The sequence below is a fragment of the Syngnathus typhle genome, unplaced genomic scaffold, assembly GCF_033458585.1.
Source record: "Syngnathus typhle isolate RoL2023-S1 ecotype Sweden unplaced genomic scaffold, RoL_Styp_1.0 HiC_scaffold_28, whole genome shotgun sequence".
Classification (NCBI taxonomy): Eukaryota; Metazoa; Chordata; class Actinopteri; order Syngnathiformes; family Syngnathidae; genus Syngnathus; species Syngnathus typhle.
This window is the reverse complement of record NW_026871934.1, coordinates 778079-922257: the sequence shown is the minus strand read 5'-3', so window position 1 is coordinate 922257 and position 144179 is coordinate 778079. Positions and strand designations below refer to the sequence as shown.

The 144179-nt window shown below is 44.0% G+C and overlaps 4 protein-coding genes and 1 long non-coding RNA gene across 11 annotated transcripts; 3 read left to right on the top strand and 2 right to left on the bottom strand.

The window, feature by feature from the left end:
- Positions 1-3754: 3754 nt before the first annotated feature.
- Positions 3755-19044, bottom strand: LOC133147086 (uncharacterized). 2 transcript variants are annotated; one of them, XR_009711504.1, is made up of 2 exons: positions 11998-19044; positions 3755-11756 (listed from the first exon to the last, which is right to left on the bottom strand). XR_009711504.1 is itself a non-coding variant. In XM_061271185.1 (2 exons), exon 2 carries the CDS (start codon positions 17695-17697, stop codon positions 16585-16587), a length of 1113 nt encoding a protein of 370 aa, XP_061127169.1. In that variant the 5' UTR covers positions 17698-18280; positions 18522-19044; the 3' UTR covers positions 3755-16584. The 2 variants fall into 2 exon arrangements, 1 of the variants encoding a protein (XP_061127169.1); XM_061271185.1 differs by having other exon boundaries at positions 3755-18280; positions 18522-19044.
- Positions 19045-31741: 12697 nt separating this feature from the next.
- Positions 31742-102380, top strand: LOC133147084 (tissue factor-like). Of its 6 annotated transcripts, XM_061271182.1 has the most exons (8): positions 31742-31985; positions 33036-33093; positions 59332-59440; positions 59565-59758; positions 72712-72893; positions 72992-73157; positions 101366-101540; positions 101600-102380. In XM_061271182.1, exons 4-8 carry the CDS (start codon positions 59617-59619, stop codon positions 101967-101969), a joined length of 1035 nt encoding a protein of 344 aa, XP_061127166.1. In that variant the 5' UTR covers positions 31742-31985; positions 33036-33093; positions 59332-59440; positions 59565-59616; the 3' UTR covers positions 101970-102380. The 6 variants fall into 6 exon arrangements, with proteins under 6 accessions (XP_061127166.1, XP_061127162.1, XP_061127165.1 ...); XM_061271178.1 differs by lacking the exon at positions 33036-33093 and having other exon boundaries at positions 31745-31985; XM_061271177.1 differs by lacking the exons at positions 31742-31985; positions 33036-33093 and adding an exon at positions 45770-46266.
- On the bottom strand, positions 55596-73602 carry LOC133147095 (uncharacterized). The gene is made up of 2 exons (XR_009711509.1): positions 73427-73602; positions 55596-56885 (listed from the first exon to the last, which is right to left on the bottom strand). It is a non-coding gene; the product is annotated as an uncharacterized LOC133147095 (long non-coding RNA).
- On the top strand, positions 102151-103825 carry LOC133147087 (uncharacterized). The gene is made up of 2 exons (XM_061271187.1): positions 102151-103486; positions 103613-103825. The coding sequence occupies exon 1, from the start codon at positions 102151-102153 to the stop codon at positions 103150-103152; it is 1002 nt and encodes a 333-aa protein (XP_061127171.1). The 3' UTR covers positions 103153-103486; positions 103613-103825.
- Positions 103826-104968: 1143 nt separating this feature from the next.
- Positions 104969-106804, top strand: LOC133147090 (uncharacterized protein K02A2.6-like). The gene is made up of 3 exons (XM_061271190.1): positions 104969-105111; positions 105377-105991; positions 106072-106804. The coding sequence occupies exons 1-2, from the start codon at positions 105061-105063 to the stop codon at positions 105767-105769; spliced, it is 444 nt and encodes a 147-aa protein (XP_061127174.1). The 5' UTR covers positions 104969-105060; the 3' UTR covers positions 105770-105991; positions 106072-106804.
- The last annotated feature ends 37375 nt before the right edge of the window (positions 106805-144179 follow it).

Here is a 144179-nt window from a genome sequence, read left to right as displayed (position 1 = left end):
ATAATAATAATAATAATAATAATAATAATAATAATAATAATAATAATAATAGGCGGCTCGGTGACGCACTGGGTAGCACGTCCGCCTCACAGTTAGGAGGGTGCGGGTTCGATTCCGCCTCCGGCCCTCCCTGTGTGGAGTTTGCATGTTCTCCCCGGGCCTGCGTGGGTTTTCTCCGGGCGCTCCGGTTTCCTCCCACATCCCAAAAACATGCTTGGTAGGCCGATTGAAGACTCCAAATTGTCCCTAGGTATGAGTGCGAGTGCAAATGGTTGTTTGTGTGCCCTGCGATTGGCTGGCAACCGGTTCAGGGTGTCCCCCGCCTACTGCCCGATGACGGCTGGGATAGGCTCCAGCACGCCTGCGACCCCCGTGGGGACTAAGCGGTTCAGAAAATGGATGGATGGATAATAATAATAATAATAATAATAATAATAATAATAATAATAATAATAATAATAATAATAATAATAATAATAATAATAATAATAATAATAATAATAATAATAAATTCACGACTCGTTTGAGAACGGGAAACTACGTGAAAGTCCCTCCTCCATCTAACGCTCGCTGGCGCTGCTGATTGGTCTTCACGAGTGAGTGAGTGAGTGAGTGAGTGAGTGAGTGAGTGAGTGAGTGAGTGAGTGAGTGAGTGAGTGGGTGGGTGTATGGTTGAGTGAGAATGGGTGTGTGGGTGAGTGAGTGAGTGAGTGAGTGAGTGAGTGAGTGAGTGAGTGAGTGAGTGAGTGAGTGAGTGAGTGAGTGAGTGAGTGAGTGACAGACAGCATTGCTGCTATGCTATTGCCAGCCGACACACGTTATGCCGACATTGATATTTTAATTTTGTACCAATGTGTTTATGTTTGTGTTTGAATAAAAGGTTGAAAAAAATATGCACAAGAAGGCATTTCACTCATTGACTCGTTCGCGAACGGGAAAGCCAGGATTCGTTCCCTCACTGATCCGTTCTCGCGGTGAACTGGAAACGCGAATCACTCAGTGAGTAATTCACTTAGTGTGTGAGTCACTCAGTGTGTGAGTCACTCAGTGAGTGAGTCACTCAGTGAGTGAGTCACTCAGTGAGTGAGTCACTCAGTGAGTGATTTGTTCACTCAGTGAGTGATTTGTTCACTCAGTGAGTGATTTGTTCACTCAGTGAGTGATTTGTTCACTCAGTGAGTGATGTGTTCACTCAGTGAGTGATTTGTTCACTCACAGATTCGTTCGTTGGTCAACGGGCAATGCAATTCACGACTCGTTCGTGAACGGAAAGTTACATCATGTTCTCGTTCACTGAAATGATTCGTCCGTTTTGAACGAATCATTCACTCACGAGCCAACACTAGTACGTGAGCTGTGCGTGAAGGTGAACAGCGCGAAGTAATGCTGCCCTCAAAATGTGTGCTGACGCTACGAAAATGAACATTGACAAGGAGTGCCGTGTTTTCATCAAGACATGGACTGACAAGTATTTCTTTACAGAAATGAAAAGCCGTGTGCCTGATTTGTGGTACACAGGCCGCTGTGTTTAAAGAATATAATTTGAATCGCCAAGCATGGGGGAAAATACAGAAATCTGTCTGATAAAGAGCGTGCAACAGAGGCTGATGCATTGCTAGCAAAAGATGCAGCGGTCAGGACGAGTTTTTTCCTTTCCCATAAAATTGCCAGAAAAAGTAAGCCATTTACTGACGGAGAGTTTATTAAGGAGTGCTTATTGGACTCTGTTGCACTGATATGCCCGGAGAAAAAGAGTGTATTTGAGAATGTGTCACTTTTTTTTATTTGACCTATATACACCACAATTTCACATAGCTTGATATAAATAAAAACATAATAATTGTATTCTTTTAATTACAAGGTACAACAACAATTTTAGTAATTTTTAGCAGTTTCTTAGTAATAATTTTACTCGTTCTAAGTGTTAGCTCGTGAGTGAACGATTCGTTCATAAGAAGACTTTACGAGTCAGTGACGTAATTTCCCGTCACGAACGAGTCAGTGACGCAACTTCCCGTTCACGACCGGGTCAGTGTGTAAGTGTTGTATTATAGAAAAAAAAGTGTCAATTACCCTAGCCAATTATTATTATATACAATAATTGTGTGTGTGTGTGTGTGGGGGGGGGGTAGTTGTATTTTTAATGTGTATGGGTTGTTTCCACGGGATTTTGTAAAAAAACAAAAAACATAAAAAAAAAAAAACGGATCAGTGTGTGTGGGGGCGAGGACGATTCGTTGAACGATTCGTTTGAACGAATCTTTTGAGTGAACTGCTTCTAAAGATTCAGTTCACCTAAAAGAGCTGGATCGCACATCACTAACTTGGGAAGTTACGTAATTTTCTTCTTCGTTTTGTTTTACGGCGAGCTTCAATGGGCATTACCGACACCTACTGGTCATTTTTAACATACATAATTTTTTTGTGTATCAATAAATGTACATTAAATACTCGGTGGCCGATGGCTGGCCCAGAGAAGGAACACTCCAGTGACACACGGCTTATTGGGAAAAGATTTTATTCAACCGATGTCAGAGTGGTCTCTCCAAAAATTTGAGTGGCCCCAAAAGCAAAGATGTTAGCAGCCCCCCCTTCCTGACAGACAAGCCTATCTGCCCAGCCCGTTGATGTCAAGGCTTGGAGTAACAGCTGTCGTTCACGTCTCAGTCTACTTGCTGCTTTCGATGCCCTAAAAAGGGCATGAACTAGGGTCTTCCTGGTCACAAACAAATGGCCCTTCCATATTCTAAGTACCTACACATTACTGAAACGAAAGCCTCACTGCCCAGCAAAAATAGCTTATGGTTGAACATTGAAATAGTTTACCACCTAAGGCAAGATACAAAGACGCATAGAATCCAAATTTTACTACAATACATTTATTAAATAAATAAATGGTTGCTGCTTAAACTTAAAGGGCATTTCTTATGACTGAGGACCTTGTTTTCTAATACAAAAACAGAAATTGGCCTTTTTACAGACAAAAGCATGTCCTTTTTCAAACCAGAATGGCAGAAACTCATACAAAAACAACAAATGGCATTCCTTTTTAGCTGTGGTCTAATCAGTAGGAGATTTTTTTTAAAAATATAAAAGCAGTATCTATCCCTTCTCATAGTCCAGTCTGCTTCTTTTCTCATCCATCACATTCCCAGCAGTATAAAACAAGTTGTTTTTGCTTATCAAGCAGAGTGCGAATGTGTGTTGCAATAACTACAGAACTTGTAAACAAGTACCTGAAAAGTAGTAAAAGTTTGCCGTATGCCCCAGACTTTAGTCTGCGAGGACAGTGCAGGGCTGACATCACCAAGTAAAGACCCTGTTGTTTTCTTGGATTGAGCAGTTTAGCGAGGAGTGAGCAGGAATGCTTCAAGATGAGTAAATGGAAGAAAACTCCACTCCGGTTTTTGGTGAGGAATTAGCATTTTAGCTAAAATGCAGTTCAAATGCAGGTCAAGCAACCTACTCAGAGACTGAATACAGCCAAGAAGTTTATCAGACTGATAAGAGTTAAGAGCTGGCTACATTCCTGTGTTGCAAAATAGCTAGAAAACAAACAGCACAGGCAAGTTCATTCTTATCCATTTTTTTCAGAATGCAGCTTGAAAGTTCGTGAACCCTTTAGCATGCATTAGCATTGTGGACAGTATTCATACATACAAATAGGACCATACATATTAGGATATCTGCAATATTCCCATTTAATTGGCTCAAAACATCACAGTGGATTTGAAATGAAACGAACAAGATGCACTTCAATTGAAGATGTTCAGCTTTAATCTGGTGGTATGTATCCAAATCAGGTGAATAGTGTAAATAATACAACATTTTGTAATTATGTTTCTCGCTTTTTAAGGACTTGATCATTTTATTCCTAAAAATGACAATGTTGATAACACACAGTGACTTGGATAAGTAACTTCATTCTGACTCCCGGTCTGGAACAAGTAACATGTTAGAACACGCATCATCAGAAAAGTGGTCATATCAGATTAACATGTACTGCACTGGCACTGGTTCTGGTAGATCTTATCAGAGTTTTCTTTTTCTGTTTGGGGCCAGTCAGAGCATTCTTTTTGCAGCATGTTTGTGCGTGTTTTGTTCGATTCCTTCATGGCAGATGAAGTAATAGAGGCATTTGATCCCTTTATTTTTAAAGTTAAAAAGTTAAAGTCCCAATGATCGTCACACACACATCTGGGTGTCTTCTGCATTTAACCCATCCCCGTGTGAATTTGATCCATCCCCTGGGGGAAAGGGGAGCAGTGAGCAGCAGCGGTGCCACGCTCAGGAATCATTTGGTGATCTAACCCCCCAATTCCAACCCTTAATGCTGAGTGCCAAGCAGGGAGGCAATGGGTCCCATTTTCATAGTCTTTGGTATGACCCGGCTGGGGTTTGAACCCACAACCTTCCAGTCTCAGGGCGGACACTATACCACTAGGCCACTGAGAAGGCTTTTTCTTCTTCTATCAGAACTGATGGTTAGGGGTTTTATGTTAAAGATACTGGCTTTTTTAAAGAAAAATATTGAGGGTCAAGTTTTGTATACTCATGAGAAACATCACAGATGAAAGGAACAACGATGTTTCGGTGTGAAGGCAGATCATACACACCCATTTCTCAGTGGTATTCCAGCATACAAAAATACATGCCCACATTCTTGGGCAAGTTGAAACACTTTGGACCAAGTTTCAGACAGTGGGAAATTCAGTCGTCAGTTTATCGTTGCTGTATTTGACATTGTTTTTGCTACTGATTTATGACGAATGAAGATTTTACATGACACAAACTACAGGGTGGTGAAGGTGTTTTCTTCAGTGGTTCCTGCGTGGCTTTCACTCTAGTGGCAGCACAAGATCGGGTTCTTGTGCTCCCCGCGTTTTCTGTGCTTGGCCACTCATAGTAACTTGGTGCCTGTGTCTGTGGGGCTTTCGTAGTTGGGTTGGAATGTGCTAAGCATCTTACTGCTCTCGTTAGAGGTTGAATGCAATTATATATCTGCACGATAAATCGACACCCACTGCAATAACGTCCATCATTTCCACAATTGGTGTGACACCTGCTCTATGCATGGATCTCACGATTAAAAAGTAATTTGATTTTTATTTTTTTTCTTACTAGGCTCAGTTCTGTAAATTTACAGGCATAGGCAATGAACATTTCTGCTCCAGGACAAAATAAAAGGCACATTTCGTTCCTCATTAATTTAATTTTTTTTTCCTAGCCAGTTTTGACAAACCATAAATGAACATGCAGGCCATTACAGGTAAAAAAAATCTGAATTTCTCTGTGATTGGCTGGCTCCTGGGTATCCCGATTCTTGCTCAAATTCATCTACAGCAGACTCCATCTCAACTGTGATTCCAAATAATGCAAAAGAAATGCAGACTATATGATTTTATAAAAGCTCTCATGCTACTTTTTTTTAATTATTTAATCATCTTTGATGTCATTTTACCTGGATTGCATTGATAATTTGGGTTGAAAAATAAACCAGCATGCCCTTTTACAAGATACATATTTTGGTCAAAGTCACCTGGCAGATTGAGACGAGGATTTCTTATTAATATTTTCAAGTTTACCTCAGTTTACTGTTCCGCCCAACCGTACTCCCACGGAGACATGCTCACCAAATGTTTATTCACTTTCTTTGTTATCACACATACCAAAGACGAGAAAATAACCTTTGGTACCTAGATCATTCCTTATTTCATAATTAATCTTGTGTGTGTGTGTGTGTATGTGTGTGTGTGCGTGCGCGCGCGTAAGTGCGTGCATGTGTGTGTGTGCGTGCGTGTGTGTCTATCATCATGTTCGTTCTTCGCTTTCGAAGATGACCATGTGACTTCACAGTGTCTTATGTGTGCAGAGATGGCTGATGAGGCCAATCCCTGCATGGAATGACCGGTTGCAGTGGGGGCAGGTTAGGGTTGAGGGCTGGTTGGGTGGGAGAGAAGAACTGTCTTTTGTTTTGCGAAGCTGTCGTTTCCGTTCCGCTTCATGGATGCGTCGCTTTTCAAAGTCTGCAACGCCGTGCTTGACTGCAGTGCGCCAGTTTGGTCGGTGTTGGGCATTGGCCTCCCAGGTCTCTGGGTCTAGACCGCAGCTTTTGAGACTGGCCTTTAGGGTGTCCTTGTACCGCTTCCGCTGGCCGCCACGAGAGTGCTTGCCAAAGTGTAGTTCGCCGTACAGAAGCCTTTTTGGAAGGCGTTCGTCTAGCATGCGGCAGACACGAATAGCCCATCGCAGCTGGGAGCGCTTGAGGGTGGCATAGATGCTTTCCATCTCTGCCCTGTGGAGGACCTCAGTGTCTGGGATCTTGTCCTGCCATCTGATGTTCAGTAGCTTCCTGAGGCATCTCATGTGGAAGCCATTGAGCTGCTTTGCATGTCGGCTGTAGACGGTCCATGTCTCACAGGCATAGAGCAGGGAGGGGAGGACAACAGCACTGTAGACCTTGAGTTTGGTCTGCAGGCAGAGCCTTCTACGTTCCCAGACAGAGCTGCGGAGTCTGCCCAAGGCTGCACTTCCATGTGCCACCCTGTGCATGATTTCCTCATCTATATTGGCCATACGGGACAGGGTGCTACCTAGGTAGACGAACTTGGTGAGGCCAAAGTCAGAGCATGCTGTGGCAAAGATGTCCATGCTCAGTTGCATTTCCATCTGGCTGGATGCATTGAGTGCGCAGTCGTCCGCAAAGAGGAAGTCGCAGACTGTGGTCATCTGCACTCTTGTTTTAGCCTGTAGTCTCCGTAGGTTGAACAGCTTGCCATCGGTGCGGTAGCGCAGGTCTATTCCCATGTCCCTAAAACGGTATGTGTCTGTCAGCATGGCTGAGAACATCATGCTGAACAGAGTGGGTGCCAGAACACAGCCCTGCTTGAATCCAGTCCAACTCCACATTCCCTGAAGGTTTCAGGTCTTGCAGTTTACTGGCGAGCTTTTCATCCAGGGATTGCTTCACAAAGGTGTTGGCGAGCCTGGAGACATTCAAATGCTTTGGAACCTTGAAGCCTCCTAGGAGGGTGAATCTTGATGTTCAGCTTTGATACCAGGAGCGTGTGGTCAGTCCAGCACTCTGCACCACACACTGCCTTAGTGACCCTGACATCCTGTCTGTCCCTATGCCTGACGATGACATAGCCTCAATTGCGGGGAGTGTGTGTGCGTGTTTGTGTGTGCGTGTGTGTGTGAAGTCATGACTTTAAGTGAGGGTGGGTTGCGCAGTGTCAACCTCACTCTCTCGCCTGAGTCCACTTGTATCCAGTGGAAAGACAGAGTCAAGATGGCTGGAGATGGAGCCGGGTGCACTGGATGGCCTGAATACATTACGAGGTGATGCATCCAGCCCGCAGCGCTCCACAAAGCTTGCTGGTGTCGCCAATCGGCCCGTTGAACCTCTGAGGGTTTCCTCCGCGCTTCCTGCCGAGAGCCAGTCTTTGGTAGCAGTTTAACGTCGTGCTCAGGACGTTGTGCTATACATATGCATGAGCGTGTGGATAGATAGATAGATAGATAGATAGATAGATAGATAGATAGATAGATAGATAGATAGATAGATAGATAGATAGATAGATAGATAGATAGATAGATAGATAGATAGATAGATAGATAGATAGATAGATAGATAGATAGATAGATAGATAGATAGATAGATAGATAGATAGTACTATGAGGTTCCCCACAGCGTTGAAGATGAAGGTCTCCTAGACCTTTCTGACAGCATCCACCTGTTCTGTTCCCAGCATGTTTCTTCTACGTCTGCAGAGGGATCTTGATCTCTTCGAGGTAGGACTTTTTTAATCAGTTTTTTTTTAATATAGGAAACTGAGGATCTTGACTTTAATACTGCCAGTGAGCAAGATGCGACCCGTTCTGGAGTGATTATTCCACTTGTTCATTGTCCCTTGTGAGAGCAGAATATGGCTGACCTCAGGCCCACCATTGATGTAACCAGACCATCAGAGTCCCACGGGACATTTACTTAACTGTGTTAAACTATGTACAAAAGTATCTACCCTAAATGTAGACATTGTGTTTTGTGGGCTGAACAGCTGAATTCCATTAAACCAACAACAAATGAGTTTTAAATGTTTACTTGTTTTTTATTCCGACATGGATATTTGTCTTATTAATATTAAACAACACTATCAAACAAGTTTCGTTTCGTTTCGTTTATTTATTTCAAACATGTGAAAAAAGAATAAGCTTACTGTACACAATAAAAAGACATGACAAAATACATGCATATACATATATACACATACAGACATACCTACATACATACATATACATATATACATATACAAATATACATATACATGTGTATGTTTATACATAACATATATAACATATACATGCACACAAACTACAAGCGTAGCAATAAAGATATAACCGCAAAAGAACCATAAGTCACATTCACATGTCTGAAAAGGAGTAGGAAGAAGTATAATTTATTTAATCCCACCCCCTATTTAATAATCTCTAAATACCCAGCCATAAATCATTTTGCCTCAGTTATTCCAACAAAATACTAAATTACTAAATTATCTCCCACCTGCTGCTCGCTAGACACTTAACATGTACCTACACACTATTAATACATACGTATATTTCACACACAGACACTTAACATACATACATACCTCAAATACAACACAAAAATACCTGAATGGTAGAAATAAACAAAATAAAAACAAAAAAATAAAACCAGCCTGAACAAAACAATGACAAACAGACAAACTAAACCAACAAAGAAACGTAAATCAATAATTACTAAGCACCCCATGATACTCATACACCTCATTTCTGTACCTTGTAAAAACAATTTCTTCTTTATATCTTTTTTTAAACTGATAGATGTTTGAACATTCCCTGAGCGTTTCACCAAAGTATTCCATAACTTAACTCCACATATTGAAATACAGAATGTTTTTCGATGTGTATCGATGAATCGTTACACCCCTATTGTACATGTTTAACTTGTGATTTCCAACTGATCTTATCATCTATTATCACCCCTAAAAATTTAATCTCATTCACTCTTTCAATAATAACCCCATCCATCTTTATCTCTATTTTCAAATTAGTTCTGTGATTACCAAAAAGTATTACTCTTGTTTTGCTTAGGTTTAAGGATAATTTATTGCTGTCCAGCCATACCTTTAATTTGCTTAATTCATTATTTATTAGTGTTGTTAAGGTGTGTAAATCACTACCAGAACAAAAAATATTTGTGTCATCCGCAAACAAAACCATCTTCAAAATATGTGATACCTTGCATATATCATTTATATATAATATAAAAAGTTTAGGGCCCAACACTGACCCCTGAGAGACGCCACAACTAATGTCCAAACACGTTGAACAAGTGTCACCCAACTTCACAAACTGCTTCCTTTTTGTTAAATAGCTCTTGATCAATTCTATGGTTTCCCCCTGATGCCATACCGATGTAATTTATTGAAGAATATTTCATGATTTATTGTGTCAAATGCCTTTTTTAGATCAATGAATATCCCAACTGTATATTGTTTTAGGTCTATTGCGTTAGTAATTTCCTCCACTGAGTCAATTAGTGCCAGTGACGTTGCTCTGTTGGATCTAAATCCATATTGACTTTCAGTGAGTACTTTATATTTATCTATAAATTTGTCCAGTCGGTTATTGAAAAGTTTTTCCAGTATTTTAGAAAATTGTGATAGTAATGATACAGGTATGTAGTTTGTGAAGTGGTGTTTGTCCCCGGTTTTATACAAAGGTATGATTTTTGCTATTTTCGTTTTATCTGGAAATATACCGGTCTGAAAGGATAGGTTACAGATGTATGTTAATGGTTTAGAGATCCCCTCAATCACTCGTTTTACGGCAATCATGTCAATGTCATCACAGTCTTTGGATGTCTTGTTTGTGCATTGGGAAACTATCTTTATGATTTCTTTCTCATCCGCTGCTTTGAGGAACATTGAGCTCAGATTCCTATCTATTAAACTATTACATTGCTCCTCAGTTGTTACTGAATCTGGGATTTGTTTGGCCAGATCAGGTCCCGTATTTACAAAGAATGTATTGAGGTTTTCAGCCACTTCTTCTCAGTATTCCTGATAATAAAATATTTAGGATAATCAATTTTTTTAGAGCCATTTTTTATTACAGTATTCATTATATTCCATATTTCTTTGGTGTTGTTTTTATTATCATTTAATATTTTACTATAGTATTCTTTTCTAGCAGCTCTTTTAATATTAGTTAGTTTATTCTTATATTGTTTATATTTATTTTCTGCCTCTTTAGTTCTTTGTCTTATAAATTCTCTGTAAATTGTATTTTTCTCTTTACAGGCATTTTGTAAGCCCTTTGTGATCCAGGGATGATTTACATACTTTAGTTTCCTATTATTTACTTTTACAGGGCAGTATTTGTCATATAACCTTTTGAAGATTTTTAAGAATTCCTCATATGCACAGTTAATATTATTTTTATTGCATATAATATCCCAATTTTGTGACATTAAACCATTTTTAAATGCGTTTATTGTTTCTTCTGTTTTAATTCTTCTGTATTCCTGTTTTCTGGCCAGTTGGATAATTTTATAGTTGTCATCAAAACCCATAAAAACTGGCAAATGATCACTGATGTCGCTGACTAATAACCCACTTATGGTGTTGTTTAAAATGTAATTTGTGAATATATTATCAATAAGAGTGGCACAGTGAGAAGTTATTCTGGTTGGTCTAGTGATTTTTGGATACAAGTTCATGCTATATATTGTGTTAACAAAGTGTTCGGTCAGTTTGTGCTTGTTTGGATTGAGTAAATCAATGTTGAAGTCTCCAGAGATGAAAATTGTTTTGCAACTGACCTTTGAAAACACCTCCTCCATCCATTCTGTGAACAGTTCAATGCTAGAACCTGGTGTCCGATATATACAGCGAATGATTACATTTTTCTTTCTTTCCTTAAGTATTTCAATTGTTATGCATTCCAATATGTTGTTAACTACCATTGACATATCCCGTATCACCCTGACGTTTAATGTCTTTTCCACATAGATCTGTAAACTGATGAAGATAATCCTTAATGTTTGTAAAGTTGGCATACAGACTCCTACTGTTAATATGTATAATAGACAGTCTGCTATCTGTATTGATTCTATTAAATTCTTCATCAGTATAATAACTGCAGTTATTGTTGATTGAGTTAAAGAAGTTGTTATCCGGGTCTATATCATGTTCCATATCCAGTGAACTGTGGTCAGTGTATTGAAATGATTGGAGTTCCAGTTTGTCGTGTTCACTAATCCTCTGAGTTATGTTACTGTTGTCTTCAGGTGTAGATGCTTGATTTCTTTCGATGTGTGCCATGGTTGTGAGTAGAGTTTACCTTACAGTCCTGCATGATGATCATTGGTATCTATCCAGCTCCTCCATACTCCTTACCATCAGCACTTTTGCTTCCTCCGGTGTTCCATTGAGCTTGATAAATATTTTACAGTTTGTAGTCCAGGTATGTTGAATTTTTTTCTGCTTCCTCAGGTAGCGTGCTTTTTTGGCAATATCAGCGTTGTGCTTGGTTAGGTGCTCATTGATGTAGACGTTGGTTCCTCTCAGCTTACTTCCTTGTTTTAATAGTGCAATCTTGTGTTTTTTGTTGACAAACCGCATGATGACAGCAGGTTTGTCTCCGAGGCTCCTCTTGGGCAGAGGGTGGCAAGCTTCGTTGTTGTCGCAGTCCAGCTGTATCCCCTTGGACTGCAGGAAAGTAGCCACCTGTTGCTCCGTTTGCATGTGCATGCATGTACATTATGTCCATTATGTCTTCACAGGTGTCTACAAATACACGTGTTTACATGTGCATTTGTGCAAGTGACTTAACTTAAGTATCGTATTGGCCCAAATTTAAGATGACCCCGATTATAAGACAACCCCCTTTTTCAAGTCTAAAGTTTGAAAAAAGCCTTCGTCTAGACCAGGGGTCTCAAACTCAACTTACCTAGGGGCCGCTGGAGGTAGAGTCTGGGTGAGGCTGGGCCGCATGAAGTATCCCACAAAAAAAAAGGCTTCAAGTATTCAAAACAAAAAGGTCAACTGAACCAATCTTCTCAATCTTAACAAGTCAGAACATGCAGAACATGAACAGTTCTTCAGAACATAGGCTTCATTTACTTCCTCCTAATCCTTGCTGTCAAAGACTTGGCAGCGCTTCCTCTCACACAGCTGAGCCACATTTGGCTTGAGGGAGGAGGCAACTGAGACCCTCAGTATGGCTTTAAGGCGCTCATCTATAAGTCGGGACCTGAACTTTGACTTATTGAAGTTCATTGTGGAGAAGAGCTTTACACACAGATAGGTGCTGCCAAAAAGGCTCATGTTCCGCTTGAACATCCTGGAAAGCTCAGGGAAGGTGGGGGGGGAGTTTTCTCAAAAATTGTCCAAGCTCCGCTGTTTTTCCACTCACCTCCCTGAACTTGGCTTTGAGGTCAGTATTGCACTTGTTGGATTTTGTCCACAATTTAGGGCAGCCGTGCTTGACTGCAGTGCGCCAGTTTGGTCGGTGTTGGGCATTGGCCTCCCAGGTCTCTGGGTCTAGACCGCAGCTTTTGAGACTGGCCTTTAGGGTGTCCTTGTACCGCTTCCGCTGGCCGCCACGAGAGTGCTTGCCAAAGTGTAGTTCGCCGTACAGAAGCCTTTTTGGAAGGCGTTCGTCTAGCATGCGGCAGACACGAATAGCCCATCGCAGCTGGGAGCGCTTGAGGGTGGCATAGATGCTTTCCATCTCTGCCCTGTGGAGGACCTCAGTGTCTGGGATCTTGTCCTGCCATCTGATGTTCAGTAGCTTCCTGAGGCATCTCATGTGGAAGCCATTGAGCTGCTTTGCATGTCGGCTGTAGACGGTCCATGTCTCACAGGCATAGAGCAGGGAGGGGAGGACAACAGCACTGTAGACCTTGAGTTTGGTCTGCAGGCAGAGCCTTCTACGTTCCCAGACAGAGCTGCGGAGTCTGCCCAAGGCTGCACTTCCATGTGCCACCCTGTGCATGATTTCCTCATCTATATTGGCCATACGGGACAGGGTGCTACCTAGGTAGACGAACTTGGTGAGGCCAAAGTCAGAGCATGCTGTGGCAAAGATGTCCATGCTCAGTTGCATTTCCATCTGGCTGGATGCATTGAGTGCGCAGTCGTCCGCAAAGAGGAAGTCGCAGACTGTGGTCATCTGCACTCTTGTTTTAGCCTGTAGTCTCCGTAGGTTGAACAGCTTGCCATCGGTGCGGTAGCGCAGGTCTATTCCCATGTCCCTAAAACGGTATGTGTCTGTCAGCATGGCTGAGAACATCATGCTGAACAGAGTGGGTGCCAGAACACAGCCCTGCTTGAATCCAGTCCAACTCCACATTCCCTGAAGGTTTCAGGTCTTGCAGTTTACTGGCGAGCTTTTCATCCAGGGATTGCTTCACAAAGGTGTTGGCGAGCCTGGAGACATTCAAATGCTTTGGAACCTTGAAGCCTCCTAGGAGGGTGAATCTTGATGTTCAGCTTTGATACCAGGAGCGTGTGGTCAGTCCAGCACTCTGCACCACACACTGCCTTAGTGACCCTGACATCCTGTCTGTCCCTATGCCTGACGATGACATAGCCTCAATTGCGGGGAGTGTGTGTGCGTGTTTGTGTGTGCGTGTGTGTGTGAAGTCATGACTTTAAGTGAGGGTGGGTTGCGCAGTGTCAACCTCACTCTCTCGCCTGAGTCCACTTGTATCCAGTGGAAAGACAGAGTCAAGATGGCTGGAGATGGAGCCGGGTGCACTGGATGGCCTGAATACATTACGAGGTGATGCATCCAGCCCGCAGCGCTCCACAAAGCTTGCTGGTGTCGCCAATCGGCCCGTTGAACCTCTGAGGGTTTCCTCCGCGCTTCCTGCCGAGAGCCAGTCTTTGGTAGCAGTTTAACGTCGTGCTCAGGACGTTGTGCTATACATATGCATGAGCGTGTGGATAGATAGATAGATAGATAGATAGATAGATAGATAGATAGATAGATAGATAGATAGATAGATAGATAGATAGATAGATAGATAGATAGATAGATAGATAGATAGATAGATAGATAGATAGATAGATAGATAGATAGATAGATAGATAGATAGATAGATAGATAGATAGATAGATAGATAGATAGATAGATAGATAGATAGTACTATGAGGTTCCCCACAGCGTTGAAGATGAAGGTCTCCTAGACCTTTCTGACAGCATCCACCTGTTCTGTTCCCAGCATGTTTCTTCTACGTCTGCAGAGGGATCTTGATCTCTTCGAGGTAGGACTTTTTTAATCAGTTTTTTTTTAATATAGGAAACTGAGGATCTTGACTTTAATACTGCCAGTGAGCAAGATGCGACCCGTTCTGGAGTGATTATTCCACTTGTTCATTGTCCCTTGTGAGAGCAGAATATGGCTGACCTCAGGCCCACCATTGATGTAACCAGACCATCAGAGTCCCACGGGACATTTACTTAACTGTGTTAAACTATGTACAAAAGTATCTACCCTAAATGTAGACATTGTGTTTTGTGGGCTGAACAGCTGAATTCCATTAAACCAACAACAAATGAGTTTTAAATGTTTACTTGTTTTTTATTCCGACATGGATATTTGTCTTATTAATATTAAACAACACTATCAAACAAGTTTCGTTTCGTTTCGTTTATTTATTTCAAACATGTGAAAAAAGAATAAGCTTACTGTACACAATAAAAAGACATGACAAAATACATGCATATACATATATACACATACAGACATACCTACATACATACATATACATATATACATATACAAATATACATATACATGTGTATGTTTATACATAACATATATAACATATACATGCACACAAACTACAAGCGTAGCAATAAAGATATAACCGCAAAAGAACCATAAGTCACATTCACATGTCTGAAAAGGAGTAGGAAGAAGTATAATTTATTTAATCCCACCCCCTATTTAATAATCTCTAAATACCCAGCCATAAATCATTTTGCCTCAGTTATTCCAACAAAATACTAAATTACTAAATTATCTCCCACCTGCTGCTCGCTAGACACTTAACATGTACCTACACACTATTAATACATACGTATATTTCACACACAGACACTTAACATACATACATACCTCAAATACAACACAAAAATACCTGAATGGTAGAAATAAACAAAATAAAAACAAAAAAATAAAACCAGCCTGAACAAAACAATGACAAACAGACAAACTAAACCAACAAAGAAACGTAAATCAATAATTACTAAGCACCCCATGATACTCATACACCTCATTTCTGTACCTTGTAAAAACAATTTCTTCTTTATATCTTTTTTTAAACTGATAGATGTTTGAACATTCCCTGAGCGTTTCACCAAAGTATTCCATAACTTAACTCCACATATTGAAATACAGAATGTTTTTCGATGTGTATCGATGAATCGTTACACCCCTATTGTACATGTTTAACTTGTGATTTCCAACTGATCTTATCATCTATTATCACCCCTAAAAATTTAATCTCATTCACTCTTTCAATAATAACCCCATCCATCTTTATCTCTATTTTCAAATTAGTTCTGTGATTACCAAAAAGTATTACTCTTGTTTTGCTTAGGTTTAAGGATAATTTATTGCTGTCCAGCCATACCTTTAATTTGCTTAATTCATTATTTATTAGTGTTGTTAAGGTGTGTAAATCACTACCAGAACAAAAAATATTTGTGTCATCCGCAAACAAAACCATCTTCAAAATATGTGATACCTTGCATATATCATTTATATATAATATAAAAAGTTTAGGGCCCAACACTGACCCCTGAGAGACGCCACAACTAATGTCCAAACACGTTGAACAAGTGTCACCCAACTTCACAAACTGCTTCCTTTTTGTTAAATAGCTCTTGATCAATTCTATGGTTTCCCCCTGATGCCATACCGATGTAATTTATTGAAGAATATTTCATGATTTATTGTGTCAAATGCCTTTTTTAGATCAATGAATATCCCAACTGTATATTGTTTTAGGTCTATTGCGTTAGTAATTTCCTCCACTGAGTCAATTAGTGCCAGTGACGTTGCTCTGTTGGATCTAAATCCATATTGACTTTCAGTGAGTACTTTATATTTATCTATAAATTTGTCCAGTCGGTTATTGAAAAGTTTTTCCAGTATTTTAGAAAATTGTGATAGTAATGATACAGGTATGTAGTTTGTGAAGTGGTGTTTGTCCCCGGTTTTATACAAAGGTATGATTTTTGCTATTTTCGTTTTATCTGGAAATATACCGGTCTGAAAGGATAGGTTACAGATGTATGTTAATGGTTTAGAGATCCCCTCAATCACTCGTTTTACGGCAATCATGTCAATGTCATCACAGTCTTTGGATGTCTTGTTTGTGCATTGGGAAACTATCTTTATGATTTCTTTCTCATCCGCTGCTTTGAGGAACATTGAGCTCAGATTCCTATCTATTAAACTATTACATTGCTCCTCAGTTGTTACTGAATCTGGGATTTGTTTGGCCAGATCAGGTCCCGTATTTACAAAGAATGTATTGAGGTTTTCAGCCACTTCTTCTCAGTATTCCTGATAATAAAATATTTAGGATAATCAATTTTTTTAGAGCCATTTTTTATTACAGTATTCATTATATTCCATATTTCTTTGGTGTTGTTTTTATTATCATTTAATATTTTACTATAGTATTCTTTTCTAGCAGCTCTTTTAATATTAGTTAGTTTATTCTTATATTGTTTATATTTATTTTCTGCCTCTTTAGTTCTTTGTCTTATAAATTCTCTGTAAATTGTATTTTTCTCTTTACAGGCATTTTGTAAGCCCTTTGTGATCCAGGGATGATTTACATACTTTAGTTTCCTATTATTTACTTTTACAGGGCAGTATTTGTCATATAACCTTTTGAAGATTTTTAAGAATTCCTCATATGCACAGTTAATATTATTTTTATTGCATATAATATCCCAATTTTGTGACATTAAACCATTTTTAAATGCGTTTATTGTTTCTTCTGTTTTAATTCTTCTGTATTCCTGTTTTCTGGCCAGTTGGATAATTTTATAGTTGTCATCAAAACCCATAAAAACTGGCAAATGATCACTGATGTCGCTGACTAATAACCCACTTATGGTGTTGTTTAAAATGTAATTTGTGAATATATTATCAATAAGAGTGGCACAGTGAGAAGTTATTCTGGTTGGTCTAGTGATTTTTGGATACAAGTTCATGCTATATATTGTGTTAACAAAGTGTTCGGTCAGTTTGTGCTTGTTTGGATTGAGTAAATCAATGTTGAAGTCTCCAGAGATGAAAATTGTTTTGCAACTGACCTTTGAAAACACCTCCTCCATCCATTCTGTGAACAGTTCAATGCTAGAACCTGGTGTCCGATATATACAGCGAATGATTACATTTTTCTTTCTTTCCTTAAGTATTTCAATTGTTATGCATTCCAATATGTTGTTAACTACCATTGACATATCCCGTATCACCCTGACGTTTAATGTCTTTTCCACATAGATCTGTAAACTGATGAAGATAATCCTTAATGTTTGTAAAGTTGGCATACAGACTCCTACTGTTAATATGTATAATAGACAGTCTGCTATCTGTATTGATTCTATTAAATTCTTCATCAGTATAATAACTGCAGTTATTGTTGATTGAGTTAAAGAAGTTGTTATCCGGGTCTATATCATGTTCCATATCCAGTGAACTGTGGTCAGTGTATTGAAATGATTGGAGTTCCAGTTTGTCGTGTTCACTAATCCTCTGAGTTATGTTACTGTTGTCTTCAGGTGTAGATGCTTGATTTCTTTCGATGTGTGCCATGGTTGTGAGTAGAGTTTACCTTACAGTCCTGCATGATGATCATTGGTATCTATCCAGCTCCTCCATACTCCTTACCATCAGCACTTTTGCTTCCTCCGGTGTTCCATTGAGCTTGATAAATATTTTACAGTTTGTAGTCCAGGTATGTTGAATTTTTTTCTGCTTCCTCAGGTAGCGTGCTTTTTTGGCAATATCAGCGTTGTGCTTGGTTAGGTGCTCATTGATGTAGACGTTGGTTCCTCTCAGCTTACTTCCTTGTTTTAATAGTGCAATCTTGTGTTTTTTGTTGACAAACCGCATGATGACAGCAGGTTTGTCTCCGAGGCTCCTCTTGGGCAGAGGGTGGCAAGCTTCGTTGTTGTCGCAGTCCAGCTGTATCCCCTTGGACTGCAGGAAAGTAGCCACCTGTTGCTCCGTTTGCATGTGCATGCATGTACATTATGTCCATTATGTCTTCACAGGTGTCTACAAATACACGTGTTTACATGTGCATTTGTGCAAGTGACTTAACTTAAGTATCGTATTGGCCCAAATTTAAGATGACCCCGATTATAAGACAACCCCCTTTTTCAAGTCTAAAGTTTGAAAAAAGCCTTCGTCTAGACCAGGGGTCTCAAACTCAACTTACCTAGGGGCCGCTGGAGGTAGAGTCTGGGTGAGGCTGGGCCGCATGAAGTATCCCACAAAAAAAAAGGCTTCAAGTATTCAAAACAAAAAGGTCAACTGAACCAATCTTCTCAATCTTAACAAGTCAGAACATGCAGAACATGAACAGTTCTTCAGAACATAGGCTTCATTTACTTCCTCCTAATCCTTGCTGTCAAAGACTTGGCAGCGCTTCCTCTCACACAGCTGAGCCACATTTGGCTTGAGGGAGGAGGCAACTGAGACCCTCAGTATGGCTTTAAGGCGCTCATCTATAAGTCGGGACCTGAACTTTGACTTATTGAAGTTCATTGTGGAGAAGAGCTTTACACACAGATAGGTGCTGCCAAAAAGGCTCATGTTCCGCTTGAACATCCTGGAAAGCTCAGGGAAGGTGGGGGGGGAGTTTTCTCAAAAATTGTCCAAGCTCCGCTGTTTTTCCACTCACCTCCCTGAACTTGGCTTTGAGGTCAGTATTGCACTTGTTGGATTTTGTCCACAATTTAGGGCGCGCGCTATCTGCGCCTCACGGCAAAAGCCATTGCCAATCACCTGTTACCCAATTTACTCACTGCGTGCTTGTTTGATTTCTTCAGATTTAGGAAAATGCTAAGACACTGAAGCAGAAATTAGACTTACACAGGTTGGTTGAGTTCAATCACAATTCTTGTTAAGAAAGCTCTGTTTTCAGAAAAGTACAATACACCGCTGGGCCCTTCAAGAGCAGAAAGTCTCCATTCAGAAAAAGCAACGTTCAAGGTTCTTTGTCAAAGTCAAAGTCAAAGTCAGCTTTATTGTCAATCTCTCCACATGTCACAACACACAAAGAGACCGAAATTACGTTTTTCTCTATCCCACGGTGACGAGACACATAACACGATAGACATACATATACGCGACACAATATAAAAACAAGAAGGCAAAAATTCAAACAATCAATAGTAAGAGTGATGAATAAATAATAAATAAACAGATAACACAATAAATAACGGAGCCAGCAAGCATAGCGCAAAAGTAAAAAACATAAACAAAAAGGCACAAACAATAAATAAGAGTAATAACAAATAATAAATAATAAGCTTATATTCAGTTGCACATGCTGGTGTGGGCCGAGTTTGATGGGTGATGAGTCTTTGGGGTGGGGCAAGTTCGCAGTAGAGTTTGATTCAATGGGGGTGGGTGCTGGTCCGGTGAGAGCTGGTTCCATGGGGTTAGGTGCTGATTATGGGCGATTCGGTGTGTGTGGGGGCTGTTGTCTTCCATCTCGTCTTTTGGCTGTGACATCATCAATTTATTAATGTTCCCTGACTATGCAAAGTTTGTTCACATGTTCATTGTTCATGTTTTTGTTTGTTTGTTCTTTTGATACTCCATGTCTTTGCTTACGTCATTATATTCTTAGTTTAATAATGCTTCCAACCGTATCTTTTCTTTGTTAGGCAAAATATTTCCCTCTGTGCAGAGCGTTCAGTAGTAATCGAAAAGCTGGCGTCTCGCATTAGGCGACATATAACGTTTAGTCAAAACACAAGATATAATCAAGTACTGAACGGTCAAGACGACTCTGGCCGTGTCCATGATTTAGAGAAAAAACATCAGGCATGCATTACACCAGTGGTCCCCAACCTTTTTTGCGCCACGGACCGGTTACATGTCAGAAATATTTTCGCGGACCGGCATTTATATAAATAAATAATACATTTATATAAATAAATAAATAATACATTTATAATAAATATATAAATACAATGAAATAAAATTATACAACTGACATAAAAACAAGTACAAATGACAAAAATAAAACTCACCATTACGTTGAATTAGTGGGAGCACTGAGTTTGTTTCTCAGAAACGAGCCGGTCCCATCTAGACGTAATCGGAGACAATGACACCCAAAGTGATTAAGGTTTGTCTTTTATTGCAGGATGCTTGGTCTCCATGTGTTGAAGCAGTTTTGAATGCTTCATTGCCTGGTTAGTGAGCCTGTCGCCACATATTAGCTTTGCGGGCTCGACTGGGGAAACATGTCACGTGACCGGGACGAGTGTGTTGACCTGAATTAATTGATCGTCGATATTTTTTTTTTTCTGTGCGGCTTGGCGGCCCGGTACCAAGTGACCCACGGACCGGTACCGGTCCGCGGGCCGGGGGTTGGGGACCACTGCATTACACAGTTCCTTAAGGGTCATTAAGCTATTCAGGCAATATATCAAAAACATTTGCTATTTCACAGTGCTCATAAATATATATCAGATCATAAAGTTATAAAAACCTTTGTCATTACCACCTATTAATATTGTCTAGTTATGTCTTCTTTATTGATTTGGTGTGTAGGTATAATTATATGCTTAAATTATTTCTTTTATTGATTTAATATGTGAATATACTTTTCTGTTTATGTACTTTATTTAATGAGGTTTGAGCATATCTGTTTTTGTAGCTAGGCAGGACTTTTTGTATTTCGACCCCATTCCTTCACTCCCTCTGAGGTCACCAACACCGTTGATACCACCAGGGTCCCTCTGTTGGCACACCCAAGTCCCTCTGTGGGGCCGCCAATGAGTGAGAAAAATAAATATAGATAAAATTCATACTCAGACATTTGTAAAAGATAAAGAGTGGAAAGGCAATTGGCCTAGACGACATTCCAGTGACAGCATGGAACTATCAAGGAGAGATGGCAGGGGAGATTCTTAAAAAGCGAGAAGATTCCCAAAAGAAGTGAAAGATGAGAAAGAAAATGTGAGAGAAAAATACATAAACAAATAACGAAATACATACATACATACATACATATAGACAGACAGACATCGAACGATCGCCCATTCGGTCAGTCGGTCAATCAATCAATCCATCCATCCATCCATCCATCCATCCATCAATCAATTTCTCACTCACTCACAAGTGTTAACTAATTTGTAATAGTATTGCAAGCAGTTTAAACTCTATTGGAATATGTGAATGTCCATATCAGTTCTATCAAATTCTAATCCTACTTTACCTTTGTAAAGGCACAGGTATCAAACTCAAGACCCAGGGGCCAGATGCAGCCAGGTACATCATTTTATGTGGCCCGCGAAGACAAATTGTGCTTCATATTCATGTGTCATTACTCGAATTGCAAATTGTCTTCACTTTTAATATTTTATTTTTAAATATTAGACCAGTTTTTATTTGTCTGATTTGAAAGCGAGTTACTTGTCAGTTTGTTTTGTAGCTTTTACTGTATATAATATGAGGTCCCCATACATTTATTTGGGGTGACAGTCATAACGGCCCTCCAAAAGAAGCTATGACTACAATGCGGCCCGCGAAAGAATTTGACACCCCTGGTATAAGGGATAGCCTTTTCAAAGCATATTCATCGTAATTTATTCAATCTGTTGTTTTACTAACATTTAATCATTGATCAATCACGTATCTTAAATCATGCATTTCCTCCTTTGAAGCGACTATGTACTTCAAACCCAAACGCCACCATTTTACAGGGAAAAAAATTGTTGACTATTTGTTTTCGACATAATACTCCCGCAGTCATCTTAAATTTGTTCAATTCATCAATCCCTTCCATTGTTTATCCTGCAAATGAATCACGTGAATAATGTGTTATTCAAACTTTAACGTTCATAAGTTATCCACCTGTTCCTAATTCGTTTCTAGTCTGTATGTTATTGTTCCAATTTTTTACATTTAATACTCTCCCACCTATTTGATCCTATTTTGAGAGGTCTACAGTTTATTATAAGCTATTTTAAAACTCTCCACACTTGTTACCAGGCTTTGGCTCCATTTCACGATGTTGTCTCCCATTCACTTCATTTCTGCCGAGCTGTTTCTTCTCCGTCTAGCACTCACTTTTTTTTTCTCCCCCTTTTGACACATTCTAAAAAATGTGTCACTATGGTTAAAAGTAAAAATAACAATGTCCATGGTAACATACCCATCGCCAGCTGGACTTTGGTGTACGTCCAGTTGCCATCCTGGCCTGGAATCACCAATTCACCATCTCACATGGCTGTATGAACAAAAGCCATTACCCTCCTGTAGCTGTGCATGCAGCTCTCCGCACAATAAACATCCATAATACCAAAAAATAAAATTCATAATGATGAACAAAAAATAATCCACACACGAGCGCATGTCAAACGTATGAAATTGAAAACTGAAACCTGCCGAGCCTGTCCTGAAAACGATCACATTTACAAACTCACTATGAAGAGTAAGGGGTTAGTTGTTAATGCATGTTCACAGACATGACACAAAATTCTCCAAGACTGCAGTTGACAACCTGCAAAGTGAACACGGGTTTAACAAATAAAGCACAATCTGCTCCCTGGGTTGCTGTTGGAGGCTGCAATACAATTAGGTAAGACATCAAAATAAAGCAAGTCGTCACAAATTCCATCACGTACATTTTGTCACACTGTCAGGTAAGTCCAGAGTTGTTGTCATACACTGTCTTGGCTCAGAGTCTTGATTGTCAATGCTGGTATAGTCACGTCTGGTCATAATCTTGAAATGGGCCTTCTCCATTGAAGTCTTTTGTTGTCAATGGTGCCCCAGAGTAATCCTAAACCCATATTTAGTCCAAAATTAGCCCTGAGCAATCTTGCCTTTTCAAATCTGTAGTATCTTTATATTTTTCAGGTGAGAGGAATGTTATCCTCTGCTGTGATCACCCATACCCTAACCTTGAATCATGATAACCATTCACAATACACAAACACCACACCACAAGCACCGACTTGAATTCATACACCATTACAGACAAACTGTCATCCCACAACAAACACATAAAACCATACAATATTGAATTGAATTAAACAGACAAAGAAGAATCTACGCACTTCTTCGATGACCGAAAAAGAAGCTCTGCTTTTCTTAGCCTGTTTCTTCCCCTGGGACTTTGTCAGACCAGAACACAATAAGGCCCCAGTGCGCTGGTGCAAGGCCGCAGCTCAAGCAACGGGGTGAGAGGCGCTTCTGCTCCTATGCAAATCATGTATCCAAATTTAAAGGACGTGAAGCCTCCCCTATATGACAGCAGAACATGTCATTGTTGGATTATTAGAATTTTTTGGGGATTATTAGAGCTCCTGTCCATACAAGAAGTATGACAATGATGTTTGTATGCCCAATGTCAAATGGCCTGAGATCAAATTGGGTGCACACGAAAGTTAGAATTTGCAAAATAAATGGAAAATAATTACAAATAGCTTCTAAAAGTAAAATAGAGAATAAATCTGACAAGTAAGACGAGCAAAAAGGTGTTCTTCGTGCGTTCTATGGGTTCTTATATGTTGTGCGTCATCCTTTTTTGTTGGTGTGTGTGAGCGCGTGCGCGCAGAGGATCCTCATGAATGTTGTGCATATGTGTGTGAGTGAGATGTGTGTCCTATGGAAGAAATCAGTCATGGAGAAGGTTCAAGAGGCTGTTGAGGAATAATGGGGAAATTGAGAAGTGGACGATGATGTGTTTAAGTTGGTTGGAGAAACTAAGATGAGCAGCGTGTGGCAGAAAGTGACTAGAACGGTGGCTTGATAGGATGAGAATAAGAGACAGCAAACGTTGTGTAGAAGACAGTGAAAGATGTCGAATGTGAACATGATGAAGGGGGCAACAGTAAAGTTGGCCTGCCTTTTGAGAGGGTGAGACTGATAAGCATGCCTGCGCTCACGCGTTGTCGCGGGGCGGGGCTGTGCGGGTGGGCCTGTGCTATGCTTGTGTGGGCGGTGGGCCGGCATTATGATTTTTGCAGGAAATGGCCAGCCTGTGACAAATCAACATTGATTTCTCAATCTATCTCTAAGGGAGAGCCCGGACATCTTGCGGAGAAAACTCATTTCGTCCGCTTGTATCCGGGATCTCGTTCTTTCGGTCACGACCCATAGCTCGTGACCATAGGTGAGGGTAGGAGCGTAAATCGACCGGTAAATTGAGAGCTTTGCCTTTTGGCTCAGCTCTCTCTTTACCACGACAGACCGGTACAGAGTCCGCATTACTGCCGACGCTGCACCGATCCGCCTGTCGATCTCGCGCTCCATCCTCCCCTCACTCGTGATCAAGACCCCAAGATACTTAAACTCCTCCACTTGGGGCAGGATCTCATCCCCGATCCGGAGAGGGCATTCCACCCTTTTCCAATCGAAGACCATGGACTCGGATTTGGAGGTGCTGACCCTCATCCCGACCGCTTCGCACTCGGCTGCGAACCGCTCCAGTGAGAGCTGGAGATCACGGCCTGAAGAAGCCAACAGCACCACGTGGTCTGCAAAAAGGAGAGACGCGATGCTGAGGTCCCCAAACCGGACACCCTCAACGCCTCGGCTGAGCCTAGAAATTCTGTCCATAAAAATTATGAACAGAATCTGTGACAAAGGGCAGCCTTGGCGTAGTCCAACCCTCACTGGGAACGAATCCGACTTACTGCCGGACATGCGGACCAAACTCTGACATCGGTGATACAGGGACCGAACCGCCCTTATCAGTTGGCTCGGTACCCCGTACTCCCGAAGCACCCCCCACAGAACCTCCCGAGGGACACGGTCGAACGCCTTCTCCAAGTCCACAAAACACATGTGGACTGGTTGGGCGAACCCTCGAGGATCCTGCTGAGGTTGAAGAGCTGGCCCACTGTTCCACGGCCAGGACGAAAGCCACACTGTTCCTCCTGAATCCGAGGTTCGACCTCCCGACGGACCCTCCTCTCCAGCACCCCTGAATAGACCTTACCAGGGAGTCTGAGGAGTGTAATTCCCCTGTAATTGGAACACACCCTCCGGTCCCCCTTCTTAAAGAGGGGAACCACCACCCCAGTCTGCCAATCCAGAGGTACTGTAACTGATGTCCACGCGATGCTGTAGAGACGTGTCAGCCATGACAGCCCCACAACATCCAGAGCCCTTAAGGAATCCGGCCGGATCTCACCCACCCCCGGGGCCTTGCCACCGAGGAGTTTTTTAACTACCTCAGTGACTTCAACCCCAGAGATTGGAGAGTCCGCCTCAGAGTCCCCAGGCCCTGCCTCCACAATGGAAGGCGTGTCGGTGGAATTGAGGAGGTCTTCGAAGTATTCTCCCCACCGACACACGACGTCCCGAGTCGAGGTCAGCAGCACGCCATCTCCACTGTAAACAGTGTTGACGTTGCACTGCTTCCCCTCCTGAGACGCCGGATGGTGGACCAGAATTTCCTCGAAGCCGTCCGGAAGTCATTCTCCATGGCCTCGCCAAACTCCTCCCACGCCCGGGTTTTTGCCTCAGCAACCGCCGAAGCCGCGTTCCGCTTGGCCATCCATTACCTGTCAGCTGTCTCGGGAGTCCCGCAGGCCAAAACGGCCCGATAGGACTCCTTCTTGATCACTCAATTGTGAGAACATTTCACAGCACATTTGTTTGAGAAAGGAATGACTCATACAAGGACCTGAGAAGCGGCTGCACTGCTATTCACATTGAAATTTATTTAGAACTACAGTACTTAGCTGTGTGTCAGAAAGGTTCGACACATAATTGTCACGTCTCGTCCCCTCGTCTTGCTATGTGTCTAGGTTGCCATAGTTTCTGTTCGGGTCGCCACTTCCCTCCTGTGTCACCTCAATCAATGTAATCGCGGTCACCTACCTCGTGTTTCGTGTTTTGTTTTTAAGTCCTGTCTGCCCCTCACTCCCCGTCGGATCATTGTTGTCGTACTGTCTTGCTGTCGTCTTGTTTCACGTCACGGTCAGTCTGTCAAGTTATTGTTTGTTAAGTCATGTCAGTTTGCCTTTTGAGTTCCCTTCAATAAACCCTGGTCCGAGCTGCATTTGGTCGCCCTGCTCCATAGTTCCGTGACAATAATAGGAGGACAATCTCTCTACACTGTCACATCATACATCAGTTTTTGTGAGGATCTGCGTGTGCAGATTAAGACCTTCTGCACGTACCACAACAACAAACCTTGGTTTACACCGAACCTCAGGAGGCTGCGCAAAGTCAAGGAGGAGGCCTACAGGAGCGGCGACCGCAACCTGTTAAAGCAGACCAGAAACACACTGAACCGAGAGGTCAGGAAAGCCAGGAGGTGTTACGAGGAGAACCTGAAGTGACACCTCTCTGCCAATCCTGATCCCTCAACAGTGTGGAAAGGTCTGCAGAGCATCACGGGCTACAAGAAACGAACCCCCTGTCCTGTGGAGAGCCCAAGGCTTGCTAACCAGCTAAACAGGTTCTACTGCAGGTTTGATCGGTCCTCCCACACAACGGGACTTCCTGCAGCACAATCTACATACTCACCTCTCCCCACAACTGCTCTGTCCACACCTCTATCATCGTTGTCACCCACTCTCTCTTGCAGAGGCCGCGCCCGCACTCCAGATCCGCGAGGAGGAAGTGCGCCAGATGTTCCGGAGACAAAAGACCAGGAAGGCCCAGACGGCGTGTCACCTTCCTGCTTGAAAGTCTGCGCTGAGCAGCTGGATCCCACCTTTGCACGGATCTTCAACCGTTCTCTGGAGCTGTGTGAGGTGCCCTCGTGCTTCAAGAGCTCCACCATCGTTCCAGTGGCCAAGAAGCACGCCATCACAGGTTTGAATGATTATAGACCTGTCGCACTGACATCTGCGGTCATGAAATCTTTCGAGAGGTTAGTGCTGAACCACCTGAAGGATGTCACGGGCCCCCTGCTTGACCCCCTCCAGTTTTCCTACCGGGCAAACAGGTCAGTGGATGATGCGGTCAACATGGGACTGAACTACATCCTGCACCACCTGGACACCCCAGGAACGTACGCCAGGATCCTGTTCGTGGACTTCAGCTCGGCGTTCAACACCATCGCTCCTGACATCCTCCAACAGAAGCTCATCCAGCTTGCGGTGCCTGCCTCCACCTGTCAGTGGATCACCAGCTTCCTGAGCAACAGGAGACAGCGTGTGAGGCTGGGGGGCATCACATCTGACACCCGGACCACCAATACTGGAGCCCCTCAGGCGGGGTCCTCTCCCCACTGCTCTTCTCTCTCTACATCAATGATTTCTCCTCAGGTGACTCTCCTGTGAAGCTCCTGAAGTATGCAGACAACACCACTCTCATCGGACTGATCCAGGACGGTGATGAGACTGCGTACAGACAGGAGGTGGAGCAGCTAGTCCACTGGTGCAGCCAAAACCACCTGGAGTTGAACCCGCTCAAGACCGTGGAGATGACAGTGGACTTCAGGCGAGACCCTTCACCACTTTTACCCCTCACTATACGCAGTAATACTATTCTCTCCACAGACACCTTCAAGTTCCTGGGAACCACAATCTCTCGGGACCTGAAATGGACCGGCCACATAAACTCTGTCCGGAAGAAGGCCCAGCAGAGGCTGTATTTCCTGAGACAGCTCAAGAAGTTCAACCTGCCGCAAGAGCTTCTGAAGACCTTCAACACTGCCATCATTCAGTCTGTCCTCTGCAAATCACTGTCTGGTTTGGATCGGCCTCCAAACAAGACAAGCACAGACTGCAACGGACAATCAGGACTGCAGAAAAGATCATTGGAATCAACCTCCCATCTATCCAAGACTCATACCTGTTGTTAGAAAAATGTATATATATGTTATCATGCGTTCTCTAATCAATGCTTTACCGCAATATTACTGCAATACATCCTTGCTGTTTGGTCTTGCTGTTTTTATGATGTACCACAGAAGAGAAAAGTTATGCCTGGGTCAGACAGGACGCAGCTGGCAACTCAGTGGCAACTCAGCAAAAAGAAGATATGCCAGCCTCAGTCACAAAGGGAAGACTAGAGTTCCTTTTACAGATGATTTTAATGATCTTCGCCAAAAATATCACCGTAGAACTAACAGAAATAGGAACAACAAAACCATTAGTTCGTACATACATATTACACAAATAAACACATTACACACGAATAAAGAGTAACGAACACACCACTTTGCCTGCTTGTGGCTAGGGCTGGGGTTAATCTTCTTGAAAGATGAGTCTTTATATGGATTTAAACACCAGCGTCGGAGTCCGCCATACACTTATACTGATCGCTACAGGACAGGAACCGGAAGTTCGAGCCAAAACTCACGTGACGTAAAACCCCAAATTTTAGACTAATTCTCTACAAAAAATAGAATATATTTACTAATATGGAGATAATAGTGCCATAACCAATGTACACAACTTAAACAATGTACAAACAAAATAAATCAAAATAATTAGTGTAAACCTACATCGATCGCAAGAGCGCCATCCACTGGAATCAGCGAAAGCTTCATGCACAAACTTACATCATTTACAGAAGACATCTACCGAGACAGTTCCTTTCTAACAAAGACCACTTTGTTAGACAACATGCCTCATTGCTGTCTTGCACCCCAGATGAACCTCCAAGTGACCATTAAAGTCAGGGTTTTTCCAAACTATCTTGATCGTAAGATTATATTGGTGCGTATCCAGTAATAAATAACCTAGCTTGTCTCATCCTACACAAGGTCGTAATACATCCCTTGCTATGTTTTGACTAGAGAACAAGGGCTTTCTCTTCTCAACTCAAACTCCTTTTCTAAGATGTTCTTATCAGTATGTAACACCTGGTGATTTTTTGCTTACGAGGCAAAGCCCACTTGCTTTCTTAGGGGCCTTGTCTAACAATTGTGGGTAGGGCAAATCCAAATAAAAAGAGCGGGAGTGTATACAGATATTTAGTGTAGTGAGATTGTTGTAAGCTATCTGTACTGCACTCCTCGCGAGAAAAGACTTAATATTCCGTCTCACTTGTGGTTTGTTTGCTGTTGCTCTTCCCTTAACAGTTATTCAGTCAGCGAATTAAACCTGACACCTCTCCAGGACCAGGAAACGTGCAAGGAACATCTCTACAGACCCTTCTCACCCAGGTTGCAGTCTGTTTGAACTACTCCCCCCCGGACGGCATTATAGAGCTCGGTACGCCAAAACCAGCAGACACAGAGACAGCTTGTTCCCCCAGGCTGTTGCTCTGATGAACTCACACCACTCTTAGAGTCTCAAAGTCATTACTGTGCAATAACATCCTGCTCTCCACACCTTTTTTGAATTTGTCTACACTGTTTGTACTATGTGTCCTCTCTGCATCCATTGTAGCCTGGTCATCCTGGAAGAGGGACCTTCCCATCTCTGGTCTCTTCTCAAGGTTTCTCATTTCCCCTAGCTGGAGTTTTGAGTTTTTCCTTGCCCTTTTGGGAGTTTAAGATCAGGGATCATATTTGAGAATATTTGCCATTTTTCACATGTCCTGAGTGTTGTTAGTCACCTAAATGTTGAACAGAGGGTGATCCTTGTTTGGCACGCTCAAACATGGCGAATAAAAAAACTCTTGAATCTTGAATCTCTACAATAATAAACTGTCAGAATCCATACTTAATTTCAAAGGTAAATAAAATGTTTTTTTAAATTAACTAACTGATCATTATTGTTTCATTTTAATAACATAAATTCAGCTATCTCAGGGTTTACTGTTGTAAGAACATAAGCAGGCGATTGAGAGGTGGTTTTATGCAGCAACTTCTTTGGTGAAGTGCTGAGCTGCACGGCAATGCACTGGTTGATTTTATGTTCCCACCCTTACCTTAAAGAGGAAGTCAAATAAAAAATGTTTTTTACAATACAATGCACCTCCAATCTTCTAAACATGACATTCTGATTAATAGTTTGTAGAATAGCAATTTAGCAGAAAAGGAATGGAGGCGCATAGAACATGAGACATTTTTAAACTTATTTCCCGCTTTAACTTTGTTTGTCTTGGGAGAACATAAATTCACCAAGTTTGGGGATTTTTTTACCACTATATTTCTATTTGTGACATGGTGGATTGCTATACAGACCTTTGTTAATCCATGTGTGAGGTTACCAATTTGAAAAAAACTCTGAGTCGATATCCTTAACTGGACATTGCATGCTGCTGCAGTGATTTATTGTCGTCTTTTATGGGCATGCCTCAGTGGGGCTGGGTGAGTCAGGTAAGTGTTAGGTCAGAGATAAATAGACCCGTGTGGGCGGAGAAACATATGTTAATGCAGCCGTATCCAATGTGGAACATGGCACCATGAGTAAAGATGCCTCAGTTGCATTTTAGTTGTAGCAAATAGAAATTATATTATACTTGAAGCCAAAAGAGTTGAGGACAAATTATGTTTTAAGGTAGTATTTGACCATTATTGTTATTGTCATATTATTTGGTGAATAAAACTTTGCTGACTGTATATATATATATATATATATATTAGGGATGCACCGAAAATTCGGCCACCGAAAATTTTCGGCCGAAAATGACCCAAAAGTGCATTTTCGGTTTTTGGCCGAAAGACCTAAATCACCGAAACAACACGGCCGAAACTTGTGATGACGTGAGCAAACAGCGCAGCCAGCACGCGGGAAAACGGGATAAGTCTGCGGTGTGGACTGATTTCACTATCTCAGAGAAAGACCCACGGATAGCGATTTGCAAAACATGCAATGCTGAAAGGGGTGCATCTGCAAAAAGTTTCTCCATGTCTGGTTTAATTCATCACCTGAAATCCAAACATCCCGATCGCCATTCTGAATATGAGAAGAAGGCGACACAGAAAAGGAAACTGACACCGAGCACGCCCACTCCGTCTGTGGGGGACGTTTTTGAAAAGGCAAGAAAGTTCTCTGTGTTTTTATAAGAGAACATATTTAATTTTACAGTCAGTTATAAGCCTGTAAATTATTATTTAATGTACACATGAGTTGGGTCAAGTTAAACATTTTATTTTATTTTTGAATTTTAATTTATATTGTGCATTGTTGTCAGTGCTAAATAAATATTTTCATACTTTCGTAACTGGTTTATTGCAATGCCTTGATTTTAGTGAGGTTAGTACACATGTAGCCATAAATGCTGTGGTTCTAATAACTGACATTTCTTTCGGTGTTTCGGTTTTCGGTTTTCGGCCTTGGTTTCCTCATTTTTGGTTTTCGGTTTCGGCCAAGAATTTTTATTTCGGTGCATCCCTAATATATATATATATATTTTTTTTTCGAGACACGATGGACATTCTGCAGGGTTTTCCATTTCAGTGTATGCATCTGTGTGTCGCATGTTTTTGTTGGTAAACAAAAACATGCGACACACAGATGTACATATATACAGTATATATATGTACCACATTAAACGTGGCGGACGCGCTTACGTATCACAGCAACATGTCAATGAGCTCAAGGCGGGGTCTATTTATATTCAATGTCGATAGTGAATGGATTGCACATTCAAATCGTTCTTGTCACACAAGCGTCACCGAAAGGTGTCAGTTGAGTATTGAATACCCTACCGACAACAGCTCCAAGAACAAAGTACACATTTTCAGCCGGATTACTTGAACCGCGTGGAATTTAACACAAAATGTTGAGGACAAAAGGGACAACAGCACTTCTGATGCTGCTAATACTCGTCTTTCTGCACTCAAATGCCGTTATAGGTGAGTTTCTCCAGTCCGCCGACTTACGTTGATCGTTAAGTCGCCAATGTGACTCTTGATTGCATCCAACCACATACGTATAACTAAGTTTTCGTGGTAGTGGTAGTGTGTGTGTGGTAATTGTGTTCTCGCCATTCTTGGAGACCTGCAACATAGCGTTAACGTCTGAGAAGCGCTTTTAAAAACACCAGGAGTTGAAAACATTTTAATTATAGAACAGAGAGCGAAATATGCAAACTTGGGTAATTATATAGAACTTAAAGCCAGAAATGGGGAAAGATTGTAAAAAACAATTAAATACAGACATAACCTTAAATTCATTTTCTCTTCATTTTACATTTCATATATAATTTTGATATTTAAATTGTCAAATTAATGAACATGCCAAATACATGAAAAAATATCCATATTAGTGAATAGGGGTTAAAACTAGTCAGTTAAATGAGTTATTACCTTGATTAATTTCAACCCCCTTTTAAATCCATAAATATGTTACCGTTTTTTTCCACGTATAATGCACCCCCATGTATAATACGCACCCAAAAAATGGCATGTCGATGCTGGAAAAAAGCCTGTACCCATGTATAATACGCACCCAAATTTTGACTCCTACTTAAGTCCGTAAACGTAAAATTATCTCAGAAAAAAGATCATCTTTGGGAACAACCGGTTGTTATTCTGCCAGTCAGTATCACTGCGCATGTGCTAGCAAACTCGATAGCGAAGAAATGTTTCGGATTTGTGTAGGGCAGTGATCCCCAACTGCCGGGCCGCGGACCGGTACCGGTCCGTGGGTCACTTGGTACCAGGCCGCCAAGCCGCACAGAAAAAAAAAAAAAATATCGCCGATCAATTAATTCAGGTCAAGACACTCGTTCCGGTCACGTGACATGTTTCCCCAGTCGAGCCCGCAAAGCTAATATGTGGCGACAGGCTAACTAACCAGGCAATGAAGCATTCAAAACTGCTTCAACACATGGAGACCAAGCATCCTGCAATAAAAGACAAACCTTAATCACTTCGGGTGTCATTGTCTCCGATTACGTCTAGATGGGACCGGCTCGTTTCTGAGAAACAAACTCAGTGCTCCCACTAATTCAACGTAATGGTGAGTTTTATTTTTGTCATTTGTACTTGTTTTTAGGTCAGTCGTATCATTTTATTTCATCGTATTTATATATTTATTATAAATGTTTTATTTATTTATTTATTTATTTATATAAATGTATTATTTATTTATATAAATGCCGGTCCGCGGAAATATTTCTGACATGTAACCGGTCCGTGGCGCAAAAAAGGTTGGGGACAACTGGTGTAGGGTACATTGTGACAGGAAACGAGCAGGTGATCGAGCAAGCGTCTGATACGAGAGCATTGTGTTCGTATGGAGCGTTTTTGAAGTGAACAGCAGAGAAGAAAGGAACAAGGCAAATTGTTGTGAAATAAAATATTACCTGTAATACGCATTTAGGTAGAGAAATGAACTCTCACTCTTTATATAGCTGACGTGTCAAATAAATAAATAAATAAATTGTACCCATGAATAATGCACACCCCAGATTTTAGGACAATAAATTTGTTAAATATTGCCCATTATCCATGTATAATGGAAAAAAACAGTAATCACGGGATTAAGACTCATTTAGGCCTAATATAATTTGTATTCTTTTCATGTACTGTTGCTTGGCCTAATATAATTTTTATTCTTTTCATGTACTGGTACCGCAGAAAAACTACACTTCATCAGATCTTGCGAGACCGAAAATAAACATCTAGCATACCACACTCGTGGCAATAGTCTGGGCTTGTTATGCAGAGATTTCATCCATTTTTAGAAATAAAGGTGTCACGACGAATGGTATGTTCATTTTTACAAAGTTAATATGGTGAATCAAGTTATATGGCCGCTAAGATCAAAACAAACTTTGAAAATGGTTAGTTGCACTATAGGCGGAGTCCTTGTTTGAATTTTATATGCATGTATTATTTTTTATATTGGCCATTTTTTTAATTCTTAGAATGGAGTGTTGAGGGGCTGTTTGTGTGACTTTTTATGAATTAAATTCAGTTAAATAAAAAAAATGTGTCTGCATAAGAAAACCAATCCTCTTCCACATGCATCGGTATATCTTCATTTGTCAGGGTATCATTTGCTAAAAAATTGATCAAAAAAATAATCAAGTTTTTTTTTTTTATACAATAAATACAATGTGCCATTAGCTATGATTTAACAACAAAACATTTGATTAATAGCATTCAAATATTATAATTGCTTGACAGAACTAGTTAAAACCCTTTATAGTTTAAGCGGCCCGTATGCGGCCTGCACATGCATCGGTGTATCTTCATGTGTCAGGGTATCATTCGCTAAAAAATGGATCAGAAAAATAATCAAGTTTTTTTTTTTTTTTTACAATAAATACAATGTGCCATTAGCTATGATTTAACAACAAAACATTTGATTAATAGCTTTCAAATATTTTAATTGCTTGACAGAACTAGTTAAAACCCTTTATAGTTTAAGCGGCCCGTATGCGGCCTGCATGAGGGTCCTGTGCGCAAGGTAAAAGTCAAACCACACCATTTGAAGACCTGGACATTGCTTGTCCCGTGCCACATACCTTCAAAGGTTAATTAAAAATGTCCCAAAATTATTTTCTAATTTCATAAATTTTCATGAATGGACCAAAGCTGCTTTGCTTTTATTTTGAAGTTGTCTCATTTCACGTACATAATGACGTATCAAGACGTGCGCATGATTGGATCGTTGTTACAAGCAGGTCACCACATGACTTTAGCCCAGAAAAATGTCTGCTCGTGCTTAAAAAAGAATGCTAGATGCTGAATGCAGAGTTTTCAACAAATATTGGACAGCTAAGTATTTATTTACGGTTGTCAGAGGTAAAGCTGTATTTAGTTTGCGGGGAGCAGATCGCCGTGTTTAAGGACTACAATTTGAATCGGCATTACGAGGCGAAACATGAGAAACTTGAATGATGCTGAAACGGCACGGACATCGGAAGCTTTGCTAGCTAAGCTGCAAAAGCAACAAGGCTTTTTTTTTTTACCAAGCTTCACACATCCAGGGATGCAGAAACCTAGACCAGCTCTGTAATATCGTTCAAAATTACTCAATACAGTTGGCCGTTCTCGGAGGGGGAGTTTGTCAAAAAGTGCTTGATGGACTATGCCCTGAAAGAAAGAAGCATTTGAGCAAATCTCGCTGTCCAGGCGAATCGTGACAAGAAGGATCGAGAACATTGCGGGAAATCTGCAGCTTCAGCGGCAACACAAAGTAGCAAATTTTGACTTTTTCTTCTTGTCTGGACGAAAGCTGTGATGCCCACGACACAGAGCAGTTACCGTAATTTCCGGACTATAAACCACACCGGACTATAAGCCGCACCAGCTAAAATCCGGGGATATTTTAGTTTCTTTCTTATATAAGCCGCACCGGACTATAAGCCGCACGTGCACACAAGTTTTTTACAAAGAAAGACAGTACACAGAAAGCCTTTTTAAAGTTTTAATAACATACTTTAACTTGTCTTTCTAAACATTGCCTGTGACGCAGCAGTAGTACCGCAGCAACACAGAAGTGTGCACGCGAGTTATTAACAAAGAAAGACTGGACACAGAAAGCTTTTTTAAAGTTTTAATAACATACCTTAACATTTCTTTCCAAACACTGCCTGTGACGCGGCAGTAATACCGCAGCAACACGGAAGTAACACAGCACTAATAGGGTTTGATTAAATAAAACATACCGGTAAAAGTCACTGAGACGCGGCGGTAACACAGCAGCAACACGGTAGCACAGCACTAACAGGGCTGATTAAAAAAGCATACAAGTAAAAGTAAAAAAAAGAGCTTCATCGTCTTCATCTTCCTCCTGTGCATTGAAACCATCAAAGTCTTCCGATTGGAATAGCGTTAGTTATCCTTTGCCACACACTTTCTCAGTATATCTTTCGTCGTCGGTTTTATGCATTTCTTCTAGCATTTTCCATGATGAGGGTCTGTTCATGCTAATTTTATTCATGCACGAAGCGCTAAATTACATTAAGCTAGCGAGCGACACGTATAGCTTCAGAGTAGTCGGGACCACGAAATAAAGAAAAGGGTGATGCAACACAATGTCATCAACATCGACTGCCTTTAGCTTAAAAGCGGCATCATATGCATTTCTTTTGTCCCCCATAATGACGGTTTGTGTATAAAAGCTTCCTTTCAGTAATGTCCGTCTTGATCTCGTTCTGTCTCTTCTTTGTGTGAATTATACGGCACTATTTGCCTGGCGGATGGATATGCGATAAACACACCACTTTTCTCCCCAGTGACCATGTCATATCCCTCCGCCCAGCAAAGCGGTGCTGCACAACAGCTGTCCACAGCCTATTTACGAGTGTATAAACAGATACTTTCAAGTTTTAATCATTAATTACACCATTATAGCTCAGAAATTGATCTAAACACAAATAATTAGTGACAACTATCGAAACACATCAATGATATAAGCTGGGTGACAATCGTCCTTGACATTAGTACATAATGTAAACATTAGCCTAAGTGCAACTCAACGTGGCCGCATTGATCGTAACTTACGCTCCGTTTCCCCCCCAAATCTAGAGGCAAAACATTGTTCTCTCGCTGCTCCCGGGTTCTTCCATCTTGGCTGCGCGCGGGGCATTGTGGGTCTTGTAGGTGCACGCACGCAGGCAGGCGCGGGCGCGCACGCAACAACTAAATTTGTCTTCATAACAAGCAAGCAGGGCTGTGGACAGTATTCCTACGCGCATTCTCAGCAGCATGATGAAAATAAAATTGAACGTATTTATTTTTATTGTTGGACTCGGTGGACTCGGTCAAAATCAGCACCGAGTCCGAGTCCGAGTCCGGCAAAAATGACTGAGTCTGACCGAATCCGAGTCCCCGAGTCCACAGCCCTGGCATGGACACACTGGGACTGAAATCGGACGGACTGGCAGGTTTTACAATGGACAGTGGTCCAAATCTTACAGGGAGAAATGTCGGACTTTTGAACGTATGCAAGATAGTGACGGAGATGATATACAGCAGTGTTTTTCAGCCGGGGTGCCGCGGCACACTGGTGTGCCGCAAAATATTGTCAGGGGTGCCGTGGGAAATTCTCCAATTTGTGCGCCTGTGCGGTGTAGCGCCCGGCAGAGTAATCATATCTTCCATATCAGAAGGTGGCAGCAGCAGGTAGCGATTTGCCTTGTGCTTGCAGACGAGAAAATTGGTGACGCATGGCAGCGGCAGGTATATGGGATGCCCATGCAGGTAGCATTGACAGCGACGTTGTCATTGTGGATAGCGAGACGAGTCGATAGTGACAGTGATGGAGACGTTTTTTAAGAGAAAAAATGCTGACACTGTATTCAGCACACACTGGTGTGCCGTGAGAGACGTTCCGCTGTGCCGTGGGATTGTTAAATATTAATTACGGAGCGCATTATAAACAGGATCGCCAAACCACTGGTCAGTTCGCGCAAGGCATGGTCAGCCACTCGCTAATCGTGCATGCGTGGAGAATCAGAGAATCTTGAGATTTCATATTGTGTCGGTCTGATTGTATTGCATCGGCACATATTCAGTTTAGGTGTGTGTTGCTGTGTGCTTTTGCTAACAGTGACAGACACTATGACGGTTGTGGTGCGTTTGTGGTCCAATGGAAATCCGAGCATGCAGTTCAACCGGAGAACCTGGATTGGCTATTTTTCACATACATAAAATAAACAGTCAAGTCGAGACACCTCGACTGTGATAGCCACTCAGCTGCTGTCAGAACAGCAGAGCGTCTTTAAAAGTGACTTTGTTCTTATTGTTGCAATATTTATAGACCTAGTCTAAAACAGTAAACCAAATCACGTTGATTGTTTTATTTTAATCACAATCACTTTAAATAGTTTATTTCTTACACCGTCTAAAACCTTTTTAAAAAACTGTCACTTTTATTTAAAAAAAGGAATACAATTTAAAGAATATTTAGTATTTATTTTTATTAAATTACCGTTTATTTCCATGTATAATGCGCAAAATTTAACTAATTTATTGTCCTAAAATCTGGGGTGCGCATTATACATGGGTACCATTTTTTTTGAAGAAGAAGAAGAAAATCATGGTACAACAATTTTTGAAGAAAATCTTGTCACGGATGGAGAGTGGAAAGGAGCAGGGCGACCAAGTGCAGCTTGAACCAGGGTTCATTTGAGGAACTCAAAACACAGACTTGGTAAACTATCATAACTCTCTAGTAACAAAACCAACAACAGGACTGACTGACAAAGACGTTGAACAAAAAGACAGGGTGACATTACCAAAGACAGGAACAGAAACCTGTGTTATTGTCAAATATTGTTTGTTTTTTAATCTCCATCGCGGACTGGACGTCATACGGAGGCAGTATCACTGCTCATGCGCACTATGGATCCGATGCGAATAGTCCTCTTCTTGACTGACAATGAATGTGATAGTTTAATACAATCAGCAAATAACAAAATGCGTATTACAGGTAATATTTTATTTCACAACACTTTGCCTTGTTCCTTTCGTCTCTGCTGTTCACTTCAAACACGCTCCATACGAACACAATGCTCTCGTATCAGACGCTTGCTCGATCACCTGCTCGTTTGCTGTCACAATGTACCCTACACAAAACTGAAACATTTGTTGCGGCTCCGAGTCACGACGAGGGGCAAGTTTTGGTTTCCAAGGGTGTTTTTATTCCTCTTCAAATTCTCTCCCATACAGAGCCGCCTTTTTCACCTGTCCGCACGCCTTTTCACATGTCGGCACTTTAACCTAACTGATCGCGGTGGTGCCTTTACGGGCAGTCGAAGAAATCAACCCCAACAAAAAAAATACATCCAGCCTAGTTAAGACCATACCAAAGACTATAAACATGGGACCCATTGCCTCCCTGCTTGGCACTCAGCATTAAGGGTTGGAATTGGGGGGTTAGATCACCAAATGATTCCCGAGTCACTGCTCCCATCCCCCTCTCCCCTCTCCCCCAGGGGATGGATCAAAATCACACAGGGATGGGTCAAATGCAGAGGACAAATTTCACCACACCCAGATGCGTGTGTGACGATCATTGGGACTTAAAAAAAATAAAAAATTAATAAAAATAAAATAATTTGGGTGCGTATTATACATGGGTACAGGCTTTTTTCCAGCATTGACATGCCATTTTTAGGGTGCGTATTACACATGGGGGCGCATTATACATGGAAAAAAACGGTATTTGACTTTCCATACATATATATAGGAATAGGACTTTACGTCTTTCGTTGCAATATAACTGATTTTAATATAGAAGCATAACTGTCAGGGAACAGAGACAGGGCTACCAAGTGCAGCACGATCCTTTATTGGCAAAGGGGAAAAGGGGAAGTGGAACACTGGACCTGTGGTCTGGCTGGCGTGGCAGAGCAGCCGAGCACAGCGCGTAGTCGTAGTCGGAGGCAGGCAGTCGAAGGACGAGCAGGTCGTCAGGACAGGCGGCGATCAGAAGCGTGGTCGAAGGGCGAGCAGGTAGTCAGGACAGGCGGCGATCAGAAGCGTGGTCGAAGGGCGAGCAGGTAGTCAGGACAGGCGGCGGTCAGAAGCGTGGTCGAAGGTCACGGAAGCAGGTGGCTACAAAGATCGGTCAGGCGAAAAAGGCAGTAGTGTCACGGGCAGGGTAAGCAGACGAACTGACAACCACTGGCAGAACACAGAGAGGTTAAGTAGGGGACCTAACGAGCTGTAGCTCGTGTGTGCCGCGAGATTTTTTCCAATAAAAAGGTGTGCCGTGAATGAAAAAAGGTTGGGAAACACTGATATACAGGACTGTCTTAGAAAATTAGAATATTATGATAAAGTTCTTTATTTTCTGTAATGGAATTAAAAAAAAAAAAAAGTCATACATTCTGGATTCATTACAAATCAACTGAACTACTGCAAGCCTTTTATTATTTTAATAAAACTGATTATGGCATACAGCTTAAGAAAATTCAAATATCCTCTCTCAAAATATTAGAATATAATGAAAAGGTAAACTAGTAGGGTATTCAATTAATCACTTGAATCGTCTAATTAACTCAAAACACCTGCAAGGGTTTCCTGAGCCTTGAAAAACACACAGCTTGGTTCACTAAACTAAATCACAAGTATTTGCAACGACCCGGACTGTCTCAGTAATTATAGGCCAGTTTCAAACCTCCCATTCATAGCAAAACGTCTTGAAAAAGTAGTAGCTCAGCAGCTTATTGATTACATGGTTGCCAATAATCGATATGACTCTTTTCAGTCTGGTTTTAGAGCTAATCATTCCACTGAGACAGCACTTGCTAAAGTGACTAATGATCTCCTTGTAGTTATCTGTTTTGTTACTACTCGATCTTAGTGCTGCTTTCGACACTGTAGACTTCGATATTTTATTAGGGCGTCTTAAAAGTTGTGTTGGTATTTCAGGGTCAGCACGAGGCTGGTTCCATTCCTATCTATCAGACAGGACGCACCGAGTGGTCCATGGCAATACGTCCTCTGAGCTCTATAATGTTACGTGTGGTGTCCCACAGGGATCGGTACTCGGACCAATTCTATTTAATATTTACCGTTTTTTTCCATGTATAATGCGCCCCCATGTATAATACGCACCCTAAAAATGGCATGTCGATGCTGGAAAAAAGCCTGTACCCATGTATAATACGCACCCAAATTTTTTTTTTTTTTTTTTTAAAGTCCCAATGATCGTCACACACGCATCTGGGTGTGGTGAAATTTGTCCTCTGCATTTGACCCATCCCTGTGTGATTATTCCTCTTCAACTTCTCTCCCATACAGAGCCGCCTTTTAGAGTAATAACAAATAATAAATAATAATTGATGGGTTAAATGCAGAGGACAAATTTCACCACACTCAGATGTGTGAGTGACGATCAATGGGACTTTAACTTTAACTTTATTGAAATCTTGTCTCCTGAAAACGACAAACTAAAACAAATGGTCTGTCCTGCCACACATAGTAAGTGAAAAAACTTGTATGTTTTTGTTTGTGGAATTTGTTGAACTGAGAGTTTGTCTGTGTGAGACAATGCACACAATGTTCATTGTTGAAAATGTGGTCTTTGGTCTGTGGTTTTAGTACTGTAGGAGTCAATTTGTCATTATCATGTTGGTGCGTGACATGATAATGTCACACAAATTTGGCTGAGCAGAGGTGTGTGTGTGCGTGTGGGTGTGCGTGAGTGTGTGTGTGTATGAGTATGTGTGTGGGGGGGGGGGGTGGATGTTCATGTGTGCTCATGTGTATGATGTGGCTCTTTGCGATGACACAGGAAAAAATGTGGCTCTTAGTCTCTGACTGGTCGGCCACCCCTGCTCTAGACCCTGCAGGCATTTTCTTGGCCCTCGGTGTCGCTAAAAGACTCGCGTTTTGCGAACGAAGGTTACGAGACGGAACATAAGGAACAACTAGGTCAGGGGTGGGCTGGGGAGGTGGTTAGGTGGCAACCAAGCTGACAGCGGATATCTGGATTCTCGTGGACCAATTCAGGATGGGGGAACTGCAGCTCAACCGCCTCGAAGACACTGCCAGGACAATTGAGGGCTCCTCCGGCAGCTCTTTGCTTTGACCTGGACATCCAGTTTTTCATTGATTTTCATATTATGTATTATTTGTGCCCTCTCTGCATCCATTGCAGCCTGGTGATCCTGAAAGGGGGATCCTTCCATCTGTGGTCCCTTCTCAAGGTTTCTCATTTTTCCCCGGCAGGTTTTTTTTTAGTTTTTCCTTGCCCTTTTGGGAGCTTAATATCAGGGGTTGCTTTGAGAATTTTTAAATTTTTGTCTATGTGAAGCCCTTTGAGACTGCTTGTGATTTAGGGCTATACAAATAAATTTGACTTGACTTGACTTGTGTGGGGAAGACTGCTGATTTGACTGCTGGCCAGAGGACCATCATTGACACCCTCCATCAGGAGGGTAAGACGCAAAAAGAAATTTCTTAAAATAAAAAGCAAGCTGTTCTCAGAGTGCAGTTTCAAAGCACATCCACAAAGAGTCTGTTGGAAGGGGGGAATATGGCAGGAAAGACAGTGGACTGAAGCTAAAGTCCAGGTATCAAAAGCCACTGTTCATAGACGTGTCCAGGAAATGGCCTACAATAGCCGTATTCTCATGGTCAAGCCACTTCTGAAGCGTCTGACTTGGGCTATGGAAAAGAAGCACTGGACAGTTGCAGAGTGGTCCAAAGTCCTCTTTTCAGATGAAAGCAAGTTTTGTATTTCATTTGGAAGTCAAAGCGCCAGAGTCTGGAGAAAGGCTGGAGAGGAGCAAAATCGATTCAGATATTTTTAGGCCAGCAGAGAACGCCTTGCACCACTACCATATACACAGCACAGTCCACAACACAGAGTAGTTACTTATATTTGTCCGTGGGATAACGTTGGACTTAAAATTTACGGAAGAGCTGGCATGCATACGGTCGATGAAAGGAACGACAACCGGGAGCAATGTGGTCGCGGAGGCACATGCGTGCTTAGATACACTGGAACTGAAATAGGACAGACTGGCAGGTGTCACAACAAACAGTTGTCCATATCTTACGGGGGAAAAGTTCAGACTTAAACATATACAAGACAGTGACGGAAATCGATGCAGATTAGAATTGGTATTTTTGCTTTTTATGATCCACCAACATGTATTGTGCAAATCAGTGCTAAAAATAAACTTTGTTATTGATGTTACTAAAATTGGAAACTTCATCAGGGCACGGGCATTGAATCACACAGTTTGTCACATAAAGAGCACGAGACTGAACATTGTGACATCGGCTTCCACACAGTTGTCAGATGGCTCAGCCTGGGCAAAGCGCTATAACGAGTGTGGAGTGCACACGCGAACTCCATTGACTGTGATTGAATCGCGTCACCAGAAAGACCAGCAACATATTTGGTTTGAACGCAGCATTACATCAATAAAGCCACGTTAATCACTGGTGCAAACTGTGCACATTTCCATCAGTTACACATATTTTCGGCACATTTGATTGTAGCTTCAGGTAGCATGCACATATTAGCCAGGCCTGATATGAAAACAAAGCCCAGAGCCTTGTATTTGACTAACAAGAGCTATTTAACAAAAAGGAAGCAGTTTGTGAAGTTGGGTGACACTTGTTCAACGTGTTTGGACATTAGTTGTGGCGTCTCTCAGGAGTCAGTGTTGGGCCCTAAACTTTTTATATTATATATAAATGATATATGCAAGGTATCACATATTTTGAAGATGGTTTTGTTTGCAGATGACACAAATATTTTTTGTTCTGGTAGTGATTTACACACCTTAACAACATTAATAAATAATGAATTAAGCAAATTAAAGGTATGGTTGGACAGCAATAAATTATCCTTAAACCTAAGCAAAACAAGAGTAATACTTTTTGGTAATTACAGAACTAATTTGAAAATAGAGATAAAACTGGATGGGGTTATTATTGAAAGAGTGAATGAGATTAAATTTTTAGGGGTGATAATAGATGATAAGATCAGTTGGAAATCACAAGTTAAACATGTACAAACTAAAATCTCAAGGTGCATTGCAGTATTAAATAGAGCAAAACAGGCTCTGGATCATACAACACTTCACATCCTTTATAATACACTAGTTCTTCCATATTTCATGTATTGTGTAGAAATCTGGGGTAATAATTACATAAGCACAATATATCCACTTATTATTTTACAAAAAAAAGCAATACGGATCATTCATGGGGCAGGATACAGGGATCATACAAATTCATTATTCTTAGAGTCAAAACTCATCAAACTCAAAGATATAGTGGAATTCCGGACGGCACAAATACTTTACAAAGCAAAAAAAAATCTGTTGCCAACTAATATTCAGAATCTTTTCATTGGGAGGGAAGGGGGTTATAATTTAAGGGGGACATTTAATTACAGGATAAGGAAGGCACGCACAACAAAAAAAAACATTCTGTATTTCAATATGTGGAGTTAAGTTATGGAATACTTTGGAGGAAACGCTCAGGGAATGTTCAACCATCTATCAGTTTAAAAAAGATATAAAGAAGAAATTATTTTTACAAGGTACAGAAATGAGGGTGTATGAGTATCATGGGGTGCTTAGTAATTATTGATTTACGTTTCTTTGTTGGTTTTGTTTGTCTGTTTGTCATTGTTTTGTTCAGGCTGTTTTTTTATTTTTTGTTTTTATTTTGTTTATTTCTACCATTCAGGTATCTTTGTGTTGTATTTGAGGTATGTATGTATGTTAAGTGTCTGTGTGTGAAATATACGTATGTATTAATAGTGTGTAGGTACGTGTTTAGTGTCTAGCGAGCAGCAGGTGGGAGATAATTTAGTAATTTAGTATTTTGTTGGGATAACTGAGGCAAAATGATTTATGGCTGGGTATTTAGGGATTATTAAAAAGGGGTGGGATTAAATAAATTATACTTCTTCCTACTCCTTTTCAGACATGTGAATGTGACTTATGGTTCTTTTGCGGTTATATCTTTATTACTACGCTTGTAGTTTGTGTGTATGGATGTGTGCATGTGTATATGTATATATATATGTATATGTATATTTTTATATGTATATATATATATGTATATGTATGTATGTATGTATGTAGGTATGTCTGTATGTGTATATATGTATATGCATGTATTTTGTCATGTCTTTTCATTGTGTACAATAATCTTATTCTTTTTCACATGTTTGAAATAAACGAAACGAAACGAAACATCTCACTTGATCTAATAAACAAAGGTTTAGGGCTACACTGTCCACAACAACCACTGAACATGACCCTTAATACTAAAACATACATGTATGATAAATATGTTACTGCTATTTATGTTATTTTAAATGGTCTATGTTATATTTTAAATCATGTCCTACTAAATTATTGTAGTTTTGTGTCAAAGAATAAAGCAGAATATGTGTAGATTTTGAAGGCTGTATGGCCTTTTTAATGAGGTGCTCTTACATTCTGATAGAAATATGTCTGCAGTGCATCAGCTCGTCACCTGGTGGTCTAATGCAAGTCTGATGAACTAACATTGCTGAGTTTTCAGTAGAACAAAGCACTTCTCATCTTAGTCATTCATTGGGTGTGCTGTTTATTTGAATAGTGAAAAGTAACGCAGAAAACGACGACGCGTCAGAGTTTGGCCAGAAAAAAAAACTGGATTTGCGTTCGGTTATACCCGTAGGACAAGGCACTATCAAAGTTAGATGCAGAGACTACGTTCAGACGGATGGTTACACTATGAACCTGTTCATTGACTTGCCGTGACAGTGTCCAAAACACTACACCAACAGCCAAACCAAACGCAAGTCATACACACAGTAGAGGCTGATGCTTTCTCTAAGCTAATGTTACGTTTACACCAAATATGTTGCTAGCATTTCTGGTGATGCGATTAAATCACAGGCAGAGTGGTTTCCGGGTGCTGGCGCGCGAGTGCAATTGCATTAGATGTCATCCATTGTTGATATTGACAATACATTTCCACCATTTCTGTCAAGTGTTAAATAGCCAGAAACATTGCTTTAGTTTGTGTGTTTGTGTGTGGGCGTGTATGTGTGTGTGTGTGTGTGTGTGTATGTGTGCGTGTGTGCGTGCGTGTGTTTGCGTGCAAGTGTGTGTGTGTGTGTGTGTGTGTGTGTGTGTGTGTGTGTGTGTGTGTGTGTGTGTGCATCCGGTCCCAACTAGTTGGCGGTCAGCGAGGTGCTTGGCCAGATCGGACATGTTCCCACGCTGAGCCACAGCAATTTTCAAAGAAGCCTAAAGAAAGGCTTTGGCATGTCAGTCGGTTTGCTCTGGCTGTCGGCAAAAAAAAAAGTTCCAAAGAAGTTCCGTTTGACACATGGTGCTTTTCACATGGTGCATGCTTTTCAACAAGGAGCAGATGGCCGACAAAGATCGTTGTCATGATTCGTCCCCGGTCACGTCCATGTGTCATTGTTTTGTCCGTCTGTGTGCTCATGTCCGTGGATCATGTGTGCTTCTGCCATGTCTTGTCCCCAGTTTTGCTAGGTTGCCATGGTTTCTGTTCGCGTCGCCCCTCCCCTCCTGTGTTCCCTCAATCAATGTAACCGCGTTCACCTGCCTCGTGTTTTGTGCTTTGTATTTAAGCCCTGTCTGCCCCTTGTTCATTGTCGGTTCGTTGCTTGTCGATTGTTGCATGCAATCGCTGCTGTCACGGTCACGTCACCATGTCTTTCTGTTCCACGTCTTGTCAGGTCAGTCCTATTATTTATGTCAGTCTACCAAGTTTGTGTTTGAGTTTGTTCCAATAAACCCTGGTCCAAGCTGCACATGGTCGCCCTGCTCCATTTCCACACTCCGTTCGTGACAATCGTTCTGTAATAATTGTACCAAGTTCATTTTGTCTTCACTTATAGATTAGTTGACTGGTTTCTTTTATGTCAGGTAAACAAAACAACCTGAATAATTGTCTGTGATAAAAGAACCAGTCAACTAGATCATTCTGTGTTTTGGACTGGGCGAGACGTCACACAAATTTGTCATCAATCAGACGCCGGTGGGGATAGGGCAATGTGATGTTTCCTGCTTGCAATAACATGATGACACAGACAAAAACAGCATTATGAATAACAGTTCTTTTATCCAGCTCATGCATACGCACGCACACCCACCCACACACCCACGCGCGCACACACACACACGCACGCACGCTCAGACGCACGCTCAGACGCACGCATACTCACACGCAAGCACGCACGCGCACGTGCACACACACATACACACAAACACACAACATTGAAGTGGAACGGACAATTTCTAACTTTCAACATCAGAGTACTATACACTGTGAAGCAATTGTACTGTGCTAAATGGGTATATAGGGGGATTTATTCTGGGCTTGCGCTTTACAAACTTTGCACTTTACTAACTTGGTGGGTGGTTGCTCCAAATGCACTTTCACTATTTTTTGTGAGAATGATCATAATTATCTTATTCTGACATCAGCATAAGAATGAGATTCTAAGCATTATTTGTTACCAAATTCCATTGAAAAGTAGTCGAACAAACTATTTTATTTTACTGGCTTCTGTTTTAAAAACTAGTGATCCATCAATTTGAGTGTATGTGATAATATACATGTACCAAAACTTCCAAAATAAAAAAAATGAAAATGAAACAATAATAGTAAATACAAAAAAACCCACATTAAAAATAAATCCATTCATCCATCCATCCATTTTCCATACCGCTTGTTCCCTCAGGGGTTGCTGGTGTGCTGGAGCCTATCCCAGCAGTCGTCAGGCGTTAGGTGGAGGACACGCTGAAGTGGTTGCTGTTAGGGATTTTCGCAGTCTTTCTACCTTTCCCAAGAACCACAAGGGACAGTTTGGCCAATTTATGTTTGCAAATGATGATAGCCATCGCAACTTTTGAAACACATACGTCTCTCAAAGCTACTCCAATCTCTTTCTCTTTGCAGCAGCATCTTATTTTAAGAGAGCAGGGTGGGGTTGAGTGTGAGCAGGTTTTGAGGTCGCCTTTGCAAACTGGTTAAGTCAGTGCAGAGTGGTCTTATCCCTTTGTTTATAAGGTTGTCTGGTCAAGATACTGGTCAAGTTAGTTAAGACGTTTGCACAACACACAAAGAAGGTGGAAAGGTTTAACAACCAAGAGTTTTGGCAAGCACTAACATAGTTAATTATTCAAAAACAGCATTTCTATGTAAGATCAAAATAAGTTGTCAACCCTATCAGTTGCCCGCCAATCGCAGGGCACACAGAGACTAACAACCATCCGCACTCACACTCACACTTCAGGGCAATTTGGAGTGCACAATCTGCCTACCATGCATAATTTTGGGATGTGGGCGGAATCCAGAGAAACAACATACAGGAACGAGGAGAAGCGTCCTGTACTTTTGCGCTGTATTCTGACTGTCTGCTGTATGCACACTTGCTCCGTTTTTGCTCCTCTTATTTATTGTGTTATTTGTTTATTTATTATTTATTCATCACTCTTATTTATTCATTGTTTGTGCCTTCTTGTTTTTTTTTTGTGTTGTTTACTTGTATGTATATTGTGTACTATGTCTTGTCACCGTGGGATAGTGGGAACGTTATTTCGATCTCTTTGTGTGGCTTGGCATGTGAAGAAATTGACAATACAGCAGACTTTGACTTTGATTTTGACTTTGTCATGCAAACGCCACACAGGGAGGACTAAAGCTGGAATCAAACCCACAACCTCTGAACTGTGAGACGGGCGTGCTAACTAGTCCCTTTTAAAAAATCCATCCATCCATCCATTTTCTGTACCACTTTGTCCCCGCGGGGCCGTGGGCATGCTGGGATAGGTCCCAGCGGTCATCGGGCTGTCACGAGCGGAGTGTGGAAATGGAGCGAGGCGACCAAGTGCAGCTTGGACCAGGGTTTATTGCAGAAAACTCAAAAGACACTCGGCAACTAACATAACTTACTGGCAAAATCAATAACAGGAACTTAAATACAACACAGGCAACAAGAGGCAGGTGAGCATGATTACACTAATTATGGCAACCTACACACAGCTAAACTGGGGACGAGACATGACAGAACCCCCCCCCCCAAGGGACGGCTCCCGACGTCCCAAAAACCCCAACCCCCCACGGGGGCACAGGGGGGGGGGCAGCGCAAGTCCAGACGACCCTACTGGTCCTTGAAATAGCCTGAACTGCGCACGGCGGCGTCTGGGGAAACAACCGCACTCGGGCGGCGACTTGGGGCACAGAACCGCACTCGGGCGGTGACTTGGGGCACAGAACCGCACTCGGGCGGCGACTTGGGGCACAGAACCGCACTCGGGGGGCAACTTGGGGAACAGAACCGCACTCGGGGGGCAACTTGGGGAACAGAACTGCACGCAGCGGCGGTCAGGGGCCCAGGGCCACACTCGCGGCACACACTGGGGGCATGACGCGCAATCGGCAGCAACTCGGGGAAACAGAACCGCAAACGGCGGCGACTTGGGGCACAGAACCGCTCTCGGGCGGAGACTTGGGGCACAGAACCGCACTCGGGCAGCGACTTGGGCCCAGGGCCACAACCGCGGCACACACTGGGGGCCTGAAGCGCAGTCAGCAGCAACTTGGGGAACAGAACTGCACGCAGCGGCGGTCAGGGGCCCAGGGCCTCACTCGTGGCACATACTGGGGGTCTGACGCACAATAGGCAGCAACTCGGGGAAACAGAACCGCAAACGGCGGCAACTCAGGGACAGAACCGCGCTCTGGCGGCGACTAGGGGAACCGAACCGCACTCGGGCGGCAAAAAACTCCTCGCCGCCATCAGCGGCACTCGAAAGTCCGGACCGCGATCAGTGGCATTCGTAAGGCGGAGCTGTGGCAGCAGCAAGAGCCACCACGTGCCGCAGCAGTGGGACGATCGCGGGTCCGGTGCAGCTGGCTTGAAGTCGGGCGACGTCAAAGGGGCCTGCGATGCTGGGGTGGAGCCCGATGGCGACCGCGAGTCTGATGACGCCGGGAGGCACTCCGATGGCGGCCGCGGGTCTGGCGTTGCGGCAGCGAAGTCCGATGACTCTCGCAGCCGATGGCGCCGGGAGGACTCCGATGGCGGCCGCGGGTCCGGCGTCGCCGCAATGGTGATCAAACGCGGCCGCGAAGCTGCTGTCGTCAGAAGCACTCCGATGGCGACCGTGAGTCTGATGACGCTGGGAGGCACTCCGATGGCGGCCGCGAGTCCGGCGTCGCTGGAGCAAGATCCGATGGCGGCTGCAAGCCCATGGCTCTGGAACATGCTCGGACGACGGACGTGGATCGGACGTCGCGGTGGGAGCTGGTGGTGGAAGGAGGTCCAAGCACTGGTCGCTGTAGTGGTCGGAGCATTCTGTCACGGATGGAGTGTGGAATGGAGCAGGGCGACCAAGTGCAGCTTGGACCAGGGTTTATTGCAGCAAACTCAAAAGACATACTCGGCAACTAACATAACTTACTGGCAAAATCAATAACAGGAACGGACCAGCGACGTGAGACAAAACGGACAGCGTGCCATTCCATGACAGCAGCAACAGCATGCACAATGCTCCGACAGCGAGTGGTACACAAACAGAACTTAAATACAACACAGGCAACAAGAGGCAGGTGAGCATGATTACACTAATCATGGGCACACAGGCAGGGAGGGGCGACACGAACAGAAACCATGGCAACCTACACACAGCAAAACTGGGGACGAGACATGACACGGGCAGTAGGCGGGGGACACCCTGAACAGGTTGCCAGCCAATCGCAGGGCTTAATTTTCACTTATTTATTTTTAATTTTAGTGGTTTTGGTCCTCCATAAATATGAGTTGGACATTTAAAATGGGGGGAGGCAGCACAGTGGAGCACTGGTTAGCATAGGCGTCAGGAACCTATGGCTCACGAGCCAGATATGGCTCTTTTGGTGACGTTATTAAAAAGAATACAATAGTAGACTCGAAAAATCGTTGGTCTCAATTAAAAGACATGCATTTAATTGTATCTAGCCTATTGTTTTTTTTAAATGGTATGGCTCTCACGGGAATTATTTGTAAAAAATGGGCATGTATGGCTCTGTTCGCCAAAAAGGTTCCCGACCCCTGGGTTAGCACATCCGCCTCACAGTTGAGAGGGTGCGGGTTCAATTCCACCTCCGGCCTGGCCCTCCTTGTGTGGAGTTTGCATGTTCTCCCCGTGCCTGCGTGGGTTTTCTCTGGGCACTTTGGTTTTCTGCCACATCCCAAAAAACATGCTTGGTAGGGCAATTGAGCACTCCAAATTGCCCCTAGATGTGAGTGCAAGTGCGGATGGTTGTTCGTCTGTGTGCCCTACGATCGGCTGGCAACCGGTTCAGGGTGCCCCCCACCTACTGCCCGATGATTGTTGGTGTATACTCCAGCACGCCGGCGACCCCCGTGCGGACAAGCGGAATAGAAAATGGATCAATCACAGGGGCATTTATAATCCTTTAATCATCTTATTCCTTATGATTGAAAGTCAAGTCAAGTCAAGTTTATTTGTATAGCCCCAAATCACAAGCAGTCTCAAAGGGCTTCACATAGACAGAAATTGACAATTATTCTCAAAGCATCCCCTGATCTTAAGCTCCCAAAAGGGCAAGGAAAAACTTAAAAACCCCTAGCAGGGGAAAATGAGAAACCTTGAGAAGGGACCACAGATGGAAGGATCCCCCTTTCAGGATCACCAGGTTGAAATGGATGCAGAGAGGGCGCAAATGATACAACATGAAAATCAATTAAATAAAAAGTGGATGTCCATGTCACAGCAGAGGGCTGCCGAAGGAGCCCTCAATTGTCCTGGCAGTGCTCTTCGAGGAGGTTGAGCTGCAGTTCCCCTTTCCTGAATTGGCCCACGAGAATCCAGATAGCCGCTGTCAGCATGGGTGCCACCTAACCACCTCCCCGGCCGGGGAGGGGGGAGGGAGGGGGTGGAGAGGGAGAGAAAACAAACTCCAGCCGAATCGGCCACTACGGGTTAGTTAAAGGCCATGTCATAGAAATGTGTCTTTAAACGTGTCTTAAATGTTTCTACTGAGGTAGCAGTCCTAATATCCATTGGTAGGGCATTCCAAAGCTCTGGAGCCCGAATAGAAAATGCTCTAGAGCCTGCAGACATTTTCTTAGCCCTCGGTGTCGCTAAAAGGGTAGCGTTTTGCGAACGAAGGTTACGAGACGGAACATAAGGAACAACTAGGTCGACAAGATATGAAGGCGCTAAGCCATGCAGCGATTTATAGGTTAATAGAAGAACCTTGAAGTCACATCTTAAATGGACCGGGAGCCAATGTAAGTTGGCTAGTATTGGGGTAATGTGATCAAATTTTCTTGTCCGAGAGAGCAGCCTTGCAGCGGCATTTTGTACTAACTGTAGACTTTTGATGCGGGACTTAGGAAGACCCGAAAATAGTACATTACAGTAGTCCAGGCGCGACGTGACGAACGCATGTATAATAGTTTCCGCATCACCGGTCGAGAGGATCGGACGAATCTTTGCAATATTACGAAGGTGAAAAAACACAATTCTGGTTATATTCTTAATGTGCTTTTGAAAGGAGAGAGTTTGGTCAAATATTACCCCGAGATTAGTTACAGTATCGCTTTGAGTGATAGTACGGTTATCTATAGTTATAGCGGTTTCCTTGAATAAGTGTTGATAACGAGTTGGACCAATTATCAACATCTCAGTTTTATCTGGGTTAAGACGAAGGAAGTTGAGAGACATCCATTGCTTGATCTCCGCAAGGCACTTCTCAAGATTACAACAATCCCGCGGATCTGTCATCGATAACGGCATATATAATTGGGTGTCATCCGCATAGCATTGAAAACTAATATTATATTTACGTATTATGTCCCCAAGCGGAATCATATAAATATTAAAAAGAATTGGTCCGAGAACCGATCCCTGTGGGACACCACATGTAACATTATAGAGCTCCGAGGACGCATTGCCATGGACCACTCGGTGCGTCCTGTTTGATAGATAGGAATGGAACCAGCCTAGTGCTGACCCTGAAATACCAACACAACTTTTAAGACGCCCTAATAAAAATATCGAAGTCTACAGTGTCGAAGGCAGCACTAAGATCGAGTAGTAACAGTACAGACGAAATGTTTGAATCCATAGCTACGAGGAGATCATTAGTCACTTTAGCAAGTGCTGTCTCAGTGGAATGATTAGCTCTAAAACCAGACTGAAAAGTGTCGTATCGATTATTGGCGACCATGTAATCAATAAGCTGCTGCGCTACTACTTTTTCAAAAAGTTTTGCTATGAATGGGAGGTTTGAAACTGGCCTATAATTACTGAGACAGTCCGGGTCAAGATTTGGTCGCTTAAGTAACGGTTTAATGATAGCGGTTTTAAAGGCTGTTGGCACTATCCCAGAGGAGACAGACAGATTGATTATATTTAAGACGGACGGTCCTAAAATTTGAAATAATTCTTTAAGTAGTTTGGCTGGAAGAGGGTCGAGTAAACATGTTGTTTGTTTAGCCGCACTAACAATTTGTGTAAGCCTTTCAAGAGACACGTTTTTAAAAGTTGAGAGGGTTGTTGCATGATCATCAGCGTTGGTAAACGGCGTGCTCGACCGAGCGATTGGAATGCTATTCTTGATCTCATCCCTAATGGATTCAATCTTTTGAGCAAAGAATTTCATGAACTCGTCAGCTGAGTGGAAGGAACTATCGGTGGTCGGCTGGCGCAGAGTCAGCTTTGCCACTGTATCAAATAGGTGTTTCGGATTGTTTTTATTGAGATTAATAACTTGCGAAAAATATCGAGTTTTTGCTAAGATAAGCGCATCTTTATATTTCAGGAGGCTATCCTGCCATGCCTGATGGAAAACCTCAAGTTTGGTTAGACGCCATCTGCGCTCATGCTTTCTACATAATTGCTTAAGCGTACGCGTTTCATCTGTGAACCACGGAGTAGGCACTCTACGGCGAGTTTTCAGACGTAACGGCGCCACAGAATCAATGGCATTTAACAATGTCGCATTGAATTCATTTGTAAGATTATCAATAGAGCCGGCGTATGTGAGAAAATTAGTGGTTGCCGGCGACAGTATTTCAGATAGCGCAGTTGCAGTCATGGAGTTGAAATGACGGCTCCTATAATGCTGATTGCTCTCTTGTCTTTGACAAGGAACTAGAATTTCAAACTTTATTAAGTAATGATCAGACAAAACAGTAGTGTATGGCAGTACTGCTATATTTGAGGTTGCAAGTCCTCGGGATAATACCAGATCTATGGTATTTCCATTCTTATGCGTTGCTGCCTGTACAGCTTGCGTAAAACCAAAGGTATCAGTTAAAGTCTGAAACGCCGAAGTAAGTGGCTCTGACGGTAAATTCATGTGGATGTTGAAATCGCCCATGATAATTATATTATCCGCATTGGTTACTAGATCAGCCACAAATTCTGAAAATTCATCCAGGAAGCCAGAGTAAGCCCCGGGTGGACGGTAAATAACAACAAGATAAAATGACGGTAAAGCGGTGGATCGGACAATGAGAACCTCAAATGTTTTACCGTTTTTTTCCGTGTATAGTGCGCCCCCATGTATAGTACGCACCCCTAAAAATGGCATGCTGATGCTGGAAAAAAGCTTGTACCCATGTATAATACGCACCCAATTTTTATGAATTTTTTTTTAAAAAAAAATTATATATTTTTTTCAAGTCCCAATGATCGTCACACACGCAGGGAGGCAATGGGTCCCATTTTTATAGTCTTTGGTATGGTCTTAACTAGGCTGGATGTAATTTTTTTTGTTGGCGTTGATTTCTCCGACTGCCCGTAAACGCACCACCGCGCTCCGTGCGCATGGAGCGTGTTTGAAGTGAACAGCAGAGAAGAAAGGAACAAGGCAAAGTGTTGTGAAATAAAATATTACCTGCAATACGGATTTAGGTAGAGAACTGAACTCTCACTCTTTATATAGCTGACGTGTCTTGCTCATCCGTTCTGCGCATCTGTAATGGCGGCCTCCGTATGATATCCGGTTTGCGTGTGTGCGAGAGCGAGAGAGAGCGAGAGAGAGAGCGCGCGAGAGAACGCTCAACCGTAGCGCGCCGCCGACCGCCCAACTGCACCGGGCTGGTCGATTATTGTGACAGAGCCGTCGCTGAAATTTAGAAGATATTTTTAAAGTCCTGATGTACTTTCTAAAATTTAAGTGGACCTCAGTGCGCACTGCGCAGGGAGCTTAATTTGGTGCAGCGCGCCGGGCGCTCACTGTCGCATTGCTTAAAGAGCGCCTTTGTGTTTTAGGATGAACAGCAGAGACCAAAGGAACAAGGCAAAGTGTTGTGAAATGAAATATTACCTGTAATACGCATTTTGTTATTTGCTGATTGAAACTGCAAATTAAACTGTGAATTGAAACTAATAGGAAGAAAACAACTCTCGCTCTTTATATAGCTGACGTGTCTTGCGCATCCGTTCTGTGCATTTTATTTCACAACACTTTGCCTTTCTTCTCTGCTGTTCACTTCAAACACGCTCCATGCGACCGCAATGCTCTCGTATCAGACGCTTGCTCGATCACCTGCTCGTTTGCTGTCCCGTGCGCGCACAAAGCGCGGTGGTGCGTTTACGGGCAGTCGGAGAAATCAACGCCAACAAAAAAAATTACATCCAGCCTAGTTAAGACCATACCAAAGACTATAAAAATGGGACCCATTGCCTCCCTGCGTGTGTGACGATCATTGGGACTTAAAAAAAAAAAATTTTTTTTTTTTTTGTACCCATGTATAATGCGCACCCCGGATTTTAGGACAATAAATTAGTAAAATTTTGCGCACTATACACGGAAAAAAACGGTAAATACGTTGATCGAACGAGGCCTAAAACTAAGCTCGGAATTCGAGATGAGGGCGACACCCCCACCCTTTTTTCGAGGACGCGCCACATGCGAGCTCACAAAATTTGGAGGCGAGGCCTCATTAAGCGGCATCAGTTCATTAGGTTTTAACCAGGTCTCGCAGAGACCAAAAGCGTTTAGATTATGTTCTGTGATGAGATCATTAACGAGAATGGCTTTCGTATGAAGCGATCTAATATTCATAAAACCAAGTTTAAGTGTAATTGGTCGATCCGGGTGCGTATTTATCGAAGGATATTTATACGAAATGCGAGTAAGATTGTGTTCTCTAAGCCTGACATCACCTCTCAAATGTTTGTTAGCGCGGTGGGCTGATACGACCGTGGGAATCTGATAGTAAATATTTGTTACACGTGTAGAATTATCTGAAACCGGCACCGTTTCCTCAGCAAAACCGGTCGGGGTGGAGTGATTGGATTTGTCTACTACCCCAGTAGAAAGTGCGTTTATGTGTACTGTCGCACTATTCAAACTATCACGCTCTAGTCTACACAAGGAGCTATGTGCATGCTGGGAGTCTAGCCTAGCGCTAGTTAACTTTATCTTAACAGACTCCAAACCCATCCTGACAGGTGGTCTAATCACCTGTGACCCGGCCTGCTCTAAAGTGACCTGTCATGTGTGGCTCAAACAGTAATCTATATTCCTAGAAAGAGTGAAGGCGCCTTCACGGTTAGGGTGAAGGCCGTCCTTCCTCAGCAGGTCGGGGCGGCCCCAGAAGGAAGGCCAGTTATCTATGAAATACAGTCCCTGCTTCTTACAGAACCCAGCCATCCATCGATTAAGGGAGACTAATCTACTAAGCCTCTCATCAGTGCCTCTCCCAGGCAGGGGGCCAGAGACAAATACTCGATGCCGACTCATCTTTCTAGCGAGATCACAAGTCCTCGCTATGTTTCTCTTTGTGATCTCCGACTGCCTCATCCTAACATCATTGGAGCCGACGTGTATCACTATGTCCGAGTAGCTAGTGTTGATGGAACTACGGTGTTGACTAGACCTATTGCGAGTCAGCTCCCTAAGATTAGCTTCTATGTCGGGTGCTCTGCCCCCAGGAATACACATTACCGTGGCTGGATTTTTAAGCGTAATATTTCGGGTAATGGAGTCACCTATGACCAAAGTGCGAGGGCCAGTAGACCGAGATGACTTTGGACGGCTATGCGTCTTACCTGGCTCATCGCGATTAGCAAGCCGCTTGGGGCTAATGCTAACTGGGCTAGCGGGCTGACTACAGCCCGCGTCTGTATCCGCCACATCTACAGTTATCGCGCAATTCTGCTCTAACTGGCGGACACGTCCCTCTAGCAGGGACAACCTCTCTAAGAGAAGGGTGCAGTTGGTGCACGAAGCCACACAAACCTCTCGATCCGCAGCCATACTTTGTGACCGATGATCGACGGCAGACAAACGGCCACGAAGCCTCCGCTCTCCCAGGCACTCCAACTGTGAAAAAAAAAAAGACCGACAGTGTAATAAAAGATTCAAACTTACTTTAGAGTCAGGGAGATGAGTTCCACGCTGGAGAAAACAAAATCGTCCAAGCCTGAAACACACACAACAGCGGTAGTGACAGTCACGACCCGGCGAAACTCCCGCTCACTGTCAACTACTTCCGGGTACTCAAAAGCTCAGAAGTGACTGCATATGTCGTTCAAAGTCTGCATTTACTATCTATTAGGAGTGTAAATCGCGGGTTTTGTCACGATACGATATTATATCGCTACAAAGAACTACGATACGATATTTGCCGATATCTTTAAGCCTGCTGCGATTCATTCACGATATATCACGATATAGTCCTCTACGATCGATATATATATATTTTTTTTAAATAAAAAATATAGAACAATATCCTGATTTATAACAATTCATACGCAAAATCAACAAGGTACTGCAAACTCTTTATTTAGGAAATTACAAGAGTATTGTAGTATACAAAGTGCTTATTTTAACACTGAACTTTGATGTCGTGTTTTTTCTTTAAATGTGCGGCGAGATCTGTGGTCCCTGAATATTTGATCACCGCATGGCAGGATTTACAAACTGCACGTGTCTTGTCCGTTGAGCCATCTTTTCTTTGGAATCCAAAGTGCTTCCAAACGAATGACTTGAAGCCTAAAGGGGAGCAAATTTCCTCGTCTTTTCGGACACTAGCCATAGCACCAGCCCAGGAGCCGCGTACTAGTTGTCGACTCCCCTTTCACGTGCCTGCTCTGCTCACAACACAACAACGCCGCGCACTGCTCCCGGAAAGAGGAAGCAAGCAACAATGAACTGGATTTCAAAATAAAGTCGGATGTCAAACACGGCGATATAAATCGATGTTTACATTTAGCATCGATGCCAATAAATTGTAGAGCATTATATCGATTAATCGATGTGTATCGATGAATCGTTACACCCCTACTATCTATATTCTGTGATAATTAACACTCTGATGGGAACAGATTAATGGAGCTATGCATGGATGTATTTCAACTTCATATAGCTGATGTCACATTTGTGAGACGGCAAATTTGCTGCACTCTTTCTGCTGGGGGCTCGGTGGAGCACTGGTTAGGACGTCTGCCTCACAGTTAGGAGGGTGCCGGTTTGATTCCACGTCCGACCCTCCCTGTGTGGAGTTTGGATTTTCTCCCCGTGCCCGCGTGGGTTTTCTCCGGGCACTCCGGTTTCCTCCCACATCTCAAAAACATGCTTGGTAGGGCAATTGAGCACTCCAAATTGCCCCTAGGTGTGAGTGCAAGTGCGGATGGTTGTTCGTCTGTGTGCCCTACGATCGGCTGGCAACCGGTTCAGAGTGCCCCCCCACCTACTGCCCGATGATTGCTGGGATAGGCTCTAGCACGCCCGCGACCCCCGTGGGGACAAGGGGTATAGAAAATGCATGGATGTTTCTGCTGGGTCTTAAAATCTTGAAAAACATTCTTTTGAGATGACTGAATTTTCTGTTCTGGCGGGAAAAGCGTCATTTAGTGTTCATGCGGTTATGTTTTTTTTTTTTGGTATGGCGGTAAGTGAGTGGCAGCCTCCCAGCAGTGTTCTCTTTATTTCCTTCTTTTCTCCTTTTTCTTTCTGTCTTTTTGTCTATTCGGTGATGCTGGTGCCTTCTACCGCACCTCGGTATTGCTTTGGATCGGATATTTTTTTTTCCCTGGGACCGGGATGGCTGCGCACATCGGTCGAGACTGGCATAACGCTACGATGCCTTCCTGCTTATCCGGCCGTTGCTGACCGGGTCCCTCGCCTTGGTCTCGCACCCGCGACCCCTGTGAGGAATCCGCTTCCTCGTGCTCGTCAGAACCAACGACCTTTGCCGTGCACCTGCCCCGACTAGGTGCCCAGGACGCTGGTCACACGTTTGCCTGCTTTGTGATGTTTTCACCGATTCACGACCACGGTCCATTGGGCGCTGTTGAACTGGACTGCCTTTACACCTATGTACCCCGTGGGGGCTATTTTGTGTGTTTTCGGGTGTTCTCTGATATTGAGGGGTGCTGGTTGGTCGTTGTTACTTTTTTTCCTTTGTCTTTTTGCTTTGCTTTGCTTTGATGGCTTTTATCGTTCGCACTTTCTGGCTTTTTTTGTGGCGCCGTTGTGTGGCAGCCTTATGAGAGCCTATTGAGTTGTGCTCATGCCATCTGTGTCTATTTTGTATACCCGCTCTGTTGTATGGATACTGCTGGGGCCTGAATTTCCCCACCCCCGGGATCAATAAATGTTCAATCAATGTTCAATCAATGTGTGAAGTTCACACTTGCTCAGGGGTCTGCTTTTCAGCTGCTGAGATCTTGATCATAGTATTATTGGTCATGTTGCAACTTCGATGTCATTTGATTACAAAGTTGATTGGAAAGTATTTCAAGTGATGTGTTAATTTATTTTACAGGCTTTTATCCCAGTGCACAGAACGTGACCTGGAAATCCACGAACTTTAAAACCATTCTGACCTGGGAACCATTACCAACTGATTACTCATACACCGTAGAGTTCTCTGTGTAAGACCTTTTAAGAATCTACAGTTCTTTCAATAGCAACTTTTTGCTCTATTATATGACAAATCATTTGTTTTGGTATTTATACAGTATATCTGTAATGGATTATGTGTGAAACTTTTTGCAGGGTTGCCAAGGACAAACAGAGGAATTCTAATTGCATACGGATCTCAACAACTATGTGTGATCTGACCAGTTCACTGACTGATTTAAATGCCTGCTATGTAGCTGATGTCCTGTCTGAACCCCCACTGGGAGTAACCTCTGACCTCACTGAGTTTCCATACACAAGCTCCTCACGATTCTGCCCCGCCAATGACAGTAAGTTAATTTTTAAACAACATAATTTAACTGGATCCTAGGATGGCAGCTGTGTGGCTTTCAAGAAACCAATGCAAATGTTCAGTGCACATACCACGTACATACTGTACATTACAAACTTGAGAAAGGTTGAAAATATGCTCGTCATGTCTGACCCTAAGTTGGAAGATGCGATTAGTATGTGTTCGATACACCAAGTGTACAACGAGTTGTACAGCATTTTCAGTTCCAAGTTACTTAAGTTAGCAAGATTTTCTTCAACTTGGTTATGATAATTGAATTAAATTGAATGTTTTATTTTGGGCAAGAACGTGAAGACAAAAAGAAAAGCACCAAAAATAGATACAAATAAAACATTTGAGCTCAAAAAGGAGTGGGAAGAAAAGGAATGAACTCCCACACCAAATCAAACACTTAATAATGTGGTTTCTAATACAGCACAGTATAGTTTGATTAAGTTGGTGACATATTTACATCAAATCCAACAATGCATTACATGAATCCGCATTTGCAATAATAAGAAGGCTTGTGCAAAAAGGGGCTAGGGCAGGGGTAGGCAAACGTTTTGACTCGCGGGCCGAACTGGGTTCTAAATTTGGACCGCAGGGCCGAACCAGGAGCAGATGGACGTAGTGTTTGTGTGAAGTAATATAAGCGACCTGTAAAAGTCATTGCATAAAAGATTTTGGCCTTTAGTAGGTAGTAAAGCATGGATATTCCAAACAAGTTTTTTGAAAACAAATGCATTTATTAACAGCATTAAAAAAAAAAAAATCACTAAAAAATCAGTGATTCTCATAAAATACGACACTGTTATTATGAATAACAGTCTCCATCACTTCAGTGCCTGCAGGTCAGATTAATGAAAGATGTTTATCTTATGAGATCACATCAAACGGCAAACATTCTGACCAAATATATCATCTTGAAGAATCGGTGAAAGCATACATCCAAATAAAGTAATCAAAACGGCAACACGGTGAGGGGTATCTGAAAATCAGAGCAGAGTTTTAACTCACGAACACCTGGTAACAGAGGTGAGGAAACGGGAAACACTTCCTTAAAGTAAGCCTTAAGAACTTTACAGGTTAAGAAACAGGTGGTGCGTCAATGTCTTTGAGCATCCTGCATTGTTTGAAAATGAGAATGGTCGCTAGTTTCAATCCCTGCTATGTGTACAAATCATGTTCAAAATGCATTTTTTTACAACAAACTTGAGAGCCTCCCCTTCATTTTCAGTGGGAACAGTGTTGTTGGTCTCCCTTTTTTGCTAGTGCGTCATAGTCTGGAGTAAAATTTGTTGTGGCAATTCTTAGGAGAGATTCGAGGTTTTGGTCTATTTACCTCAATCTGTGACGGGTTGATGTTGATGTGGCTGAACGTGGGCTAGGGTAATCAGAAGAGGATGGAGCGAACGTAAAAATTATTAAACATATATACATGGATTCTCCCACTCTCCCCTTCCACTTGCCATCTCGCTCAACACCCTCCCCCCGCCCCCGTCTCTCAAGCGCATACTCCTATAGCAAGTCGTCGTCCTGTCTTTCAACACATTTTACATTAATTCCAATGGGAAAAAATCACACCACGGAATGTACTAAATTTTAGAGGTTTCACTATACCAGTGGTTCTTAACCTGGGTTCGGTCGAACCCTAGGGGTTCGGTGAGTCAGTCTCAGGGTTTCGGCAAAGCCTCCACTGCGGAAGTCCCAACACAGCTGAATTATTGTGTAAATTTGTGACGATGCACATCTGAACATTTCTCTCAAAGGCAACAGCAGAACTCACACTGATTTGCAGGTACCATATTTTTCGGACTATAAGTCACGTCTTTTTTTCATAGTTTGGGTGGGGGGGCGACTTTTAATGAGGAGCGGCTTATATGGGAATTTTTTCACAAATTTTCAAAATTAAAAAAAAAAAAAAAAAAAAAAAAGGGGAACCGCGATGTAGCAAGTGATTAATGTAATTTGAATTCCAAGTGACCACGGCGTGGCAGTTGTTTACATAAAGGACAAAGATTCGATCACGGGATGACGAAGATGACGAAGGCCCCCACGTCTTACCGGCATCATTAGCGGCTTTGTTTGTAAGTGACACGGAGGATGAAGAGTTTGAAGGATTTGATGATTTGGAGTGACACAGAAGGTTTGAAAAACTATTATGGCTTTTGCGCACGCCCGGTCCTACTCTACGGAGCTCTCTTTCACCTCCGTTGATGGAAGTCGGGGGCCGGTGCTCGGCCAGGTGGCTGTCCGGGGACGGTGGATGGGGCGTGGACATGGCTTTTACGCACGCTCAGTCCTATTCTACGGAGCTGTCTTCCACCTCCGTGGCTGGAAGTCGGGGCCCGGCACTCGGCAGCCGGCTGTCCGGGGATGGTGGATGGGGGTCGGACACTGCTCCTACACACGCCCGGTCCTACTCCCAGCCCCCTCTGTGGCTGCAAGTGCCACCTCCGGTGATGGAAGTCCACGCTGCCACACGCCTGGAAGTCGACGCCGGAGCTTGGGGCCTTGTGGCGGTGAACTATATTTGTTATAATTATTTGATATATTTTGTTTTGTGTAGCAACTTGTATATGTTTTTATCATTACAGTTCAGTAGTTGTTGGCTCGCTGAACTCTTGTTTTGTTAAATAAATACCCGTTTACCAAACCCACGTCTTTCCTGGTACTTTGTTAACGCTACAATATAGTTATATACTAGATCTGTGGAATAACGACGAGGCTGACAAGGCAAAGGACGAGGAATTTGATCGATGGATTTAATGATTTGGAGTGACACAGATGGTTTTATAATATTGTTGTTTGTATGAAAGTTATTTTATATATACTTTATATATTGTTATATGGGTCTGTGGAATATTGAGAACTGCAACCCACGACGAGTCTGCGGCATCGTTTACATAAAGGACGATTGATGGATTTAATGAATTGGAGTGACACAGATGGTTTGATAAACGTGTTCTTTATGTGATAGTTATTTGAATAACTTTGAATGTTACGTCAGGCCCATTCTCAGCTCCTCGTTTCTGTATATGTCACGTTAGCATATCGTGTTATTTAGCTTGTTGTTGCTGGTTCATGTCTGTTCTTGGTGTTGGATTTTGACAAATTTGCCCCAAAGGTGCGACTTAAGCCGATGCAACTTAGATACCGTTTTTTCCATGTATAATGCGCCCCCATGTATAATACGCACCCTAAAAATGGCATGTCGATGCTGGAAAAAAGCCTCTACCCATGTATAATACGCACCCAAATTTCGACTCCTACTTAAGTCCGTAAACGTGAAATTATTTCAGAAAAAAGATCATCTTTGGGAACAACCGGATGTTATTCTGCCGGTCAGTATCACTGCGCATGCGCTAGCAAACTCAATAGCGAAGAAATGTTTCGGATTTGTGTAGGGTACATTGGGACAGCAAACGAGCAGGTGATCGAGCAAGCGTTTGATATGAGAGCATTGTGTTCGTATGGAGTGTGTTTGAAGTGAACAGCAGAGAAGAAAGCGCATCTGTAATGCCGGCCTCCGTATCATATCCGGATTAAAAAAAAATAATAATAATTAAAAAAAAAAAAACGTTTTTTGTTTTTTTTGTACCCATGTATAATGCGCACCCCAGATTTTAGGACAATAAATTAGTTAAATTTTGCGCATTATACATTGAAAAAAACGGTATATTTTTTGCATTTCATGGCTGGTGCGACTTGTACTCCGGAGCGACTTTTAGTTCGAAAAATACGGTATGTAATTTGTTTTGACTTCATACGTTGTGTTGGTTATGTTCTTTGAACAAGGTGATATTCATGCATGGCTCATTTTGTGCACCAGTATAAATAAACATTAATGTCGTGAATTTGAAAAAAACATTTTTTTCACTAAAGAGGGGTTTGGTGAATGCGCATATGAAACTGGTGGGGTTCGGTACCTCCAATAAGGTTAAGAACCACTGCACTATCCTGACAAAATCAATGAATAAGAATGTCTAAATATTATTGGCTTGACAAGCATGGAACAAGTTTTTTGTTTTGTTGAAGAAAACCCGTCTTGATGATAAATATTGTTTATATTGGTGTGTTGTTACCGTATTTTTTGGACTAAAAGTCACTCTGGAATATCGGTCGCATTAGCCATAAAATGCACAATAACGTTAAAAAAAAACATATACAAGTCGCTCCGGAGTATAAGTCGCATTTTGGGGAAATTTATTCGACAAACTCCAACACCAAGAACAGACATGAACGAGCAACAACAGGCTAAACGATAGGTATCCTAACGTGACATAAACACAAACGAGGAGCTGAGAACGGGCCTGATGTAACATTCAGAGGTATTCAAATAACTATTACATAAATAACACGTTTATAAAACCATCTGTGTCACTCCAATTCATTAATTCCATCGATCGTCCTTTATGTCAACAATGCGCGCCGCTGATGGCGGTTGCACTTCAAAATATTCCACAGGCCGATATAACGATATACAAATTATATATCAAATAGCTATTATATAAGCAATAATATTATCAGATCATCTGTGTCACTCCAGATCATTAAATCCATCGATCGTCCTTTATGTCAACAATGTACGTGAAAAGAAACATATACAAGTTGTTCCGGAGTATAAGTCGCATTTTGGGGGAAATTTATTCGACAAACTCTAACACCAAGAACAGACATGAACGAGCAACAACAGGCTAAACGATAGGTATCCTAACGTGACATAAACACAAGCGAGGAGCTGAGAACGGGCCTGATGTAACATTCAGAGGTCTTCAAAGAACTATTACATAAATAACACGTTTATAAAACCATCTGTCACTCCCAATTCGTTAAATCCATCGAGCGTCCTTTATGTCAACAAGGCGCGCCGCTGACGGTGCTTGCACTTCAAAATATTCCACAGGCCCATATAACAATATATAAATTATATTTCACATAACTATTATATAAGCAATAATATTATCAAACCATCTGTGTCACTCCAAATCATTAAATCCATCTATCAAATTCCTTGTCTTTGGCAACAATGCCGCCCGCGCGTGCGCCCTGACGTCAGCCTCGTCGTTATTCCACAGATCTAGTATATAACTATATTGTAGCGTTAACAAAGTACAAGGAAATACGTGGGTTTGGTAAACGGCTCTTTATTTAACAAAACAAGAGTTCAACGAGCCAACAATTACTGAACTATAAAGATAAAAACATATACAAGTTGCTACACGAAATAAAATATATCAAATAACTATAACAAATAGTTCACCGCCACACGGCCCCAAGCACCGGCATGGACTTCCAGGCGTGTGGCGGCGTGGACTTCCATCCCCGGAGGTGGCACTTCCAGCCACGGAGGTGAACGAGAGCGCCATAGAATAGGACCGGGCGTGCGTAAAAGCCATGTCCGAGCCCCATCCACCGTCCCTCGACAGCCACCCGGCCGAGCGTCGACCCTCGACTTCCATACACGGAGGTGAAAGAGAGCTCCGTAGAGTAGGACCGGGCGTGCGTAAAAGCCATGTCTGAGCCCCATCCACCGTCCCTGGACAGCCACCCGGCCGAGCGCCGGCCCCCAACTTCTATCCATGGAGGTAAAAGAGAGCTCCATAGAGTAGGACCGGGCGTGTGTAAAAGCCATAATAGTTTTTCAAACCTTCTGTGTCACTCCAAATCATTAAATCCTTCAAACTCTTCATCCTCCGTGTCACTTACAAACAAAGCCGCTAATGATGCTGGTAGTACGTTGGGCCCTTTGTCATCTTCGTGATCCCGTGATCGAATCTTTGTCCTTTATGTAAACAACCGCCGCACCGCTGACGTCACTTGAAATTCAAATTACAGTAATCCCTTGCTACATCGCGGTTCGTTTATCGCGATTTCACTTTTTATTTTTTTTATTTTGAAAATTTGTGAAAAAATTCACTTATAAGTCGCTCCTCAGTATAAGTCGCCCCCCCACCCAAACTATGAAAAAAAAACATGACATATAGTCCAAAAAATAAGGTAATTTTCTATTGTAATATGCTTTGCAATGTAAAAAAAGGCATACGCTTAACAAGCTTTCGCTTCTTTCTATACCCTTTCGATTGTCTTGGTTTCTTGAATGTAATGAATGATGAATAAAATCGACCAACCAACTGACCAACCGAAAAAAACTCTACTGAGGTAGCCCTATGGCTGTGTAATTAAAGTGTTACCTCTACTTACGAATGGCTATACTTTTTTAGATACAACCGGAGCCTCGCAATTTTTTTGCATGAGCTCACAAACTAATTTTCGACTTCCAAACCGACGCATCATTAGTTTTGTTACAAACGAGGCAGAGCAGATCATATAAACAGGCGTTTGCGACACAGTGAATCAGGAAACAGGCATCGCGCTGCACAGCGGATCTGGAAAACACAAATCAGGTGGCATAGGAGAAACAGGTGGCAGACATATCGAGGCAAACAAACCACCGAAGACTGACGAGCTTGTGGGTTTTAACTACACACCCTAATCAGCCGGTAACAAGGGCACAGGTGGCAGCGGTCAGCACTGATTAGCGGGCCGCTGTCTGGCATTGGATATGCGCACCCCCGCGGACTACCACGAGGGCGCATCAGCCGGCCAGCACGGCGAGTGGACCCATGACACGTTCACGGTAGTTTTTTGTGAGTGTGAGTTTTGGTAAAGCCCTAAAGAATGTTTCTCAGTCAGTTAAACTTTAAAATGTTTAAAAAGAAGAAATATGATAAAGTCTTAAAGAATACTATTATAAAAGTCTTGTGTGGCTATTGTAACATATTGATTCCACATTGTGGATTTCCACCTATTGCGAGGGATCTTGGAACCAATTATCAGTGATAAACGAGGGATCACTTTTCTACTTACAAACACGATCGCGGAAGTTCATAAACTGAAGTACCACTGTACACTCACTGATCACAGTCAACACCCAGGAAATGGTTGATCACGTTTTTTAAACATTGAGTCCAAACTTAAAAATTGACAATCTACGCTATAGGTGTTAAACTCAAGGCCCTGGGGCCAGATACGGCCCGCCATATCATTTTATGTGGCCCACGAAGACAATTTTTTGGATTGAATTTGTGTCATTACTAAAATTACAAATTGTCTTCACTTTTTAAAAATAGAGCTATTGCCATCCATTTTGATTACCATTCATCTTTTTAAATTATTTGAACAATTTTTACTAGTCTCTGATTTCAAAACTAGTTATTCATCAGATTGTTGTGTAGCCCAGTGGTCCCCAACCTTTTTTGCGCCACGGACCGGTTATGCGTCAGAAATATTTTTGCGGACCGGCCTTTAAATAAATAAATAATAAATTTATATAAATAAATACCGTTTTTTTCCGTGTATAGTGCGCCCCCATGTATAATACGCACCCTAAAAATGGCATACTGATGCTGGAAAAAAGCCTGTACCCATGTATAATACGCACCCAGTTTTTATGAATTTTTTTTTATGAATTTTATTTTTTTTTTAAGTCCCAATGATCGTCACACACGCAGGGAGGCAATGGGTCCCATTTTTATAGTCTTTGGTATGGTCTTAACTAGGCTGGATGTAATTTTTTTTGTTGGCGTTGATTTCTCCGACTGCCCCTAAACGCACCACCGCGCTCCGTGCGCGCACGGGAAAGAGGCGTGCGGACGTGAAAAAGGCGGCTCTGTATGGGAGAGACGTTGAAAGAGGAATAAAAACACCCTTGGAAACCAAAACTTGCCCCTCGTCGTGACTCGGAGCCGCAACAAATGTTTCGGATTTGTGTAGGGTACATTGTGACAGACAGCAAACAAGCAGGTGATCGAGCAAGCGTCTGACACGAGAGCATTGCGGTCGTATGGAGCGTGTTTGAAGTGAACAGCAGAGACGAAAGGAACAAGGCAAAGTGTTGTGAAATAAAATATTACCTGTAATACGCATTTTGTTATTTGCTGATTGAAACTGCTAATTAAACTGTGAATTGAAACTAATAGGTGGAGAACTGAACTCTCACTCTTTATAGAGCTGACGTGTCTTGCGCATCCGTTCTGCGCATCTGTAATGGCGGCCTCCGTATGATACCCGGTTTGCGTGTGTGTGCGTGTGTGCGAGAGCGAGAGAGAGCGAGAGAGAGAGTGCGAGAGAGAACGCTCAACCGTAGCGCGCCGCCGACCGCCCAACTGCACCGCGCTGGTCGCATTATTGTGACAGAGCCGTCGCTGAAATTTAGAAGATATTTTTAAAGTCCTGATGTACTTTCTAAAATTTAAGTGGACCTCAGTGCGCACTGCGCAGGGTGCTTAATTTGGTGCGATCGCGCAACCGCAGCGCGCCGGGCGCTCACTGTCGCATTGCTTAAAGAGCGCCTTTGTGTTTTAGGATGAACAGCAGAGACGAAAGGAACAAGGCAAAGTGTTGTGAAATAAAATATTACCTGTAATACGCATTTTGTTATTTACTGATTGAAACTGCTAATTAAACTGTGAATTGAAACTCTCGCTCTTAATATAGCTGACGTGTCTTGCGCATCCGTTCTGCGCATCTGTAATGGCGGCCTCCGTATGACGTCCGGTCCGCGATGGAGATTAAAAACAAACAATATTTGACAATAACACACCATCAAGGATTGCACCATCGCATCAAACGATGTGTCGTCAATTATGGATTTTTTTGACTACCGTTTTTTTCCGTGTATAGTGCGCCCCCATGTATAGTACGCACCCTAAAAATGGCATGCTGATACTGGAAAAAAGCTTGTACCCATGTATAATACGCACCCAATTTTTACGAATTTTTTAAAAAGAAATTTTTAATTTTTTTTTTTTTTTTTTTTTTAAGTCCCAATGATCGTCACACACGCAGGGAGGCAATGGGTCCCATTTTTATAATCTTTGGTATGGTCTTAACTAGGCTGGATGTCATTTTTTTTGTTGCCGTTGATTTCTCCGACTGCCCCTAAACGCACCACCGCGCTCCGTGCGCGCACGGGAAAGAGGCGGCTCTGTATGGGAGAGACGTTGAAGAGGAATAAAAACACCCTTGGAAACCAAAACTTGCCCCTCGTCGTGACTCGGATCCGCAACAAATGTTTCGGATTTGTGTAGGGTACATTGTGACAGACAGCAAACTAGCAGGTGATCGAGCGAGCGTCTGATACAAGAGCATTGCGGTCGTATGGAGCGTGTTTGAAGTGAACAGCAGAGACGAAAGGAACAAGGCAAAGTGTTGTGAAATAAAATATTACCTGTAATACGCATTTTGTTATTTGCTGATTGAAACTGCTAATTAAACTGTGAATTGAAACTAATAGGTGGAGAACTGAACTCTCGCTCTTTATATAGCTGACGTGTCTTGCGCAACCGTTCTGCGCATCTGTAATGGCGGCCCCCGTATGACGTCCGGTCCGCGATGGAGATTAAAAAACAAACAATATTTGACAATAACACACCATCATTTTTTTTTTTTTTTTTTTTTTTTTGTCCTTGGTATGGCGCCGTGAGTGGCTGCCTCCCAGCAGTGTTCTCTCTTTTCCTCTTTATTTCCTTCTTTTCTCCTTTTTCTTTCTGTCTTTTTGTCCATTCGGCGATGCTGGTGCCTTCTACCGCACCTCGGTACCTCTTCGGATCGGATATTTTATTTTATTTATTTTTTCTTCCTGGGACCGGGATCATCGGTCGAGGCCGGCGTAACTCTACGACGGCTTCCTGCTTATCCGACCAGTGATGACCGGGTCCCTCGCATTGGCCTTGCAGCCGCAACACCTGTGGGGAGTCCGCTCCCTCGTGCTCGTCGGAACCAACGACTTTCGCCATGCTAGCCCCGTGGTGACCATCTGCACGTCCCCCGACAGGGTGCCCGGGACGCTGCTCACACGTTTGCCTGCTTTGTGATGTTTTCACCGATTCACCACCACGGTCCATTGGGCGCCGTTGAACTGGTCTGCCCTTCCACCCGTCGATGGACCCCGTGGAGGCTATTTTGTGTGTTTTGGGGTGTTCTCTTGTATTGAGGGGTGCTAGGTGGCCGCTGTTACTTTTTTTCCTTTGTCTTTTAGCTTTGATTTGCTTTAATGGCTTTTATCTTGTGCACTTTCTGACTTTCTTTGTGGCGCCGTTGTGTGGCAGCCTTGTGAGAGCCTATTGAGTTGCGCTCATGCCATCTGTGTGTCTTTTGTATACCCACTCTGTGGTATGGATACTGCTGGGGCCTGAATTTCCCCACCCCTGGGGATCAATAAATATTCAATCAATCAATCAATCAATCAATCAAGGATTGCACCATCGCATCAAACGATGTGTCGTCAATTATGAATTTTACTAAGTGTGTTGGGCAGGATGGCTGAATGCGATGCGCGATTGACAACAAACAAGAAGAAAGGTGAGTTTTATTTCGGGGGAGATTTGTCATGTCTCGTCCCCAGTTTTGCTATGTGTCTAGGTTGCCATAGTTTCTGTTCGCGTCGCCCCTCTCTTCCTGTGTCACCTCAATCGATGTAACGTGTTTTGTATTTAAGTCCTGTCTGTCCCTCGCTCACCGTTGGATCATTGCATGTGTTACTGTCATTCTGTTCCTGTCTTTGGTAATGTCACCCTGTCTTTTTGTTCCACGACTTTGTCGGTCAGTCCTGTTGTTGGTTTTGTTGTACCATGACTTTCTTTAAAAAAAAAAAAAAAAAAAAATTAAAAAAAAAAAAATTAAAAAAATTTTTTTGTACCCATGTATAATACGCACCCCAGATTTTAGGACAATAAATTAGTTAAATTTTGCGCACTATACACGGAAAAAAACTGTAAGTGTGTTGGGACAGGATGGCTGAATGCGATGCGCGATTGACAACAAACAAGAAGAAAGGTGATTACAAGTTTTATTTCGGGGGAGATTTGTCATGTCTCGTCCCCAGTTTTGCTATGTGTTGCCAAAGTTTCTGTTCGCGTCGCGTCGCCCCTCTCTTCCTGTGTCACCTCAATCGATGTAACGTGCTTTGTATTTAAGTCCTGTCTGCCCCTCGCTCACCGTCGGATCATTGCATGTGTTACTGTCATGATGTCTGTTTGCTTTCTGTTCCTGTCTTTGGTAATGTCACCCTGTCTTTTTGTTCCACGACTTTGTCGGTCAGTCTTGTTGTTGGTTTTGTTTTCTAAAAAAAAAAAAAAAAAAAAAAGAAATTAAAAAAAAAAAAATTTAAAAATTTTTTGTACCCATGTATAATGCGCACCCCAGATTTTAGGACAATAAATTCGTTAAATCTTGCGCACTATACACGGAAAAAAACGGTAATACATTAATAGTAAATATAAAAATATGATGAAATAAAATGATACGACTGGCATAAAAACAAATATAAACCACATAAAAATATAACTCACCATTACGTTGAATTATTGGGAGCACCGAGCTTATTTCTCAGAAACATGCTGGTCCCATCGAGGCGTAATCGGAGAGAATGATATCGCAAGTGGTTAAGGTTTGTCTTTTAATGCAGGATGTTTGGTCTCCATGTGCCGAAGCAGTTTTGAAGGCTTCATTGCCTCGTTAGCTAGCCTGTCGCCACATATGCCGAGTGCGCTTGGCACGTCAGAGTCACCTGTGGCGATAAATCCATATTTTAAGTAGGACTCCAGAAATGTTCTTTTAAATGCAGCTTTCCTTTTCTTAGAAGTGGTGGCATCTTCTGCTTCGGTCTTCTCATTGGACTTTTTTTCCCTTTCCGAAGAAGCTTTCCAAACTCTCCGTTTCTTGCTCATCTTTGCTTGCCTCGCGGGCTCGACTGGAGTGACATGTCACGTGACCGAGGCGAGCGACTTGTGTCAAGAGACACAGCGATGTATGTAATCTGGAGAGAATTGCCAATTTTTTTTATATTTTTCAAAATGAATTCTTACCGTTTTTTTCCGTGTATAATGCGCGAAATTTAACTAATTTATTGTCCTAAAATCTGGGGTGCGCATTATACATGGGTACAATTTTTTTTAAATTATTTTTTTTTAATTTTTTTTTTTTTTTTTTTAAGAAAATCATGGTACAACAAAACCAACAACAGGACTGACCGACAAAGACGTGGAACAAAAAGACAGGGTGACATTACCAAAGACAGGAACAGAAACCAAACAGACATCATGACAGTAACACATGCAATGATCCGACGGTGAGCGAGGGGCAGACATACCTATACATATAAGACCATACCAAAGACTATAAAAATGGGACCCATTGCCTCCCTGCGTGTGTGACGATCATTGGGACTTAAAAAAAAAAAAATTGGGTGCGTATTATACATGGGTACAGGCTTTTTTCCAGCATCAACATGCCATTTTTAGGGTGCGTATTATACATGGGGGCGCATTATACACGGAAAAAACCGGTACTCATTTTTGCGAGGTTTTCGGGCTCGACTGGGAAAACATGTCACATGACCGGGACGAGCGTCTTGACCAGAATGAATTGATCATCGATAAAAAAAAATATATATTTTTTTTTTTTTCCTGTGCGGCTTGGCGACCCGGTACCAAGTGACCCACGGACCCGTACAGAGTTTGACACCCCTCATCTACGCCATTAAAAAGGCAGCACAGAGTCGCACTGGTGAGCACATCAGCCTCACAGTTCAGAGGGTGCAGGTTCGATTACAACTCTGCCCTCCCTGTGTGGAGTTTACATGTTCTCCCCGTGCCTGCGTTGGTATTCTCCAGGCACATCCCAAAAACATGCATGGTAAGCTGATTGAGCACTCCAAATTGCCTGGAGATGTGAGTGTGAGTGCGGATGGTTGTTCATCACAATTGGATGGCAATCAGTTCAGAGTGTCCCCCGCCTACAACCCGATGACTGCTGGGATAGGCTCCAGCACGCTTGCAACCCCCATTGGGACAAGCAGTATAGAAAATGGAGGATGGATGGCCATTAAACAAAGCTAACACTACTCTTTCTGCCAACAAACCACATCTGATCAGTCTCTTTTTCCAGCTGATATAGGCAGACCTGATTTCAAGCTAGACGTGAGCGACGACAAAAAGAAGACTACGCTGTATGTGACTGACCCACTTACCGCATTGTTTAAAGATGATCATCAGTTGAACATTAGAGACATTTTCTTAAAGAAGCTACATTATAAAGTCACATATCGTAAAAACAAGAGCTCTGGCAAGGTAAATTTCAGCCGTCATCAAAATCAGTGCCAACTGCAAATGAATGATGAGTTTATCATCAGCGAACTGTTATTTCTCTCCTAACCCTCTGCTTTCAGAAAGTGTTCATCTCTCAGACTAATGTAATAGAGATGACTAATCTGGATCAAGGAGAAAGCTACTGTTTTAACGTTCAGGCCTTCATTCCAAGCCGCAGCAATAAACAGCTAGGAAAATTGAGCCAAACTCAGTGCTCTGATGACGACAAACAATCCATCTTTGAGGGTAAGTGTTTGATGTGTTTTGCCAACCAAAGATAAGATACAGTTAGATTTATTTGTCTCGCAATGGGAGCATTCGCACTGTTTCAACAGCCATAGTGGTTATAAAAAACAGCATGCAAAGATCTTTGTTTCTTCTAGTAACTGTTTAACTGTCTAACTATCCTTGAACTGCTGTATAGAGAGCAATGATTTGAAATGTAATGCACAAGAAATAAAATATTGGTTGACAAAGTGTGCGAGCTACTGTTAAAATACCAGATTTAGAATTACCTGAATGCCCTGAACAGCATAGGCAGTGTATCAGTGAATGAATGAAGAACTCTTGCTCCAAGCCCCTCAGTTAGCTAGCCACCTTCCAGCCGTGTCGCCCAGCCGGCCATGTAGCATAGAAACACCTTGCATGCTGCCAGACCTCTTCGCGGCTGCCCGCTCACAGTCCATCCAGCCAGAGCAGGAAATGCAGCAATGTATGTTGCGCTGCCAGTCCAGCCAGTGTGCGTCGTCGCTCTGCCAGTCTGCTTTGTGCCTCAATTATACATACATAACTGCAAGACAACCTCCGGAGGTTGGCTTGTTGAAATGTTGATTGATTGATTGATTGATTGATTGATTGATTGATTGATTGATTGATTGATTGATTGTGTCAGGTTTATTTCAATGACTGAATAACTATTAAGAGAAGAGCAACAGCAAACAAACCACAAGTGAGACAGAATATTAAATCTTTTCTCGCGAGGAGTGCAGTACAGATAGCTTAATACAATCTCTACACACACTAAATATCTGTAGGCACTCCCACTCTTTTTATTTGGATTTGCCCTACCCACAGTGTGAGACAAGCCCCTAAAGAAAGGAGGGGGAAAGCATGTGGGCTTTGCCTCGTAAGGAAAAATCACTAGGTGTTTACATACTAATAAAGACATCTGGGAAGAGGAGTTTGAGTGGACTGGATACAGAAGAGAAAACCTTTGACCTCAAGTAAAAACATAGCAAGGGAAGTTTTACGACATTGTGTAGGATGCAACAAACTAAGTTATTTATTACTGGTTATATACATTCCAACCTAATCCTACGATCAAGATTGTTAGGAAACCCTGACTTTAATGGTCACTTGGAGGTTCATCTGGGGTGCAAGACAGCAATGAGGCATGTTGTCTAACAAAGTGGTCTTTGTTAGAAAGGAACTGTCCTTCCGTGGTACATCATAAAAACAGCAAGGCCAAACAGCAAGCATATAATGCAGTAATATTGCGGTAAGGCATTGATTAGAGAACGCATGATAACATATATATACATTTTTCTAACAATTCCCTCCTGTTTATCATAAGTTCTCAGAGACCATCTTATCACCTAAAAGCGGCCATATCAAAAAAGATTTTCAGCCGTAAGAACACAATTCATAAGAACAAATTTACACCCGGGAGGAGATTGAGCCTTAATAATCAATGTCAGAGTCGGGAAACAAACCGGACAGGTTTACCAGAGGAGCCTCAAAGATGGAGCCATCGCTAGAGCGACAACCCTCGTCAGTCGCAAAGTCGTCCCCTTGGAGCAACAAAAAAGTCTCAGCTGCTGGAGAGATAGCAGTTGTAATTAACCTGTTAATTAGAGACCGGAGACACGGAATACAACATCATCCACACAAGGTCAAAACAGCAGAAAAAACGGCAAGGGAGACTAGGACCGAGGAAACCAGGGTACGGTACTGTCTGAACACGTTTAGCCAGTCGTTCCAAACCTCCGTGTTCACTCCACTGCGTTCCTTCATTTTCCCATTCAAGGTCCTCAGGCCCTCAAGGGCCTGGGACAGGCTTCCATCAGCGGCAGTATTATTTGGAATGAATGTGCAGCATTGCTCACCAAACATGGCGCAGACACCACCCTCTTTTGAGAGTAGCATATCAAGGGCCATTCGGTTCTGGAAAGCCATGAGGGAAGTCGCGGCCAGTTGGGAGTAGACCGCCCTGAAACCCGCCTCGGTCCAATTTCCAAGCCTCTGCACGTTGTAATGGATGTAGTTGATCCTGTCGACATTTTTGTTAAGAGTACACCACCAACACAGGGTGGATTCAAAACCAGCTGCTATCTGATTCACCAGCTTACACTTATCCGGTACTCCTCTGGGAACACCAATTGCATCAATTTCGGTCAGATCATCGTCGGCTGTCAAATTCAAAGATATTTTGGGTTTTACCAGCTTTTTCTTTTTTCAGATCTTGGGATGTTGATACATATACAATTTAGCTTGACTACATTCTCTGAAAGCAATGGCTTCTTTTTTCTTTCTTCAATGGATATTACTATAAAGAATGCTCTGTCACACATTTCATAATCCAATATACGTGATAGATTTCACACAATCTTTGATCAATGGTGACGGTACAACATAAGGCAATGGTCACAAACCCATACATATGACATATTAAATTTTGTTTGTCTTTACAGCTTGTTTTGCCATTAGCAATCAATTGCTTCGTTTAGCAGTTTACTCTAATACTAGTTACCTGAAACAAATTATCCACATTCACTTTAGATATATTCATCCCATTCTTTAACATCTACAGCGGTTGTTGACAAAGTACACATATAAACATCATACTTTCATGGCAGTCCAGATCTGACACAGCAGATCATCCTGCAAAGGTCAAATTGATCTTTTAAATCGCTACAATGCAGCATAATTTTTTTTGGAGTGATCAATATAAGTTGTTCACTCATCTCTCCCCTACTCATTATGACTTAGTTCCCACAAATACCATATTGCTGAAGTTAACAAAGTGGCAACAAAGATAGCCACCTTACATGCAATAACGTCATTGTTCCATTTTCTTGTTCCCGGCATTTCTCTAAGAGGTAAGGCTCCCTTTGGGTCACTTTTTCCCGATTGAACGTTACCTCAAAAGAAATTACCCTTTTGTAATTTGCAAGGACCACCTCAACTGACCTTTCTGCTATTTTAATGGCAGTTGATGTAATTATCAATATTCAATGTGGCCCTTCCCCCGTGGAAGAACACCAGCGTTTTGTTTTCAATGCTCTTAATGAGAACGTGCTTTGTTCTTTTTGCCTTTAAAATATTAATTATAAATATAAAATGTAAATGCCAAATTTGAATCATCCTTAGTTTCCCACTTGGTTTTAAAACATGGTAATCTATATTGTCGCCCAAACAATTTTTCATACGGGGTTAAACCAGTGCTTCTCAATTATTTTCTGTTACGCCCCCCCCTAGCAAGAAGAAAACTATTCGCGCCCCCCCTCCCCACCGTGACTATCCTAACTTGTCTTGTAAATCGTAAAATGTTGCACTGTCGCAAACGTGACAGAAGTAACAATGAGAGCGCCACTGCCCCCTGCTGTAGTAAACGCGCAATTACACTTTATTCTAGTACTGCCAAAAAAAAAGCCTGTTCCCCAGGGTCACACGCGCCCCCCCAGGAATAGCACCGCGCCCCCCAAGGGGGGCGCGCCCCACTATTTGAGAAGCACTGGGTTAAACCCACAGTACTTGTAATATTTAGTACAGTTTGACCAGGTCTAAACATTTTGTCCATGATCTTCCATTTTTCCCATGCACATTTTCACACTTTATACCAGTTCTGTCACTTTTTATTTAATTGATTTTCATGTTGTATCATTTGTGCCCTCTCTGCATCCATTTCAACCTGGTGATCCTGAAAGGGGGATCCTTCCATCTGTGGTCCCTTCTCAAGGTTTCTCATTTTCCCCTGCTAGGGGTTTTTAAGTTTTTCCTTGCCCTTTTGGGAGCTTAAGATCAGGGGATGCTTTGAGAATAATTGTCAATTTCTGTCTATGTGAAGCCCTTTGAGACTGCTTGTGATTTGGGGCTATACAAATAAACTTGACTTGACTTGACTTGACGAGAATTAATTTCCGAAATCCCATATCTCGGTATTATTTCTTTACATAACGTTTTTTGCCACTGTTAAGGCATTCAGTGTTTATGTTGAAGCCAATTCAAACCATTTTGAGAATGCATCTTTAATGACCAGGCAGTATAACCCTGTGGATTGCATGTTAAACAAGCTCTTCAAAAAAATTTTTTTATAACTGTTTTGAATATGAATCAAATTCACATGATGTATAAAGCTGACTGAACTGCCCCATTATCCCTCCTCTTGAGCCATGCGACACACAACCATGGCTCAATATTGCTGCCCGCTTGTATAGGTTTTTTGGAGGATAGGTCAGTCTTCTGGTCATTTATAGATGCCATTCTCTACTCTTGCCCCTCTCTTTGTCCATGATTGACTTCCAATCTATGGACTTTGTCGCTGCACATCTTTAAAAATGTTTCAGTAATTCAATCCGCTTCTTGTGTGTATAAAATTTGAAGCGTCTTTTGCACTGCAGCTATGCGGTTCCGTCCGCAAGCTTGTTACCTCTTGACACCTTATCAGTCTCGTGCGTGCCCTGCACACGTGCACATAGCTATTTGTCGTGGCAATTGGACTGCTTCCACAACTAGCTTAGTTGTAGTTTCTTGTAGTTTCTTTTCAATCAGTTTCTCATCGTTTATCACAAGAATCTTAGTAATTTGAACAAAAGTCAAAAAGTATGTTTTATTTTACTCAATTGTACGATTTAGAGAATCCATATGTAGTAAAGCGTTGTATTACTACATATGATTTCATCTTCATTTAATTTTGACACACCTTTCAAAATGCTTCTCAGTGTCCCAGTGCACACATGCTTTGCGTGTGTAACTGGTTGTCTCAACCCGTGTTCCACATCCTAATCTTTCCTTCCTCAAGGTGTCAAATCAATCCACTAATTGGAAAAGATAAAAATCAACAAATTAACCATCAGTAAATTAATATAATAGTTAATTGTTGTTGTTTCTTAACTTTAACTAACTCAATCACTCTCTTATCCTCAAATGTAAAAACTTGTGTAGTCCTTACACAACCAATCGACTATTTCTTCTAAATTTAGCCTTGAAATGTTGTTATTTAAAAATTTTGCTTCATCCAATCCCAGAAAGCAAGTTCTTTCCATCTCTCAAATTTGGTTTCATCAGGGATAGGCATTAATGCAGTGTGGACCAGTTCCTGCCCACAAAAAATTGCTTGCCTTTCTTTTCTTCTTATTTTCTTTTCAAAATTGCTTTTGTTTTGCGGTGCAAATCAATTCTTTTGTGCACCTACATTAGCGAATTTCAACACATAACACTGACAGTACACAGACAACACAAAAACTTACAGCAGAGACACAGCTCACAAACGATACAAACAAACAACGCTGCGCAAACGTCATCCTCTGTTTTGACGTTTTGGTTATACTTTTGTTTTCCCATCAGTGCCTTTTATCCTTCATGCAAATATTGTCACATCTTCCTTAAGCATCACTCTCTGAGAAAATCACACTGTCCCTGTTTCGCCTGCAGCCACAGCACCCCTCGTGCGAAGGGGGGGGGGGGGCGCAGCATCAATGTTGATTGGTCACAGGCTGGCCATTTCCTGCAACAACCATGATGCCGGCCCACCGCCCACACGAGCATAGCAAAGGCCCACGCGGACAGCCCCGCGACAACGCGTGAGCGCAGGCACGCTTATCAGTTTCACCTTCTCAAAGGGCAGGCCAACTCTGCTGTTGCCCTCCCCTATCATGTTCACCTTCAACATCTTTCAGTCTTCTACACAACATTTGCCGTCTCATTCTCGTCCTATCAAGCCACCATTCTAGTCACTTTCTGCCACACACGTCTTATTTTCTCTACTGCCACACACTGCTCATCTTAGTTTCTCCAACAAACTTAAACACATCATCGTCCACTTCTCAATTTCCCTATTATTGCTCAACAGCCTCCAGAACATTCTCCATTACTGATTTCTTCCACAGAACACACATCTCACTCGCACTCATACACACACCCATTCATGAGGATCCTCCGCGCGCACACGCACACACACACCAGCACAAAAGGATGACGCACAACATATAAGAACACATAGAAGCACTAAGAACATCTTTTTGCTCGTATTACTTGTCTGATTTATTCTCTATTTCACTTTTAGAAACTACGTGTAATTCTTTTCTATTTATTTAGCAAATTTTAACTTCAATGTTTCTTTATCTTACTTTATCCTTTTAACATAAATATCTCCTTATATTTAAGCTAATTTTCTCCTTAGTTTTGGCAGCCAGGTTCCCACTTCATTACATGGAAACCTGATCTGATTTGATTTTGGCCTAGTCATAGTGTTTCTGTTAATTTGTGCAGTCACGTGCCATGTGACCGTTTTCTCCGCAATTCCAGCATTTTATTGGAGGTTGCACAACTCCTCTTCCTCGGCCTCTAAAGCCTCCTTTAGACATTGCTCGCCCTCTCTGGCCTTTCTGTCCTCTGCCTGCATTTTGGTAAAAAGTGTCACTATCCTGATCTACCAGAAAAGTGTGTTTTGAAGCTTTCATTTGTTTTCGTTTTTGTTTGTCTATTACTACTTTTTCCGCATGGAGGGCATGATTTATGTATTCCTCCCGCTATGATCTTTAGTTTTGAATTTGTAGCATGTGTTTTCTCTACGTGCTTCTCTACTTTCTCTAGACTTCTCCCTTCTTCTCTAACTCTGTAAATTTTGGTTTTCTCTTGCCTGCCTACTGTTAGGCCCAGTCTCATCATCTTCCTACCTGCAATACAGTGCTTTCTGAGCTCTCTCTCTTTCCCTCTCTTTCTCTCTCTCTCTTTCTCTCTCTCCCAAAACACTACATCATCAGATGCCTTCTTTAATTTCTTTAAGATTTATTTATGTTGTTTCGTTTATGGCACCTCTAAGTCCTAATAATTTGGTTGTCCCTCAAATTTATATTTTTTAACCCATTTATCGAAATCTTTTTTTTTAATCGGTTGGGATCCTGCCTTTCAATTATTTTCCAATCTTTGCATTTTAGTTCATGTCGGGGTAGGGACTTTCGCTTACTATTTAAGAGGAGCGCTCAAATGAGATCACTCTCAGTCAAACCGTTCACAAGCATACCACGCGCGTTTTTTTTTAAGAACAGAGGAGTCTGCCCCTCCTGCTCCGGAATTTAACTAACATAAAACGTTAGGGGGCTCCACATCCGCCCCTGCAGAATTTAACTGTTTCTAGTTGTACTTGATAGGGTCTAGAATTCTCAAGGTTTTTTTGTTTTGTTTTTTTAATAACAGAGGAGTCCGCCCCTCCTGCTGCAGAATTTAACTAGCTTGAAAGCTAGGGGGCTCCACATCCGCCCCTGCGGAATTTAACTGTTTCTATTTAGTAGAATTAATATTCCTACTCACGGTCTGCTGATTCTCTTCCTCGGAAGATCTCGTCAACCCTCCCGGTGTCCAGCCGGACTGATCGAGACAGTCCCGTCAAAGGGCTTTTGTTTTACCTCGGCCGAGGATTGTCACCTGCGTCGAAGAGCCCGCTGGAACCGTTCAAGGCGTGTCGAGATCCCGGAACGAGCCCCCAATTTCTGTCAGGTTTATTTCAATGACTGAATAACTATTAAGAGAAGAGCAACAGCAAACAAACCACAAGTGAGACAGAATATTAAGTCTTTTCTTGCGAGGAGTGCAGTACAGATAGCTTAATACAATCTCTACACACACTAAATATCTGTAGGCACTCCCGCTCTTTTTATTTGGATTTGCCCTACCCACAGTGTGAGACAAGCCCCTAAAGAAAGGAGGGGGAAAGCATGTGGGCTTTGCCTCGTAAGGAAAAATCACTAGGTGTTTACATACTAATAAAGACATCTGGGAAGAGGAGTTTGAGTGGACTGGATACAGAAGAGAAAACCTTTGACCTCAAGTAAAAACATAGCAAGGGAAGTTTTACGACATTGTGTAGGATGCAACAAACTAAGTTATTTATTACTGGTTATATACATTCCAACCTAATCCTACGATCAAGATAGTTAGGAAACCCTGACTTTAATGGTCACTTGGAGGTTCATCTGGGGTGCAAGACAGCAATGAGGCATGTTGTCTAACAAAGTGGTCTTTGTTAGAAAGGAACTGTCCTTCCGTGGTACATCATAAAAACAGCAAGGCCAAACAGCAAGCATATAATGCAGTAATATTGCGGTAAGGCATTGATTAGAGAACGCATGATAACATATATATACATTTTTCTAACAGATTGATTGATTGATTGATTGACTATTTATTGATGGGGAATTTCAGGCCCCAGCAGTATCCATACCACAGAGTGGGTATACAAAAGACACACAGATGGCACGAGCGCAACTCAATAGGCTCTCATAAGGCTGCCACACAACGGCGCCACAAAGAAAGTCAGAAAGTGCACAAGATAAAAGCCATCAAAGCAAATCAAAGCTAAAAGACAAAGGAAAAAAAAAGTAACAGCCGCCAACCAGCACCCCTCAATACAAGAGAACACCCCAAAACACACAAAATAGCCTCCACGGGGTCCATAGACAGGTGTAAGGGCAGTCCAGTTCAACGGCGCCCAATGGACCATGGTCGTGAATCGGTGAAAACATCAGAAAGCAGGCAAACGTGTGAGCAGCGTCCTGGGCGCCCAGTCGGGGCACGTGCAGATGGTCACCACGGGTCTAGCACGGCGAAAGTCGTTGGTTCCGACGAGCACGAGGGAGCGGACTCCCCACAGGGGTTGCGGCTGCAAGGCCAAGGCGAGGGACCCGGTCATCACTGGCCGGTTAAGCAGGAAGCCGTCGTAGAGTTACGCCGGTCTCGACCGATGATCCCGGTCCCAGGAAGAAAAAATAAATAAATAAATATCCGAAGAGATACCGAAGTGCGGTAGAAGGCACCAGCATCGCCGAATGGACAAAAAGACAGAAAGAAAAAGGAGAAAAAAAGGAAATAAAGAGGAAAAGAGAGAACACTGCTGAGAGGCAGCCACTCACGGCGCCATACCAAAGAGAAAAAAGTCGTATTTGGAGCACCGGACTTCCAGTGATATGTGGCCAGCCGAGTGTGGCACCTTGTTTTCGGATCGGCGCTGAAGGGAGTACATGGTGTCAGGGGAAATGTAAGTCAAATGAAACCTTACTGATTTCACCTTATGAACAATTCAATTTACAAAATGGCTCCCGAAATGCATTGGTGACGGATGAAAGAAAACAGACAGGCATGACAAGCACTACTTTGGCTTGCGATTATCAATTTCAATATTTCATGACTGGCAGAGGCTGGGATGTGATATTGTGGTGGACCTCACCCAGCAGGCCTACAGTTAGGAGTGGGGTGTTATGTTTGTCCTTTGTGATGCCATGATGTCTTGTTGCTTTAAAGACATAACTAGCCACGGGTGTTGGCAGACATCCATCCGTCCTCTTCCGCCTATCTGGGGTCGGGTCGCGGCGGCAGCAGCTTTAGGAGGGACTCCCAGACTTCCCTCTCCCCAGCCCTTTGTCCAGCTCATCCCGGGGGATCCTAAGGCGTTCCCAGGCCAGCTGAGAGACATAGTCTCTCCAGCGTGTCTTGGGTCGTCCACGGGATCTCCTGCGGGTGGGACATGTCCGGAACACCTCCCCAGGGAGGCGTCCAGGAGGCATCCTGAGGAGATGCCCGAGCCACCCCATCTGGCTCCTCTCAACATGGAAGAGCAGCGGGTCTACTCCGAGTCTTTTTTACATTTACATCACCCACATATACCTTTTCCAGTCTTGTTTTAAAAGATCATTTTTGAATGAGTTAAATGAATTACCAGAGTTCATTCTACACATTTTAAAAGTTATAGCCTCCTTTTTTTTCTTTGTACAGTCCTGGATCACTGCAAACACTGGCAGGTGGTCGCTTGAATCATTTATTATCAGTCCAGTTTAACCTTTCTTTTCAATTACATTTGTAAATATATTATCAATTATTGTGGCACTGTGAGATGTAATTCTAGTCGGACGGGTTATTGCAGGGTAGAGACTAGGGGTGTAACGATACATCGATACACATCGATTAATCGATATAATGCTCTACGATTTATTGGTATCGATGCTAAAGGTAAACATCGATTTATATCGCCGTGTTTGACCTCGGACATTAGACGCGACTTTATTTTGAAATCCAGTTCACTGTTGCTTGCTTCCTCTTTCCGGCGTTGCTGTGTTGTGAGCAGAGCACGCGCGTGAAAGGGGAGGGGACAACTAGTCCGCGGCTCCTGGGCTGGTGCTATGGCTAGTGTCCAAAAAGACGAGGAAATTTGCTCCCCTTTAGGCTTCAAGTCATTCGTTTGGAAGCACTTTGGATTCCAAAGAAAAGATGGCTCAACGGACAAGACACGTGCAGTTTGTAAATCCTGCCATGCGGTGATCAAATATTCAGGGAGCACAAATCTCGCCGCACATTTAAAGAAAAAACACGACATCAACGTTCAGTGTTAAAGTAAGCAATTTGTATACTACAATACTCTTGTAATTTCCTAAATAAAGAGTTTGCAGTGCCTTGTTGATTTCGCGTATGAATTGTTATAAATCAGGATATTGTTATATATTTTTTACTAAAAAAAAAAAAATATCGATCGTAGAGCACTATATCGCAATATATCGTGAATGAATCGCAGCAGGCTTTAAGAAATCGGCAAATATCGTATCGTAGTTCTTTATATCGATATTATATCGTATCGTGACAAAACCCGCGATTTACACCCCTAGTAGAGACTCATACTGTACATTAAGTTAATAAATTATGCTACTGGAGTCAGCTGAAGTGGGTTCAATAGATCTATATTATAATCGCCACAGACGTACACCATTTTCGTATTGATTTTCCTTTCATACATTCCTGATAATAGTTCACTAAATGTCTCTATACATGAACCTGGACATCTGTATACACAGCTTACCAGAATGTTTTTGGATGATTCCATTTCTATTTCAACTGTAATACATTCCATAATATTATCTATTGCTTGAGACATACTTCTTACTATCTTACACTTATAGTTTTTATCTATGAATAGAGCAATCCTCCACATCTTTTTACCTTCCTATTTAATGTATAACTCTCATACCCCTCTATGTCAATATTTTCAGACTGATCTTCCTTTAACCAGGTTTCAGATATTGCAATTACAGTAAACAGATTATTCATATATTTTAAACATTGTTTGATCTTAGAGATGTTTGCTTTCAGGCTCCTACTATTAAAATGTATAATTGATATTGTTCTATTTGTTGTTACATTCTTGTTAAATTGCTCAACAGTATAGTATTTGCTGTTCCTTTGAGTGTAGTTGATGAAGAAGTTATTCACAGGATCAATATTGTTCTCTATGTCAAATCCCTTATGGTCAGTGAAGTCAAATGTTTTCAAATCAAGTTCTTCATTTTCAGTTATCAGTGCTTGTTTGTTAAACACATAAGTTGGAAAAGAAAGGCATTTGTCAGTACTGTTCATGGTGGGTTGATAATTTCACCAGGTTTTTTACATTCCATGATCTAAAGGTACCACAACTTGAGGTTCAGCAGAATAATGTACAGGTTACTAGTCTCCTTCGTACCTCTTAAGTTGCTCTATGGCACTGATGCAGAAACTATGAGAACTTTCTGCTGCCCCAACAGGTTTGATGAACACCTTACAACCAGCAGTCCAAGTGGACTGTATTTTACCGCTTTTCTTAAGATCTCTTGCTTTCTTAGCTATTTCACCATTTTTCTTGGTGAGGTGTTCATTAATGTACACGTTCGTGCCTTTTAGTTTTCTACCTTGTTTGAGCAGATTTATCTTACTTTTCCTGTTTGTAAATCGGACAATTATAGATGGTATGACAGGCTTACCTTTTAGACTCTTAGTTGGCAGAGTGTGGCATGCCTCAATATTAACAATGTCAATGGCGATGTCTTTACTCTGGAGGAAAGTTTTTACCTGCTCCTCTGTTGTCTCCTCATGTTCAGGATTATCCTCCGAAGCAAGGCCTTTCACAGCCTGCTGGTAGTTCCGTGGTTTGATCCTTAAACCTGTGATGATGACATCGCTCATTCTTGAGTACTGCTCCAAATTGTCTAATCTATTTTCCAGGCTGACAATTTTCTTATTTTGTTCAATGTTTAATTGTTTGAGCTGCTTCACCTCTCCCATCAGCTCTGTAATAATCGCCTGTTGCTTCATTATAGTTTCCACATTTGAAGACATCACTTCCATTGATAACTTCAGCTCCTCCATGTCCTTCTGAAGCACTTTCATGGCCATCCCGGCTATCAATCTATACCTGATGGTAGCTCTCCTCCTGGGCTGGTGGTGTTAGCCTACTAGGCCTGGTGGTGGGTGTCCTCGTGGGGCTGATGGCGTTTGCCTACTGGGCCAGGTGGTAGCTGGGCTCCTGGTATCTGGTGTTGGCTGGGCTCCTGAGGGGATGATCGCTGGTCCGGCGCAGGTGGGTAGAGGTCCGGTGAAGGCCGCGGGTCCGGCGTTGCTGGCACGCAGTCCGCCGACGGCCGCAGGTCCGGCGTTGCTGGGACGAAGTCTGGCAACGGCCGCGGGTCCAGCGTTTCTGGCTCAAAGTCCAGCGACGGCCGCGCATCCGGCAATGCTGGAGTGGGACCCTAATGCGGCCGCGAGTCTGATGGCGCCGGGAGGAACCCCAGCGGGGCCACGGGTCTGGAGTCGCTGGAGCGAAATCCAACGCCGGCCGCGGAGCCGATGGTGCTGGAAGGCTCCTACGTTTGGTGGCTCGGCGACTTCCCGACAGGGAAGAAGCCTCAGCGTGATCACTCCTCGACGAGATCGCTCCTCAATCAAAGGACTTTTCTTGTAGCATCCCTCATGTCTCTACCGGACGACCGAGTTTCTCATTCTTTCTCTAAGGGAGAGCCCAGACACCCTACGGAGGAAACTAATTCCGGCCATCTGTTTGAATCTTGTTCTTTAGGTCACGACCCATAGCTTGTGACCATAGGAGAGCGTAGATCGACCGGTGAATTGAGAGCTTTGTCTTTTGGCTCAGCTCTCTTTTCAACACAATGGACCAGCACGCCACCTCCACTGTAAACAGTGTTGACGGTGCACTGCTTTCCCCTCCTGAGACGCCGGATGGTGGACCAGAATTTTCTCAAAGTCGTCCGGAAGTCCATGGCCTCGCCAAACTCCTCCCACGCTCGGGTTTTTGCCTCAGCAACCGCCAAAGCCCCGTTCCGCTTGGCCGTCCAGTACCCGTCGGCTGCCTCCAGAGTCTCACAGGCCAAAATGGCCCGATAAGACTCGTTGTTCAGATTGTCGGCATCCCTTACCACCAGTGTCCATCAGCGGGTTTGGGGGTTGCCGCCACGACAGGCACCGACCACCTTATGGCCACAGCTCTGGTCGGCTGCCTCAACAATGGAGGCACGGAACATGGTCCACTCGGACTCAATGTCCCCCGCCTTCTCCGGGATGTGGGAAAAGCTCTGACAGAGGTGGGAGTTGAAGCTCTACCTGACAGGGGATTCTGTGAACCCCAATGTGCAGGCGCCCAGCCAGTGGGCAACAAGTAGGCCCACACCTGCTCGACATCTCTCACCGTGGGCAACTCCAGAGTGGAAGAGATTTCTGCCCCTCTCAATAGGGCTTGTACCAGAGCCCAAACTGTGTGTGGAGGCAAGTCCGATTATGTCTAGTCAGAACTTTTTTGCCTCGCGCACCAGCCCGGGCTCCTTTCCAGCCAGAGAGATGACATTCCATGTCCCAAGAGCCAGCTTCTGCAGCCGGGGATCAGAACGCCAAGGTCCCCGCCTTTGGCCGCCGCCCAGCTCACTTTGCACCCGACCCCTTTGGCCCCTCCCAGAGGTGATGAGCCCATGGGAAAGAGGACCTACGTCTCCTTTTCGCGTTGTGCTCGGCCGGGGCCCATGGGTGAAAGCCTGGCCACCAGACGCTTGCCTTCGAGCCCAACCTCCAGGCCTGGCTCCAGAGGGGGGCCCCGGTGACCCACGTCCAGGCGAAGGAAAACGAAGTCCATTTATTTTACTCATCATCATAAGGGGTTCTAGTGAGCCGTGCTTTGTTTGGCCTCACTTAGGACCCTTTTGCCATGGGTGACCCTGCCAGGGGCATGAAGCCCCAGACAATATGGCTCCTAGGATCATTAAGACACGGAAACCCCTCCACCACGATAAGGTGACGACTCACGGAAGCAGACAGTCATGGAATAAAGACGTGTTGCTCACTTCTGCCACATTATAATTTCAACATTTTGCTCTTTTACTGTATTGGCAACCAAACCTACATTTGATATGACATTTTCCTACATAAAAGCTTTGTATACTGCTGGCTTCCCTTCTATTGACTCCAGCTAACAAAGTGACATAGGCCTTAAGGGGGACCACAGGACAACAAAATGTCTTCTAATACAAAAATAGCTCACCATATTATTTGAAAATGTTATCTGCTTTAGGGATCAACATTTGAGATGTAGTCAATAGAGTTAATTTCAAAACATTTAGCTCTTCACTCAAACTAACAAAATAGTGTTTGAAGAAACTTATTGTACATTTCATTTTATTTTTGTTTCAACACAGTGTCATATTCTATCAAATAACACACGAGCATATTGGTAACAAGTTAACATGCCTGAAAGGGATTGTGTGACAGACAAGACGGGACAGCCAAATGCCGCACAAGGAAGACTTTATTGATTTGAGGGAAAGGGGAATTGGAACGCTGGAGTGCTGGCTGGACAGGGGTGCTGGACTGGCATGCGGTTCAGTACCCTGTATCACAGATGTCAGCATTTGGTTGACATTGCCGGTAAATCAGATTAATTTCCAGTAAGGGTTGGACTTCGCCAAGGCGGCCCTTTGTCGTCGATTCTGTTCATAAAAGCTTTTGTGGACAGTATTTCTAGGCTCAGCCGAGGCATTAAGGATGTCCGGTTTGGTGACATCAGTATCACATCTCTGCTTTTTGTTGATAATGTGGTGCTGTTGGCTTCTTCAAGCCGTGATCTCCAACTCTCTCTGAAGCGGTTCACAGCCAAGTGTAAAACGGTTGGGATAAAATTTAGCAACTCTAAATCTGAGACCATTGTCCTCAGTCTGGAAAGGATGGTATTCCCTCTGTGGGTCGGGTATGAGATCCTACCCCAGATGGAGGAGTCCAAGTAGCTTGTACGATGAAGCGGGAGATTAACAGGTTGATCGGCGTCTACTGTGATGCGGACTGTATTTGTCTATTGTGGTGAAGATGAAGCTAAGCCGAAAGGTAAAGCTCTTGATCTACCAGTCGATCTATGTTCCAATCCTCACCTGTGGTCACGATCTGTAAGTTTTAATAATAATAATTAATAATTCATTAAATTTGTATAGAGCTTTTCAAAAACTCATAGACTCTTACAGCGAACAAGGCAAAGACATACAGGAGGGGAGGGGGACAGGGAAGAGACAATGGGATAAAGTTAAGAAGAGTTAAGTTTTGACCGAAAGAACATGATCCCAGATACAAGCGGCTGAAATTGGTTCCCTCCGCAAGGTGTGCGGGCTCTCCCTTAGAAATAGGTGAGAAGCTTGGTCACCTGCGAGAGACTCCAAGTCGAGCTGCTGCTTCTCTACGCTGAGAGCAATCATGTGAGGTGGCTCGGGCATCTGATTAGGAGGCCTCCTTGGACATCTCTTTGGTGAGGTGTTTCGGCTATGTCCCACCATAAGGACGACCCGGGGACAACATAGGAGACACGCTGCTTCCCTGCTGAACCTGCTGCTTCCACGACCTTAGTCCTGATAAGCGGTAGTGAATGGATAGACAGACGCACGTACGGACTTTGAGGCAAGGTTGAAGCACATGAACATATGTGTAAGCAAGACATTGTACTTTGTGTCAGGCTGTGTTTTTGTTTCTGTGCTCTATATTTGTCATTAACTCATCTGATAATGTATCTCAACTGTCTTGTTTTTCCATACAGTGTATTCAGTTGGCGTGATTGCAACTGCCATCGTCCTGATCTTGCTGCTGATCATCATAGCAGTTGTAACAATAGTTTGCTGCAGGGGCAAGAAGAGCGCCCTCAAAACTGAAAAAGAAGGAATTCCACTCCGGAGTATATAGAGCAGGGGTGTCAAACTCTGGTCTGTAGTGTAATTATATTTGGCACACAAAGACAAATTGTGCATTGACTTTGTGTCAAAATAAGAATTACAAATTGTCTTCACTTTTATAAAATAGAGCTGTTGCCAGAGAATTTTTATCATTCTTTTTTTTTTTTATTTGAACAGTTTTTATCCTAGTCTCTGATTTCAAAACTACCGTATTTTCCGGACTCTAAATCGCTCCAGAGTATGAGTCGCACCAGCCATAAAATGCGTAATATAGAAGAAAGACTTATATAAATATATAAGTCGCACAAAAGTATAAATCACAATTTTGGGGGATATTTAAAAATCCAACACCAAAAACAAACCTGTCGTCTTGAAAGGGAATTTAAAATAAAAATACAATAGGCAACAACAGGTTGAAGGTACGGCATGCTAACGTTAAATAAACTATAAAATAGAAATGTTGCTAGAGAATTTTTATCATTCTTTTTTTTTTATTTGAACAGTTTTTACTAGTCTCTGATTTCAAAACTACCGTATTTTCCAGACTCTAAATCGCTCTGGAGTATAAGTCTCACCAGCCATAAAATGGGTAATAAAGAAGAAAGACTTATATAAATATATAAGTCGCACCAAAGTATAAGTCACATTTTTGGGGGATATTTATTTGATAAAATCCAACACCAAGAACAAACCTGTCGTCTTGAAAGGGAATTTAAAATAAAAATAGAAAGGCAACAACAGTTTGAAGGTACGGGTGAGAACGTGCCTGCCGTAACATATTAAGTTGTTCCAATAACTATCGCATAAATAACATGCTAACAAGTTTGTCGAACCATCTGCGTCACTCCAAATCATTAAATCCAACAAAATCTTCATCCTCTGTGTTACTTATAAACAACTCCACTAACCCCGCAAATAGAAGATGCAGCTACGTGGCTTACGTCAGGCTCATCATCAGTTGCAGTTCCAATTATTCCACCGGCCTAGAGCGCCCTCATGCGGTTTAGTGGGAAAACAACATTTTAAATTATGTGTTAATAATTTCATACATAAGTCGCTCCTGCGTATAAGTCACACCCCCAGACAAACTGAATATAACTATGATTTATAGTCCAGAAAATGTTAGTTATCAGTTTGTTGTGTATTCTATGCTGTATATAATATAAGACGTTCATAAATTTATTTGGGTTAGCAGTCATAATGGCCCTCAGAAGGAAATTACGACTACGATGCAGCGCACAACAAAAATTAGTTTGACACCTCTGAGAGGGTTCTCGTCGCAGTCACACATCACTTTTATGGTACGCAGTAGCTACGGATATAGTTCAATGGATGGACATGAAACTAGTTCCAAGATTTCTATTTAAATGTGAGAATCAATATTTTGGTTTCTATGAAACTGCTTTTGAGATTTTGGGATGCTTTGTGGACTTTTTCACCAAATAACATAAAAACTAGTGTATCACTGAAAAGTCTTGCCACGCCATTCTTTGCTGCACAAGTCATTGCCACAATTATTTGCCATCCAATTGATTCAACCATGGCCCAAGTTTTCTTTTGTTCGTGTATTTAATATCCTCCTCCTCCTCCTCGTCTCTCAGAGAGGACCCAATGGCAACACAACCTCTGAGCTCATTAATGCTACATGGGATCGGTACTTGGACGTATACCAGGGGTGGGCAATTCCGGTCCTCGTGGGCCGGTGTCCTGCATGTTTTCTATGTCACCCTGTTGCAACACACCTGATTCAAATAGTCAGATTATTAGCAAGGTCTGCAGAAGCTGGATAACAATCCTGATCATTTTAATCAGGTGTGTTGCAGCAGGGAGACCTATGAAACATGCGGGACACCGGAATTGCCCACCCCTGACCTATACTATAAACGGATTATTTTGTTCAGACAAATAAAAGTTTTACTTGTTACCTGCTAAAAGTATCGACCGGCTGGAGAAGACTGGAGTTACAGTCGAAACTGTCAGCAGGTAACAACTAAAACTTTTATTTGTCTGAGCAAAAGAATCTGTTTATAATCATTACGTAGTCATAATGAATGTCATCAAAATAATCTGACATATACTGTTTAGTATTTACATGATTGTGCTTGGGGGCATTATACATGAATATAACATTAGTTTTTTATTGTTATGCAGATGACACCCAATTATATATGATGTTAGAAATGGCTCGTTCTGTTTTTCCAATGCGATAGGCTCGTTCCACATCAATCTAGATTTGTATTTGCAATTGTAGTCGGAGAATGGGAGCAGCTAACGCTAGCATTGTTGACCTGCCCAAGCCCGGCGAGCAATAAGAGCAGCAATCCTAGCGGCGGGTGCCCTCCAAAGACCCTATGACCATCAAAAGAGGCAGGCCAATGTACAGAACCCAGCAAAATCATGACCCCAAAACAAAAATCCAAGATGAGGACGATTACATGACAGATTCACAGGTAAACAATCTATTACAGTAACAGAAAAATCTATTCTTTGCATTTAATAAACTAACAAGAATACTTAAAGGGTTATGTCAATATGATCCTGGACTCAAACAACACAAGATTTGACAATTCCGAAGGAACTGCAAGAAATTAACCTGCTTGCAGTTCACTGAAAAGGAAATTGATGACATCAAAACACATCTAGGTAAGAAAAAGAAAAATATGCAAATAGACATTTACAAAAGACAGTGCATTTAACTATCAGACAAACTGGACTATTTAGGGGAACAATAAAAAATAAATAATCTGGTTATAGATAGATTGGAAGAGACACCTGAAGAAACTTGGACTGGTACTAAGAAGAAACGTTAAAAATAATTCAAAGAAAAATTACAAAGACCAATCTAGATTAATGTGGAACGAGCCTATTGCATTGGAAAAACAGAACGAGGCAAGGGCAGACCCAGACCAATTATTGTCAAAATTGAAAAATATAGACAAAACCATGATTCTACAGAAAGCGAAATACCTCAAAGGATCAAAGATATGTATATCTATATATATATCTATATATATATAGATATATATATAGATGAGGACTTTACTAAAACTGTACAATAAAAAAGAAAGGAATTGATACCTTAATTGAAAGCAGCACATAGTAGAAGAGAAATTGCCTATCTGCGATTATGATAAATTCCTTGTTCACCCCCGGACAAGTACACCAAAACATGTCCAGCAAAAACAAGCTAGCCATCATATTCTTTTGTTCAGACAAGTTGCAAGGTCTTACCTTAGTAGCTTTTTCTGACAGTTTCGGCAGTAACTTCCGCCTTCATCAGAGTGTCACATGATGTTGTATGTGACACGTCTTTTCAGCTGTTGTTACTACGAGGGCGTGATCCACCTGTCAAATCTCACAGGAGGGTCACGCCTGCTGTCCTCTCGCCGCTCCAAAATGCTGGTCCAGGTGTGTGAGAGCATGCTTTTTCTCGCAAATATATTGTTATAATCATTTGTTTCAGATGTACTGTAATTATTTTCTGTATAAAAATTAAATTTGGTGTTCAAAAAGTAATTTTTCAAACTTGAGTCTTGAAAAAGAGGGGGTCGTCTTATAATAGTGGTCGTCTTATATTCGTGCCAATATGGTATAAATTTTCAATTATAAATTTTAATAGCAGAAGTCTCTCTAAGAACTTTACAAAATCGAATGAATATTGAGGTAAAATAAATAAATTCCATATAATTGATAGAACTTCATCCCACAGCGGGGAAATTCACTTGTCACAGCAGCGCATATGAGTGCAAGAATAATACGAGTGCAAGAATAAAACAAGTGCCAGAATTACAAAAAAGGGTAAATAACAGACAAGGACAAACAAACACAAGTGCTGCTAGTAGAGACGAAACACATTCATTTTATCAGGTGGCATGCATGTTGTAAAGTCTAACAGCAAATGGAATGAAGGACCTGCGGAACCGTTCCTTCCTACACTGAGGGTGCAAAAGTCTGCCGCTAAAGGAGCTGCTCAGGGACCGCACAATCTCATGGAGGGGGTGAGAGGTATTGTCCATGATGGATTTAAGCTTAATCAACGTCCTCCTCTCACCCACAACCTCAACCGAGTCCAGGGGACAGCCCAGGACAGAGCTCGCTCCATCTTATTCAGTCTCCCCCTGTCCTGGTCAGTACTGCCCCCACCCCAGCAGACCAGACCGTAGAGGATGGCTGAGGCAACCACAGAGTCATAGAAGGTCCGGAGGAGACCCCTGCACACACCGAAGGACCTCAGTCTCCTCAGCAGGTGGAGGGGACTCTGGCCCTTTTTGCACAGGGCGTGGGTGTGATTAGTCCAGTCCAGTTTGTGTTAAGGCGAACACCCAGGAATTTGTATCGGAATCAAATCTGTTGAAGAACAGATTGAGTTCATCCGCCCAGTCCTTGTCCCCATCAGCCGGTGGTGGACTGCAGACGCCTCCAGACGTTCCTGGCGTTGTTAAGCCCCATCTGCTTCTCCAGCCTCCTCCCGTAGTTCTCCTTCCCCTGCCTGATCTTCAGCCGGAGTTCCTTCTGGATTCTACGCAGCTCCACCACATCCCCCGAACCAAAGGCTCTCTTCTTCCCATTAAGCAGAGCCTTTATCTCGGACGACACCCAGGGTTTGTTATTGGGAAAACACCGGACCAACTTGGAGGGCACAGTGACGCTGTCACGCTGTCAATGTCACTTCCATGGGGGCCACAGAGACCTTCCCAGTCTGTACTCTCAAAGCAGTCTCTGAGCCTGGCAGTGGATTCCACAGACTACAACATCACAGACCTCCTCTCAGGTGGACGCCGTTTAACCATCGGGGTGTAGTCTGCGACCAGATGGACAAGGTTGTGAACCGAGCGACTAAGTGAGGGGAGGGGGGAAGAGGTGTATGCGTCTTCGACATTAGCATACAACAGGTCCAAAGTTCTATCGTTTCTGGTGAGGCAGTCAACATATTGAGTAAAGGCAGGAAGGGAAGCATAATTGAAGTCCCAGGAGATGAGGAGGAGAGATTGGGGGTGCTAGGTTTGAAGCCTAGAAACGATAGCATGGATCCGGTTCGTAGCGGACAGCCGAGGGACGGATGTACACAGTTATAGCAATAACATGTAAAAACTCCCTCGGGAGACAGTACGGTCGGATGCTAACCACCAATAGCACCATGTCACTGGAGCAGAGACGCTCCTTGTCCGGGATGGCACCATCTATCGTTCACAAACACAGCGAGTCCCCCATCTCTCTTCTTATCGCTTTCCGTAGCACTCCTGTCAGCCCGCACCACTTGAAAACCGTCCAGGGAGAGGTGTGAGTCGGGCGAGAGATCGTTCAGCCATGTCTCCGTGAAGCACATGAGACTGCATTTGCGATATTCCCTCTGCGTCCTGGCTAGCGCCGTTAGCTCTTCCATTTTGCTTTGAAGAGATCTCACGTTTCCCATGATGGCAAACACGGTTTATACCGTCTCTTCCGCTGCCTGCACTTCACTCTGGCTCGCCATCATCTTCTCCGCGGCAATATCTCCTTGGGGATCGGGAAGGGGTGTGTATCGCCAGGCTAACAGCTGATCGCGGGTGTAGACAAGGGAGCCGAGTATGGATGGGTCACCCGACGCCGCACCAAAAAGTTCCAAAATCAGTAGGGAACAAACTATGAATGTTACAACGTGAACATCCATAGCCGCGCACTAGCCTAATTCAATGATGTGAGATGGTGAAAAACAACAAAAAACTCACTATAACACAATCAAAACACTAAAAGCAGGGAAGAACGGACAAAGCTGCTGTAACAGGCTACCACTCGAGCGGCGCCTTCAAAGAAAAAAAAAAAAGAAGAAAAAAAATAGCTTTAAAAGACACTCGGCTCAACAATGACAAAAGATGTCGAAATGGGATGTTGACAATGAAGCGAATGAACAAAAAGGAGGTGGGGTCGCACTATATGTGGACAAAACCATGAGATGCACTGTGACTGAATGTTTTACGTATTCCATCGATAATATAACGGAGTGTGCATATTATGCATATTAAAAAAAACAGCTCATATAATCAGAAGTTATGTATATAGAATCCCAGGATCTTGTCTTGACATTTTTAATGAGAGATTAGTTGCCATTCTCAATCAAGTTATAAGAAAACGCAAATATTATGCTGGGACATTAATATTGATTTATTAAACCCTAAGAGCCACCAGAAAATCTCAGAATTTAGAAATGCATTGCACAATAACTGTCTTTTCCGTCTACCGTATTTTCCGCCCTATTAGGCGCACCGGGGTATAAGGCGCACCTTCAATGAACGGCCCATTTTAAAACTTTGTCCATATATAAGGCGCACCGGACTATAAGGCGCATAAAATAGAAGCTTTACTGCAACAAACTGAGGTTGACTAGGGTTGCGGTATGCACCCACTAGCCAATAACCAACGAACCCTCTGTAAACAATCGCGTTTCTCAAACGATCTCCTATAAAATGATTGGAACTGACTAAAGTTCGATCTAACGCATTGGTACTACTTACCTATGTTTCCCTTCCATATCGATCCGTAGATTTACTCGAAACATTAACAGCGCAGCCTATTTTGACATGAAATAGCATCGCGCGTATAGCAGCTATTGTTATAGCATTGGTACTACTTACCTATGTTTTCCTTCCATATCGATCCGTAGATTTACTCGAAACATGAACAGAGCAGCCTATTTTGACATGAAATAGTCTCGCGCGTATAGCAGCTATCGTTATAGCATTAGCCATCCGCAAAAACCCATGACCCTCAGCTCGCAATCTCCCATGAGCCTCAGCAAAGTGTAAACAATCGCGTTTCTCAAACGATCTCCTATAAAATGATCAGAACTGACTAAAGTTCGATCTAACGCATTGGTACTACTTACCTATGTTTCCCTTCCATATCAATCCGTACATTTACTCGAAACATTAACAGAGCAGCCTATTTTGACATGAAATAGCCTCGCGCGTATAGCAGCTATCGTTATAGCATTAGCCATCCGCAAAAACCCATGACCCTCAGCTCGCAATCTCCCGTGAGCCTCAGCAACGTGTAAACAATCGCGTTTCTCAACGATCTCCTATAAAATGATCAGAACTGACTAAAGTTCGATCTAACGCATTAGTACTACTTACCTATGTTTCCCTTCCATATCGATCCGTAAATTTAATCGTTATAGCATTAGCCATCCGCAAAAACCCATGACCCTCAGCTCGCAATCTCCCACGGGCCTCAGCAAAGTGTAAACAATCGCGTTTCTCAAACGATCTCCTATAAAATGATCAGAACTGACTAAAGTTCGATTTAACGCATTGGTACTACTTACCTATGTTTCCCTTCCATATCGATCCGTAGATTTACTCGAAACATGAACAGATCAGCCTATTTTGACATGAAATAGCCTCGCGCGTATAGCAGCTATCGTTATAGCATTAGCCATCCGCAAAAACCCATGACCCTCAGCTCGCAATCTCCCATGAGCCTCAGCAAAGTGTAAACAATCGCGTTTCTCAAACAATCTCCTATAAAATGATCAGAACTGACTAAAGTTCGATCTAACGCATTCGTACTACTTACCTATGTTTCCCTTCCATATCGATCCGTAGATTTACTCGAAACATTAACAGAGCAGCCTATTTTGATATGAAATAGCCTCGCGCGTATAGCAGCTATCGTTATAGCATTAGCCATCCGCAATTTCCTAGGAGCCCCAGCTCGCAATCTCCCATGAGCCTCAGCAAAGTGTAAACAATCGTGTTTCTCAAACGATCTCCTATAAAACGATCAGAACTGACTAAAGTTCGATCTAACGCATTGGTACTACTTACCTAGGTTTCCCTTCTATATCGATCCGTAGATTTACTCGAAACATTAACGGAGCAGCCTATTTTGAAATGAAATAGCCTCGCGGGTACAACAGCTATTCGGTGACGCCCCCTGACTACAGTTACCGTAATGTTGGGAAGCGATGCGACCTTGTAATTTACTAGTCGTACTAAAACGTACTAAAACATTTTGGCAGAGCACTGTGTACAACCAATCAACAAATTCATCACTTGATCCATATATAAGGCGCACCGGACTATAAGGCGCACTGTCGACTATTGATAAAAAATTAGGTTTTTAGGTGCGCCTTATAGGGCGGAAAATACGGTAATTACAAAATCGAGTACAATATTAGTTAATACAACCACATTAATAGATAACATATTTACATGTAAAAAATACACAAAAAACATGGAAAATGTTGATTTCTATATTAACGAATGGCTTTAAAAAATAAATTATCCAGAGTATAACAGACAAAATATTATAATGGATAAAATGACACGCTGTAGAAGCCCTTAATTTTCGGTGGTATTCTATTTTAGGAGAATGTTTGCAAACAGAATATTTCACAAAGTTGCAATATAACATCGGCGAAAGCGAGTTTTGTCGAGTTCTGGACTTTGATGCGGGGACATTAAAGGAGCTCGGACTGCTACGTCCTGAAGCGTCGCCGGACTCGTCTGCTATTCCTCCCCCGGTTGGGAAGCGTCAAAAGCGGTGTGCAAGCAGGCTGAAGAGGGGCAAGCGCGGAGGCGTCCGGGCCAGGCTGGCGGCCGACCCAGCTCGCCCGGCCGTGCCTTCCATTCTTCAGGCGAATGTTTGATCGCTGGACAACAAAATGGATTACATTCGCTTGCTGCGATCTACAAACCGGACAGTGCGTGACTGCTGTGTGCTCGTGTTCACTGAGACTTGGTTGACCGTCAACATTCCGGACTCCGCTGTACATCTGGAGCGGCTAGCGTGCCATCGGGCGGACCCGGTCATTGTACAAGGGGGAAAATCTCGTGGCGGTGGAATATGCGTCGAATGGTGCTGGGACTCTGTAGTGGTATGCAAGCACTGCTCGCTTTCGGCGGAGTTCGTGATCATTAAGTGCCGTCCTTTTTACCTGCCAAGGGAATTTACCGCGATTCTGCTAGTCGCGGTTTACATCCCGCCTTCCAACATCGAAGGCGACAGGATCGCGGCTCTTAGTGAACTGTACCAGGCTGTCAGTGAACAACAGACAGCGCACCCTGACGGTTTCATCATCTTCGCTGGGGATTTTAATCATGCTAACCTGAAGTCTGTTTTTCCGAGGCTTCACCAGCATGTTAATTTTCCTGCGCGTGGCGACAGCTTCCTGGACCTGGTCTACTCTTCGCATAAAGGAGCTTTCAAAGCCGCCCCCCTCCCCCATCTTGGAATTTCTGACCATATCACTGTTATGCTTTTGCCCGCATACAGACAAATGGTGAGAGCGTCCAGGCCAGTTCGCAAGCAGGTAAGGGTGTGGCCTGAGGGTCCCTCTGATGCGCTTCGTGACTGCTTTGGCTCTACTGACTGGGACATGTTTAGGAGGGCTGCCACTTGCGACGATCGGACAAACATTGAGGAGTATACTGACTCTGTTTCCTTCTACATCAGGAAGTGCATTGATGATGTGACTCTCTCAAAATCCATCGTCACTCGGGCTAACCGGAAGCCATGGCTGACAGATGCTGTCTTCAGGCTGCTGAGGGCCAGGGACAAAGCCTTTAGAGCGGGGGATGAGGCTGGCTTGAGGACTGCGAGGGCCGACCTGTCCCGGGGCATCAAAGAAGCAAAGAGGGCGTTCTCGTGCAAAATTGCCGCCCACTTCAAGGACAGCAGGGACGCACGGAGCCTTTGGCAGGGCATTCAGACCATCACGGATTACAAGCCCGCGCCGCAGAGCTGTGAAGGCGACGTCCGTCTGCTCAATGACCCTAACCGCTTCTTTGCTCGCTTCGACGCTCAGAACAGCACTTGCCCGCTGAAGGCCACTCCCCCTTCACACGAGCTGCCCCTGTGCCTCTCCGCCGACAGCGTGAGGAGGGCGCTTGCCGCCATCAACATCCGTAAGGCGGCGGGCCCTGACAACATCCCGGGTCGAGCGCTGAAGGACTGCGCTGGGGAGCTGACGGGTGTCTTCATGGACATCTTTAACACTTCCCTGCAGCAGGCCATCGTCCCTTCGTGTTTCAAAGCTGCCACCATCGTACCTGTGCCGAAGAAACCTGCTCCGTCCTGCTTCAATGACTACCGCCCCGTGGCACTTACGCCCATCATCATGAAGTGCTTTGAGCGGCTTGTCATGGAGCACATCCGATCCGTTCTCCCCCCCACCATTGACCCCTTCCAGTTTGCGTACCGAGCCAAACGGTCCTCTAAGGATGCCATCCGCTCTGCCCTCCACTCGGCCCTCACCCACCTGGAGAGAAGGGACTCGTATGTGAGATTGCCGTTTGTGGACTTCAGTTCTGCCTTCAACACCATTGTGCCACAACGCCTCATCAGCAAACTTGACACGCTGGGCCTCAGTGCCTACCTCTGCAACTGGCTACTGGACTTCCTCTGTCAGAGGCCACAGGTGGTACGTGTTGGCGACAAAATCTCCGGCAGCATCATGCTGAGCACGGGAGCCCCCCAAGGCTGCGTGCTCAGTCCGCTGCTCTTCACCCTCCTGACGCATGACTGCACTGCAACCTACAGCGACAACCGCATAGTAAAGTTTGCTGACGACTCGACTCTGGTGGGTCTCATCACCAAGGGAGACGAGACTCAATACAGGCTGGAGGTTGACCTTCTGACCACGTGGTGCAGGGACAACAACCTCCTGTTGAACGTCGACAAGACCAAGGAGATTGTTGTGGACTTCCGGAAGGGTCACACCCAACACCTGCCGCTGACCATCGACAGTGCTGTGGTGGAGAGAGTGAGCAGCGCCAAGTTCCTCGGGGTGCACATCAGTGAGGATCTCTCCTGGTCCACCAACACCGCATCACTGGCGAAGAAAGCCCAGCGTCGCCTGTACCTCCTGCGGAAACTCAGGCGAGCGAGCGCTCCTCCGGCCGTCATGACTACATTTTACCGCGGCACCATTGAGAGCGTCCTCTCCAGCTGTATTGCTGTTTGGGGTGGCGGCTGCACTGACTACAACTTGAAGGCCCTGCAGCGCGTAGTGAACACGGCTGGTAAGATAATTGGTGCTTCGCTCCCCTCCTTGAAGGACATTTACACGTCCCATCTCACCCGCAAGGCGACCACGATTGTGAGTGATGTGAGTCACCCCGCTCACTATTTGTTTGAGCTTCTGCCCTCTGGGAAGAGGTACAGGAGCCTACGCTCCCGCACCACCGGACTCTCCAACAGCTTCATACTCCAGGCTGTTAGGATCCTGAACTCGCCCCCCATTTCTGCGTAGCCTCCTGTACTTAGCGCTATGCTTACTGTCTGCTGTACGCACACTGGCTCAGTTTTGCTCCTCTTATTTATTGGGTTATTTGTTTATTATTTATTCATCACTCATTTTATGTATTTATTATTTATTATTTGTGCTTTCTTGTTTTTATTTTGTGTCGTCTAATTGTACGTTTATCCTGTACTGTGTCTCGTCACCGTGGGATGGAGGAAACGGAATTTCGGTTTCTTTGTGTGTCTTGACATATGAAGGGATTGACAATAAAGCTGAATTTGAACTTTGAACTTTGACTAATAAACAAAATGATTATAATCATTTATGAGCTTCTTTTTTCCCCAAATGAGAATCGATGGGAACCAATAAAGCACAGGTGTCAAACTCAAGGCCCGGGGGCCAGATACGGCCCGCCACATCATTTTATGTGGCCCGCGAAGACAAATTGTGCATCAAATTCGTGTCATTACAAGAATTGCAAATTGTCTTCACCTTTAATAAAGTATTTTTTTTTTAATATTTGACCAGTTTTTACTCGTCTGATTTGAAAACGAGTTATTTGTCAGTTTGCTTTGTAGCTTTTACTGTAAATAAGATGAGGTGCTCATACATAGTGCTGAACCACCCGAAGGAGGTCACGGGCCCCCTGCTAGACCCCCTCCAGTTTGCCTACCGGGCAAACAGGTCAGTGGAATATGCGGTCAACATGGGACTGCACTACATCCTGCACCACCTGGACACCCCAGGAACGTACGCCAGGACCCTGTTCGTGGACTTCAGCTCGGCGTTCAACACCATCGCTCCTGACATCCTCCAACAGAAGCTCATCCAGCTTGCGGTGCCTGCCTCCACCTGGCAGTGGATCACCAGCTTCCTGACCAACAGGAGACAGCGTGTGAGGCTGGGGGGCATCACATCTGACACCCGGACCACCAATACTGGAGCCCCTCAGGGGTGCGTCCTCTCCCCACTGCTCTTCTCTCTCTACACCAATGATTTCTCCTCAGGTGACTCTCCTGTGAAGCTCCTGAAGTATGCAGACGACACCACTCTCATCGGACTGATCCAGGACGGTGATGAGACTGCGTACAGACAGGAGGTGGAGCGGCTGGTCCACTGGTGTAGCCAAAACCATCTGGAGCTGAACCCGCTCAAGACCGTGGAGATGACAGTGGATTTCAGGTGAGACCCTTCACCACTTTTACCCCTCACTATCCGCAGTAATACTATTCTCTCCACAGACACCTTCAAGTTCCTGGGAACCACAATCTCTCGGGACCTGAAATGGACCGGCCACATAGACTCTGTCCGGAAGAAGGCCCAGCAGAGGCTGTACTTCCTGAGACAGCTCAAGAAGTTCAACCTGCCGCGAGAGCTTCTGAAGACCATCTACACTGCCATCATCCAGTCTGTCCTCTGCACTTCCATCACTGTCTGGTTTGGATTGGCCTCCAAACAAGACAAGCACAGACTGTAACGGACAATCAGGACTGCAGAAAAGATCATTGGAATCAACCTCCCATCTATCCAAGACTTGTACCTGTCCAGGACCAGGAAACGTGCAAGGAACATCTCTACAGACCCTTCTCGCCCAGGTTGCAGTCTGTTTGAACTACTCCCCAGCAGACACGGAGACAGCTTCTTTCCCCAGGCTGTTGCTCTGATAAACTCACACCACTCATAGAGTCTCAGAGTCATTACTGTGCAATAACATCCTCGTCACGTACTGGCGCCACCTGCACCAGGACCACGCCCCCCTATCACCGGAATTGCCGCCACCTGCCACAGCCTCATGGACAGCGCTATATCAACGCCGCCAGCGCAGACCCGAGTGTCCGTCTGTCCCATGATATTGTTTCGCCCTCCGGTCCACGACAAACCGACGTCCGTGAAGAATCGAAGATACAGCAGAACAGCTTGTTTTTCCCAGCCTGATCGCCGATCCAGCGCCGGCTTCAGCTTCGCCCACCTTACCCGCGATAGCGGGCGGGGGGCCCGCAATAAAGTCTCTATCGCTACGCACTTGGCTGTACTCTCCATTCCCTTACAGTACAGACGGACCAGGCTATGCAGCCAGCAAACGAAGAGACGGCATCCGCCCGGCTGGAGCAAGCCGAGACCGCCATTAGCAGCCTATCCGCCGACATCCGGAGTCAGATCGAGGTGGGCCAACGGCAACAGCAACAGCAGCAGGAGATGGCCCAAGCCCTCCAGAGTTTGTCGGTGGCTGCGCCCCCAGCTGTCACGTGCCCCCGAGAGGGGGGCCCCGGCTTGTGACACGGTCGACGCATTCGCGGAGGAATTGCTCTGCTTGTTCGACCTGGGCTCTGCCGCCGAAGACGCCGCCGAGGAACTGGCGACGCTGCGTCAAGGTAGCCGATCGGTCGCAGATAACGCCCTCAAGTTCCAGACCCTGGCCGGCAGCAGCGGGTGGAACGAGCCGGCGCTCGTCAGCACGTTCCTCAACGGTCTCGCGGAGTACATGAAGGACGAGCTAGTTTCCCGCGATCGTCCGCGAACCCTGAAGGACGCGATGAACTTGGCGGCCCGAGTAGACCGGCGGATACGAACGCGGCGGCGCGATCGGGAGCGGAGGCCCATGGATCTGGGAGGGGGGTCATCGAGTGACAGGGTGCCCGTCAGGAGGCCGGGCTCACGCGGCGTCGGGGATCCACGTGAGCTCGACCAGCACAGGCTCTCCCAGTCCCAGTACGCTCACGTTACAGGCACGTGTCCAGCTCGCGGCGGGCGACCGGAACGTGGCTGCCCTGGTGGATTCCGGGGCGGAGGGTAACCTCATGGACAGTTGCCTGGCACGCCAGTGGGGGGATCAACTTCCTGCCTCTGAGCCCGCCCATTCCCGCACGCGCCATCGATGGCCGTCTGATCGGCGAGGTGGCCTTCGTGACAGAGCCAGTCAAGGTACTGCTCTCCGGCAATCACCACGAGACCATCCAATTTTTTTTTCTTCCCCCCCCAGGACAGCAGCTCATCCTGGGGCACCCTTGGCTGCGGCAGCACAACCCGGTACTGGACTGGGAGGTGGGGGTGGTTCGGCAGTGGAGCGAACGCTGCCATCGGACGTACCTGAGGGCGGCCACCAGCCCGCTCGGTGGAGCCCCGCCCAGGTACAGCCACGACATCTCCATCGTACCGGCGGTTTATCACGAACTCAAAGAAGTTTTTAGTAAGGCCAGGGCCACCTCCCTTCCTCCCCACCGGTCTTACGATTGCGCCATCGACCTGCTGCCCAGCACCTTCCCCCCCAAGGGACGCGTCTACTCCCTGTCCGCTCCTGAGCGCCGGGCCATAGAGGAATACATCCGGGAGTCCCTGGCGGCCGGCATCATACGGCCGTCCTCATCACCTGCGGGAGCGGGGTTCTTCTTCGTGGAGAAGAAGGAGGGCACGCTCCGCCCGTGCATCGACTACCGGGTAATAAACGCCATAACCGTTAAGAACCGATACCCCCTGCCTCTTCTGTCTTCTGCCTTCGAGTGCCTTCAGGGTGCCACCGTCTTTACTAAGCTGGATCTTTGCAACGCCTATCACCTGATCCGCATCCGGGAGGGAGACGAGTGGAAGACGGCTTTCAACACACCGAGCGGCCACTACGAGTACTTGGTGGTTCCGTTTGGGCTCACCAATGCCCCAGTGGTTTTCCAGTCCTTAATAAACGACGTGCTACGAGACATCCTGGGCAAGTTCGTGTTCGTTTATTTGGACGACATCCTCATCTTCTCCCGCTCGCTCCCTGAAAACATCAAGCATGTTCGGACGGTGCTACGCCGCCTCCTGGAAAATTCGCTCTACGTGAAGGCAGAGAAGTGCGAGTTCCACGCCTCCTCTGTCAAGTTCCTCGGCTACGTGGTGCGCGAGGGATCCGTCGAGATGGACCCAGAGAAAGTGCAAGCGGTCACGTCATGGCCTGTCCCAGAGACATGCTAGCGGCTGCAACAATTCTTGGGGTTCGCGAACTTCTATCGCCGTTTCATCCGTGGGTACAGCACGGTGGCCGTGCCCCTCACTGCCCTCACCAGCCCCGCCTCCCCGTACAAATGGACGGAATGGGCAGCACAGGCGTTCCAGGAGCTCAAGAGGAGGTTCACGTCCGCTCCCATCCTCCGAGTCCCCGATCCTGACCGGCAGTTTGTGGTCGAGGTGGACGCCTCAAACGTGGGGGTTGGGGCGGTGCTGTCCCAACGCAGCTGCCAGGACGATCGCCTCCACCCGTGCGCTTTTTTTTCTCGCCGCTTGTCGGCCTCGGAGCGGAACTATGACATCGGCAAACGGGAGCTCCTCGCCGTCAAGTTGGCCTTGGAGGATTGGCGGCATTGGCTGGAGGGCGCCACCATGCCGTTCATCGTCTGGACCGACCGCCGCAACCTGGAGTACCTGAGATTGGCCAAGAGGCTGAACGCGAGGCAAGCAAGGGGGGCTCTGTTCTTTGACCGGTTTGAGTTCTCTCTCTCCTACAGGTCGGGTTCCCGCAACGCGAAGGCGGATGCCCTGTCGCGTTCGTTTCCTGGCGGGGAGGAGAAACGGGGTCCGCCTCCCACTATTCTCCCTCGGTGCGGGTGGCGGCGCTGTCATGGGAGATTGAACGCCAAGTAGAAGCTGCATCACGCGATCAGCCCGGCCCCAGCAACTGCCCGGAAGGTCACCTGTTCGTCCCTGAGGGCCTGCGCTCGTCCGTGCTGCAATGGGCACACGACTCACGCCTGGCCTGTCATCCCGGGGCTGCGCGCACGAGGTACGTGGTGGTGCAGCATTTCTGGTGGCCCACCTGGCAAGTGGACACCAGCGATTACGTCAGAGCCTGCTCAATATGTAACCGCTGTAAGACCTCTACTTGTCCTCCGGCCGGGCTACTCCAACCCTTGCCGGTTCCCCGGCGTCCCTGGTCTCACCTGTCCATCGACTTTGTCACGGGCCTTCCCCCCTCGGAGGGGAACACGGTGGTCCTCACGGTGGTGGACCGGTTCAGCAAAATGACGCACTTCATTCCTCTGCCTAAGCTTCCGTCCGCGAAGCAGACTGCGTCCATCATGGTGCGGGAGGTGTTTCGTCACCACGGCCTCCCAGAGGACATCGTGTCGGACCATGGCCCGCAGTTCGCTTCCACCTTCTGGGCGGAGTTCTGCCGACTCCTCGGCGCTACGGCCAGCCTCTCGTCGGGGTTTCACCCTCAGTTCAATGGTCAAGCGGAGTGGCTGAACCAGGAGCTGGGCAGGTCCCTCCGATGCATGGCCGCCGGGGACCAGCGTTTGTGGGTCCAACAGCTTCCTTGGGTGGAGTACGCCCACAATTCCCTCCCCAGCTCGGCTACGGGACTGTCGCCCTTCCACTGCGTCTTCGGGTACCAGCCACCCTTGTTCGCCCACCAGGAACGTGACACGGCGTGCCCATAGGCCCAGGCTTGTGTCCGCCGTTGTCGTCGTGCCTGGGCGAGGGCCCGGACCCCTCTTCTCCGCTCTGTTTCAGGCTACGCCCGCCAGGCAAACAAGCGCCGGTCGCCGGCTCCGGAGTACAGAGTGGGCCAGCGGGTGTGGCTCTCGACGCAGGATTTGCCGCAGCGAAAGAGATCCCGCAAGCTGGCGCCGCGCTTTGTTGGACCGTTTTCCATGCAGAAGGTGATCAGCCCGTCCGCCGTCCGTCTCCTCCTTCCGGAGTCCATGAAGGTTACCCCACGTTCCACGTGTCCCGTGTGCAGCCCGTTTTTGAGAGCGCATTGGTGCCCGTGCCGCCGCCCCAGCTCATTGAGGGGGGCCCGGCTTACGCCGTCCGCTCCCTGCTCTGATCGCGGCACCGCGGTCGTGGCTTCCAATACCTGGTGGATTGGGAGGGCTATGACGACGCCCACCGCTCCTGGGTCCCGAGTCGCTGGATCCTCGACCGTTCGCTCATCACGGAGTTCCATCGCTGTCACCCGGACCAACCGAGCCCCCGGCGCGGACGGCCGAGGATGGTTGAGGGGCCCAGGGGTAAGGGCCCGAGGCGGCCTTCTCCGCCGGTGCCGGAGACGAGGAATTGGACGTTTCGACGGAGTACTAACCCCGCCTGGTCGTCCGGGGGGTTGCCTTCCTCTGCCTTCTGATTTTTTTTGTCTTTTAGTGCTCTGGGGACGTCGGGAGCCGTCCCTTGTGGGTGGGTTTCTGTCACGTACTGGGGCCGCTTGTGACAAGACCACGCCCCCCTATCAGCGGAATCGCCGCCACCTGCCACAGCCTCATGGACAGCGCTATATCAACGGCGCCAGCGCAGACCCGAGTGTCCGTCTGTCCCGTGATATTGTTTCGCCCTCTGGTCCACGACAAACCGACGTCCGTGAAGAATCGAAGATACAGCAGAACACCTTGTTTTTCCCAGCCTGATCGCCGATCCAGCGCCGGCTCCAGCTTCGCCCACCTTACCCCCGCCCGCAATAAAGTCTCTATCGCTACGCACTTGGCTGTACTCTCCATTCCCTTACATCCTGCTCTTCACACCTTTTTGAATTTGTCTACACCAGGGGTCCCCAAACTTTTTCCTGTGAGGGCCACATAACTTTTGCCTTCTCTGATGGGGGGCCGGTGTCAGTTTGTAACAGAAAAAGTGTGACGATCGTAGAGGAGCTTAAAATTTTTATTGTTTTCCAGAAAGCCACACATAACCAAATAACGGTTATTTAATAACCCTTTCCAGGTTCTTTACAGGAAAAAAAGTCAGGAAACAAATAATAACACTATTAATGAAATAAATAATAACTAAATAACCCTCTCTGAGTTCTTCACAGAAAAAACAGGAAATAAATAATAACTAAATAACTCTCTCTGGGTTCTTCATAGAAAAAAAAAGCCATGGAACATTAACTTTCTGTTGTGCCATGCACAATCTTAACAGATAGAAGTTCAGTTCAGTTGTCAGAGCAGAATCTCTCTGACACATATGAGCAGTCTCTTAAAGTTCTTGTGTTCCTTCCTTATAAATTATAAATATAAATTGGGCACTCTCTTTTAAACGCTCGGCACTGTGTCCACCTTGCTTTTCCTTGGGCGACTCATTTTAATGGAAGGATTCCAGGGGAAGGCTTGTGGGTGGCTTTAGCGCAAAACTGCATCTGAAAGCTCAGCGCGCGAATTACAAGAATGCTGTCGTCACAGCCCACGCTCTAAATTCGGGACTGATAAAAATAGAGCGCGAGTGCGCCATGTCCGTACTACTGAGTACGGACACGCACTTGTGAGTGTGCACCGAGCTTTCTGACACGGCTTCCGGTAGTAAATCCGCAGGCGAGCGCTTCCCCATCTACTGGGGAAACGCAGTCATTGCAGGCAAAATGACCACAAAAAAAAGTTTAATAATACAATTTGTTCAGGGTTGGAGGGCCGGATTAAACAGTCCCGTGGGCTGTATCCGGCCCGCGGGCCGTAGTTTGGTGACCACTGGTCTACACTGTTTTTGCCATTCTTTACATGTCCTGAGTGTTGTTAGTTTTACCAAAGTCAAATTCCTTGTTTGGGCTGCTCAAACATGGCGAATAAAAACTCTTGAATCTTGAATTTATTTGGGTTTACAGTCATAATGGCCCTCCGAAAGAAGCTATGACTACAATGCGGCCCGTGAAAAAAATTAGTTTGACACCCCTGCAATAAAGAATTGAATCATTAAACGGAATCAAAAATCGTAAAAATCTTATCAATTCCCATTTCTAGGTATCGCATAGCTCTACTGCAAGGGTGGCCAACCTGTCAAAGATTAAGAGCCACATTTTTTACTCTGTTACCGCAAAGAGCCGCATCATACACATGGGCACACATGAACATCACCCCATCCTTCCTCTTACACACACACACACACACACACACACGCACACACGCACACACACACCTCTGCTCAGCCAAATTTATTGTGTGACATTATCATGTCACACACCAAAATGATGACAGAAATTGATTAGACCACAGGCCATTCATTTTAAACAATGAACATTGTGTGCACTGTCTCACACACACAAACTCTCAGTTCAACCAGGTTCACAAACAAAAACATAATAATTTACAATAGCATTTTTTCACTTACTATGTGCATGTTGCTTCGTGTGATTTCTGGCATTCCTGTTAATGTCCATTATTCTGTGTTCAACAGTGTGGCGGGACAGTTGGATGTCTGATTTTCAGGTGATTTCAACAATGTCACTGAGGCATTTTTTCACGAACCTTCATTGTATGGCTTTTTTAGCCCGTGCAATGTTCATAGCCAATTGATATGATGCAAGCGTGACAGTCTCTGAGTGCTTCGTAATTTTTGGGAAAAACTGTACCTGTTTTTCTGCTTGACTTTTCAAAGTGTCCAACTTGCGCTTGCGAAATTCAGTCCATTTTGGAAAGTCCTTATCGAAGTTAGCATGGAGTGAGCTGAAGTGGTGCTGAAGATTTGAAGCTTTGAAATGTGCTAATGACATCTGACTTATTAGGCAGAATGGCTTGCCATTACGTTCAACAAAAAAATATAAAGTTTCCCACTCTGTTAAAAACGTCCTGTGTTCATCTTCATATTTTCGTTTAGCTGTGCATTTTTTCCCTGCAATTTTGAGAGCGAAATTGACACTAATTGTTTACTCGAATTGGTTTGCCCCTCCTGCTTTGTGGAATTTCACCTCATGCGCATACACATTTGACGAAAATACGATATTGAACTCAAGCAAAGCAAACACGCACAAAAAAAAAACCCACTAACACAAATGTTGATTTGAATGTAAAAGAGCCGCATTAAACCAGGCAAAGAGCCGCATCCGGCTCAGGAGCCACGGGTTGGCCAGGCCTGCTCTACTGTTTAACATCTTCAGCTAACTTTAATAATCAGGTGCTAAAGGTAAACATCGATTTATATCGCCCTGTTTGACCTCGGACATTAGACGCGACTTTATTTTGAAATCCAGTTCATTGTTGCTTGCTTCCTCTTTCCGGGAGCAGTGCGCCCGGCGTTGTTGTGTTGTGAGCAGAGCACGCACGTGAAAGGGGAGGCGACAACTAGTACGCGGCTCCTGGGCTGGTGCTATGGCTAGTGTCCAAAAAGACGAGGAAATTTGCTCCCCTTTAGGCTTCAAGTCATTCGTTTGGAAGCACTTTGGATTCCAAAGAAAAGATGGCTCAACGGACAAGACACGTGCAGTTTGTAAATCCTGCCATGCGGTGATCAAATATTCAGGGAGCACAAATCTCGCCGCACATTTAAAGAAAAAACACGACATCAAAGTTCAGTGTTAAAGTAAGCAATTTGTATACTACAATACTCTTGTAATTTCCTAAATAAAGAGTTTGCAGTACCTTGTTGATTTTGCGTATGAATTGTTATAAATCAGGATATTGTTCTATATTTTTTACTAAAAAAAAAAATATATCGATCGTAGAGCACTATATCGCGATATATCGTGAATGAATCGCAGCAGGCTTTAAGATATCGGCAAATATCGTATCGTAGTTCTTTATATCGATATTATATCGTATCGTGACAAAACCCGCGATTTACACCACTAATACTATGCTATAAATAACCAAAATATCATGTCTTTTCCTTTTTTGTGTGTGTAAAGAAGCACAAGAACATTAGGAAAATGTTTAAATTTAATGAACATTCCTTTTACAAAACATTAACAGCATTACATTAACATAACATAACAGTAATGCACTTTAAGATTAAACGAGATTTATAAAGACATTTTTAAACCATTTACACATATGCATATAAAATCTAAATTTAATCCCTGCCTACACTTTACAAACTAAGAAGAGTGCTATATAATGTGTAAAGAAGAAAGTATTCACATGTCGTGTAAATGTATAAACTTCATCAATGAAACACACATACACATACAATACATATTGAACATTCATGGAGTTGCATGAACAGTAGAAATCCACCATATTTTTTGCAGTGAAGTTGCTGACTAACATTAAATTGCACACTTTTTTTAATCTGCACAGTAAGGATTCATCTTCACAGAGCTGTATTTTCTCAATGCAAACAGTATCTAGGGCAGCATTTTAAAGGCATTAGACTAGTCTGGACTTGTTTTTGTTACTGATACTTGGCATCTTTTAGCCTGTACAAGTGCATCAATACCAGGTGCCATGTCCTGACTAGCTGTCACTGTCAGAATGTCATTTAAGTGCTTGTTTGTGAGCCTTGAACGCATTTTTGTTTTATTGCTATTCATTACTGAGAAAATCTGTTCACAAAGGTCGGTTGTCCCAAACATGCACAAAATCTTCAGAGCTGTTCAATTGGGGTACCCTGATAGTAGTATTTGTCCAGAACTACGGAGGCAAATTTTCCCTTCAAATCTGCATGTCTTCGGCTGTTGTGGTGTCCATCATTGGCACCAACACAAAAAACGTACAAACAGTAAGAGTCAATGTGTCATCCACTCCACAAATAAACAACACCAATTGTGCCACGTCTGTGATGTCGGTGCTCCCATCAATTGCAACGGAAAATGAATAATAAATTACTTGACTCTCTGTTAGGGTTGATAGATTAGTTTGATCTTATGATTATGTTGGAATGTAACCTGTAATAATTAACCAAACTTTTCCTGTCTTAACAAAGTAGTAAAACAAAGTGCTAAGATCCCTTGAACTGATTGACCAGCTGCAGAGAAAGTTACGTATCTAAGTTGTTCTGTTTCCCCCAACGTCGTAAAACACTGCTCTGATTTGACCAGAAGAAAAAATGCAATCGGATAGTTTGCATGTCACCACCTGGTACAAAAATATTCCAGGACCTGACAAATTGTACTATGACACTCTTATGAAGGTGTCACCAGTTGGAGCCACAATCACATATCTGTACTCAGATACTGAAAGTGTGGCGGTAGCAACAATAAAATTACCAAAAGGAGTTGACCAAAAAATAAACAGGATGAGATATCCGTTGCATGTATCATTATTCCAAGGCAAGCATTTGGAATGGAAAGACATAAGGGAATTTGTAGAAGAGGGAGAGAATGTCACAGATTGGGTTGCAACATCAATAAACACGTGGAAAAGTGAGCGTACCGGAATGACACGGAAAGTGCTAAATTTGACAACCTATTTTAAAGGGGAAGTCCACATGAAATCTGATGAAGAAATGTGATCCGTATTTTTAACACAAGAAGAGGAATTCTTGACAGAAATTCCTCCACAGTTGTGGTCCCAAGGACCAACTGATGTTGGATTAATAAAAGGAGTTTTGCTGGTAATAGTCAGACCCAGAACAGAATATAGACTTAGACTTAGACTTAGACAGACTTTATTGTCATTATGTAAGCACTCGGTGCACACAAAACGAAATTTCGTCGCATACGGCTCTCAACAAAGGAAAGGAACGTCGAGAGCCGTAGCAGCCGCCGCAGCCGACTGGGGCGCCGCCATCTTAATCTTAATAATACAAAAGACACACGGATGGCATGAGCGCAACTCAATAACTCTCATAAGGCTGCCACATAACGGCGCCACAAAAAGTCAGAAAGTGCTCAAGATAAAAGCCATCAAAGCAAATCAAAGCTAAAAAGACAAAGGAAAAAAAGTAACAGCGGCCAACCAGCACCCCCAATACAAGAGAACACCCCAAAACACACAAAATAGCCTCCACGGGGTCCATCGACAGGTGTAAGGGCAGTCCAGTTCAACGGCGCCCAATGGACCGTGGTCGTGAATCGGTGAAAACATCACAAAGCAGGCAAACGTGTGAGCAGCGTCCTGGGCACCCAGCCGGGGCACGTGCAGATGGTCACCACGGGGCTAGCATGGCGAAAGCCATTGGTCCCGACGAACACGAGGAAGCGGACTCCCCACAGGGGTTGCGGCTGCAAGGCGAGGGACCTGGTCATCACTGGCCGGATAAGCAGGAAGCCGTCGTAGAGTTACGCCGGCCCAACCGATGATCCCGGTCCCAGGAAGAAAAAAAACAACTAAAATATCCGATCCGAAGAGATACCGAGGTGCGGTAGAAGGCACCAGCATCGCCGAACGGACAAAAAGACAAAAAGAAAAAGGAGAAAAGAAGGAAATAAAGACGAAAAGAGAGAACACTGCTGGGAGGCAGCCACTCACGGCGCCATACCAGGCCGTGTGTTAGACAGTACCCATTGAAAACGGATGCAATGGAAGGCATACATAAAACCTGTAATACAGGAGTTAATCTAAGCAGGGGTGATAGTAAAATGTAATGATTTGCCCTGCAATACTCCAATTTTTCCTGTGAAAAAGGCACCACCTTCCACAGGATGGAGGATGGTGCAAGATTTACAGGCAGTAAATAATGCTGTCATCCAAAGAGCCACATGCGTACCAGACCCACATACGCTGTTGAACTCATGAAGGCCTGACACTAAGTATTTCACCGTTGTGGACATTAGCAATGCATTCTTTTCTGTACCAATTGATAAAGGAAGTCAATTTTGGTTTGCGTTTGCATATGAAGGACAGAGATATACACACACCAGATTACCACAGGGGTACTGCAAAATTCCTACTATTTATTCGCAGGCCATGAATGCAAGCCTGTCCACGTTTCAACCTACGGGAGGAAGCCAGATTTTGTTGTATGTAGATGACGTGTTGTTAGCCTCACCCGATGAGAAAAGTTGTCAAACAGATACTATAGAATTGCTCAGGCATTTGGCAAAAGGACACAAAATAAACAAAAGCAAGTTACATCTACCGTTTTTTTCCGTGTATAGTGCGCAAAATTTAACTAATTTATTGTCCTAAAATCTGGGGTGCGCATTATACATGGGTACAAAAAAATTTATTTTATTTTTATTTTTTTTAATTTTTTTTTTTAAAGAAAGTCATGGTACAACAAAACCAACAACAGGACTGACCGACAAAGTCGTGGAACAAAAAGACAGGGTGACATTACCAAAGACAGGAACAGAAACCACATCATGACAGTAACACATGCAATGATCCGACGGTGAGCGAGGGGCAGACAGGACTTAAATACAAAACACGTTACATCGATTGAGGTGACACAGGAAGAGAGGGGCGACGCGAACAGAAACTATGGCAACCTAGACACACAGCAAAACTGGGGACGAGACATGACAAATCTCCCTCGAAATAAAACTTGAAATCACCTTTCTTGTTTGTTGTCAATCGCGCATCGCATTCAGCCATCCTGCCCAACACACTTACTCAGTAAAATTCATAATTGACGACACATCGTTTGATGCGATGGTGCAATCCTTGATGGTGTGTTATTGTCAAATATTGTTTGTTTTTTAATCTCCATCGGGGACCGGACGTCATACGGAGGCCGCCACTACAGATGCGCAGAACGGTTGCGCAAGACACGTCAGCTATATAAAGAGCGAGAGTTCAGTTCTCCACCTATTAGTTATAATTCACAGTTTAATTAGCAGTTTCAATCAGCAAATAACAAAATGCGTATTACAGGTAATATTTTATTTCACAACACTTTGCCTTGTTCCTTTCGTCTCTGCTGTTCACTTCAAACACGCTCCATACGACCGCAATGCTCTTGTATCAGACGCTTGCTCGATCACCTGCTCGTTTGCTGTCTGCCACAATGTACCCTACACAAATCCGAAACATTTGTTGCGGCTCCGAGTCACGATGAGGGGCAAGTTTTGGTTTCCAAGGGTGTTTTTATTCCTCTTCAACGTCTCTCCCATACAGAGCCGCCTTTTTCACGTCCGCACGCCTTTTTCACATGCGCGCACGGAGCGCGGTGGTGCGTTTACGGGCAGTCGGAGAAATCAACGCCAACAAAAAAAATTACATCCAGCCTAGTTAAGACCATACCAAAGACTATAAAAATGGGACCCATTGCCTCCCTGCGTGTGTGACGATCATTGGGACTTAAAAAAAAAAAAAAAAATTCATAAAAATTGGGTGCGTATTATACATGGGTACAGGCTTTTTTCCAGCATCAGCATGCCATTTTTAGGGGGCGTATTATACATGGGGGCGCACTATACACGGAAAAAAACGGTATGTAGGTCAGAAGTGAAATATTTGGGGCATAACCTGAGTGCAGGAGGAAGAACTATTGTTTCAGACAGAAACATTGCCATACTGCAGGCGGCAAAACCAATAGCAAAAAAGCAAATGATGTCATTTTTAGGATTAACAAACTACTTATCAGGCTCAGGGCAGGGAGAGGACTCAAATGCAGAGTTCAGACAAGGAATCTATTTCCTCCACGGAAGACAGCACCAGGAACAAAAAGCGCCTCCAGATGAGGGAAAAAAGGGCAAAAACAAAAGCGCCTCAACACGAGGGAAAAAAGGGCAAAAACAAAAGCGGCTCAACACGAGGGAAAAAAGGGCTGAACAGCAAACAAAAAGCGCCTCAAACTGAGGGACAAAAACGAAGGCAAAATCTCATGAACAAAACACAGAACTTGGGCAAAAAGTCTCTGCTATCTAGCCTTTCACGGGGAATATCTGGGACTACGGAATGGCTGGTGATCATCATGACAAGCAAGACGCACTGGCACAAGACAAGGGGACGACGCAGGCTAAATACACACACGGAAGGTGGAGGACACAGGTGCAGACAATCAGGCCGGACGACACAGGCATAGCTTTGTTTTTAGGCGACAATGGATAATCTGCTCCCATTTTCTTTGACCAATTCATTTCTAGTGGGCTTTTCTGCCTAGTGGCCCTGTCTGTCGTCCCATAAGGAGGAGGTGATTCCCCATTTTTGGGTGTGTCATGTAATTGCGGATACAATTTCTCTATGATCTTTTGTTTTGAATTTGTAGCCTGTGTTTCCTCCTCCCGCTCTTGCACTTCTTCTAGTTCTCCCCCCTCCTCTTCAGCCCTCTGTGTTTTATCTATCATTCTTGCCTGCCTGCTGCTAGGCCCCGTCTCATCATCTTCCTGCCTGCAATACAGCGCTTTCTGAGTTTTCTTTTTTTCTCCTTTCTCTCTCTCTCCTGCTACTTTCAACCAGAACACTACATCCTCATCCCCCTCCTCCTTCATCATTTTGGGGTTTCTTTTTGTCTTTTCTTTTATGGCGCCTCTAGGTTCGGTCAATTTGGTTGTTTTCAGTTGACCCTCAAATTTATATTTTTTAACCCATTTATCAAGATTTTTAAGTCGGTCAGGATCCTGCCTTTCAGTTATTTTCCAATCTTTACATTTAAGTGCATCTCTGATCCTATTTTTGCTCTGCAAGTTCCCCATTTTAATCAATTTCCCAACTGTCCCAACTGTAAAACCATAGGGGTTTCTAAAGTCGGGTGTTCCCAGTAGGATAACAAAAAGATCCTGTGGTGATTCTCACTTCAACCAGCGTTCTGGTGGAGAATCCTTGCCTATTGCGTCCACAGAACCACGTTATGTGCTCCCCACTGCTTTAATATGGAATACTATATCTAGTGATATGTATTCCCATTCACACTCTCAATCGTCTCCGTTCTGTACTTTTAGACGGATTTTTCAGTTTCAGCTTTTCTGCGGCTCCGCAACGTACTACTTGGACATGACTGTCCTACGCGGAATTTCAGTTATGCAGGGTCTGTGGACTTCCGTTGTCCTACTTACACACCTAGGGTTTTACAGGGCATGACGAGCCCTCGGCCGCATCACAGTTTTAAACAAAAACAAACTCACCTCTTCACCTCTGCACCTCGGATTGCCTTCAACCTTTAGATCCCAGCTGACGAGCAGACAGCCAGCCCTTGAAAAGGATTCTAGGACCCCACCTAGGAAGGTCCTGCCGCGTGCGGTCTTTCCGGATCTCCACTGAATCCTCAGGTGTATTGGCATCCGGCTCGAAGGACCAATAAAATGTCAGGTCTAAATACCATCAGACATTTATTTACACGCTGGAAACAAAGAGGAGAAGACAACCAGTATTCCTTTTGCTCGCGAGGAGAATTAGGTAGAAGGCCCAGTTCACAGTCCTCCACCAATTCTGGCCTGCCCTACTGTCAGGTTTAATTCGATGACTGAATAACTATTAAGAGAAGAGCAACAGCAAACAGACCACGAGACTGTGTGCTGTAAGTGTTATGTGTTAAAATTGGCTAATGTAGGTGCACAAAAGAATTTGCTAGACTGTAGTCTATCTGATTTGCACCGCAAAACAAAAGCAATTTTGTGAAAATAAGAAGAAAAGAAAGGCAAGCAATTTTTTTTGTGGGCAGAAACTGGTCCACACTGCATTAATGCCTAGCCCTGATGAAACAAAATTTGAGAGATGGAAAGAACTTGCTTTCTGGAATTGGATGAAGCAAAATTATTAAATGACAACATTTCAAAGCTAAATTTAAAAGAAATAGTCAATTGGTTGTGTAAAGACTATACAAGTTTTTACACTTGAGGATAAGAGAGTGATTGAGTTAGTTAAAGTTAAGAAACAACAACAATTGACTATTATATTAATTTACTGGCGGTTATTTTGTTGTTTTTTATCTTTACCTTGATTGGTTTGACACCTGGAGGGAGGAAAGATTAGAATGTGGAACACGGGTTGAGACAACCAGTTACGCACGCGAAACGTGTGCACTGGGACAGTGAGAAGCATTTTGAAAGGTGTGTCAAACTAAATCAGTGCTTCTCAAATAGTGGGGTGCTATACCTGGGGGGGGGCGCGTGTGACCCTGGGGAACAGGCTTTTTTTTTGGCAGTACTAGAATAAAGTGTAATTGCGCATCTACTACAGCAGGCGGCAGTGGCGCTCGCATTGTTACTTCTGTCACGTTTGCGACAGTGCAACATTTTACGACTTACAAGACAAGTTAGGATAGTCACGGTGGGGAGTGGGGGGCGCGAATAGTTTTCTTCTTGCTAGGGGGGGGCGTAACAGAAAAAAATTGAGAAGCACTGCCTTAACCGCTTCTTTGCTCGCTTCGACGCTCAGAAAAGCACTTGCCCGCTGAAGGCCACTCCCCCTTCACACAAGCTGCCCCTGTGCCTCTTCGCCGACAGCGTGAAGAGGGCACTTGCCGCTATCAACATCCGTAAGGCGGCGGGCCCTGACAACATCCGGGGTCGAGCGCTGAAGGACTGCGCTGGTGAGCTGACGGATGTCTTCACGGACATCTTTAACACTTCCCTGCAGCAGGCCATCGTCCCGTCGTGTTTCAAAGCTGCCACCATCGTACCTGTGCCGAAGAAATCTGCTCCGTCCTGCTTCAATGACTACCGCCCAGTAGCACTTACGCCCATCATCATGAAGTGCTTTGAGCGGCTTGTCATGGAGCACATCCGTTCCGTTCTCCCCTCCACAATTGACCCCTTCCACTTTGCGTACCGAGCCAAACGGTCCTCTGAGGATGCCATCTGCTCTGCCCTCCACTCGGCCCTCACTGGAGAGAAGGGACTCGTATGTGAGATTGCTGTTTGTGGACTTCAGTTCTGCCTTCAACACCATTGTGCCACAACGTCTCATCGGCAAACTTGACAAGCTGGGCCTCAGTGCCTGCCTCTGAAACTGGCTACTGGACTTCCTCTGTCAGAGGCCACAGGTGGTACGTGTTGGCGACAAAATCTCCGCCAGCATCCCGCTGAGCACGGGGGCCCCCAAGGCTGCGTGCTCAGTCCGCTACTCTTCACCCTCCTGACGCATGACTGCGCTGCAACCCACAGCGACAACCGCATAGTGAAGTTTGCTGTCGACACGACTCTGGTGGGTCTCATCACCAAGGGAGACGAGACTCAATACACTAAAAGTTTAGTCAATTTCATCACTTTAACACATAGGCACACACATGCACAGCTCTCGCGCGCAAGGGGAGGGGGACCCGCATCAATGATTTGTCACAGGTTAGCCATTTCCTGCAATCGATCATGAAGCCGGTTCCCACCCACACACGCAAGGACAGCACATTCCATTTCTCTATTTATCTTTTAGAAGCAATTTGTATTTTTTATTTATCTTTTAGAAGCAAGATGCATTTCTAAACCACTTGATTTGCAAATTTTAACTTTAGTGTGCGCACATAATTTGATTCCTGGTCATTTGTCATTGGGGATCTAAACCAAAGGTAACATAAGGTTTTTCTTTTAATGCGCTCAGAATGTCCCATGCTGTATGGACATCTACTATTTCTTCCTCTGTAGGAGCATGAGAGGTCAAAGGGGAGGAATCTAGTCATGCTGAAAATTTGGCTTCTCCTCTGCCTCTTCCTCCACCACTTGAGTGGTTTCGTTTTTTTCTATAACACTCTTTTGACCAGTGTCCACGTTTCCCACAGTTCCAACAGTTGTCCGAATCTGAAGGGGATTTTGAATTAAACGGCGGCCTGCGGCCTTGCTGGCCTCTACCTCTTCATCTGCCCTGTTGGGAACTTTGGAAGAAGATTGTTGTATCTTAATCTAGATCATTATTATCATCATCTAGATCAGTGTTTCCCAACCTTTTTTGAGCAATGGCACATATTTTATGTTACAAAAATCACACGGCACACCACCAAACAAAACTGTCACAAAACGTATATATAATGAAATATAATGAACATTTATTGTCAATTCACTTACTCAGTGTGAAATTTGGCCCTGTTTGGTTGAACACAACGCTGATATTCCTGCAGGAATTGAAGAAAGACAAACACGAAGATCTTCCTCAACAGCTCTGAGTCTCGCTCTTTTCTTAGTCTTTAAAGTAGTCATGCTTGAAAAGCCCAGCTCACATAGATAGGTTGTGGAGAAAGGGAGAAGAGCTGAAATTGCTTTGTTTCCCAGACTAGGGAACTCCTTGGCAGCAGTCAGCCAAAAACTGTCCAAAGGTACATCCGAAAAGCGCAGTTTAAGACCACGATCTTGTCTTAGTTCAGTTATTTCTTCCTGCTCCTGCAAAGTTATGTCCCTTCCAACTGCAGTTGAGCTATATGGGTTCCTCACCCAGTCAAGGCAATCAGTGGAAAGTGAAGGGAAATAACATGACAACTTCTGCTCCAAACTTTGCAGATGTTTACCTATTGTCTCACACAGTGCAGCTCTGTTGACACTCTGCCATTTCTGGGTGTTTGGGAACATTTCTAGGTTGGCACTTTCCACGTGTTGTTCCCAGAGCAGTACCTTTGAACGAAACCCCTGTATTTTATCTGTACTTGTGAGCAGGTTTTTGTTTCGACCTTATATTCGCGTGTTCAAGTCATTCAGATGTTTAAATGTATCTGCCAGATATGCCAGTCTTGCACACCACTCATCATTTGAGAGCAAGTTAGCGTCATCATGCTTCTCATTTGTCAAAAACACTTCGAGTTCCTCCCTCAGCTCATAAACACGACTTAAAACTTTGCCGCGGGAAAGCCACCGGACCTCCGTGTGGAGCAATAACACTTTATGCTCCTGCCCCATTTCCTCACACAATGATGTAAACATGCGGCTTTTTACTGGTCTCGTCTTCACAAAGTTTATCATGCGCACAACATCTTCCATTACAGGAGCTAGTGTGCACTTGGAGAGTGAGAAGCATTTTGAAAGGTGTGTCAAACTAAATCAGTGCTTCTCAAATAGTGGGGTGCTATACCTGGGGGGCGCGTGTGACCCTGGGGAACAGGCTTTTTTTTTTGGCAGTACTAGAATAAAGTGTAATTGCGCATTTACTACAGTAGGCGGCAGTGGCACTCTCATTAATACTTCTGCCACGTTTGCGACAGTGCAACATTTTACGACTTACAAGACAACAGGTTTGCCTTGGTTAGCAGTGTTGAGTCAACTATACTATAGTTGAATGTGTGCTTTCTTGTTTGAAATGAATTTACGTTGACGTTCAAGCGGTGGGGTCACGTACGTCATGACATTTTCATGACGCAATACGTATTACACGTGCCTGAACGCGGAAGTGAGCGGCGGCAGAAAAAAGCGAGGCGACTTGTTGGCCGGGAGTGGGGGGCGCGAATAGTTTTCTTCTTGCTGGGGGGGGCGTAACAGAAAATAATTGAGAAGCACTGAACTAAATGAAGATGAAATCATATGTAGTAATACAACACTTTACTACATATGGATTCTCTAAATCGTACAATTGAGTAAAATAAAACTTACATGTTGATTCTTATTCAAATTGCGAAGATTCTTGTGATAAACGATGAGAAAATGATTGAAAAGTAACTAAAGAAACTACAACTAAGCTAGTTGTTGAAGCAGTCCAATTGCCACGAAAAATAGCTATATGCACTAGGGATGGGCGATACCAATGATTTTGGAATCGATCCGATACCAAGTATTTCCTACCCAAAATACCCGATATTCGATCCGATATCGATACCGGAAGTGTAATTTCCCGCCAAAAAACAATTTAAATGCAGTGGCATTCTTGCTCTAGGAGAGTCATCTATTGAATTTTGTAGAAAAAAGTATTACGTCATGTACATGAATTATTAACCTTTTTAGACATTAGTGCATTAGTGGAAGATGCATATTAATAGTATAACTTTAATAAAAATGAGCTATTCTTTACTTTTCTCTCTCTCTCTCTCTGTTGTTGGGAAAAAGTTTTGTCTTTTAGTATAATCTAAAAAGAGACATGGTACCAACAGAGATGCAGGGCTTAATCGTCATGAGCAGCAAAACTATCAATTTGTAAAGCCACTGGATACTTACATTTAATATTGTAATACTTTAGTGTTGTTTGTAGGAAGTGGAGTTACAAATAAAACGTATGGCGTTCGACCACAAATTGAAAAGGGGATAACTTTATTTATAAATGACTGACTAAAGCGTAGTAATTATTGCTTCAAATAGCACATCAACCACAAATGCTTACGATTTTTGGTTAGCACCTGATACCTGGATATGTCTTGCCTTTCTGAATCGCTGCTTCTAAGGTACTTTGGTACCTTAGCCTCGGTGTGGCTGCAGGGTTTTCCGTCGCTGCCTTAGTGTCTGCGGCACGTTTCAACTGCAGCTCTTCATGAACCGTGGGGTGAAATTTGCTTAAATGTTTTGTCAAGTTTGTGGTGTTGCCACAATATTTAATTGTTTTGTGACATATTTCACATTTTGCCTCGTTGTTATTAAGTAAAATATAATATCCCCAAACCAGACTTCTCTTGCGTTCGGACTGGGCCGTCGCCGTGGCCATGCTTGTTTGTGTTTGTTTGGATTGGAACGGGGCTTGGCTTGTGAGAAAAGGGGGCGGGAGCAGAGCAGAGCAGGACACGCCGGTGCAGCAGGCGGAAGGAAAAGTAGTGCTAGCATGAGTGCAAGTCGTCAAATTGGAGCAGAAAAAAATGAGGAAAAATATAATTAAATAATTGTAAGTATCGATATTTTAGCTAGGGAGATCGATACTCAAAAATGAGCAGCCTGGATCGATATATCGATATTTTGGTATCGATCCGCCCATCCCTAATATGCACGTGTGCAGGGCGCACACACAAGAAGCTGATTAAATTCAAGAGGTGACAAGCTTGCGGACGGAACCGCATAGCTGTAGTGCAAAAGACGCTTCACATTTTATACACAAGAAGCAGATTAAATTACTGAAACTTTTTAAAGATGTGCAGCGACAAAGTCCGTAGACTGAAATTCAATTATCAAAAAAAAGTGAAAGTCTGCTTTATTGTCAACATCTTCACATGCCGAGACACACAAAGACATCGAAATTACGTTTTCCCTATCCCACGGTGACAAGACATATTACACGATAGACACACAAGTAAACAACGCAATATAAAAAACAAGAAGGCACAAACAATAAATAAGAGTAACAATAAATAAATAGATAACACAACGAATAAAAGCCAGTGTGCATACAGACAGTAAAAGTACAGGACGCTACGCAGAACGGGGAAGCAAGTTCAGGATCCTGACTGCCTGGAGTATGAAGCTGTTTGAGAGTCTGGTGGTGCGGGAGCGCAGGCTTCTGTACCTCTTCCCAGAGGGCAGAAGCTCGAACAAAGAGTGAGCGGGGTGACTCACATCACTCACAATCGTGGTCGCCTTGCGGGTGAGATGGGAGGTGTAAATGTCCTTCAAGGAGGGGAGCGAAGCACCAATAATCTTACCAGCCGTGTTCACTATGCGCTGCAGCGCCCTCAAGTTGTAGTCAGTGCAGCCGCCACCCCAAACAGCAATTATGGACGTAAAGAGGGGCAAGAGTGACGAATGGTATCTATAAATGACCAGAAGACTGACCTATCCTACAAAAAAACTTATACAAATGGGCGGCACTATTGAGCCATGGTTGTATGTCACATGGCTCAAGAGGAGGGATAGTGGGGCAGGTCAGTCAGCTTTATACAACTACTTCTCTGGTTCTTCTATATCAAACAAATTTGTTTTAGGTTCATTTACCTGACATGTTTCGGCGGAATCTTCCGCCTTCATCAGAGTGTCACTGATGTGTTTGTGACGCGTCTTTATCAGCTGATGGATGAAGGCGTGGCTCACCTGTCAGATTTGACAGGTGAGTCACGCCCTCTGCTGTCAGTTCACCTCTCCAAAACACTGTTCCAGGTTGTAGAGAGCATGTATGCTCCCTCGTCCCTGTTGATGGTCCTCGGGCCCCGCTTGCGGATCTCAATGGCCTCCCTGATCCAACGCTGATGTTTGTTTTCTTCAGTGCGGATGACTCTGGCCTTCTCCCAGTCCATGATGTGGTTTTCCCTTTTACAGTGGTCGGTGATGGCTGACTTGTAGTGTTCCTGTTCTGCTTGTAGTTTTATTGCTCTTGTTTGTCTTGTTGCTGTCTCCTTCTCACATTCCTTCTTGTGTTCCATTTTTCTTGTGATGAAGTTCCTCCCTGTCTCCCCGATGTATGATTTATTACATGATTTGCATGGAATCTCGTATATGGAATTGCATTTATTTTCCGGATTTACTCTGTCCTTTGGGTGGACCAGTATCTGACGGAGTGTTATATGTGGTTTGATAGGTGTGCTTATGTTGTATTTTTTCATGGTTCTTTTGATGCGTACATGCTCTCTACAACCTGGAACAGTGTTTTGGAGAGGTGAACTGACAGCAGAGGGCGTGACTCACCTGTCAAATCTGACAGGTGAGCCACGCCTTCATCCATCAGCTGATAAAGACGCGTCACAAACACATCAGTGACACTCTGATGAAGGCGGAAGATTCCGCCGAAACATGTCAGGTAAATGAACCTAAAACAAATTTGTTTGATATAGAAGAACCAGAGAAGTAATTGAAAAAGAAAAAACAAGATGAACCTAGTACAACTATTACGAAGAAGTTATGGAGAGAACTGCGTCAAAGAGTTTCGCCTCCTTGAAAAACTGACGAAAAAACGAGCTCGCTATAGGAACCACCTGAGGTTCAATCTACGCTGCCGAGATGAAGAAGTAACGCCGGCCAGCCTGACAATCAAGAACCCAATTCCGACCAGGAATGCGGAAAGGATTGTAAGGAGAGTGCGGATGGCTCTGGCCAAAGAAAGGATACGCTGCACAAACAACAAACTCAACAATATCAACGATGAACTACAGCGACGGACGGAACAATTCAAACACCGGTATGTCCTGGACAATGACACGGAAACAACACTACACGAACATTTCGATAATATACACGAACAGGAATTTGTCGCCACAAAAAACCGACACATCGGGAAATTGGACAGACTCATTGCACAAAAGAAGACACAACCGGATCACACACACATCAACGAAAAATGGATTCACAACATGTCACGCCATAAACTCACCCAGGCAGAACGCAGCATATTAGCAAAAGGACTCAACTACGCAATCACACCCAAAAACATACCCCACGATGATTTCATTTTAGCCACGGAGTTAGCATGCGAAAAAATACATAACCCAGGTCAAAAAGCAGCACTACGCAATGAAGTTGCAGGGATATTAAAAACGGCTAAACCACCACCCAGTAATATTACAAAACAGGAAGCAAACGCAATGATCACACTAGCGAAAAATAAAGACATTACAATCCTCCCGGCGGACAAAGGCAGAACAACAGTGATTATGGACACGGACACTTACGAAGAATCAATGCAACAGTTACTACAGGACGATACCTATGAAGTAATAAAAAAAGACCCAACAGAAGACAAGAAAAATAAACTCAAAGCATTACTCAAACCACTACTCATGGAAAATAAAATAGACAAACAGGCATACAATCACCTAATACCCACAGCAAACATCATCCCCAGAATCTATGGCACACCAAAAATCCATAAACCAGGTACACCTCTCCGCCCCATTGTAGACAGCATAGGGTCAGTCACATACAACCTTTCAAAAGCACTCATAGAAATAATAAAACCACTATTAGGACACACGGATCAACACTGCAAAAACTCAAGACAGCTTGCCACGGAACTCACACACATAAAAGTACAGAAAGATGAAATGCTCATATCACACGACGTCATTTCACTCTTCACAAAAACGCCCACACAACCTACCATACGCATAGTACATGACAGACTATCAACAGACAAGACACTCAAGAAACGGACAAATCTAACAGCACAAGACATCACCCAACTACTTCATTTCATCGCTACCTCCACATACTTTCAATACAGAAACACAATATACAGGCAAAAAGAGGGATTCCCCATGGGAGACCCACTTTCTGCCATCATGTGCAATTTTTTTATGGAAGATTTAGAACAGAAGGCACTCTTAACAGCCCCGGACACATACAAACCCACTCTATGGAAACGTTACGTCGACGACATTCTGGAAAAAGTAAAAACAGGACATACACAACACCTCACAGACCATCTCAACACCATAGACACCACGGGTAACATCAAATTCACCCATGAAGAGGAAACAGCTCGATCCATAGCCTTTTTAGACATTAACATACACCACACAGACAATGGTGACATAAGAACAAAAGTACACAGAAAACCCACACACACCGACCAATACCTCCTCTGGACATCAGAACATCCCACTATACACAAACTGTCAGTAGTCAGAACACTATACGAACGTACAACAATAATCACAGATCCGGACGACATAACACAGGAAGAAAAATACATACAACACGCACTCAAAAAATGTCAGTATCCACAATGGGCAATAACCAAAGGTGCAGAACAGGTAAAAAACAAAAAATACAAAACACAGGAGCAAAGAAAGAAACAAACAAGGAAACAGGAACCCAGCGGAATGGTGACGTTGCCGTATGTGAGAGGAATTACGGAACGCATCAAAAGAACCATGAAAAAATACAACATAAGCACACCTATCAAACCACATATAACACTCCGTCAGATACTGGTCCACCCAAAGGACAGAGTAAATCCGGAAAATAAATGCAATTCCATATACGAGATTCCATGCAAATCATGTAATAAATCATACATCGGGGAGACAGGGAGGAACTTCATCACAAGAAAAATGGAACACAAGAAGGAATGTGAGAAGGAGACAGCAACAAGACAAACAAGAGCAATAAAACTACAAGCAGAACAGGAACACTACAAGTCAGCCATCACCGACCACTGTAAAAGGGAAAACCACATCATGGACTGGGAGAAGGCCAGAGTCATCCGCACTGAAGAAAACAAACATCAGCGTTGGATCAGGGAGGCCATTGAGATCCGCAAGCGGGGCCCGAGGACCATCAACAGGGACGAGGGAGCATACATGCTCTCTACAACCTGGAACAGTGTTTTGGAGAGGTGAACTGACAGCAGAGGGCGTGACTCACCTGTCAAATCTGACAGGTGAGCCACGCCTTCATCCATCAGCTGATAAAGACGCGTCACAAACACATCAGTGACACTCTGATGAAGGCGGAAGATTCCGCCGAAACATGTCAGGTAAATGAACCTAAAACAAATTTGTTTGATATAGAAGAACCAGAGAAGTAATTGAAAAAGAAAAAACAAGATGAACCTAGTACAAGCTTTATACAACATACGGATTTGATTCATATTCAAAACATTTTCAAAACAACAAAAAAAAAACACCTCCTTCTGCGGTACATCATAAAAACAGCAAGGCCAAACAGCAAGCATATATTGCAGTAATATTGCGGTAAAGCATTGATTAGAGAACGCATGATAACATATATATACATTTTTCTAACACCTACCATCATCTCCTCTTTTTATTTTGGGTTGCCCTGGTTACAAAAGACGTTGCTACACTAAAGGGAGGGGAGAGTGTGACTGTAGCAACGCTGTTTAGCTAGTTAATAATGTTGTGTGGTGCGAGGCCGCATGGCCTTGACCGATCCGTGACCCCAGGAATGCAGAGTCTGTTCTTAGGTGGTTGGCAGCCTCGTTCCCGGCTGCAATCTCCAAACCTGGATGCCGTGTCCCTCTCGTGCATACACTCCAACAAACGTTAAGTAGATGTGAGATAACTTGCATGAAGTCTACTTAAACAAACATTGAGTAAATATGGGATAACTAAAAAACTGTCTCGGACAAAAACAATTAACAGAGAAAGGACTTCTCTTGAACTAACAAAGAACAAAGGTGTTCTGTTCATAACTAGTGAGGGCCTCTCACAGGTAAGAAAAGGAAGGGAGTATAAGAACAGATATGTTGGCTTGAGCGAAGATATGTGACCTCCGGTTTCAGGCCGACCAGCGCTTCAGCAAAACTAATTATTCTAACAAATAGCATTTCAAAAGAAAGTCATTAAAGTGGCAGAAGAATTAGGCAATAGGGCAGCTGCGCGCAAATTTGCTGTCAATACAAACACAATGCTCTCGTATCAATGCTGGATCACCTGCTCGTTTGCTGTCACAATGTACCCTACACAAATCCAAAACATTTCTTCGCTATCGAGTTTGCTAGCGCATGCGCAGTGATCCTGACCGGCAGAATAACATCCAGTTGTTCCCAAAGATGATCATTTTTCTGAAATAATTTTACGTTTACGGACTTAAGTAAGAGTCAAAATTTGGGTGCGTATTATACATGGGTACAGGCTTTTTTCCAGCATCGACATGCCATTTTTAGGGTGCGTATTATATGGAAAATTACGGTATATATATATATATATATATATATATATATATATATATATATATATATATATAAACATTTTTCATCGACAATCAATTCATTCTTGTCAAGATGCTCGTCCCGGTCACATGACATGTTTTCCCAGTCAAGCCTTCAAAACTAACAAAAATGAGTAAGAATCTATTTTGAAAAATATAAAAAAAATTGGCAATTCTTTCCCAATTACATCCATCGCTGTTTCTCTTGACACCAGACGCTCGGCTCGGTCACGTGACATGTCTCCCCAGTCGAGCCCGCGAGGCAAGCAAAAATGAACAAGAAACAGAGAAGTTTGGAAAGCTTCTTCAGAAAGGGAAAAAAGTCCAATGAGGAGACTGAAGAAGAAGAGGCTACGACTTCTAAGAAAAGGAAAGCTGCACATTTCTGGAGTCCTACTTAAAATATGGATTTATCGCCACAGGTGACTCTGACGCGCCAAGCGCACTCGGCACATGTGGCGACAGGCTAGCTAACGAGGCAATGAAGCCTTTAAAACTGCTCCGGCACATGGAGACCAAGCACCCTGCATTAAAAGACAAACCTTAACCACTTCGGGTGTCATTGTTTCCGATTACGCCTAGATGGGACCGGCTCGTTTCTGAGAAACAAGCTAGGTGCTCCCAATAATTCATCGTATTTATAGTATATTTATGATAAATGTATTATTTATTTATATAGATTAATTATTTATTTATATAAAGGCCGGTCCGCAAAAATATTTCTGACGCGTAACCGGTCCGTGGCGCAAAAAAGGTTCGGGACCACTGTGCTACAGGACTTAACGTCCATTACCTCAGTCCAAATCCAACCAAGATCAGAGAATCTCCTGTAAAACCGGAGGTAATAAATGGGATAGCCCCTGTCATAAATGGTCTTTGGTCAGGAGGAATCATTAGGAAATGCTCAAACTCTTCTTGCAAACACTCCTATTTGCCCAGTTCAAAAGGGCAATAGTCAAAAGTCAAAGTCAGCTTTATTGTCAATCCCTTCATATGTCAAGACACCGAAATTCCGTTACCTCCATCCCACGGTGACGAGACACAGTACACGATAAACATACAATTAGACGACACAAGATAAAAACAAGAAGGCACAAACAATAAATAATAAATAATAAATAAATAAAACGAGTGATGAATAAATAATAAACAAATAACCCAATAAATAAGAGGAGCAAAACTGAGCCAGTGTGCGTACAGCAGACAGTAAGCATAGCGCTAAGTACAGGACGCTACGCAGAAAGGGGGGGGCGAGTTCAGGATCCTAACAGCCTGGAGTATGAAGCTGTTGGAGAGTCTGGTGGTGCGGGAGCGCAGGCTCCTGTACCTCTTCCCAGAGGGCAGAAGCTCAAACAAAGAGTGAGCGGGGTGACTCACATCACTCACAATCGTGGACGCCTTGCGGGTGAGATGGGACGTGTAAATGTCCTTCAAGGAGGGGAGCGAAGCACCAATTATCTTACCAGCCGTGTTCACTATGCGCTGCAGGGCCTTCAAGTTGTAATCAGTGCAGCCGCCACCCCAAACAGCAATACAGCTGGAGAGGACGCTCTCAATGGTGCCGCGGTAAAATGTAGTCATGACGGCCGGAGGAGCGCTCGCTTGCCTGAGTTTCCCCAGAAAGTACAGGCAACGCTGGGCTTTCTTCGCCAGTGATGCGGTGTTGGTGGACCAGGAGAGATCCTCACTGATGTGCACCCCCAGGAACTTGGCGCTGCTCACTCTCTCCACCACAGCACCGTCAATAAAACTGATTGGTGAATGATACAAGATTTGCAAAAGGCAGACAAGAACAGTCCTTGGCAGATAGCATGATAAGAGCACTCAAACTGAAAGATGTGTCAAATGCAAATTTACTGCCTCCTGATCTTTCTTCCCCACAGGTCAAAAACCCCATCAAGCCAGGTGACTGGGTCACATCAAGGTCGTAAAAAAGAAAAACTGGGCCAGCCACGGTGCGAGGGACCATTCCAAGTCTTGCTGACTACCCCCACTGCACTGAACGTTGCTGAAAGGCCCAGCTGGATTCACCTCAGCCACTGCAAGTTGCAGAGAGTGCTAGACCCCTGATTTCGGAGTGGTGGGGAAGCCTGACTACAAAGGGGCTCCATCGTTTAGGGTGGGGTGTCTCAATGTTGGTGAAGACTTCAACGATCCCCACTGTCACAGGTGAGGGGGTGTGATGATGATAGAACTTTATTCATCCACAGTGGGGACATTTACTTGTCACAGCAGCATGCAAGAGTGCAAGAATACAAGAGACAAGTGCTAAATGTAAAAATGGATAAATAACAGACAAGGACAAAGACAAGTGCCACTAGTAGCAGAAGTGACAAAACGAATGATCAGGTGCCACACGTTGTAGAGTCTGACAGCAGTGGGAATGAAGGACCTGCGGAATTTTTCTTTCCTACACCATGGGTGTAATAGTCTGCTGCTAAAGGAGCTGCTCAGGTGTCTCTGCCATCCTAGTAGCAATGGGGCTCCACATGCCAGGTGGATTCTCTGCTGCATTGTGGTTGCAGCGTGCTATGGTCTACGGGCTCATCTGAATAGACCGATTGACAATGTCAACCAAGGAAAAAGATGGTCACGTGATGAGAACTTTGAGGACTGGTCATGGGACCCCAGAAACCCATACGAAACCAATACTAGGTACCGGTATGTAAAGTTCACTGTGAGATCCCACACACAGGAAGGATGCTATGTGTGTTCCAAACTCCCCCCCTTCCTCCACGCAAGTTCACCTGGAGGCCAGAGCAATGACTGTCACTGAAGCGAAATGCATGGCCTCTATGGAGGAGTTCGATGCCAACACCGTGCTGTCACAGTCAGTGATGCTACTCCTACCGCCCTGGACTCACAAAAAGAAACCTGTGATCGAACTCTTTTGGATTAATCTCAATGTGACTGTTAAAGGACGAACATTTCCACAAGTAGCCTATACAGATAGGCCACCTGGAGTGAACTACACGTGTTACATTCAAGGAAATGAAACCCACAAATGCATTGACTACGACTGCTCTCCAGGACGAAACTGGATGGGAGCTTTGGACATCACCGCTGAGTGTCAGGATAAGAGAGCCATTTCAAGTGGCGAGGGCTCTCGAACCAACATGGCTGCACCATCAAACGGAACCTAGTTCATACAGAATGGCTGGTGGATTTGTGGTCACAAGGGTTGTCTGATGCTGCCCGCCAACTGGACAGGAGTGTGTGCACCAGTGTGGGTAACAGACCACACCTACAAGATACAACATCATCAGCTGACCACGGCACACAACTCTCCTGGACTTCAACGCAGGGCTGTTGCAAACTTCGAACCACACTGCCTGCCTGCCTTTCAGTAAAAAGAACTGAACTTTATCTACATTGTTTATTGGTTTATGTGTTAAGGAACACTAAGTTGCGAAAGAAAACTGTACCTTTTGTTTAAACTCATCCATTTTATGTATGTGTTTAAAGGTTTGTCACCTTGATTGTTTGGCTCAATAAAACCCTGAACAAAGAGTGAAATCCCAGTCTGGTCAAGTCCTTCCTTTTCAAGTGTGGAAACCCATGACGTTAAAATACACTTGCCAGTGAAAAAAAACTGTGACCGGTGAAGACTCCACTTGTGGCCACAACCGAGAGGGAGGATGGCAAAGTCACTGGATTATGTGAAAGTGGAGAGGACCACAGCTAAGAGACGTTTCTCCCGTCTTGCCAATAGCATTCTGAGGACCCACACAGAGATGTCTAAAGAGGACTTAAAGGAGAACTTCAAGAAGCTTACACTAGAGAGCTCCAGAGTCATGGATGCAAACGAAGAAATGGAAGCCGCTTACATGGCAGAGGCGCACTGTAGAGGATCTAGGTGTCCAATTGAGAACCGACTTAGAGAAGACGGAAAAGGATTGTGAGCAAAAGACTAGGAAAGTTAAACGCCTAATTCAAGAGACGCTCTGAGGTGTATATGGAGGAAGAGAGCTGTCCCTAGCCATCCATGTTGCAGAGGTTGAGTGCAGAAATGTCTCATCTGACCAGCCAGCCAGAACTCTGGAGTACTATGAGTTCATGCTGACTCACTTAGAGAAGTTAGTGCTTAAGGCAAAAGAAGCACACCAGAACTGGAACCGCTGGGCTCTGCTTACCGAACAAAGAGACTTTGATGACTGCCCAAGACAGCTGGAGGTGCACCTTCCCCGGTTGGTGTCAAGAAAGGCCGCCTTCATCAAAGCAGCGAAGATGAAATTGAATGCAACGAAGAACTCCCAGGTCGCCGTCCAGTGGCAGCAATAAAGCTAAAAGCTACAGCCCTACCAAAGTTTGCTGGTAACCAGAGAGGCTACTACAGATGGAGGCAAGAATGGGAGGCTCTGCAGAAACAAGGGGAACCGACCGGCTCCAAAGAGGTGAAGGAATTTCAACTGCTTGATAGCCTTGATGTGAAGGTGGCCAGAGATCTACGTATGTCTGTCGACATACAACTCATCAGATGACATCCTTCGAGTCCTGGAGAACCGGTTTGGGAACTAAACCACCATCGCTCTCGAGATCATTGAAGAGCTACAAGCGACTCCAGCAGTCCGGAGCGGTCAGCCAAGAAAAGTCATAGAGCTCATCCAAACGGTGGAAAAGGCCCTTTATGATTCAAGTGACCTGGATAATGCAGACACCATTAAGAACGCAATGGTGACTAAATCCATCGAGGGCAAGCTCCCGGAAACCCTAAAGAAAGACTGGCTGACCTATGATGCTGATGAGAGAAATGCTATGAACCGCCACAACCGTTTTGACAAGCTAATCACATACCTGAAATCACAAGAATCCATATACGAACAACTGGATCAGCTGAGAGACGTCGTCAAACCTGCTAAGGAGAAAACCAAGTATCAAAAGTATGCCAGGACAAAGACAACCAAGTCCTGCAGTTAAACAGTAGGCTACATCATTTGTGGTGACCCAAAGCACAGAAAGAAACTATATTTTTGCAGAAGGTTTAGGATAAACCTAAAGCCATCGGAGAAGAGGGATGCAGCACATCAGCTTGGTGCCTGCAAAAAATGCCTCCAAGTCCACAACGGTGACTACTGCAAGAAAACTTACCTGTGCAGGAACCCCGAGTGCAAAGACCAACACCACTATCTTCTCTGTCCAGTTGCCAGACCCCAGTCCCAGGGAACACCCAAATCCAGTCCAGTGAGAACTGAGGGCAAAAGATACACAGAAACTCAAGAAAGGTTCCTCTCCAAACTTACACCAGAGTTGGCGCAGCAGTGTCAAGACGCCTTTTGCAACATAGCATCCAGGGCATACAACTCCACTGAAGCTGAGAGAGGCCTTCTGGAGGAAAACTGCTTAAACGAGTACCCAGTAACCCTAATGCTCTTTAACGTCACTGCCAACGATGGACAAAGTATTGGGACCCTGATCGACCTGGCATCAGACACAAACTACATAATGCACAAAGCTGCAAGCAAGTTGAACCTGAGAAGTGAAAACCCTTGAATGCATTGTCTCTGCCCGACTCCACACCCATCTCCAGTCCAACAACCTCGATGAACCCTTCCAGTCCGGATTCCGCCCACTCCACAGAATCGAAACAGCTCTTATTTAAGGCACCAACGATCTCCTAATTTCTGCAGACTCTGGTGCCCTCAACATCGTACTACTACTTGACCTTAGCGCAGCCTTTGACACTGTGAACCATTCCATCCTCCTCCAAAGGGTGCGGCAACTAGGTGTTGAGGGCACTGCACTCGACTGGCTCCCCTCCTATCTCGCCAACAGAAACCAGTTCATCTCTCTCTCCGGTCACACATTCATCCTCTCCCCAGTTACACAAGGGGTCCCCCAAGGCTCAGTTCTTGGCCCCCTCCTATTCATCTGTTACTTCTTTCCCCTTGGTAATGTCATCCGCAAACTCAATCTGGACTTCCACTGCTACGCTGATGACACCCAGATCTATATACGCACCACACCAACCCAAAACCCTTCCCTCGCCCACTTTGAAACTTCCATCTCGACAATAAAAACATGGCTGACCCACAACTTTCTCAAACTCAACAGTAACAAAACAGGTCCTCCTCATCACTAAATCCTCCCTTAATAAAACTGGATCCATCACACTCACCATTGACTCCTCAAACATCACTCCCTGCCCTCTGGCACGCAACCTTGGCGTTATTTTTGACCCTACACTGTCCTTCCACCCACATGTTAGCTCAGTTGTTAAGACCTCCTGCTTCCACCTCCGACGCATCGCCAAAATCCGGCACTGCCTCTCTCTCCCTGCCGCTGAATCCCTCATCCACGCCTTCATCTCATCTTCATCTTGACTCCTGCAACTCCCTTCTCACTGGAATCACTGCTCACTCACTCCATAGACTTCAACTAGTCCGAAACTCTGGTGCCCGCCTCCTTACCCACTCCTGGTCCCGTGAACACATCACTCCTGTTTTCCACTCTCTTCACTGGCTCCCCATTAAGGAGCGTATCATCTTCAAGATACTCCTCCTCACTTTCAAAGCCCTTCACCACCTGGCTCCCACTTACCTATCCGACCTCCTTGTCCCCTACTGCCCCAACCGTCCCCTCCGATCCTCCAATACTTCACGTCTGACAGTCCCAAAATCTAAACTCAAATCCTTCGGTGACAGAGCCTTCTCCTGCACATCACCCCGACTCTGGAACTCTCTCCCTCAGTCTGTGACTCACCCACACTCCCCATATTTAAGTCCCGTCTAAAAACTTACCTCAAGCCTATGACCTCCCCTACCCATAACTGGTTTCCTCTTCTTAATTTTATCTCATTGTCTCTTCCCCGTCCCCCTCCCCCTCCCCTCCTGTGTGTCTTTGCCTTGTTCCCTGTAAGCGTCTTTGGGTTTTTGAAAAGCGCTATACAAATTTAATGAATTAATATTAATATTATTAATTAGGTGAAGATGTGACACTTGTGGTTTATGGTGTTGTAGGGATGAAGGTGTCTGTAGCAACCAAACTCTACCTCCTCAGGATACATGTCAGCACTCCAAGAGAAACCCTTAAGTCACACCAACTGATCTGCTATGGGCTTGATAAAATTGCAGAAGTTCACAGACATGTGCCAGCAGTCAAGTTACAGATCTTCCCGGATGTTTCCCTCCAAGACCTTGCAAGACCAAAGGAAGTGCAGCTTCTGATCAGTCACAAAGAAGGGCAGTTGGTACCCCAGAAGGTCCGCTCTGTCTGTGACCTGGTGCTTTGGGATGGCCCGCTCGGCATGACCATCGGAGGCTTGCACCCGGACCTCTTCGAAGAAGTCACCTTAATGGCTCATACGTCAAAACCACACTTCGCAAGATCCATGAGAACTGCAGCAGTTAAATACACCGAGCTCACCTGGTAAGATCCAGGCTCCTGCCAGACGCTCAATCAGCCCAGCACCCAGTCCAATACAGCCATTAGCAGCAGAGACTTTCTGAAGTGGTGGAAATGGGAAAGCATCGGAGCGGCTTGTGATGGGATGCCGTTGGGGGAACTACCAACCCGGAGGGAAAGAGATGACACTGGCTGAAGAAAGAGAGATGGAGATGGTAAGAGATGGCTTGACGTATTTGAAAGGGGACCATCACAGCCCTGTCCCGTACGAGCACGGCAAGTACCCATGGACAGGAGATCTAGCATCTCTATCCAACAGTAAAAGAGCGGTTGAATCCACATTCCGCAGAACGGAAAGGCAGCTGGCAAAGGAACCAGAGTGGAAGAGAGCTTATAGCTCACAAGTCCATGAGGTGGTTAATCGCAAAGCTGCAGTGAAGCTGTCCAAAGAAGTTCTGCAGAACTGGACTGGGCCGGTGTGGTACATAAGTCACCTGATTGCACCAAATCCCCATTCAGTCCCCACCCCAGTGAGGCTAGACGCGCTGGAGAGACTATGTCTCTTGGCTCGCCTGGGAACGCCTTGGGATCCCCCGGGATGAGCTGGATGAAGTGGCTGGGGAGAGGGAAGTCTGGGAGTCCCTCCTAAAGCTGCTGCCCCCGCGACCCGACCCCGGATAAGCGGAAGAAGATGGATGGATGGAAAAACAGGAGGGATATGTTAGGGTTGATAGATTAGTTTGATCCTATGATTGTTGGATGTAACCTGTAATAATTAACCAAACTTGTCCTGTCTTAACAACGTAGTAAAACAAAGTGCAAAGATCCCTTGAACTGACCAGCTGCAGCGGAAGCAATCTAAGTTGTTCTGTTTCCCCCAATGTCATAGAACAGTTCAGTGGCCTAGTGGTAGAGTGTCCGCCCTGAGACTGGAAGGTTGTGGGTTGAAACCCCGGCCGGATCTTACCAAAGACTATAAAAATGGAACCCATTGCCTCCCTGCTTGGCATTCAGCATTAAGGGTTGGAATTGGGTAGTTAGGTCACCAAATGATTCCTGAGCGCGGTGCCGCTGCTGCTCACTGCTCCCCTCTCCCCCAGGGGATGGATCAAAATCACACGGGGATGGGTTAAATGGGGAGGACAAATTTCACCACACCCTTATGTGTGTATGACGATCAGTGGAACTTTAACTTTCGCCGTATTCATTCTAATTATCGCCCATATTCGAATAATTGCCCAGTGTGTGTTAGCAATGACATAAATAAAAAACATTGATACCTCTAATTATCGCCCATGCTGCTAAAAATTCCCCCGAAAATATACGGTTTCCTCCGCGAGCGCATGCCGACGTCATTGCGCAAATTTCAATATGACTGATTTGACAGCACGTCGAATGTCCCTTTTAAATTGTTTTTCTCCATAAACTATGATACAATTACACTAGTCTCTCCGCTACAATATCCTCACACAATTACATTATCGGGGTGAGCGCTCGAACAAGACGATCGCGATAACATGACTTGCGCAACATGTGATGTGCGACGGTAACGTGTTGCATCGATGGAGCGTCAATTGACGCACCCCGCTTGTTAGGGTGGTGCTCACTTTAACTTATTTTGCAAGGACCAAACTGGAGACAAGTTAGTCGTTTTAGACACCTGCAGGCGGAGAGTTCACTCGTCGCTGTGCTTACAGCGATGGTCGAATGAAGTCTGACTCAGGCCTCGTCAGGCGCTTATTTATTGAGAGAAACAGAGTGGGGTGAAAGTGGGGGTGTGGGAACACACAGGATGAGGTGAAGACGGTCCCCTGCTGATCAAAGCACAGCAGGGGACCTTTTACGACGTTCTGTAAACAAAGCAACTTTGATTGCTTCCTCTGCAGCTAGTCAATAAGTTGAAAAGATCTTAGCACTTTGGTAAACTAATTTTGTCTAGACAGGACAAGCTAGTTAAATTATTACAGGTTACATTCCAACATAATCATACGATGAAGATATTCTGCAAACCCTAACATATCCCTCCTGTTTTATCATATGATTATGTCAACCTCGATCAATCAAACATAAGTATGAAAATACAATGAAAGCAATAACTTCCAGTGAAGATGAGGTTTTTCCTCAATACTCCAGTCCAAATTGTGTGTGTAATTTAAAAAACCTGCGGCCAGATTAAATGCAGGAAAAGAGTTACACGGTCCCTCTGCCTTAGGCGACCAGAATGTTATCAATCAAGATAAAAATTGCTCGCGATTGTTCATTCGTTGGGGGCTTGGCACGCCCACTGGTGGAGGGTGAGCACGATTCTCACCCCCTTCGCAGATCTGTTCCGTCCGGGGAGAACTTGGAAATATCTGCTGCGTGGTCGTTGTCTTCAGTGGCTCAGGGTGGACTACCTGGCCACCAAGGGGGAAGAGGATTATTCTGCCTCTGTATGAATTGGGGGCGGGGACTGTCGATGGCTGATCTGGTTCCTTGCAGGAACCCTTCACTGGGACACACTGGGACAGATGATACCACGTATCTCCTTAGCCGGCCAGTCGGACGGCATGTGAGATGGGCTCATTCGAGATGTTTCTTCTGCTCCTCCCATCACTGTGTGTTGAATTCTTACGTGTCCTGTTAAGACTCCAAAAACAATTACATTTGACAAAACATTGAATCTTACAGTAGATGAAATCATTCTACTCCCCCACCGTTTTGACACATTCACGTAATGTGTCAGTAGCGTCGTTGGGGAGCGAAAAGGACCAGCAAGGTGTCTCGGACACATTATCATACCCATCCCAGCTGGACTAGACGGTCCTGTCTTGTCCAGCCACAGGAAACGGGGCTTCTCCATTAAACAATTTGACGTCAATGGTGCCCCTGAGTAATCATCAAATCCTATTCATCTCAATTTGTACTACACTTACAGGCGAGAGGGATCTTATCTTCAATTGTGATCACGTCGCCTCCACATCAACCTACCTAGGCCATTCATATGCGCGCACACACGTACAAACTAACAGACACAAAGGCACCCATTCATTCACCATCACATCTCAACCCCTGTCCCACCTTCCAACATCCGTGGAGACAATGGAACAGAACGGTCCATGTGCAACACCACAGGAGCCGTCTCCCACAGCCTTTTCACACCACAATACCACACTCCCCCTGCCACAGTCCAGTCTCAGTGGAGACAATGGAAGGCAGGAAGGCACAGGTGAGACACCGGAGTCGCAAGCTCCTGCAATCCTTCCACAAACCAATTACAACAAAAGCCCAAATCAATTATTTCCGTTTGGGAGGATCACAACGGCCAAATTTTACAAATGACAAACCTCAAGACGCGACGCAGGTCTTGGAACCACATCGACGACCGCCAAACGCAAATGCCGGGTCAAGGACTGTTCTTCGCCTGTTCTTTGCAACTCTTGTAGTCAATTTTATTGCCCTTTTGAACTGGGCAGATAGGGGTGTTTGCGAGAAGAGTTTGAGCACTTCCTAATGATTCCCCCTAACCAAAGACCATTTATGACAGGGGCTATCCCATTTATTGCCTCCTGTTTTAGAGGAGATTCTCTGGTCTTTGTCGGATCTGGGCTGGGGGAATGGATGTTAAGTCCTGTAGCAAATGGTTCCTTTGATCAGTCAAACAAATGTTGATTAGCCTAAGCGCGTGCCCTTCCAAACACGTACAGCACTTCCTCATAGCTTCTTTAGTCATTTTTCAATCATCTTCCAATTGTTTACAGCACAAGTTTGAAAAGCTCGAGAAAATTTTAACATAATAGCATGACGCCAAATGTGTTAGAGGATCCATATGTCGTAAAGTGTTGTATTTTTACTATCTTTCACTATCTGTCCTACTCACTCCCCCCTTCTGAGGCCTGGCATCGCCCATGCCTCACACCTTGACAAACCTTTTTGGGAGAATGTGTTCTTTACTACATATGAGTCCATCATTTAATTTGACTTTCTTTCCAAAACGCTTCTCAATTTCCCAGTTCACACATCTTCTGCATGTGTTACTGGTTCTCCAGATTTTTCTCTAGTTAATTATCACTCCAAAAGCAACCTTTACTTTTCTTTTGTCTGTTTTTTTTCTTTTTTTTTTCTTAGCATTTAACTTAAATTTCGTTGTACGTGTTACAATGACAAATAAAGATCTACCTACCTACTCAAAATCACTCTTCCTTCAAAGTCGCTCGACTAATTTTCCATGGTAGCCTCCAACAACTTCAACCACTCAAGCTGTATTTTCCTTTCAGTCAGGCATTCAGTCATCAATGCTCATTTGCATCTCACACACAGTCTCCAAAAAGGAGTCTTTCCATCACATTGGTCCCAATTCATCCAAGCACTCCACACAACATTCACATACCATTTTCAACTCAAGGTTCCTGATAGAACAATGCACCAATCCAAAAAAACTCAACACAAAAAAAAAAAACTGCTGGCAAATTAATCAGGATTTTTTCTTTGTTTTTAAATTTGAAGAACTCAATCTCTCAGGTTCAGCTCGCATATAGAAGTTTGTATAATCTTATAACACAACCAGTCAACTATTTCTACTAAATGTCAATGTCTTAAATTCACAATTTTGGTTCTTACAATTCCTGAAAGCATGTTCTGTCGTTTCTTACTTAACATGCACTAGTGTGGATCAATTTCTGCTCGCAAACAGATTTCTCTCTTTTCCTCTCATTCTTATCTTTCAGTTGTTTCTGTTCTGCAGTGCAAATTGGATAGACCACAGTCTAGCAAATTTCTTTATACTAAAAGTTTAGCCAATTTTCATCATTTTAACACAGATGCACAGCTCTCGCGCGCATAGGGCAGGTCCCAGCACCAATGATTCGTCACAGGCTGGCCATTTCCTGTGGTCGATCATGAGCTAGTCCCTCCCACGCACGCGAGGACAGCACATTCTAATTTTTCATTTATCTTCTCGAAGCAAGTTACATTTATTTACCACTTGATTTGCAAATTTTAACTTCAGTGTACACACACACTTTGATCTCTGGTCATTTGTCATTGGGCATACAACAGCATTGCCATACTTCTCGTATGGACAGGAGCTCTAATAATCTAAAAAACGTTCTAATAATCTGACAATGACATGTTCTGCTGTCATATGGACATCTGTTACTTCTTTCTCTGCATGAGCATGAGGGGTCAAAGTGGAGGAAGCTTGTCATGCTGTAAATGTGACTTTTCCTCTGCCCCTTCCCCCACCCCTTGATTGGTTTTGTCTTGCAAAACGACACGCTCTTGCCAAGTGTCCTCGTCTCCCACAGTTCCAACAGTTGTCAGAATCTGATGGGGGTTTCGAATTATATGGTGGCCTGCGACCTTGCTGGCCTCTACCTCTTCCTCTGCCCCTTTGGGAGCTTCGGAAGAAGATCTTTGCATCTTCATTTAGATCATTATCATCATCTAGATGAAATACATCAGAACATTTGCCTTTCTCAATCGTCACAACACAAGCAGTGTCTGCTTCCACCAAGTGTTTCCTCACCCAGTTGCCTAAGTCGGGGGGTGAAACAGTGAGGAGCGCATTTCTAAGATGTTGCTGATAAGCACTAGTCAAGTCAAGTCAAGTTTATTTGTATAGCCCTAAATCACAAGCAGTCTCAAAGGGCTTCACATAGACAGAAATTGACAATTATTCTCAAAGCATCCCCTGATCTTAAGCTCCCAAAAGGGCAAGGAAAAACTTAAAAACCCCTAGCAGGGGGAAAATGAGAAACCTTGAGAAGGGACCACAGATGGAAGGATCCCCCTTTCAGGATCACCAGGTTGAAATGGATGCAGAGAGGGCACAAATGATACAACATGAAAATCAATTAAATAAAAAGTGGATGTCCATGTCACAGCAGAGGGCTGCCGAAAGGAGCCCTCAATTGTCCTGGCAGTGCTCTTCGAGGAGGTTGAGCTGCAGTTCCCCTATCCTGAATTGGCCACGAGAATCCAGATAGCCGCTGTCAGCATGGGTACCACCTAACCACCTCCCCGGCCGGGGAGGGGGGAGGGAGGGGGTGGAGAGGGAGAGAAAACAAACTCCAGCCGAATCGGCCACTACAGGTTAGTTAAAGGCCATGTCATAGAAATGTGTCTTTAAACGTGTCTTAAATGTTTCTACTGAGGTAGCAGTCCTAATATCCATTGGTAGGGCATTCCAAAGCTCTGGAGCCCGAATAGAAAATGCTCTAGAGCCTGCAGACATTTTCTTAGCCCTCGGTGTCGCTAAAAGGGTAGCGTTTTGCGAACGAAGGTTACGAGACGGAACATAAGGAACAACTAGGTCGACGAGATATGAAGGCGCTAAGCCATGCAGCGATTTATAGGTTAATAGAAGAACCTTGAAGTCACATCTTAAATGGACCGGAAGCCAATGTAAGTTGGCTAGTATTGGGGTAATGTGATCAAATTTTCTTGTCCGAGAGAGCAGCCTTGCAGCGGCATTTTGTACTAACTGTAGACTTTTGATGCGGGACTTAGGAAGACCCGAAAATAGTACATTACAGTAGTCCAGGCGCGACGTGACGAACGCATGTATAATAGTTTCCGCATCACCGGTCGAAAGGATCGGACGAATCTTTGCAATATTACGAAGGTGAAAAAACGCAATTCTGGTTATATTCTTAATGTGCTTTTGAAAGGAGAGAGTTTGGTCAAATATTACCCCGAGATTAGTTACAGTATCGCTTTGAGTGATAGTACGGTTATCTATAGTTATAGCGGTTTCCTTGAATAAGTGTTGATAACGAGCTGGACCAATTATCAACATCTCAGTTTTATCTGGGTTAAGACGAAGGAAGTTGAGAGACATCCATTGCTTGATCTCCGCAAGGCACTTCTCAAGATTACAACAATCCCGCGGATCTGTCATCGATAACGGCATATATAATTGGGTGTCATCCGCATAGCATTGAAAACTAATATTATATTTACGTATTATGTCCCCAAGCGGAATCATATAAATATTAAAAAGAATTGGTCCGAGAACCGATCCCTGTGGGACACCACATGTAACATTATAGAGCTCCGAGGACGCATTGCCATGGACCACTCGGTGCGTCCTGTTTGATAGATAGGAATGGAACCAGCCTAGTGCTGACCCTGAAATACCAACACAACTTTTAAGACGCCCTAATAAAATATCGAAGTCTACAGTGTCGAAGGCAGCACTAAGATCGAGTAGTAACAGTACAGACGAAATGTTTGAATCCATAGCTACGAGGAGATCATTAGTCACTTTCGCAAGTGCTGTCTCAGTGGAATGATTAGCTCTAAAACCAGACTGAAAAGTGTCGTATCGATTATTGGCGACCATGTAATCAATAAGCTGCTGCGCTACTACTTTTTCAAGAAGTTTTGCTATGAATGGGAGGTTTGAAACTGGCCTATAATTACTGAGACAGTCCGGGTCAAGATTTGGTCGCTTAAGTAACGGTTTAATGATAGCGGTTTTAAAGGCTGTTGGCACTATCCCAGAGGAGACAGACAGATTGATTATATTTAAGACGGACGGTCCTAAAATTTGAAATAATTCTTTAAGTAGTTTGGCTGGAAGAGGGTCGAGTAAACATGTTGTTTGTTTAGCCGCACTAACAATTTGTGTAAGCCTTTCAAGAGACACGCTTTTAAAAGTTGAGAGGGTTGTTGCATGATCATCAGCGTTGGTAAACGGCGTGCTCGACCGAGCGATTGGAATGCTATTCTTGATCTCATCCCTAATGGATTCAATCTTTTGAGCAAAAAATTTCATGAACTCGTCAGCTGAGTGGAAGGAACTATCGGAGGTCGGCTGGCGCAGAGTCAGCTTTGCCACTGTATCAAATAGGTGTTTCGGATTGTTTTTATTGAGATTAATAACTTGCGAAAAATATCGAGTTTTTGCTAAGATAAGCGCATCTTTATATTTCAGGAGGCTATCCTGCCATGCCTGATGGAAAACCTCAAGTTTGGTTAGACGCCATCTGCGCTCATGCTTTCTACATAATTGCTTAAGCGTACGCGTTTCATCTGTGAACCATGGAGTAGGCACTCTACGGCGAGTTTTCAGACGTAACGGCGCCACAGAGTCAATGGCATTTAACAATGTCGCATTGAATTCATTCGTAAGATTATCAATAGAGTCGGCGTATGTGAGAAAATTAGTGGTTGCCGGCGACAGTATTTCAGATAGCGCAGTTGCAGTCATAGAGTTGAAATGACGGCTCCTATAATGCTGATTGCTCTCTTGTCTTTGACAAGGAACTATAATTTCAAACTTTATTAAGTAATGATCAGACAAAACAGTAGTGTATGGCAGTACTGCTATATTTGAGGTTGCAAGTCCTCGGGATAATACCAGATCTATGGTATTTCCATTCTTATGCGTTGCTGCCTGTACAGCTTGCGTAAAACCAAAGGTATCAGTTAAAGTCTGAAACGCCGAAGTAAGTGGCTCTGACGGTAAATTCATGTGGATGTTGAAATCGCCCATGATAATTATATTATCCGCATTGGTTACGAGATCAGCCACAAATTCTGAAAATTCATCCAGGAAGCCAGAGTAAGCCCCGGGTGGACGGTAAATAACAACAAGATAAAATGACGGTAAAGCGGTGGATCGGACAATGAGAACCTCAAATGTTTTAAATACGTTGATCGAACGAGGCCTAAAACTAAGCTCGGAATTCGAGATGAGGGCGACACCCCCACCCTTTTTTCGAGGACGCGCCACATGCGAGCTCACAAAATTTGGAGGCGAGGCCTCATTAAGCGGCATCAGTTCATTAGGTTTTAACCAGGTCTCGCAGAGACCAAAAGCGTTTAGATTATGTTCTGTGATGAGATCATTAACGAGAATGGCTTTCGTATGAAGCGATCTAATATTCATAAAACCAAGTTTAAGTGTAATTGGTCGATCCGGGTGCGTATTTATCGAAGGATATTTATACGAAATGCGAGTAAGATTGTGTTCTCTAAGCCTGACATCACCTCTCAAATGTTTGTTAGCGCGGTGGGCTGATACGACCGTGGGAATCTGATAGTAAATATTTGTTACACGTGTAGAATTATCTGAAACCGGCACCGTTTCCTCAGCAAAACCGGTCGGGGTGGAATGATTGGATTTGTCTACTACCCCAGTAGAAAGTGCGTTTATGTGTACTGTCGCACTATTCAAACTATCACGCTCTAGTCTACACAAGGAGCTATGTGCATGCTGGGAGTCTAGCCTAGCGCTAGTTAACTTTATCTTAACAGACTCCAAACCCATCCTGACAGGTGGTCTAATCACCTGTGACCCGGCCTGCTCTAAAGTGACCTGTCATGTGTGGCTCAAACAGTAATCTATATTCCTAGAAAGAGTGAAGGCGCCTTCACGGTTAGGGTGAAGGCCGTCCTTCCTCAGCAGGTCGGGGCGGCCCCAGAAGGAAGGCCAGTTATCTATGAAATACAGTCCCTGCTTCTTACAGAACCCAGCCATCCATCGATTAAGGGAGACTAATCTACTAAGCCTCTCATCAGTGCCTCTCCCAGGCAGGGGGCCAGAGACAAATACTCGATGCCGACTCATCTTT

What these genes read in the sequence shown, in the direction of transcription:
- LOC133147090 (XM_061271190.1), top strand. Translation starts at nt 105,061, where the DNA reads ATGGGCACACGACTCACGCCTGGCCTGTCATCCCGGGGCTGCGCGCAC. An exon ending in CCCGGGGCTGCGCGCACGAG is followed by an intron (nt 105,112 to 105,376) that starts GTACGTGGTGGT and finishes CCTCTGCCTAAG; the next exon opens with CTTCCGTCCGCGAAGCAGAC.
- LOC133147084 (XM_061271177.1), top strand. Translation starts at nt 45,891, where the DNA reads ATGGTGCTTTTCACATGGTGCATGCTTTTCAACAAGGAGCAGATGGCC. An exon ending in TCTGTTCCACGTCTTGTCAG is followed by an intron (nt 46,267 to 59,331) that starts GTCAGTCCTATT and finishes TTTATTTTACAG; the next exon opens with GCTTTTATCCCAGTGCACAG. An exon ending in ATTCTGCCCCGCCAATGACA is followed by an intron (nt 59,759 to 72,711) that starts GTAAGTTAATTT and finishes CTCTTTTTCCAG; the next exon opens with CTGATATAGGCAGACCTGAT.
- LOC133147086 (XM_061271185.1), bottom strand. Translation starts at nt 17,697, where the DNA reads ATGAAGAATTTAATAGAATCAATACAGATAGCAGACTGTCTATTATAC.
- LOC133147087 (XM_061271187.1), top strand. Translation starts at nt 102,151, where the DNA reads ATGGACAGCGCTATATCAACGCCGCCAGCGCAGACCCGAGTGTCCGTC.